This window comes from Primulina tabacum, chromosome 6 (assembly GCF_025594145.1).
Source record: "Primulina tabacum isolate GXHZ01 chromosome 6, ASM2559414v2, whole genome shotgun sequence".
In the NCBI taxonomy this organism is placed as follows: domain Eukaryota; kingdom Viridiplantae; phylum Streptophyta; class Magnoliopsida; order Lamiales; family Gesneriaceae; genus Primulina; species Primulina tabacum.
Window position 1 is genome coordinate 1,367,424 of NC_134555.1, and position 128,199 is coordinate 1,495,622.

Below are 128,199 nucleotides of genomic sequence, written 5' to 3' on the forward strand. Positions count from 1 at the left end.
AAGTTCTACAATATTCGGCTCGTTAGCTCGTGAACATGTTTGTTAGTAAATTCACAAGTAATATCTTAGATAAAAAATAATAATTTTGATATTTAATTTATTGTTTTAACGTATTAATTATAAAGTATATAGAAAAGTTTATTTAATTTATTTATTATAATAAATTGACAAATTTTAATAAGAATATTATATTTTTTTCTAAATGTATAATTTATCTTTTAATGAATTTAATGAATATTTAAATGTACAATTCATATTTATTGAGCTCGTTTAGGTTCGATAAAAACTTGAATAAACTCATGAGTCATGAATATGTTTGTTAAATAAAGCTCGATCTAGGCTCGATTATAAACAAGCCAAGCTCAAACATTCAAGAGATCGGCTCGGCTCGACTCGATTACATCCCTAGCGGACATTCGTTTTCGAGATTTTGGGCTTTGACTAACTATATGGAGCCCATTTAAAAGTTGAATGGCCCAGTATTTAAGCCCATTGATGGTTTTTTGACCTACTATCCATAATTTCGTCTTCCCGTTTCAAATTTTGACTTTTTCCGGACTAATTCATCTGTTTTCAAATAATCTTTTTTTTTTCAAAGTGCTTGCCTTATAGTTAACTACACTTGCTTGCCTCATGAATACTTTTAATTTTTTGGAAAAAAAATAGAAAATATTAGTTGTCAAAATATGCGAGTATTTATGATTTATCACATTGTATGCAATTGAAAATAAACTAAATAGTTAGAAATGAGAAAACATAATTCAAACTTGTCGACAACTATTTGCTTGATTTTTAATAAACTCAAATTTTAACTTGCTTCACAAATTTTGTATTTATTTTTTTTTATGTATTCATAATAATTAATTTTCATCAGTTACGTTATTCTTACACATTGAATTTTGAAAACAAATATGTTCTACATTCATATTGTACTGCATCCCTATCCTCACATCATGGCTATATATCGACTTATTATCTTGTAAGTGGTAAAGTAGTTGCTGTTACGCCAATGGCTTCACAAAATTCATTTGATCTGCTAGCAATATTTGGCTTCTTAGGATACTGTTTGCGGCTAAACATATATAAATACACACATACACACACACACACACACACACACACTAACGATATTCGAGGTCGAGTGGGTGATCTTGGATGCTCTCAAACTTGACATACATGCACACTTTTATAGCATAGTAGTTGTCGTAGCCTTTTTAAAACTGTTGTAACTGAGGGTGTTGTTGAAAATGCGTTCAACGACAACGGTTTTAAACCATTGTCATTGCTATCATTTGCGACGGATTTTACTGTCGCTAATTAGCGACAATTTTTCATAAATCATCGTTAAAATTAGCTACGGTTTATGAAAAATTTTAGCGACGGACATTATGACAAACCGTCGCTAATTAAACCATCGCTAAAATTAGCAACGGTTTCCCATAGAGTCCGTCGCTACTTTTAGCGACGGTTTATCATAATGTCCGTCGTCAATTTTTTCAGTAAAAAAAAATTACTTCTAATAAGTTAATAAATCTAAAAAACAACTTACAATCTGACTATGCTAACAATATTTATGATCTTAACTAATAATTAAAAATTTACCAAAAATTGAAGCGAAAAAATTTACCATAAATCGAAACTAAAATCGTCTAAGAGAGAAATTTTTTAAGTATTTTGAAGTGGTGTGGAGGAAAAATAGACCGAAAATGCGGATATTTATAAATAATTTGCGACGGGTTTTGGTAGCGACGGTAATTTCATAATTTGTCGCTATAAGCAACGGTTTTGTCAAAGACAACGGTTTTTTAAAATCGTTTTCACTAAAATTTGTTGTTAAAAACGCTAAAAAGACAACGATTTTTAGAAAACCGTTGTCTTTCGCTTAAAAAAACACACCTAAGACAACAGTTTTTCACTAAAATTGTTGTTAAAAATTATACGACAACGGTTTTAGTGAAAAACAATTATCGTAGGTTCGTTGTTGTATCCCAAAATTCTTGCAATGAATCCAAACTCAACTCCTGTCGGGTTATGGCTGAACCCATCACATGCACCCCTAGCTATCTTCTACTCATATGCTTTTTGATTAAATTCTTGCGTTTTGAATTTAGCTATTACAATAAGTCAGTGATTGATATATAATGAGTTTTGGTGATTTTTATGAGACATGGACAAGTGTATGCCTCTGGTGGTTGAGCGATTGAAGTACTTACAAATTACAATATCACTCCCGATTAACATTTAAGTAATGTCTGCGTTATTTATGAAACAGTTGGTGTGTGTATGCACATATTTATACGTTGCATAAATTAATCAATCCTAGCTAAGCTACATGGCCGACTTAGTCTCGATCATCAGCCTATACTTACGGTGGTGTTTGTGTGAGTAACTGGTTTCTCGCCGAGCCATAGGGTTTCGGATGGGAGTCGTACAAGAAATCGAAACGTGTCTGATTGATCAACCATAAATTTTGGCCAATTATATATATATGCAGTTGAAAATGATGATATTATGCCATTGTGTACTGTTTGGTGAAAAGGATATATACGAGTAGAAGATTACACGTTTGACTCAAGTTTTACAAAGAATTAGAGTCTCGAATCATTATGAATGATTTTAATTTGTATTCATTAAAATTTAAGCAAAATCTTTGAGCTGGGAGTAGTTTAAATACATGAGATTAGTTAATATAAATAGTATTTTAGAACAAAGGATGAATTTTCTTGGTCCAGTACTGGAGTCAACTTTGGTAATGTATTAAACTTGTTTGTTGGTCGTTGAGGTAGAGTAATTAATTGTGCTTAATAAACTTTATTTCACCACCAAACTAGTAAATATTTTTAAATTTTGCATCCCGTTACGTTCATATATGATGACTGACGTATATGCATATATCTCACTTTTTAAATTTTTCTATATCATTTTTTTTTTTGCTTTAATGAGGCGCGTAAAAATTGACCAAGAATATATATATATATATATATATATATATATATATATATATATGTGTGTGTGTGTGTGTGTGTGTGTGTAAATTTATTTGAATTTACAAATATATATAGCTATATATGAAAACAGAAGTTTAAAATTTTGTTTAAATAAATAGGAGAAACTGTATTTTGGTTATGTAAGTTTGAATGTTTGCGATTTGATTCCTCTGTGTTGATAAATTTCAGTCTTAGTCTGTTATATTTGTTTTTTAATGACAATTTTAGTCATTTTTTTTTAATATGGAGCCGATGTGACTTCAATGTGACATTGATGTGGTGTTGCGTGTGTAGTGTCGTATGTATTACACTTCCGGTGAAAAATGAGTAAAATTTAAAAATACATTATTAATACTAAAATTTGACAACATAATTGATCAATATATATATATATATATATATATATATATATATATATATAACAAACATGTGAGACTAAAAACACAGTTTCCCCAATAAATATTTATTGCATGTTTTGTGGACTTAAAAGATCTAGAGGAAGTTTAAAAAAAATCTATTTTGAAAGTCTTTATTAGCAGTTAACGCCATAGTTATTGACAAAAACTTGTGTGAGACGGTCTCACAGGTCGTATTTTGTGATACAGATATCTTATTTGGGTCATCCATGAAAAATATTACTTTTTTATGTTAAAAATATTATTTTTTATTGTGGATATCGGTAGGTTTGATCCGTTTCACAGATAAAGATTCGTGAGACTGTCTCAAAGAGACCTACTCATAGTTATTTAATTGATATTATCTATTTTTAGAACAATAGGGGATCTCCAAAGCAATTCTCTCTTTCATTATTGGAGAAGGATGGTTAGCATAATTACGAACATCATCATTGAAAAACAACTGATTGGAATTCAAAAAAAGACTACAAGTAGAAAGGTACAAATCAATTTAATTAATTTAATTTAATGTGAATCATAATAAAGGTAAGAGCATAAATTTATAAATATTATATATTTGTTGATCAACGGGGATACTCAAATAAGGATATTTTAAAATATAATTTATGAATCATAAAAATAAATAAATGATTATATATATTAAAATTCTTGAATTTAAGATATATAAATGTGGTCGATGGGTTTTCAATTAATTTTATGGATTAAATTGCTATGAAGAACCAATAATTCGTCCTTTTTATTTACCTGAATCAAAATATATTTTAAAATAATTGAGCATATATAATATAAGCGCCAAGTTCATGGACCATTTCATGTTATAACATGCTTTTATGTACCAGAAATAAATAAATAAATAAATAAATAAGAGAATTAATATTTAATTTAATTTCTTTTTGGTGATAATTAAATTTTTTTAAAAAAAAATCCACATGTTCGGTTCTATTTTACTTAATCAATTTAATTGGTACAACTTAGGTCGGCAGTTGCACCATCCGTTTAAGTTGTTGTACAATAAGACGACCCCCTCCCCCTACGGGAACGGCGTGCCCCCAATTTGAACGGACAGAAGACTTGGGGATCGGCGCCTTTGTGCCTCAATTCCTATTTTATTTATTTCTTTAATTTAAATATATATAGATTATTTCATTAATTAGAGAGATTATATTTATTAGAAATTGAAAATTAAAATGTATAGTGATCAAGATCTCTTGTGTCTTACATAGTTAATTCCCCAATTATGTTATACTTAAAATTTAGATATATATAATAAAAATTCAAAGAATGGAATTTAGATATCTTAATCTTTATTTAATAGACATGAATTAAATACGAGATATGTTCTTTGTCCCAACCCAGCCGCCCGACTTTAGCACATACGTTGCGATTAATTTAAATAATTGAATGCGACAGCAGTAAAAATAAAAGGATTCAGAATTCAGCAGAAAGAAGATTAAGAAGGGTGAATTGATCATCATCAGTACAAGAAATTTGAAACAAGTCATTAATCTTGGTGCAGGTGCGGAGAGACAGTGCTCTAAAGCCCGGGTGGTCCAAAATTTTTTTAAAAAATTTATATGTAAATTGTTGTATAATTTGGGATAAATTTGATATTAGCTCGGTTATATCAATTTAAAATATTAAGTGATTTTAGAGTTTAAAATTCTAGCTCGGGTAGAATCGGATTCCTGACTCTGCTACTGTCTTTATATATATATATATATATATATATACACACACACACACGCACGCGAGTATATTTGATGGCGAGTCTTGAAATCTGTCATTTGGGAGTAGGGTGTTGTTAAAAACGTGGCAGTCTGTGTATACTGATTCCTTGTTTGAATCTTAAGAAAACAACCCAAAGCTTCATCCTCGATTCACAGATTGTTAATATAATGGACCAAAGGGCGCAGCAGTCCGAATCTTTGGATGCATGCATGTCGTTAAAATTTTACTACTGTGAACCATTTTAATTAATTTCCTGCTATATTTGAGATAAGTATGTATAAAACGTAAAGTAAAAGTTTTTTTAAAAAAAGAATTTGTTTACAAACTGTAAGAAAAAGTAGCCAAGGAGGCGTGAGAAAGGGTAGACATATTGTCAGCTGCAAAGGGCAGGGATTTAAGGGGGACCAGATTACGACCTTTGATTTCTACTTGCATCCGACCGACAACATCTCCTCATTTTTCCTTTTCTTAATTTGAACTTCCAATCTCTTTTTCTCTCTTATGCACACACTATTTTTCATATAGATTATATATATATATATATATAGTCCCCGCCAGGGGGTCAAAGTTATATATAATTATATAAAATTACAATTTTAAAAAAAAAGAGAGATTTTATTTTTACATGCATACTAATAATATGTGTACAAGTGTGTGTGTATATATACCGATAAACAAAATATTAAAAGAGAGAGTGGACCATCCAATATGTCCGCCTTTTACATTGTCACTGATCTTTGATATATATCATTTGAGCCAAACTAATTTTTTTTTAAAGAAATGATAATTAACTTAGTTGCAATTATGTAATATTTTGGAAGTTAAAATATCCTAGAAATCTTGTGTGTAAAATTAAAAATATATGAAAAGGATTAGTAGTACTATATTACTGTTGTGGTGGTAGTAGTATTTATTAGTTGAGTCAAAAGTAAGTGGCATGCATGGATCTCGGCCTACAAAAAAGCCATCCCCCTTTTCTCTTTCTCTTGCGGACGATATTCTTGTAACTCTTGGTTCTAACCCTTCAAAAGAGAGCTTCAAAGCAACTTCCATCTCTCATTTTTCTATATATATATAAATATATATATAGAGATATATATACCCAATTTGGGGATTCTGTATATTGTCTGTTTGAAAGGGGTATACGAGAGGGTTCAGTCTAATTTTCTTGAATAATGGATTGGAATGGTAATCCGAGAGTTCCCTTTGTTTCTCATCAACCTGAGAATTCTTTTGGTTTTCTCCACAACTATAACTATGACCAATTTTCAGGTAATTTACTTTTGATTTTCTCATGTTGTTCTTGCATGTACCGATTACTATATAAGCAGCTGTCTCAGACCTAGCAGATATTCATGCCGAAAGTAGATTTATGATGAGGGGTTTGTGTTCGGTTGAACTTTCTTTTAAATCCGGGTTAAATACTTCGAAAGAAGTTTGTGAACATTTTTCTACACATGTATCTGGTAAGAGATTTATAGAGGTTGATGTTGTATGTTTAATCACTTTTTCTCTTTTTTATTTTGGTTTTAAAACAAAACTAGTTGAGTTTACATTTGGAGTATATGGGCCAGAATTTTCAAAATTTGAAAAAACGGTTTATAGGATGTGTGTCTGTTGAAAAGCTGTTTCAGAAAATAATAATTTTCTTAAGTAGATGCAAACAAATAGCCACTAAATATTTTGAGTCAAGAAATTATATGAATCAAACATGCGCAGCATCCTTGGTGTTTTATAAGGATCAAACTAACAAAATTTCCTCGGAAAACTACATAAAAATTCAAAATTGTAAGAAGATGGCTCTGAGCCTCTGACTGACCCTTTAGCTGTTACAAGAATTCATTACCATAATTAATGATAACTGAAAATGTTGCATATTTTCACATTCCAGCAGGTTTGGAAATGAAGCAGCAATCTATCCAGGGGACACACCATGCAGCTCTGCTACCAACATTACTAGAGAAAAACAATAGTTACGAGCTGCAGCAGGACTTGAAGAAGAAACGATTGAGCAACGAGCAACTGGAATCCCTGGAGAACAGTTTCCAGGACGATATCAAGCTGGACCCTGACAGGAAAATGAAGCTGGCGAGAGATCTGGGGATGCAGCCCCGACAGATTGCTGTATGGTTCCAGAATCGGCGGGCTCGATGGAAAGCCAAACAGCTCGAGCGCTTGTACGATGCGCTTAAGCAAGAGTTTGATAATGTTTCCAGGGAAAAGCAAAAACTTCAACAGGAGGTATGATTTAAATTTACGAGTAATTTTTTGTAAACTTGTTCTTGGTTGGATTCCTTTAGATTACATTAGCGTATCTAATCTTAAGATTCGGCTCAATCATATAGTCAATTTTTTTGGCCTATGAATTCTCTTTACTCATAATAACCTACAGGATTTAAGGAGTCGAAGTTCCAGTCTACTACTGAGATTATAACCTAAAATAGAACATAAATTTTTCCGAAATAATACAACATATTTATCTTTTTCAATTACCAAGAGATGGCAATTCATCTCTCACCGGATTCCTCACTGATCAACATATTTAAAAATAAATTAAATCATGGGAAAATTATTATATTGAAGTTTTCTGCGAATGCATGACGATTATCAGTATCTAACTTGTTATTTAATAGAGTACGTACTTGGTCGATGTGCTTCTCCATTGTTTTATGAGGGGACAGACATCATTTATACATGTTTTTATTTGACGTCCTCGGAAAACATAAAAAGGTTGTTAGAGATGTCCTCTGCCATCAACCATGAATTTATAAATTTATCTCATGTATTTATGACTTTTGGATTTTTTTTAAAAAAATCAGATTTCAGAGCTTTACAGTATTTGACCCCCACTTTTATTCTATTTGAAAAATGGGAGTAAAAAAAACTTCAAAATTTATGCAAACTTTTTAAAAATAATGAAAACATAAAAACTATATATTTCAGTTAGTCTCAGTTTCAACAAACAAATTAAAGATCCTGAAATAGTGCACAGTTTATAATTCTCATATACAACACAAAGTTTTGGGCTCACAAATATCTTTTTCTTTCCACAAATCAACTTTAGGTTTTGGCATTGAGGGCTATTGTACTGAAGCAGCAAGTGGCAAAGAAGCAAGTCTCAACAGGCTACACAGAAGTGTCCGGTGAAGAAACGGTCGAGAGCACGTCGATCCCGGCATCCATTAACCCTGGTGGAGTTCAACAGATTACAGAATGCAACTCTTTGTTGAACATGGAGGAATACAATCAAGCTGTGACGAACCCTCCATATTGGGCTAATATGCCTTAAAACGAAATTAACCCAATGGCTTGCTATTTCCTTTGTTTGTTTATATCTCCCCTTAAACTAAAGATGTAGTCATGATAATCCTAATCCTAGCTAGGCCCTAACCATACAAGGACGTACTTTTGAGAGGGATGATTAGTTTGCCGATTCAATCTCTTATAATTTTATTTTATTTTTTTGCGAGCATGCTCTCATAATTCTGCAAGAAAATATTTACGTCGCTGATTGGCATAATTCACTAGGTATTGAGTGAAAGTTAGAGGTTTACCTTTATAGAGAAAGACGATGTCAATGCATTTAATGGTGTGATAAGTGCATCAATATTCAACAAAAAAATTAAACTATTCATTGTGTTTGAAATGTTGTAGTGTTGATTTGGCCCATTAATTAGTTGGTCAACTTTGGTAAAACCTAGATGGTTAAGTAATATATACGTTCAAAAACTCTATATACACGAGGTCTGATAAATTTTGAAGTTTACAAGACTTGATATATAGGCTTATATATGTAAATTTGAGCCATAGAATCAAATAATTGCATCCGATTGGTAACTAAAACAAGACTAGAAGAACTACTCATCAACTACCTTCTTCATCGTCAAACCTAACATCATATGAAACACATCGTAACGTTTAGGAGGCGAATTAACCTCAAAATGCCTCCTCATCTGTATGCCTCTTCTCTGCATCTCCGCATACTTCCTCAACGGAATAGCCATCATTTATTTTTTCAAATTTGGAATATCCTTCACAAGAACAATGACCGCGAATGTCTCCCAGTTCAAAACATCGCTGAAAGGGATGACATAACTGTCTTTTATCAGTACTGGAACGCATCCCAGATAGAGCCCCTCCACCATTCTCGGGCTCACAACTTCGTAGCCGCTGGGGCAGATGCAGTATCGGCTTTTTTGCATCATGCCATAGTAGGAGATGTTTTTGGGCAGGTATTTGTAGGTTTCAACATCCGGGTCTGTCTTGTTTTCCTAGAGTTCGAAGAGGATAAGGCGGATTGGACCATGGACGCCGCCTGCGTAAAAGACGAGTATGGGTCTTTGGGAGGGCGGCAGGCTACCAATGAGGCCGCTGGTGATCCCTCCAGGGAGGAGGATTTAGATACGTCTTCAGATGGGTTGAAGTTTTCCGAAGTGTTGGCGTTGTACATTAATGCTCAGATGGCGTTCTTATACAGGTTTGGGATTGGAGAAGAACTCTCTGGTCCCTAAATCAAATGGACATCATATTCGTTTGTGTGTCACACTGCAAGACACGATCACTTTATAAGATTTATATATATAATATGCAATCCATGCAGTAAAGTTCAAGCATTTCATTACATAAAAAAATAATTTTTTCACACCCAATCATGGTAAGCAAGCATGAAATGATCAACAGCAAGGCTTCGATTCCAGTAAGGAAACTTGTGACAAAAGAAATTTGCATAATCCGATATTGCCGTGTTTTACATCAGACTCCATTCATGGGATTCGCGCAAGTAAATCAGCTGAGTTTTCATGGTTACGCTGAATGGAAGGAAGAACAGGTGAGCTTTGCGTCGAATGTCCGAAATGGCTAACTTCCATATTCTGTATAAAAATTCCCTCGATCGCGTATGTATGCTTGCAGGGGAAAAAGTGAAATACCGGGGGCTCCCCTTCTTCGTATATGAAAATCTTGAATCTCTTCTCCATTTCCAAACAATTCCTGCAAATTTTTTATTCAAATAAGCAGGATCTTCTTCGGTTTGATTCCGGCCTTTACCTTTCTTGATTGCAGCTCGAGCTTGAATCAAATCGGCCTCTAATTGCTTCGAATCACTATACTTTCTTTGTGAGTTTGGAGCCTTTGTAACATTTTGATGTCCATCTCCATTTTCGACCTGTCAAATTAACTATCAAAAGATGAGAGCCCGTCGCCAATTGATTTATGTTCTGTTTAATATGTTTACAAGTCCGGGGTCCGGGTTTTTCTTTCTAAGTCAATATTAAACTTTATACTTTTGGGAAAAAAATTAAGACAGAAATGAATATTTATTTTTTTATTTGCATTTATATATAAAATGATCTAAAATCATTGTCATATGATGTACGCAGAATGCATGTTCGAGGTTGTGGAAGGGGCAAAAAGATTTTTGACATGTATTTTTTTTTAAATGAATTTTATCTCCAAAAATAATAAAAATTTGTGCATTATATATTCATAAAGAATTTTTTGCTAAAATATGTAATGTCCATTCCAAAAAAAAAATCTTGAATTACATTATATTAAAATATAATATAATAATGATCAATACTCAATATATTTTAATTTTTTTAGATTTTCCTAATCTTTTTTTTCCTAAAATAATTATGTAGAAGTTGCAAACCTTAGTACAAAGAAAACATCGATTTTAATTTTTATTTTATTTCACAATTCAATCACTGGTTTGATTTTGTAAAATCTCCATCTAAATTTTAGTGAATTTCGATATATCCTCTAGATTTTTTAAGGGTTTTTCGGAATTCAGTGGAAATTATTCAGGAAAGAACCGCAAGTGTGATTTCGATTCACTATCTCCGGAACCAAAAATTGCGGGATATCGACCATATTTATTGTAAAGATCGTAAATTCTCTCAAATTTTATGCAAAAGAAAATCATCCTTCTATTTTATCGAATTAGAAATTCGCATTTAGTACTTTAATTGTTTAGAAGTTTGATTTTAATTTTCAAAATTAAAATATATATTTTTATTTAACATGACGACTTCTCAATTTCTCATACAATTCAAGATATATAACTTCATTGTATCAGACATTATTTGGTTCGTGGGAGGAAATAATAAAGAATTCATAATATGGTGATAATAAATTGAAATATATTAATAATACAGTTATTTTTAAATTCAACTATTTTAGCTACGAGCCAACCGTTAGATTAAATATTTAGCTTCGAGCCAACACTTAATAAGGATATAAAGTCTTATAGTCGTGTGCCTAAAAAATTACACATAATTTTAAAAGAAAGAATCGAGAGAGGACAAATATATACACAGAAATTTTTTAAAAAGAGACATAATAATCTTATTTTGTGGAAGCATTTGGACATGTACATCCTTGTGAAAACATTCCCGAAAGAACTGTGAAATGTACTCAATTACAGTGACAATTCTCAAGCAAAATTTGGAAGAAGGAAATTGCAATATATTGATTCAAGAGGACATGATGTTTATTGTGGCATAAATTCAAGCTCAAAATCAACTACAAAAAAAAATAATAAAATTAATAACAATCTTCTCTGTCTTCTTAACATCTTCCCTCATTGATATATTCCCTGCAAATCCGTTAGCCACTGCGCACAAACTCTTCCAGATGCTTCGGTGGTCCTCTCACCCGTTTGCTTACACGTGGGTTTGATATTTGGGCTTTGTATTGGGCTGGTCCTTCACGTTGGGCTTGGGATTTTGTTGGTCCTTCATGCTGGTCCATATCATGACTCCCATCTCCAACTAGAACCTTGTCCTCAAGGTTTTGAGGAAAAGAGGACATGGATTCTGAGTCTTCCCATGTAGCTTCTTCAGCGGGCAGCCCTTCCCAACGAATCAAGAGTTGAGGCATTGGTTTTCCTTTCTTTAAAATCTCTCTTGTTGCTAAAACTTGTTGCAGTTTTAGTATTGGAATGCGAATCATCAGAACAATTAAGTAAAGGTTGTGGAGGGGTATTTGAATCTCCCACAAACTTTTTAAGTTTCGAAACATGGAACACCGGATGAATCTTGACATGATTAGGAAGTTGCAACCTATAAGCAACAATGCCAATCTTCTCAATCACAGGAAAAGGGCCAAAGAAACGAGGACTCAGTTTAGAAGAAGAATGGCCACGAACCGAAAACTGTTTGTATGGCTGTAAACGCACCCAAACCAAATCTTCTATATCAAAATTTATGTCTGTTCTATGTTTATCCGCCAAGTTCTTCATTCTGTTCTGAGTTCTTTCCAAGTTTACACGTAGCTGCTGCAAGATGACATCTCTTTGACGAAGCTCTTGATCAACCGTTGCATTTGAACTTGAATCCAATAAATACCTGGAAATAGTTGGTGGGGGACGCCCGTATACAACCTCGAAGGGAGTCATACCCGCTGATGTGTGATAAAACGAATTTTACCAGAATTCTGCCCATGATAAAAAACGAGTCCAAGAAGAAGGTCGGTCCATAGTAAAACAACGTAAATACATTTCGAGAGTTCAATTTACGACCTCCGTTTGGCCATCAGATTCCGGATGGTAGGCTGTACTCATTGATAATGTTGTGCCTTGGAGACAGAATATTTCTCGCCAAAAGGAAGTGATGAAAGTTCTATCTCTATCACTAACTATCGAACGTGGCAGCCCATGGAGACGGATAATTTCATTGACAAATAGAGCAGCAACCATAGTACTGGAGAAGTGAGTCACCAAAGGAAGGAAATGAGCATACTTGGATAGCCTATCCACCACAACAAAGATGACGGTTTTGCCTCCCAAATTCGGAAGACCCGTGATAAAATCTAAGGATATATCTTCCCAAATTCTAGTTGGAATTGGCAAGGGCTGGAGAAGGCCTGCTGGCGCAAGGTTGCTAGTTTTAACTTGTTGACAAACCATACATTGAGCCACAAACGCGCGAATATCAGCCCTCATATTTTTCCAATAAAAGTTTGAAGCTAGACGATGGAAAGTTCGGTGGAATCCATCATGCCCCCCTTGAACAGATGCATGGAACTCAGCAAGTAATCTATGTTTCAAGGAGCCATTGGAAGGAATTACTAAGCGATCATTGAAGTATAAGAAATCACCCTTGATAGAGAACTTGCTAAAAGTAGTATTATGTCCCTGCACCTGAATGCGTACGTCCCTCAATTCCTTATCATGTTGATTGGCAAGACGAACTTCATCCATGAAATCAAATTGAGGGAGAGAAATGGCATAGCAGTGAACACGAGAAAGAGCATCAGCAACCTTATTATCTCGGCCCGGTCTGTACTTAATCTCAAAATGAAACCCAATGAGTTTAGAGAGCCAATATTGTTGTTTAGGTGTTTGGATAGTTTGAGATGTGAGATCACGAATACTTTTCTGATCGGTAATGATAGAAACTTGTGTCCCAGTAAATAGTGTCGCCATTTTTTTACAGCTTGTGTAATGGCGAACATTTCCCGGTAATATGTGGAAGCTCCTTTCATGCGTGAAGATAACTTTTGACTAAAAAAAGCAATGGGGTGCCCTTGTTGACAGAGAACCGCTCCCACGTCGGTGCCAGAAGCATCAGATTCAAGAACAAATGGAAGAGAAAAATCAAGGAGGGCCAACACTGGGGCAGATGTCATGGCTTCCTTGAGATTTTTAAAAGCTGTGTTTGTAGTATCATTCCACATGAATGCATCTTTTTTAGTAGATCCGTTAAAGGTCCTGCTATGATGCATATCCCTTTACAAAACGTCTATAAAATCCCGAAAGACCGAGAAAACCCCGAAGTGCTTTCAAAGACTGCGGAGGAGGCCAATCTACTATTGCTTGTATTTTAGACTTGTCCACCTCTATCCCTTGAAATGAAATGCAATGCCCGAGGTACTCAATGCTTTTGCGTCCAAATTGACATTTAGACCGCTTAGCAAAATATTTATGATCCAATAGATTCTAAAAACCAACCGCAAATGCTCTATATGTTCTAGCCAAGATCTGCTATAAACCAATATGTCGTCAAAAAAACAATCACAAAGCGCCGCAAAAAGGCCGGAAAATATGATTCATGGTTGCCTGAAATGTGGCCGAGGCATTAGTGAGGCCAAAAAGCATAACAAGATACTCATAATGTCCCTCGTGAGTTCGAAAAGCCGTCTTGGAAACATCTTCGGGTTTGAGCCGAATTTGGTGATACCCAGCTCTCAAATCAATCTTGGAATAAAAACTAGCGCCATTGAGTTCATCAAACAATTCATCCATGGTAGGAATAGGAAATCGATCCTTCGTTGTGATAGCATTTAGAGCTCTATAATCTGTGCAAAATCTCCATGTGCCATCCTTCTTTTGAATTAACACCACTGGAGAGGAAAATGGGCTCAAGCTAGGCTGGATGATGCCGTCTGCCAGCATTTCACCGACTAGTTTCTCAATAATGGCTTTCTGAAAATGCGGATAGCGGTATGGTCGCACGTTCACAGGGTGGGATCCTGGAAACAAAGGAATAGCATGATCATAAACCCGAGACGGAGGCAAATCATGTGTAGTCTCAAATACAGTAGAAAATTGGCTCAATAAAGCTTCCAATTTAGGTGGAACTGAGTTGTCGTCTGTGGTAGATACATGAATTAAATCCAGACGAAAACATAGAGCCATGGCATCAGTGTAGGCCATTCAAGAGAAACTATGAAGTTGGATCGGTGTAGGGAGAGCCGGAGAATTGCCAACCAATTGTATGATTTTACCATCATACTCAAATTCAAACAATAATTTATCATAATGTTGACGAACCCACCCGAGTGTAGCGAGCCACGATGCACCCAATATAACATCAGCACCATGCAAAGCGAGAACAAATAATTCGGGTTGAAATGTGTGTCCCTGGATTTTCAAAGGCGATTGTTGTATGGTGCCTTCCGTGATCAAACGATCCCCATTGCCCACTGCTACCACAAAAGGAGTTGCTGATACAATAAGTAGTTGCATATGTTTAGCGACTCTAGTTTGAACAAAAGAATGAGTACTTCCCCCATCAATCAATACTTGTACTGGAGACCCGGCCAATATCCCGGAAAATCGAAAGGTGGTAGATGTAGTCTGGCCAGCAAGAACATGGAATGAAATAGCCGAATGGATGGATGTATCTTGAGGTAATGGTTCAGTTGGGACAGTGGTGTCTTCAGGTGGTGGGGATGGGCAGTCATCCTCCACGTCAAAGAAAAAAAGATGGGGTTTAGCCTTGCATTTGTGAGAGGAGGACCACTTCTCGTCACAACTGAAACAAAGTTCTTGTTGGCGTTTAAGTTGGACTTCCGAAGGGGATAAACGTCGAACAGGATAAGGAGAATTTAATGTCGGTGACGAAGTCACAGAAGGAGTGTTAGAGATAGAACCTGTGGAAGGAGTTTTACAGGGTATGTTGGAACCAGGCGATTGATAAGATTGATTCACCCTGTTGTGAGTGCGGCGATCCAGAAGCTTTCGCCTCTTGAAGACGAGCAAGTCCTATAGCTTGAGTCAATGATGTGGGTCGAAATGCTTTGACCTCATGTCGAAGATCAGAACGAAGACCGAAAATGAAACAGCCAGTGAGGAACGAAGCAGATACACTTGAAATACGATTAGCCAAGGCGTCAAAACGTTGGCGATATTCTGCTACCGGTGAAGTTTGAGTCAGTTTGGCCAAAGTTTCTTGATGATCTTCATATTCTGATGGACCAAAAGTAGTCTCTAGAATCCAGATAAAACCTTCCCACGAGTCAAATTGGTGAGTTTTGTGTTGCCATTGAAACCAAGGCAGGGCTGGACCATCCATGTGAATTGATGCCAATAGAAGACGCTGGTATGGTGGCACCTGGTAGAACTCAAAATAGCGTTCAGCTTTGTAAATCCAATCCAAGGGCTCGGTACCATCAAATCGGGGAAAATCTATGCGGGTCGATCGAGAAGAAGCGTTTAAAGGGTAGAGATATGGAGAAGACGGTATCACCAAATGAGGATTGGGTGGTGCCGACATAAAACCTGGTGGAGGCGTCAAAGAAATCACAGGTGGCGATGTGTCTAGTGGAGGATTAGGAGGTGGTGGTTTGTGGGTCAAAGTATCAGCTAAGAGTAACAAGGTTTTCTCCATTTTAATATCTAGAGCCTCCAAATGTTTAAGTAGTCAGCTCATGCCTTTCGTCGGAGTTCTGTTGATAATCATCCAAACGCCCTTGCAGAGATTTCATGGAATCATCGAGAGTTTTGAGTCGGGTGCCGTCAGCCATGATCGACGGCAACAACGAGAGCACCAAATGATATGTACTCAATTACAGTGACAATTCTCAAGCAAAATTTGGAAGAAGGAAATTGCAATATATTGATTCAAGAGGACATAATGCCTATTGTGGCATAAATTCAAGCTCAGAATCAACTACAAAAGAAAATAATAAAATTAATAACAATCTTCTCAGCCTTCTTAACATCTTCCATCATTGATATATTTCCTGCAAATCCGTTAGCCACTGCGCACAAACTCTTCCAGATGCTTTGGTGGTCCTCTCACCCGTTTGCTTACACGTGGGTTTGATATTTGGGCTTTGTATTGGGCTGGTCCTTCACGTTGGGCTTGGGATTTTGTTGGATCCTTCATGCTGGTCCACATCAAACTGCCAACTTGGTCTACTGCTGTTGTCTTTACTCATGAGGAAAATCCAAATAATTGAGTTTTCAGATTGTACGTGAGTTCGTTAACACTCCGATAACTCCGATAAAAAATGATTAAAACTGACAGCATTTAAAATATACATGACTAAAATCTAAACGATAATATAAAATATCAAAATAACGATTAGGTAAACATGCTTGATAAAAAAAATAATACAAATTTTCGTATATAAATTATTTTCTTTCATATTCTATGTTTTGACGATTCTGTTCCACCACGAAAGAAGATGATTCCATTGATTGCTATATTTATTTTTATTATTCATCGATTATCCCAAGAGGTTCATAGACGTCATAATCACCTCATCAAATAAAAAAAAAAGACATTATTATTATTTTTTTGAAAAATCCTAAGTGCCCAAAATATTAAAGCGTCTCCATTGATAGCAATGCATTTAACTCAAAGAACTTATTGTTGATAATAATAAAGCATAAAAATAAGTGTGAAACGGTGAATATCCCAACAAAGACCAAGGAAATAAGACAAACTCGCAATTAGCTGTGGTCCTTATCGACTATGTTGGTCGTCATACCTACATTAATGTTACCTCCAACATATATATATATATATATAATTATATAACAAAACAACATTGTCCATAGAGGAACATTTATTGATTAGGTAGTTTTCAAAGGTGAATCATGATTTATTACAATCAAGTGATTTTTTTAGGTGATTTCTTATCAGTATCTACATTTGTATTTGAATGAGACGACATATTTTAAAACGAACTAAACTTTTCACATAGTCGATATGACTTGAATCCAGTATAATATAATGAACAAAAACATTACAAATATAATGCTTAGACATTACCCTTCGTGCGACGTTTTGTACAAAAGACAATAGGTAGAGAGAATAAAATGGTAAGAGAGAACTTATTTTAGGGAACAAATAGTTGTATTGAGGATCTTCCTTCCGACATGACATCGAAGAACCGCCCATTGCCCAACCTAAAAAATTTGGAGCAATTATTTATAAGTAAATAAATAAATAAATACGAGAGTAAAAGTCACTCTCGCCCATTTCATCTCATACGTCATCAACAGCTAAAAAACCCCATCATGTGGGACCCATCATTCATAGTCATTGATGTCAGAAGGAACCCAAAAAGTCCATCAAACCTAATTAAAGTGTAACGAAATAAATCAAATTTTGGTTTTAGAAAATGTAAATTCTTAAAATTGGAGATTTTTATTAATTTATTTCAAGAAATAAAGCGAAATAGATCCGTTTTGGCTTAATCAGGCCCGATCCAAATAACCATGGATAGAGAAGGTCAATAAAAACAGGAAGCGCCAACTCCTTCCTCCTCATCCAATGACTGGCGAGAATCTTGAGCCAACACTTTTAATCTCCACCGTTGGTTAGCCAAATATTTTATATGTAATATAATATGACATAAAAAAATTAGGTTTTAAATTTGTTCTGCCTAGCTTACGTCTTTGTTTCTTGTTGAATTTTAAGTTGCTGGCTGTTTAGGTTAGGCCTCTCTCTCTCCCTTTCTCTCTCCAAAATTTTCGTCAAATTTTCTTTCAATTTCAACCAGAATTCGACAATGGTATGCATAAGCTGGATCATTGGCATTATGTATATAAAACTGTATTGAATTTTCTTTGTTATTTATATACCGCCGATCGATCACATTATTTTGATTGATCCAGTTATAGTGTTTAATTCTTGGGTTGTGACAGGACGCAATGCCGGTTCCACCATGGCTAGAAAAACTCCTAGCCACCGCCTTCTTCACCGTCTGCCGGAGCCACGGCGCCGCCGCCAGAAGCGAGTGCAATATGTACTGCTTGGACTGCAGTGTGGATGACGCCTTTTGTCTCTACTGCCGCTCATCTAAACACAGAGATCATCGAGTGATTCAGGTTAGGCGCATTTAATTTCCTTGGTCGAGAATAGTAATTATGTCATATGTATGTATAACCGTAAGTGACACAATTGAATACATCTAATTTCACTTAGACGGACGAATTTTTTGTGGCGTTACTTACGGTATTCAAGATTATTATTATGATTAATGTTTCAGATAAGGAGATCATCATACCACGATGTTGTAAGAGTTTCGGAGATTCAGAAGGTTTTGGACATAACCGGGGTGCAGACTTATGTAATAAACAGCGCGAGGGTTTTGTTTCTGAACGAGAGACCTCTGCCCAAATTCGGGAAGACGGTTTCTCACGTATGTGAAATATGTGGGAGGAGTCTTTTGGACCCTTTTCGTTTTTGCTCATTGGGATGCAAGGTACGTAATTGGCACGTAAAATCGAATTCTATATCACATGTAAGTAGTTTATATTCAAGTTTTAGATTTATAATGAATGAGTACATTTGTGGTGAATTCTATATCCTATGTATGTATGAAATTGATCATTGATTCGGGTGAGTGAAATCTTTCTATTTATTTAATATCAAAATGGGCTAAGCCATATATATATATACATACCATTTGATTTTTCTTGATCACTATAATTTTTTAATGTATTTAAGCTTGAAGAAATTAGTTCAGCTTGTAGGAATGAGGAGGAATGAGGAAGTAAAAGAAAGAAGATTGATATTATCATCAAAAGAGGAGGAAGAATTGCGTGAAGCCTCGCAACAAGACATATACCCGCGCACACCTCCTTCAAGATCAAGAAGAAGAAAAGGAATCCCTCAAAGGGCACCTTTTTAGTTCTTAATCAATTGATTATCGATTCTTTGTATACAACTCATAATTCGGGGTCATTGTCCCCCAAAAAAGAACATATTTTAGGCTTCCATCTATTTTACTTGTGGGTTTTTTGGAGTATATATTATAGAATGCATTATGAAATTCGCTTCTTTTTTTTATTATTATCACTTTTTTGTTTTTGTTTTTATATCGTTAACTAGCTTGTATCTTATTCTAATTTCTTTTTGTATTTATTTCTGTCACTTAATACAATTCCATTAATTTATATGTTGTTAGGAAGTTGGTAACTCTATCATGACTTTTTGGGGATGGAAATTACATTTTCTAATTATGAGTGCACGGATAATTACCAATAGTCACGATCAAAGTCATATCTACTGTTTTTCATAATTGTGATAACTCTATAGTTAGATTTAGATAATGAAACACAAAAACTCTCGTGGAACTGTCTCAGATGTCAATTTATTGATAAGGATCTCCAAATCGATCCGACTCATGAAAACTAGTTTCATTGCAAATATATATGGATCAAGATCGAACCATGCCACAAATACAGATTTTTGGGACCATGTCAAAAGAGATTTCCTCTTAAAGCAATACGCAAAAAATAAATCAAAATTTGAAATAGAGATTCTAGAAGGGAGCCAAAGGAAAGATATATTGATCACATTTGTGTTAAGTGATTGCGAGGGGATGAGGTCCTAATATAATATATAATATACGTAACAAAATGTGGAAAAAGAAGTGAAGAGCAATAATGCATAATTGTAATTGAAAGTTGAAAGGTGTAAATGTAATTAATAAAGAGTAGGTTTCTTGTGAGACGGTCTCACGAATTTTTATCTGTGAGACGGGTCAACCCTATCGATATTCACAATAAAAAATAATACTCTTAGCATAAAAAGTAATATTTTTTCATGGATGACCCAAATAAAATATCTGTCTCATAAAATACGACTCGTGAGACCGTCTCACACAAGTTTTTGTCATTATGAAATTAAAGTGTGTCTTCGTGGACTCCTTTTTATAGTTTTCATGGGTCCACCCACTCACATGGGCCGTTTACATAAAGAAGAACAACTTTCATTTGTTTAATCAGTATGTATAATTACAATGCAATGGGGCAAATCAACTTTATTTGATGCTTACCTAGTTTGTATAGCTCCATGAATTGGGGTTAGGAACCTTTTTCGTTTGTAATAATTATGTATTTTCAAATTTTATGAACAAGTTAAATTCATATGCGATACAAAAAAAAAATAAGATTCTAAAAAAATTTAAAGTAAAAGGAAAAAAAAAGCATATTATTTAAATTTATATAGATGATTGACAGAAATACAAGAAACAAATCTAAGTATAAATTAGCACGCAATTTTTTAATTTATTAAAGATTCTATTTGTCACTAATGGTTAAATAAAAATGGATCTCTAATACATGTTTAAAAATCGAAATACAATTGCAAAACATGAAACAGATTGTCACTAGCTAAAGCTAACTAATTTTAGCCACCCTTTGGCATACTCAGTATCCTCGTCCAAAGAACATATAGTACGTAAGGGATTAGGTCTGTTGTGAGATTATCTCACATATCTATATTTGTGATAAGGGTTGACCGATCCATTTTTGTAATGAAAAATAATACGTTTGATATAAAAAATAATATTTTTTCATGATTCAGGACGGGTCGAAGATTTATCTCGCAAAATCAATTTGTAAAATTGTCTCATATGAATTTTTGTGATACGCAAAATAAAATTCTTTCGACTCTAAATTTGGTTTTTTTTAATGTCCTAGTAGCTCAAGGGTTGGGAAAGTGAATGGATGCATGCCTAATTTAGATTGGGCCAATAAAAGCTACGCTAATATTTTTTAATGATTGATCCAAATATAATATCTGTCTCACAATCTTACAAGAGTTGAGTTTTTGTGAAATTTCATTTATCAAATGGGCAAGTAAGACTAATAAATTGAAATTTATATGTTATACAACTCTATTAATTTAAATTTTGCTCAATTCGAGCAAAAGTCTTTAAAAAAAAAAACTCTAATAATTTAAATATAAAAAAAAATAAAATTGGGAGTTATTTTCAGCCACGTGCGTCCTTTTAGTTCTGACTTTTATTTGAAATAATAGATAGATAACTCAACAGTAGGGTTTTGACTTCACAAATCCGCCATTCGTTTCCTCAAAACTTTTGTCTTGTTTAGCTTACGTTACATTTTATTAACTTATATAATGTTTCATCATAAAAATTGCTTATTGGAATTTAGTTGTCTGTACAAATAATTTATAATTTCAACTTGGAATCGCAAAACTTCGAAATCTATGGTATTTGTCTCGATTACGTTGAATTTTAAAAATATATATCATTATCCAATAAATATGTTTTTCTCTCCGTCCCAATCATATGTTTGTATTTCTTTTCTCGATTGTCCCAAATATATAATTCAGTTTCTATATTTAGTAGCATTTTTTAAAATTCAAAATCATTATTAACTAAAACTTATAAACCATGTAATTATTTTTTGAATGAATAAAATATGAAGTTTTTATAGTGCTTTGGTAACTAATATACATACACGCATTAATTAAATATTATAAAACATATATTCATTATTTGAATGAATTAAATATAGATAAAATAGTAAGTTGGTTTGTGAAATGTTTTCAATATTTTATTTAACATATGTGAGTAAACAAATAATCTGAGGCGGGATAATAAAATCTAATAAGAAAACAATATAAAGATTCGGCCGACGAATCATTTCAGCCATATGTATATTACCCATGGCAGAATATAGGGATTAGTTGAAGCATGCAAGAGGAGAAAAATATTATTCTTACATATGCAAAAGGATTAAATTAAATATGGAAAATTGACATGGATCGTAAGTATGCAATGAGTTTAGAAGAATAGGTAAAAAATTGTATGAAACAGTTTCACGGGTCGTATTTTGTGAGACAGATTTCTTATTTGGGTCATCCATGAAAAAATATTATTTTGTATGCTAAGAATATTACTTTTTGTTGTGAATACCAGTAGGGTTGATCCGTCTCACAGACAAAAATTTGTGAGACCGTATCACAAGAGATCTACTTTTTATAATAAACAAACAAAAAATTTGCGATAAATTATGAATAAAAGTGCATGACACGAGAACAATATCCATATCTCATATTGGTAATTGCACGTAGGTCGTCACTCGTTTTAAATAATTTTGGATTTTGAATTATCCAGATCATTCGGACAATGAATAATAATTTTTATTTAATAATAATATCAACAACAACAATTAATTTATATTGTTATTGACTAATTTTTAGTTTAGTTTTTAATTTCTTAATTTTATACCTACTGAGGAGGCCAAATAATTTTTGTAATAATGCCCGTATCATAGGCCCCTGCATATTATATTATATGACATAGAGTAAATGAATATCAAATTCAATAAATACATAATTACACACACACACACACATATATATATATACGTATATAATATAAAGTCAATTAAAACATAATTGCACACACACACATAAATATGTATATAATCTTAATTAACCACAACAGAGCAGATTCATGGTACGAGTTGTGTAGTTGTATTATATTGGTTTAATTTGGTCAATTTCAAGTATATGGTCAATTATAGATATAATTAGTTGTATTTTATTTGCGTCAACATTTCAATTTTAACTTTTAAGATATAAATATAAATATAAATATATATATTTATATTTATATATATAATAAATACACAATTGAAAAGAAACAAATAAACCGATGGATGCCGAAAAAATAAAAATATAATATTTGGAAATCGATCCCATTGCCCAAAACTCCCGACTCTCACTTTTAAAATATAAGACACACAAAGAGACCATAAAATAGCGGACTTTTGGGGTTTGTTTCATCCTACCCGTGCAGGCAGCACGGGCAATGAACGGCCCGGATCACTCCACATGAGTGATCCGGGCCCACCTCCATATAAAAAAAAAAAAAATTGGCTCGAAAAAATCTGAGCCGTTGGATCGACCCCTGCAGGCAGTGCCCGCAGGGGTAGGGTCGACCGAACCGACTTTTGGATAATGCCATGGTTGACTTTGATATATATATTATATATAATTAAAAATCACGATGCTTAATTGACATTTTGAATACTGAATTCATATGATCTTTTTTGATCATAAATTTATGTTTGTTGTTTGTCAAAATCGTAGGTTGCATTTGTTTTTCTCTTGATATTAAACGAGTTGACTTATTATGTGAGAATTAATGCATGGTAGAGCCAAATACCATCTAAATCTATCAAGAGAATGTGTACATTAAAAATTCACAATGTTTTTCGTAAAAATAAGTTTCCTATAAAACGGTCTCACGAATTTATTTTTGTGAGACGAGTCGAACTTATTCATATCTAGAGAGAAAATTAATAATTTTGACATAAACAACAATAATTTTTCATATTCAGGTTGAGTAATAGATTTGTCTCACAAAATTGTGCGTTTTCGTTTTCTCTGATAATTCACGAGTTGACTTATTTTAAGAAATAATTATAAGCTATGAATATATGGCATGGCTTACATTGTACCTATTGCTCATTTGCAAAATTGTCAACGGTTCCCAATGCATATTAACAACTCACCTGGAATCGTCCTCCCCGCCGTGATTCTTCTATAAATAACATTCAGTTTTCATCATTCCCACCATTCCAGTTTCCAATAAAGTTTTTTCCAGGTTGGCACCTAATTCTATCCAAAACCCCTCGTCCAAATTTCGACACCACCATCTGTTCTATACTTCTATTTTTCTGTACATGGAGATAATATTGATTAATATAATATAATATAATATGTTTCGGGCAATATATGTTCCATTCAAACTTAAAAAACTGGAAATCTTTTGTTTCGATCTTCTTTTCGATTAGAGGAATTGTTGAGATGAATACAGCATAACATAATCAACATGTTCGATTCGTTTTCGTGTGTCACAGGAATCTTTTCGGCATCGTACGTGAACAATGTCTCCAATGCGACACGAGTTGTCACATGAAGCAGAGTACCAGAAAGGAGTGAAGCGCCTGTACGAGAACGGAATCAAGCATGTCCCGAGGAAGTACATATTGCCCGAAACTGATCGCCCCAATGAAAACTCAAGGAGCGCCAAGCTTAACGTCAAGCTCCCGGAGATTGATTGTGCTCAACTCAAAGGTCCTAACCGGGATGGAGTCTTGGCCTCGCTCGCATACGCTTGCGAAAACTACGGGTTTTTCCAGGTAGGATGTGAAACAAAAGCCAACTGGTTCAATTAATCTAGTAAACTTGCTGACTTCTATAGAAATGTTATATTCATTCTTGAAATTGTAAATGTGAAGTTCATATTCGGAGGCCGGTTTATAACTTATAAATATTCCTCACTGTTTGTGTTGATCGATGCAGCTGACAAATCACGGTATTCCTGAAGAGGTAATAAACCATATGTCGGACATGAGTAAGAGGTTTTTTGAGTTACCCTTCGCCGATAGGGAGAAGTACATGTTGTCGGACATGAGGTCTCCTGTCCGGTACGGGACGAGCTTCAATCAGATAAATGACGATGTGTTCTGCTGGAGGGACTTCCTCAAGTTAGTTTGTGATCCTCAGCCAGATGTCCTGTCTCACTGGCCACGTTCTCCGATTGACTTGAAGTAAGAGTAAACTCGAAATAACATAAAATATCTGCGCTCAAGAAAATCAATTTGCACACACGTGCTAGTATATATATTTTGATGACATCGATTGTCAATCTTATGTTAATAACGCGTGGTGCTGACTAAATTTCTTTTTGTTGGAATATCGTGGTATCAATTCAACAGGGAGTCGGGGGTTGCTTACGCTAAAGCAACCAAATTGTTGTTTCTATCACTCGTACAAGCCATCCTAGAAAGCCTTGGAATAAGAGGTGGTGATGATGGAATACTAAAAGAATTGGAAAATGGTAGCCAGATACTGGTTATGAACTGCTATCCGCCATGCCCCGAACCCGAATTGACGGTGGGTATGCTGCCACATTCCGACTATGGGTTCCTTACGCTTCTGCTCCAGGATGAGATCCGGGGATTGCAAATACACCACCAAGATCATTGGGTTACTGTTGAACCCGTACCCGGATCCTTTGTGGTTAACGTTGGAGATCACCTAGAGGCACCTTGCATCGACTACTTTAATTTTTATTGTGGCTAAACAGTCAATATAATATATTAAATTTCTATGAATAATCCAATAATGCATTTAATTTGTTGGTATTTTCCAGATATTTAGCAATGGAAGATACAAGAGTGTTCTTCATAGAGTTCTGGTGAACTCTAGCAATTATCGGATATCGGTAGCCTCTTTGCATAGTCTTTCTTTCACGAGTACAATTCAGCCATCTTCTACCCTTATTGATGAATCAAATCCAAGACGTTACAAAGACACTGATTTCTCGAGTTTTCTCGAGTTCGTGAAATCTCGCGACTCCACAAAGAAGAATTTTATCGAGTCGAGAAAATTATATCGAAAATAAATATATTAATTAATAAAAAAAGGTTATAGAATCATTGGTAGTCTTCAAAGTTCATCTGTGGACAACATGCATACTGTGTTGTATCATAATTAGAATTAGAAAAAAAAGTTTTAAGTATTAATGTCGGTAATAAAGGTAGTGATGCCCTTTAGTTGCACCGAATAGCCGGAAATAATCGAGACCGAGGGCTTGGCCCAATGATCTCACCAGGATTTCCCCATGTATTGATTCAAGTTCGAGTCTTCCCCACCCTTAGATTAGATCGTAAAAAAAAGCCGGAAATAATCCGTAATAATTCTTTGTTGAGAGAGGAATTGAAACTTTTGGCAATTGGAGTAAAATCATTTTATATGTTTTTGGTCTTTCTACTAACAAAAGAAATTGTGGAGCTTTTTGTGGGCCTCTAGCTATTTTTAACGAGCAAACACATTTGATCTATTTACGGGCAAACATCAGGCCCAGAAGCCCATTAGGTAATTACCAAAGTCCGAATCAAGCCCAATTGTGATTTGGACCAATGGAAGTATTCGAATCGATAGAAGAGCTCGATGAGATCTCATATATTTTGAAATTTCAGTTGTGGATCCGGAACAGAATATACTTTCAAGTATGATTCCAATACCATGTTTAGTGCTTACGTACACCTCCTATGGATCAACTCTTTTCTCTAAAAAGTGTTGGGAGAGAATCCGAAAAGAATAATTTGTGAATAATATATGTTATTTTGTCTGTACTTAGACACTCTAAATTATCATTAATTTTCGCAATCCCGACAAAATATTTCTTTTTCTTTTTTATGTGAAAGGTATAACTTTTTATGCTCAAGAAATCTTAGTCAGATACCTTAGTCAGATACGAAATAGAGGACAAACAACGTAAGAAATTTTCGATCTGCAATGCATCCATCCCATGTTGTATTTTTCATATAATTATATTATTATGTCTTTGGAGAAATAATGAGCTGCAGCAAATGGCATATCCTATGGAAGATGCCAACATCCCACACTTTGATCTCCCTCTCTTTCCCCACTTTTTCCCTATCTTTACCCAAAAGTGACCACAAAGTCACCTCATGACTCACACTTCTTTTATTGTTTTGATGACTTCCAACTTCTTTATAACTTCCGAACAATCCCTCTTCATCAAACCCTCTTGATGTTGCCAACACTTCCACGCACACGCATATATGTGTGCAAAGAATTGGTTGTGCTAGGCTAGCTAGCTAGCTATCCCCACGACGTATTCTGATCGATGGCTGAGATCGGAAGAATCGAGGAGGGGGCCGGCAGTGGTGGAGTGGGGGTGGCTCTCCATCAGTTATATAGGGCAACTTCTATCCTTTGGCATTCTCGACTGTCTTTATATAGTACTGTTGTATGGCCGGCGGGGGAAGCTCCAAGCTTGGTCTGAAATGTTATTGTATTTGATTGCTTTTATTTGGGTAGAGCTAATTAATTAGAGGTCAATTATTTGGGGAATAAACATATTGTTTTCTTCAAAGTCTGTTTGTACGTATGTGATTCATATATACGATATCATCTACTAGAGGTTGGGTGAAAGTCACCAGCCTCAATGGCATTGTCGGACTCAAAGATCTACCGAAAGATCAGCGGCTTTATACTTTTAATTCTGATGAGGAATTGAAATGTTGATATATACGTATATGTTAATGCAAGTCACGGTATCACTCCTAAACAGGAGTCCTCTCACTCAGTCACTTGTTACACTCTCGTCTGTAAAAATCAAAGTTTAAATTGATTCAATAACGGTTTGTAATATATTTATATAGCAACTTTAGATAATCGTTTTCGCATAGTGAAGACAAATACAAAATAGTTGTGCTATAAGAATCTATTGTGCAGTAACAATAACGTATGTGTTAGACCGAAGCTATATTTGTGACTATAACAAAATATCAAGATTGGTGATTTTGCATGCTGATTTTGGCGAAACATTTTGAACTAAAAGAAAATCAAGATTTTATAAGTAGGTAATTAGGCCTCGAGTAATTTAATTTTTGGTCTCGAATTTGTTGATCGACCAATTTATACAAATTTAAATTACTAATAAAATTTTCTTATGGACTCGATTGAAATCATTAATTCATTAAATTAAGAAACATTAAAAAAATTATATATATGTTTAAATAGCAAGACCAAGGTCGAAATATATCCAATTAGCATGACCAAAGGTAATATTATACTATATCATACGGTGATTAAATTTTATGTTGGTCAATTACAGGACAACATCGTATAAATGCATATTGATTATTGAAGAAATATTGAAGCCACGATTTTCTTGTACGATTCGCACAATCTGATGAATAAGGCGTGTTGCCTTTGGTTGTGAATAGCGACTTTAGTTGTAATTGTACTGTACCACACCGTGATCACAGCAGCGAGTCCGTGACTCGGGGTAGACAGGGTGGGGGCGTTTTTGTATCTCAAAAAATTTAAATTTGTTTATACCAAAAAATTTGCGTAAGTTGCTTCGCCTCATCGCCAATTTTTTCTCAATTTCGAGGGTTTCAATCTCTAATTTATCCTCTCGGCAACCGAGAAATTCGAATCAACCTTCTTTTTTCTTCAATGCATGCAATTCAGTCCCGTTTTTGACGCAGATCCGTTCGCTGAATCCCTTTCTTTCCGTTCGCTGATGCTGTGTTGCCGAGCACGGCATCAGTGAATTAAAAAAGTAGATAAAGAGGACAAAGAAACAGCATTGAAGCCTGAATTTGGGGTTGAAATTGTTTGTCTGGGACAGTTAAAAACGACTGAATTCCGTGTCAGGGGATTCGGGTTCTCGGACCCGAGGCCGACCGGTCGGTTTTCATGGATCACCGCTATGGAACAGGGGTTAGGACGAGTGAGGCGAATGGTTACGCTGTTTGTTCGAGGAGTGGGCGGTTGAAGAGTGGAAACGGGGGCAGAATTGGATATTTTGATAATGTCCTAGAATGTCCGGGAATCTCCAGTAACGCCGCGGAGGTAGTACGTTCGGACTGTGAGATTATAGCCCGTTGTGGTGACTTTGTAAATGTTGGTGGAGTTGAGGATAAATTAGGCGACATGAGTGGGTCTGAAGTGAAACGGAAGCCCATGGGGGTGGTGATGAGAGATGGTCACCGGAGATTTACGCGATCGGTACTGAGATCAAAGGTTGAGGATTCTAAAATGGAAAATGGGGTGGATTTTGAGGTCGACGGATCGGAGGGTGCGACAGTGGCTGCACAGGGTAGTCCGGCGAAGAAGATGAAGATGTCAAAAAATATCCTGATAAAAGGACGCCCGACAACTGTTCGAGAGCTCTTAGATACTGGGTCGTTAGAAGGGTATCCAGTTTTCTACAATGGTGGCAAGAAGGTAGTATGACCAGCCACCAGTTTTGTCTTACTATTATTATTGTTATTATTGTTGTTATTGTGGTGGTTAATTATATTTAAATTGTCATTGTTATCTAGCTTTCACTTCATTTTAATTTTGAAATTTCAAATGTGGAGGAAAAGATGTTAAGATTATCGTTCTTTGATAGTTTTTCCACAGAGAATAGATCAAGCTTTTGTTTCCTAGAGATTTTTTGTATTTGAAAAACTTTTTACTTTAAAATAAAAATAGCCAAAAAAATAAATTATCCTGTTGATGTCATTAATGATTCTGTCTCAATGTTATTTTTGTCCATACACAAGAGGCATGGTGAAGGATCACAAAAGCTTTATAACATAACTAATCAGCGCTATTGCTTAGTACTTTGGATTTGTTCTGCGGATGCTTATGGTGTTATGTGATTAAATTGGGAAGTTGTTATGCATAAATGTTTGTAGGAATGTCTTCAAGAGTTAAAAAATGGAATTGATTTGTCTCCTCAATGGATTAACATGTGACTCTTGTTATGGTATTACAGATTGTATAAATTACATTTAGCTTTTTGTTTCTCAACCACTATTTATGCATGGGGCAGTTTTGTTTCGGAGTTTTAACTATTTCTGCTCTCATCTAGGGGTTTCCTCTGCGGGGAACTATAAAAGATGGCGGAATCATTTGTTCTTGCAGTTTGTGCAAAGGAGTTACGGTGAGGGCTTAATTATTGAGTAGTTTGGTGTGATCACCACCATGAAGTCTGGGTGCTAATTGTTTTTGCTTTCATGCTTCTAAGAATCTAAATATAATTCTAAGATCCTGATGTGTTAACTTTATAGGTAGTACCTCCTTGTAAATTTGAAATCCATGCCTGTAATTCATATAGACGTGCATCTCAGTATATATGCTTAGAGAATGGTAAAAGCCTCCTGGACATCGTCAAAGAATGCCGCAAAGCTTCTGTGAATGTGTTAGAAGAAACCATACAAAACTTCATAAGTCCCATGCCCAAGAAGGAATCTTTTATCTGTCACAATTGCAAGAGTGAGTGTTGTTTATCATCTCAATCTTCTTGCATTACATGTATTCTTCTGCAAAAGATAACTTGGTGCATTTTTATGCTAGAGACTTTTCTTGCGACATCATCTGCAAAGGCAGAACAACTTTGTGATGCTTGCATGATTATTGTGAGTTCAGATGCTGTGGCAGAATGTGTACATTCTGGGTATTCTTTCTATCTGAGAGATCTTGTGACTATTTGCATTTCTTTCAAACTTTGTAGGTGGATATGACCTGCTTGGAAGCTCTAACCTTTTTTTATTAACTGTTGGACATGTAACATGACTAAAGTACACATGAAGCATGATGGAAGGTGTTTGATTATTTTTGAAAAAGAAATAGTTATTTCCTATTTGCAAATTTGATGGTTGCAAGTCATGGAGTTATTGGTAACCAGTTGTTAGATGTATACTCTGGATAGCCCTGAAGTGAGAGCCAGGACCAACAAGAACTATATGATATTTGTGGAAAAATCAGAAGGCTTGTAAATTCAGATTTTTTAACTGTTCTTGAATCTCATTTTTACTCTGCAAGTGATCTTTTTACTTGCCTCTTATAACCGTCATTTTTGGAATGTTACTATAACCAAATCTTAAACCTTGAATTTCTAGGATTAGTGATGAGCTGTTTCAGTTTTTCAGTTTCCCTATTGTGCCTTCCTGATGCAACTATAGAACAATTATCAAATCATTAACTTATAAATCATAATAATTGAAGTTCATCCACTTTTTAACTTAATTTTTTGTTTGTCTCATTCAGCCTTTCTGGGCCAGTTCTTAGTTCTACAATTTCTGAAAATACAGAAGGGCACAACACTCCACAAAGCGGAAGTCATCGAGGAAGGAAGAAAAGAAAGTGTGTATATTATATGCTTTTCTTATTAGTCCAATAGTGCTTTTCCCTACACTGATCGGAAGGAAATTGTAGATTAAGAATCATGCCACCATGTTTGTGTCTTTAGGAATTATGAGCTGGCTTCTGATTCAAAATCTTCCGGAAGATCATCACCCCCAGTTTCAACAAAGAAGGGAAAAGGGGAGATTACAAATAGGTGAGTTTTAAATTTTTATGGATCACTTTTGAAGTGAAATGTAATTTTCATTACTTGCTGTGAAGTTTTGTATTAGTAGCTGTAATGTCTTCACTTTTGATATGCTTTTGTTTGTTGTGTGAAGGAGGTCACGATCATCTTCTGCATCTAAATGCCGTGTAAGCGCTTCAGTGAGGTATACAAGGTCTGTGTCTTATGTAAATACAGATGGTTGTGCTTCCTCGCACGGTTTACTGAAGAACAAAAATAGTGGAAGGCTCTCCAAATCCTCAGAAACTGGATCTCCGTCTATCTCACTGCAATCAAAGAGTTCATGGAAGATAACTAAAAAGTTGATTCCACTTGGATATTTATATATCATTTTAGCATTGCATTTCATGTATATATTTTCCACTTCGGCATACAAGAAGTGTTGTACTTTTATCCAGGGATCAGAGGATGCACTGGCTGGTTTTCGAGGATGGTGGATTACCAGATGGAACTGAAGTCGCATATTATTCCCATGGCAAGGTGAGTTAGATAACAGCTAGATGCTTAATCTTATTTTGATTTTTCGGTTTGTTATCTTCTTTTGTTTGTACGCAGAAATTGCAGGATGGCTATAAAATGGGATCAGGGATAGTTTGCCGTTGTTGCAACACTGAGGTATCATTCAATTTTTTTTGAGTTTGAAAGTTCTGCTTGTTTTAGCCAATGTGTTGATTCTTGTACCTATTTTGAGCAGGTCAGTCCATCTCAGTTTGAAGCTCATGCTGGTTGGGCATCCCGCAGAAAACCGTCAGCCTCTCTATCTGTTTGTCTGTGAAATATCATCATCAAACACTTTCTTTTAATGTATATATTTTTAGCCCTGACGTCTTCCAGTTTTTTTCTGCAGCTATATGTATATCTACACATCTAATGGAGTCTCCCTCCATGAATTCGCCATCTCTTTGCTGAAAGGTCGTAATGGTTCTGCAAAGAATAATGATGACTTGTGCATCATTTGTGCGGACGGTGGGAAACTTGTGCTTTGTGATGGATGTCCTAGGGCATTTCACAAAGGTAATTTTAGATTTATATGTAGATTGACATTGATTTATGGCTTGCCACGTTTCACACGAAGAATCCTAATAACAACCGACATTTTATACCCTTTTATTTTCTCTCACCCCAGTCTTGTATTTTGGTGGGCAAGGGGCAGCATTGGATGGTGGAAGCACTTGAAATTTCAATAAGATTTTATACTATCAAGAGGGAATATGCTGCCTGCTTTATTTTGTTCTGTGTGGCTCAAGATCCTTTTTTTCTTACCATGTATTGTCAGCGCGTTCATCCCGATTCATTGTTCCCTGTTCTCTTGTCTGGTTTGAGTATGTCTCAAACCGTGTGAGATCAATAGCTTTCAGGAATCGACTATATTGATAACTGGTTTTGATTGTTGTGCCGCATGGACTTCATTAGGTTGTGTTTGAGCTATAAATCTTTTACCGGATTCTGCAGATTTGAACTGCCAAGGTTTTCCTTGATTGTTGGTTTGTTTGTGAGGGAAATTATTTTCTAATACTTCTGTACCTGTTTCATTCATACAATTTAAAAGATAACATAATTGATCTCAATTATAAAATTATTTGCAAAAGGGACTTCCTCGCGGATGTTGTTTTAGATTATCTGGCAGTTCTTCTCATCAAGTCCCTACTGCTAACACCCTGCCCCTTAGTGTACTTTATGAAGCCAATGGCATTTAAAGCCATATATCAACTCATAACTCTTATCTCAGTTGCTACTTTAAATGATGTAAGAAATTTTTCTGCCGAGGAAGATAATTTTCTGCATTTCAGGCAGAGCTTTTACCAAAAATTAAATGATATGTGGTTCAAAACGTTTTTGATTTTGGCGCACCTGTTAAGATATAGCAGCATCTTTGTGGAATATTTGTGGGTAGCAATGCATGTGCATGCATCTGCCTGCATATCTTCCACTTGATAAGCGTTTGTGTTGAAGTAATGAAGGTTTTAGCCTGCAATATCTGCTAGATTTATTTTATATGCAAAATATATAAGGTTTTGCTGTATGTGGCTGGGACCAAAGAGTTGTAGTTGATTTCAAAATTGTGCCAGTACCAAATATCAGTGCTGGTCAATGACAGGATAACTGTAATTTATGTTATGTGTTCTCTCAACTTGCTCATTTTCAACCTGCTCTCAACCTGGATTCTCTCAACCTGCTCATTTTCAGCATCATTAATATATAAACGTATGCACATGTGTTCTGTTTCTTATTTAGTTATGTTTAATTGCGTCCACTTGTCACTTTTCAGAATGTGCATCATTGTCATGTATCCCTCGTGGTAAATGGTATTGCACATACTGCCAAAACATGTTTCAGAGAGAGAGATTTGTTGAATCCAATGCCAATGCTGTTGCAGCTGGAAGAGTTTTAGGTATTGATGCAATAGAGCAGATAAAAAGCCGTTGCATTCGCATTGTCAACAGCCCTGAAGCAACTGAGTTACTAGCATGTGTGATCTGCAGGTAACATATTTTCCCCTAGATAATTGGCTTGGAATTTTGTTTTTAAAACGTGAAGATTAATTTTGTTTGTTTACGTCTGAACTTATTTTGCATGCAGGGGCTATGATTTTAGCAAATCTGGTTTTGGTCCACGCACTGTTATACTGTGTGATCAGGTGTTCTTCCTGCTTCTCATCTTAGTTTGTCCTGTTCAACTGAGTATTGTGAATATGGAGACCATTTTCTGATTATAATGTCATGTTTCGCAGTGCGAAAAGGAGTATCATGTTGGCTGTTTGGAAAAATGCAAGATGTCTGATCTAAAGGTGTACATTAAATAAAAAAGATAACCTTTATGCTTTTCTTTTGTAATATTCCTTTTTGTTCGCCTGTTTCTAGTTCTGAATTTTATCCAATTGTTCAACAGGAACTTCCCAAAGGAAAGTGGTTCTGTTCTGTGAATTGCAAGAGGATATACTCTGCACTGCAAAATTTGCTGAATAATGGGGCGGAAAAGCTTCCAGGCGCTACTTTAGATGTTGTAATGAAAAAATGGGAGGGGAAGAATTTAGTTGCTGATACTGATCTTGATGTGAGATGGAGGCTTTTAAATGGGAAAAATACTTCTCGTGAAACCCGAGTGTTGCTATCACAGGCTGTGGCAATATTTCATGTAAGTTTTGTGGAATCTTAACTTGTATGTTTGTGATTTCACTTTTGCATCTGTACAGTGATTAGTTTCTTGTTTTTGAGTTGGTGCGCAAATTGCGTGAGCAAGGTTTAGTTCGCTGTTGGTTTGAAAACATACTGTAGTAGTCTTCCTTTGTGTTCATTTTGTGTTATTAAATGGAATTGACATCCAGTTTTCTTAATTGCAATTACTTCTGGAATTCAATTTTCATGACCTTATCTAGCTGAGACTTGAAGCTTCATCATTATACCGAATGTTGGATTTGTGTAGGTTCTGATTATCTATTCTATCCTGTGTGGCTGTTGGCAAGGCACATTATCCAACACGTGATGTTTGAGTTATTGTGTTATTAAAGAATTTGAATTGCTTCATTACGATGATCTATTTCCCTTGTTAAAATGGTTAATACTTTGTAAGAAAGTAGGTATCTTTGTTGGGCCATGTATTTGTATCTCAAGAGCAGTTGGATCACTGATGATGAAATGGTTTTGCGTCAGCTACAGTTGCCCTCATGTCTTATGTTGCTGTATATGTGAGAATAACAATCAAAGTGTGGTACTATATAGTATTTGAGCTGATAAATACTATTTATTATAATTTTATTTAGGGACAGATGCTTGGTCCAAAATGATACGCTCTGGTTAACATTTTTCCAATCAACCTTAGTTTATATGATTCATGATTGGTAGTAGTATTTGTAGTTTAATGTTTTTTCGGGACTTTTCTGTATTAATCTATTCTGTTTCCAGGAATGTTTTGACCCAATTGTGGATTCAGAGACTGGAAGGGACTTCATTCCGTCAATGGTTTACGGGTATGGTTAACATCTTGTGCCTTTTACCATCATGGCTAAACTTGTTGCGATAAATTTCTGTGATGCATCGAGTCATATAACTGTGTGTTTTTCTGTGGGTGTTGCTCCCCTGTCTTCGCATTGACAGGAGGAATATAAGGGGCCAAAACTTCAGTGGAATGCATTGTGCTATATTAACAGTAAAGTTAGACCCATTTCTCACATTCAAGCTTTCTTTTCGTCTAGCTACTGCTGATGTTACATTGTATTTTTAACATTTTTGCCTATGTTGCAGTTCAGCAGTTGTATCAGTAGGGATCCTGCGGATATTTGGGCAGGAGATGGCTGAACTTCCATTGGCTGCAACATGTGTCGGTTATCAAGATAGGGTATGTTTTTTCTTTTTATATGACTCATCAAGAATAGTAAGAAAGGTCTTTGGAGGAAAAAAATGACTATTAAATGTTGGTGCCTTGTGTCAAAATTGAACTGGTGCCTATGTAAATTGACCGAGGTCTTGTATTTGACATGGAATAAGTGTGTGATTTCCCTATTGGGAATAATGTGAGGAATAACATAAGCAAATTAGCTTTCCAACGTTTGTTTTGTTCGACTTAAATAATTTGAGGAAAAATATTAAGTTGCTTTTGGTTCAGAATAATACGAGGTAGATAGAGGGATTTGATTTGGAAAAAAGATTCGAAACTTGAATTTCAGATGACATTTGAAATCCATTAAATGTAATTATCCAAGAGTGGAAGTTTAGAAAGGATGAATTTTGATTATTCCATATCGAAAGAATCCAAAAAATTTATAATAGACTTGAACTTGAGGATTTGAAATTTTTATTTCCAATATCTCTGTCCAAATGTCACCTTATGTTAAGTTTGGATAGATGGATTTGATAAGATTTGAGTGAAGGGATTTGATTTGAGATTGGATTTGAAATGACATATAACTTGGCTGTTTTTCAAACCTATGTAAATTAGTATTGTATTTGCTTAAATTAATAAAAAGTGGATTTGCAGTTCATCTGGTATAAATTCATCCGAACAAATCAAATCAAATAGATATAAAATTTGTCATTTGATCCGATTGTGCCCCTGTGTATTTGAAAATATTTTAGAAATGGTGTTATTTGTTGATCACGTTTTAGTTCAATAAATATCAAATCTTGTTCGATAACATCAACTGAAAGAGCGTCTTTGTCCTTTTTTTTCAACAAGATTTCCCTCGTCAATTTTGCTTGTAAAGATAGTTGATGGCCTGTCTCATGGTTGCATGCCTTTGCAGGGATACTTCCAAATTCTGTACACATGCATTGAAAAATTGCTGGCTTTCTTGAGTGTGAAACTCTTGGTTCTCCCAGCAGCTGATGAGGCAAAATCAATATGGACAAAAAAGTTTGGATTCACAGCGATTACTGAAGAGCAGGTACACTAGCTAGAAGTTAACCAACCCTCGCCAAATTCCCTCTCCCTCAAACAAGTAATGATATTTGATATTCTGTTTGTTGCAGCTCTTGAATTACAAAAAAACATGTTGGCAAATGATAACTTTCAAAGGGACGTCTATGTTAGAAAAACAAGTTCCGAAATGTCGTATTATTAACCAAGATAAATCAGATTCGATGCCTCCCAGCAGTGACGAACAAAGCAAAGCCATTTCTCCTCAATGACTTTCATGATTTGTCCCGCTATCTAGATAGTGTGTGAGTGAGTTAAGTACTTGCAGGTTGGTTGATGGTTAGTCGAGATGGAAAAGGACGCGAACCTGCAAAGGTATTTTGCCTAGTCGGTAAAAGGTTGAATCGTAAAGTTATCGCGAGTGGGTTTGTTATATTGGACGACACAATTCATGGCCCTACAAGCTAGCTGTTCGTGAGGTAGATTTAATCTATTTGTGTTTATTTATGTGGGGTACTATTCTCTCCCTCTCCCGGCTACTCTGCCTCGTATATTCGGTATGATCCCAAATGAAGCACCATCATGATGTAAGAACCAAACAAAGCCATGCTATTATTAACAATAAACAAGATTGAACTTTTTTGTTTTGAGAGGTCATATAGGTGCAATCGAGTCGAGCTCGAGTATACAATCCAGTTCGACTCGACATAAGTTTAATATGCTCGAATATATATATATATATATATATAGAGAATTTGTTACCCTGCACACCAGGTGTGCAGGGTATCATGAGCACCGCCTACGTGGCGGTGCATGATTGGTTAGCTTTTTTTAAAAAAAACAGAACAAAAAATTTTATGTGTATATATATATGAATTTCCTTATATGTCCTTGTTCATTTAAGTTGGTCAATTAAATTATTAGGTTATCTTAAGGGTTTTTTTTTGTAAATCATTGTCCATTTTAAATGAATATCTACATTGATATACATTCCTCTTTATTTCTTAAATTTTATGCCAAAAAAATTATTTTTTTACATTTTGTTGTTCATTTAAGTTAGCAAATTAAATTAATATGTCTTTTTAAGGGTTTTTTTGTGATTCATTGTCCATTTTAGATAGATTTGGACATTAATTCATATTCTTCTTTATTTTCTAAATCTAACATACATATAAATATACCACTTTCCATTGTGAATTTTCTTATATGTCCTTGTTCATTTAAGTTGGCCAATTAAATTATTAGGTTATCTTAAGGGTTTTTTTTTGTAATGCATTGTCCATCTTAAATGAATATGTACATTGATACACATTCCTCTTTATTTCTTAAATTTTATGCCAAAAAAATTATTTTTTTACATTTCCTTGTTCATTTAAGTTAGCAAATTAAATTAATGTCTTTTTAAGGGTTTTTTTGTGATTCATTGTCCATCTTAGATATATTTGAACATTAATTCACATTCTTCTTTATTTTCTAAACTTTATGTAAAAAAATTATTTATTTACATTTCTTAGTTAATTTTTGTGATTCATTGTCCATTGTCTATGTGTACTCTATTTAAGTAAATTTTAGTTTTGATTTTGGTAAAATTCACTATTCTGTTAATTTTATTTTTATTGTTTTCTCTATTTTGAATGATATTTGAATGAAAAATATTTTTGTTGATTTATCATTTAAGAGAGTTGTATTATGTCGTGGATTGAAAAATGTCATATAAATAAGTAAATATATATGATTTATTGTCATTATGTATTTTTATGTATTGTGTTTTGATATATTTAGATTGATAAATACTTATAAACATGATGTTATTCAAACGACTTTAAACATTATCTAATTCTCGTGATTATATTTTTCATTATTAGTCATTTACGTGCATCGCACGTGTACATTCCTAGTATATATATATACTCGAGTAGCTTAATCTCGCGAGCTTCTCGAATAGAAACATGTATGATTTGAGTTCGACTCAATTAAAGATTGATCAAGTTTGAGTTGATTTTTGATCGAACCACTCACGAGGTACTAATAGCTTAACTCCAGCACTAGGGGAATCAAATATAAATGGCCGTGGAGGCTGTGGCTACCTAACGATAGGATGATCGAGATTTTCGAAAGTGATGTCAAAATTATAATAATTAACCATTGTTTTTACGAAATTATTAGCTCATTCCTCAACCATTACGTTTAATTTGTCGTGATTTATGGACTAACTTTATTATATTTAGTCTTTGCCGGTGATGATTGTTTATTGATTTGATCGTCAATAATTATGAGATTAGTTGCTCTTAGCTAAAATGGGTCGGTAACATGATATATATAACTATGACAATCATAGCTAACCACATTGTTTTACCAATATAAGAATTTTACAAAATAATCCCATATTTATTCTTTCGTCATTTTTATTCCAAAATAATAAATATTTTTTAAAAAAAAAAAAATTAGTAATAGCATGTAAATTACAACTCATTGTGTAGTATGCTGGGTGTAGCACTTAGTATGCTCGACTCGACTCGACTCGATTACATCCCTAGATAGATCTCTGAATTTTATGAGAGAGGGAGTTTGATTTTATTTTATTTTATTATTTAAAAAAAAAAGTAGGTGGTGATGTCATATCCGTACAGTATGATGAAAACACCATTATTAATTCTTTTTAAGGCATATTATTATATTTTATTATACGCCCACCAGCTTTGGCCTGTTTAATAAGTAGTACAAAATTGACATTGTGAATTGGTATTTAATATATATACTAGCAATCTTGATTCCTCGAGCCACTGAATTCCAGATAGTTACCCCTACTATAACATTTGATTTTTCAAAGAAATTGTCATTGTAATATTTGTATTGCTTCTCCAATGTGACGATCAACTCCAATATTTAGCTTTTTAATATTTAATTATGATTTTATTATTTCAAATTATCGTATATCCAAGAAAATACGAGCCCTCGTTCGAATATGAATGTAGTTTTAACGTAGGGATGAAGAAATAAAAATCGTTGCCAATTTTAAAAGTAATTTGTTTAAATATAAGAATGTCATACTAATATTCTTGGTTCTACATAAATTATTTCACCAATGTCAGAATAAGTGATCAAAGACTAGTTCTTTACAGGTTAAACATAATTCTGTAATGACATTTGAAGCGGGCAATTATTCGTATATATTAATTAATTCAAGATTTAATAAATCAAATACATTTAGTTCAGACGACGAACCCTAAGTTAAATAATTAATTTAATATTTCCACTAGGGTTTGGTCTGAAAGGGATATATTGTCAGAGTTGAAACCAAGACCCAACTTGCATCGCACCAATAATAACCACTATTTGATTTATATTAAAATAAAGAACGGGTCTCTTGTGAGACGGGTGAACCCTATCGATATTCACAGTAAAAGTAATAATCTTATTATAAAAAGTAATATTTTATCATGGATGACTCAAATAAGAGATCTGTTTCATAAAATATGATCTATAAGATCCTTTCACACAAATTTTTGTCTAAAATAAAAATAATATAAAAATATAGGAGAGATGAAACTATTATTTAAAATAATAAAATTAAAAACCATTTTTATAGAGGATTCGAGTGGTAGAACACTTGATTGGCCCAAAATGACTTAAAAAGTGGGATCCATATCTTGAGGTGGATTCATCATTTGCCTCTGACAACAATCCACCTCGAATCCAATTGCGGATTTACTAATTTTTTTTTAAAAAAATATAATATATTATATTTTATTTTCCAATATTTTTTTAAATATTTCATACTAATACTATTCCTAATCCCTATATTAATTTTTCTAGGGCAAGTTTTAAAGTCAGACTTGAAAAATTAATTTATATTTTAATAATTTTGTTTCTTTATAAGTCAAGTTAGGGTGTGATCGATATATGGATCGTCTAAATGATGAAATGAATATAGGAAGATATTTGATAATCACAATTATAAAAATATAATTTAATTTCGATCGCGATATCGTTTTCTTTGAATAGATAAACCCAACCCAGGAAATAAAAGTCCAAAAATAAAATTTATTATTGGAATAAAACATGGATATGTTTTAAAAAATCCATAATCCGCATATTGTCCATTCAAATTGCATAATTATTATTTAATTATAATGCGAAAGTAAGAATATAATAATATCTTAAAATAGTGAAAATCGAGCAACTTGTATCAGTTGCCTGCCTTCGTCCTCGTGGGATTGGATCGTTTCTGGGTTCCGTTGCTGTTTTTAGCAGATAAATATGATTGTCGAAGCTTAAGAGTCTTAACTTGAATTTTTCTGAAGGAAGTCAAAAATCCCAGATCTTCCTTTTTCTACTTCCATCATCTTATTCAATTTTTTTTATCTGGACAGAAGGCAAGTCGTTTTACAACTGTGGACTGATATGTTACATGTATGTATTTTGTGTGTTTGTGGATGTGTCGGTGCGTGTGTTATTCTTTGAGACATGATGTTTGGGAGCAAACTTGAGAAATTCGTGTTGGTTTTTTTTTTTTTTTTTTGCTATGCAATTCAATCTTAAAATATTAAGATTTCGTTTTGTTGCGTGATCAAAGTTCAAGGGATTTTCTTCTCCATTCTTTTTGGATTTAATATCACATTGTACTGACTTCTGATTTCTTGCAGGGAGAAGGTGAAGGAGTTGGAACCTATTGCTAAACGTTGTTAGATTGTTTGTGTTTTGTGTTGATGCTATTCTCCCTTGATGTTCTTTTTTTGTTATGATTAGTCATTTTATGTTAAGAGGTGCTAATTTATAAACCCAAGTTTTGAATGAAGCTTATTTATCAAGGATTTAAGCTTGATGGATTAAAACAACCCATGCGTTTCAACAAAATGGCAGATTGTTAATCTTTAGGATGTGCTCAGTATTTTGTTATTTTCAGTTGGATATGAAACTTTAAATATATTGTCATTTACAAATGAAAAATTCGGGATTTGAAATCTACAAAAAATCATTCAATCCAAACACAATTCTAGAGAATATTGGATGTGCAAACTTGTTTGTTTGAATGTAGGTTGAGCTGAACTAGATTATTGAACATCCAGTAATTCTGGAAACACTTGGAATCAGTTACTTTTGCTGTGATTTCTCACCTTCTTTTGTTTTTTTTCCCTGGTGGTGGACATCAACTTTTTTTTCTTTTTTTCTTTTTTTCTGAATGATTCAGTGAAGGTGGGATATGAACTGCACTTGTCAAATTTGGAGAAATTTGTGATGGATTTTTAGTATTGTCGCAGTCAGGAAATGTGTCAAACTCTTATTTGGATTCCTGTGACCTGTAGCTTTTGTTTTCTGGATTATATATCCGTACTTAACACCCAAGAAATTATTCAAGTCTAAATATCATTTTGTTTCATCTCCAAGGTATGCAGATGAGAAACTTCAGAGATCTTTTCATTCAGGAGGTGTTTCTCCTAGTCTTGCAAAAGTTATATGGATGCTTGCCATCTGTTTAGTTTGCAAACAGAGACTTAAGAATTATGCATGTCTGGCTTTGAAGCCATTGTCGATAAGGTTGAAAGAGCGATTTCCTTTGCTGATAGGACAAAATCACTTGATTCTATTTTATCTAATGAAAAAAGTGTCTTAAGTGAATTCAGTGGGGAGGATTCTCGTGCTGGATTGGTAACCAATGGCTTTAAAGCTGGTGAGTTCTTTCTTCCCAATGGGGAGTCTTATTCTGGATCCCTACATGGCAGTAAACCTGAAGGTTTTGGGAAATATGCTTGGTCAGATGGTAGCAAATATGAGGGTGAATGGAGACATGGGATGAGGCAAGGATATGGCATACTTCACTGGCCTTCAGGTGCGCATTATGAAGGTGAGTTTTCAGGTGATTATATCCATGGAACTGGGACGTATACCAGAACTGATGGAATGACCTACAAGGGTCGGTGGAGATTAAACCTCAAACATGGTTTGGGGTATCAAAATTATCCAAATAGAGATGCTGTTTGAAGGATCTTGGATTAGGGGAACCCCGGAGGGACCTGGGAAGTATACCTGGGCGAATGGAAACGTGTATCTGGGAAATATGAAGGGGGGTAAAATGTCGGGGAAGGGAACTCTTAATTGGATTAACGGTGATTCATTTGAAGGTAACTGGTTAAATGGCATGATTCATGGATTTGGAGTATACACATGGGTTGATGGTGGTGGCTACGTTGGAACTTGGACTCAAGGCCTGAAGGATGGGAAAGGAACATTTTATCCGAAAGGCAGTAGCCTTCCAGCTGGTCAGCAATTGTATCTTCATGCCTTGCGAAAGAAAGGGTTGTTACCTGATTTAAGAAAACAAAATCAGGTTTCCCATATTCACCAGGCAACATCAGTAGACATGGGAGATGTTGAGATTGGTGGAATCCGAAATTCTGTTTGGAATTCATCTGATAAACTCTCAGGGGGATTGTTAAATCTTGAGCAATCTCACATGAAAAATGTTTCCCTGAAAAGGAGCTGGAGTCTTGAAGTATCTATTGAGAAAGTTATTGGGCACTACAGATCATCGAGTACATCTGAGACAGTTCTAGATGGAGGAGATAATGGGATCAACATAAACCCTCCAATCTTGGAAAGAGAGTATATCCAGGGGATCCTAATCAGTGAGCTTGTATTAAGTAATCGTTTTTCACCATCATCTAGAAGAGCAAACAGGCGACAAAAAAGGCTTGCAAGGGAAATAAAGAGACCAGGTGAACAAATTATTAAAGGCCACAGGAGTTATGATTTAATGCTAAGTCTGCAACTTGGGATCAGGTATGATGACTATTGTCAAGTGCAGATTACTTTCACGCCTTTTAGAAGTCCATCATTGGACATTTGTGATTATGCTGTTAGATTTCAAAGTTGGAAAATGTGTTTTGGATTTCTATCTGATTAAGGGGTAATCCTTGTTTTCTTTGTATTGCATGTCCTGACCTCCAGAACTGAACGCAGGTGTTCTTTTGCTAATTGACTGGTTTACTTAGTAAAAATCCTGGATTAAATCAATCAGGAATATAAATGAAGAGCCTTCTGGCATATTCGACTCGCTTGTCGAGTTCCCTTTTGAATCTTTTCGATTAATCTTTATTAGATCATAGAAATTATCGAGAATGAAAAACATTTAAGTTTTTAAGGTTCTAGTGGAACTTCTTATTTGGAAACAAGCTCTAACACTCCATAACTTGTTATTGTTTCGATAATTTCTGGTCAGTATAGACAAGCTCTTAAACTCTTGTCAAATTTAATTTCGTAGAAGAAATGATTTCTGAAAAACGAAGCTCAAACGCCCCATTTATTTGTGATTTTCATCTTGTGTGTAAAGACTAAAGAGGTGAAAGAAAACAGAGTTGGGAGTTAATGGCTGGTTTCATCGAAGTTATGATAGCGTGAATCATCACATCTCTTGGCTATGAATCATGTATTGCTTAAACAATTATATATCACGAGGAAATGTACACATGTGAACATATAATGGCAGATGTTTGGAAACGGAAGTTTCGAGTACATGTAAAATGACAACTGATTAGCTATGAAGAAGGAACAGATTGATGAAGTGTTTATCCTTGACTTTTTAGTTTCGCATGACTCATGGATGAAATGCATATACATGAATCACATGCCTGATTTTGTCTCTCTACCTTGGCAAACCCAGTTAAATTTAACCTGTTGGTTCCTTGACTCCCGAAACTTTTTCCTGTGGATTTATTCTTGTATTTCCTGTGCTTGGTTTGAAGGCTTGTACCATGAATACAATCATTATTCTCATGCCATTAGTTGAGTTTATTTATTTTGAAACATGCATATTTTATCAACACAATAAGAAAATCCACTCTTATCATATTAATTTTTTTTTAAATTGACCCTTTTCTTAAGTAACTTCTGAATAACTTTTGGAAAATGATCAGATATACTGTGGGGAAAATCACTCCCATACAAAGTCGAGAAGTTAGGGCAACAGATTTTGGTCCCCATGCAAGCTTTTGGATGAGTTTTCCTAGAGAAGGCTCACAACTAACACCTCCACATCAGTCTGAGGATTTCAAGTGGAAAGACTATTGTCCAATGGTTTTCAGGTGTGTTTCTCTGACAGCAGCTCCTTTGCCTGTGTAGACGTCCCTCTCTTGGTTCTGCGTTTTAATCTAAAAGTGTTTCAACTTATTCATAGATATTTTTGTTTCTGAAATTTTATTCACATTTTATGTTAAGCAATCATTTATTAGTTTCGTTTTTCGGGCTATTTTTCTTCGTTTCTGCAAACGCACTTGCATATTTTCGTTTTGAGAGTCAACTTGATACGCGTCTTACTTGAAATCTCTAGCCCTTTTTCAGCTCCAGATCTTGTTCTTTTGGACTTTTAGTTGCACCCATTTTGTTTTTCACTTACTATATCTGAAACATGTAGGCGTTCATATTGCCAGTTGACCCTATTAAAGATGAAATGATTTTGTCAAGATATATTTCCTTTAGTTTGCAATTCAACCAGTGATTTCAGTGTTATAAGAAGACGAAATCCATTAAAAAATTTATATAAAAATGATGTCTTATGTTATTCCTTGTAGGAATCTTAGAGAGATGTTTGAGATTGATGCCGCTGACTACATGATGTCAATATGTGGAAATGATGCCCTCAGGGAACTTTCTTCTCCTGGTAAAAGTGGTAGTGTCTTTTTCCTGTCTCAGGATGATCGGTTCATGATCAAGACATTGCGAAAATCAGAAGTTAAGGTCTAATATTTCAATCTTAATGTTTATTTGTTACCTTGTGTTCTTGCTGCTGTGAGATGTCTAATGTGATGTGACATCATCTTATAAAAACTATGATTCCGTGGTTATTAAAATAAGTATATTATCGTTGCTAAAATTATGATCCCGTGTTTGCACTTGTAGGTTCTGCTGCGGATGCTCCTAAACTATTATCGTCATGTGTGCACATATGAAAACACCCTGATTACTAAATTTTTTGGTCTTCACAGGATTAAACCTTCTAGCGGTCAAAAGGTAAAGAAAATTAGTTTTAGTACGATTATGTTGGCTTATGACCTCAATGCAATTTATTTGTTATTATCGGAGCTTTTTCAAAATCATCCCCCCGCCCCGCTGTCTCTCTCTTCCAGAAAACTTGTCTTCGAATGTAATTCTCTGCATGTGCTAGTTCAATTACTCATTCCCAGTAGACTAACCTTTATGCTCGATTTCTGCTTTGCAGTTCCGTTTTGTCGTCATGGGAAACGTGTTCTGCACAGAGTTAAGAATACATAGGAGATTTGATCTGAAAGGTTCTACATTAGGACGTTCTGCAGACAAGGTTGAAATTGACGAGAATACAATACTCAAGGATCTCGATTTGAATTACTGCTTTTATTTGGAACCTTCTTGGCAAAATGTCCTCCTAAAGTAAGTGGCTACTAAATTCAGATTTAGCTTCAGTCCCTTTACTTTTCATCATTGTCTCTGGGAATTTAGTTAATAGTTTCCCTAGACTAACATCCCACAGGACTCGTTATTGCTCTAAGTTTCTTCTAGGAGAATTCCATGTTGTCTTAGTGGAGATTGTTCATCAACCTTACGTTTTTAATGGACGTGTTATTTCTATTTGCTTCATTCTTTTTTATTTCTCTCTTTACTTTTTGAGATGGAGTGTTTACCTTGAGTGGATGCCAGTGTCAATCTCGAATTAATCTTCGAATTGAAGTATCATGTGGTCTCTTTGATGGCACTGTAATGTTGCTGTTCTGTTCTACTATCCAGGCAGATCGAAATAGATAGCAAATTCTTGGAATCAGAGAATATAATGGATTACAGCCTCTTGGTAGGTGTACATCACCGAGCACCACATCATCTACGCTCACATTTGTCTTATAGTCAGCGTATATCGGTAGATGGACTGGGAATTGTGGCAGAAAATGGTAAGTTTTGTTCCCCAGGGCATAGCAAATCATGACAAAATCAGACATACCTTTTTCGTGTTTTCTAAGTATCCATGGCACATCAACTTTTTACCGAGATTCTTTAATTTACTTGTATCTTGTCATTTGTAAATGTTGATTTATAACCTCCAGAGTCTATGGAGGATGAAATATCTCCGCAAGGCCTTGTTTTGGTCCCTCGCGGTGCTGATGACAAAGATGTCATTATCGGCTCTCATGTCAGAGGCAACCGTTTACGAGCATCATCTGCAAGCGGCAACGAGGAAGTAGATCTTCTCCTTCCTGGTACTGCAAGGTATCAGAAAAGCTGATTTTTCTCTGGTACATTATGTGTTTTCCTTGATCCAAAGTCCCTTAAATTGCAATCGCCAGGTTTCTGAGAACTTTTCAACGGTTTAAAACGGCAGAAGATTGTAGATTGATACATTGATTATAATCAACTACAGTAGAGTGAATTTGATGTTTGTTTACAGACTTCAAATCCAGCTTGGTGTGAATATGCCAGCCAGAGCAGAAAACATCTCTGGAGGAGACGATGCTCGGATCTTTCATGAGGCATATGACGTTGTCCTGTATTTGGGTATCATCGACATTCTGCAAGAATACAACGTGAGTAAGAAAATCGAACACGCATACAAATCGATTAACTTCAATCCCCTGTTGATTTCCGCGGTCGACCCTAAGTTCTATTCTCCGGCGATTTCTAGAGTTCATCCAGAAGGTTTTTCCTCCAAATGCTGTGAGGAGTTGAGAGTGAGAGCCAAATAATTGTCTTCTTTTGTTTTCTGTGGCGCTCATTTTTGTATCTCGTCTACTGGCAAATTAAATTTGTTCTGTTTCTTCAACTATGCCTCCTATTTACCTGAGATTTTGTTTTTTGGCCCTCAACATTTTTATTTTTTGCAATATACACCCTATTCAGTTTTGTAACAATAAGCCAAAATTGAGTTATTACTTGAAGAAAATAATATTTTCCAAAATTTCAAAGTCAATAATGTATGGTTGTGATTGATGCAGATGCTCACATTTGATTTGAAAAATGATTAGTCTCTTGTGAATCAGTGAGACGACGAGTCAATTCTACCGATATTCATAATAAAAAGTAATACTTGTAGCATAAAAAATAATAATTTTTCATGGATGACCCAAATAAGAGATACGTCTCACAAAAATACGACCCGTGAGATCGTCTCACACAAGTTTTTATCATGATTGAAATGATTAATTTCAAATTATATTTATTTTAAATGTATTTGAATTTTATCATAATCATTATTAAAATCATATAATTTTATATGAAGTTAATTTGAAATTCATAGTCTCGAATTCATCTAACATGCCATGAGATTGCTCAAGTTTTTGTAAGCTTGATTATTTAATTACTTTTCTATAGTTTTGTCTTATATTTCGAGTAGTATTTTTTTACAATTACGTATATAATCATTTCAAATTGCAGTATGACAACTCATTAATTTTACAACTATTATATTAAATCAAATTATTTTTAAAAAAAATTATACAAACACGTGACGCGTGAAGTGATGGATTGTTGATATAATATTTAAGCAATTATGTAGATAGTGTCCAACCATTTATGCAATAAAAAATATACACTCATTTTTAAAAATAAAATAAAAAAATTGAGCTAGTATTTGCGTATCTGGATTGAGAGAGTAATTTCTCAAAATTTGACTTGTCGCGTTTAAAATGATGTCGTTTTATTACCAAGTTAACCGGTAAAATTCGATTAAGAGTTAAAACCCCAAAACGCTAGGCAAATAGGAGGAGAAAATGGTGGTGCGTTTACGGCTCTCTCGGCTGGGATGCCGTAACAAGCCATTTTACAGAGTAATGGCCGCTGATAGCCGATCCCCTAGAGATGGAAAGCATTTGGAAGTCTTGGGCTACTACAACCCTCTTCCTGGTGACTCATTATCCCATCCAATTTTTGTCTCGAATTGTGATTTAGCCCCATCATCAGATTTTAATTTTGTATCATTTTATCTGGAAGCTAACTGCAATTGATACTTTAGTTTTTTTTTTTTTAATTTAAGATTATCGATTCTTTCTGAATTTTATTGAATTAGTCCCACCAGCAGATTTTAAAGCTAACTGCAATTGTTACTTTAATTTTTTTTAATATTTCTGATTCTTTCTGAATTTTATGGAATCATGCAGGTCAAGATGGTGGTAAAAGGATGGGTCTGAATTTTGATAGAGTGAAGTAAGTGGTTTCAGATTTAGTTTGAGTTTGCGGGAGGGAGATTAATTTTTGAGAAATGCTGAATGTGAGGAAATGCGTTTTTGACTTTGGGTTTATCCATGATTTGCGATTGAGAGTTTATTTTGGTCAGATATATTATTGTTTATTCCTCGAATCTGTCTATTGAGGTATGTCTTCATGAAATTTTAGAGGATCATCTGTTCATCGATGCTTGTGGGGAGCAATTTATTTCATGAAGGATAAGCTGTAGATTTCCTGAATATTGAACTGCATCAATGTTTTTATATAGTTTACAGAGCAACCTTTTAGTCCATTTCTTTTTATCACTCGTTGTGGATAAATGATGTATATATGCATTTATTTACTGACATTCACTGGCATACTGACATCTTAAATTTTTGCTAGTTTGTACGATTTCATTGAAGATTTGATGATGAGTCGTTATTGATGAAACATAAACAGGAAAAGGTTTCATTGTCCATTTTTCTTTGTATGAGAACGACGTGGAGCAGTGTACATGTCTTCACGGAATGATGTTCTGATAAATCTGAGGATATTAATGTTAGTTCAGAACTTAGTTTTGCTTTTTCTACTTCGTAATCCTACTACTCTGTACTTGGCCCTGATTGAGGTTAGGTCTCCAAGCAAAACGAGTTAGCAAAAGCTAATGCATGTTTTAAATCATCCATCAGGTTCATTGTCTAACGTTATATTGTCTTCAAGTCGGGATTTATATGTCACAGTGGCCTTTCCAAGCTGAATAGGAAGTCCGTACTATATTGATGTATCAATGCAGTATTTTTTACCTCCTGGATATTATGGCCATTCGACCAAGTGCCAATGTTCTGTAGAACACCATTCTGTCCTTGGCCATCTAATTCTATCTTGGGTCATTTATTTATCTTCCTTTATGAACGTGCTGATAACTATGAGAAGACCTTCCTTGCTATTCAGTAGTATGTGTCATGTTAAATACGTTTTTACCTGTTTTTATTAGCTCTTTGTTTAACTATACTGCCGATATAACTTGTGAAAGACCGAAAATTGGAAGGTCCTGATATGCATAATTGACCGAAAATTGGAAGGTCCTGATTGGCATAATTTATCCTTTTCTCGGTCTTTTTGAAAGCTGTGTGATTTACCAAATAAATTCCTGAATTTTTATCAATTTCCTCTCACGAGTTATTCATTTTAGGGTAAATGAATTATTGAAATTTAACATCTGCCCTGTTATATAATTCTCATTCTCTTAGTTTGAAAAATACAAGAACTTACTTGATATGCTTGTGACCATGAACTGTTGTCCCAAAATCGGCTTAATCAATGAAGTGTATGATTTCATCTTTCATGTGCAGGTACTGGCTTTCTGTTGGCGCACAACCTTCAGAACCTGTTCAACGCCTCCTCTTTCGATCTGGCTTGTTACCCCCACCTCCAATGCTTGCAATGGGACGAAAAGGTGGTCCACGAGATACTCGTCCGGTTGATCCTATGACGGGGCGCATAATGACGCCTGAAATAACAGAAGGTGCGGAGTCCGGCCTGGTCCCTGAAGATAGTGAAGTTGACCAGGAAAAAATTACCACTTCTTCATGATACTTAAATCATTCGTATTGTTCAAGTACTGAATTGAACCTTTAACATAATATAGAGAAGCGGGTATTTTTTTTTTAATTATTAATATCTGGATTTTAGAACAAATTAATTTTGTGTGATAAGATTTTCATGATTTCTTTTTCTGTATTGACTTAATATATAAAGTAAAATAAATATTTATACACGTGCAGCAGGGGAAAAAAAACATATCAAAGAATGTGATAATTGGTCTTTTGCAGGGTGAAAATTTTGATCAGGGACCCGATTGTATATATTTCCTTTTGTTTATGAAATAGTATATTTGAAGATTTGAAGTTATTGATATATCAAGAATCCAAAGAAGTCGCCAGAAAAGAGGGATGCTTTGCCTTACGGAAGAGCTTGGATGTCTAATTCTTGATTGTTGTGCTTCTCGTCGAAGTTGGCAGTTTATGTCTTGGTCACATCATGTAGCTGAATGAAACTCATGTTCCCCAGATTGTTTGAATTGTGATAGAAGCAAGAACTCTAGGCAACACCTTCGTCTTTCAATGCTCGTGATGAGTTGTTTCAGCGTTGTTGCTACTGATTTTAGTAAAATATGATAAACTATATTATATTTATGTAACCCCTAGCGTCGATTTAAGCACCGGTATCCGTTTCAGGCGGAATATGCACCCTGTATTTATGTCACACGAACATATTTAGTGTTGAACCTCCATTTTAGTCGGTTGTTTCTGTTCAGTGCCCAAGAAAGACTAAATGTGGGATGGAGGCTTTATTTTCTATCTATATTATATTAGAATATGCTGCATAAGGCAGTTAAAGAACATGACAATTTTAGAATAAAATCTAATAAAAGTTGAGGGCATAGACAACATGAATCATGTGCAGTAATTACTGCCAGGCTGCTAGATGTCCCAGGGCATACACACGTTTACACACAAATGTCTATCAAATATAGCAACTTAATACCTTCCTTTATTTAACAAACTTTTTTGTAACATGTATATGACGGACCTCTATCTATACACGGGATGGATCTAAAAACTTTGACGGAGCTGACTTAAACCGTCAAACCCTCAAATCGAATCATTGGTAAGAATTCAAGAAATTTAAAACTTATGAACCTCAGCATAAAGCATGAATTCCCCTCATCAAAAGCTCGAATATATGAGAGTAAAACTAATACCATAGGCAAAGAATGCATAACATATACAAGGGAGTTGACAAGCCAATCTTAATTTTCAGCAAATTTTAAAACATAATAATACATCTAAAATCACATTGTCGGCTGCTTTGCACGCATCTTTTAATTTGGAAAATTCAAGATTGATACAAAATACTTTTAGATGATTACCATTGAAGCCAAGAAAATAGACCTCCAAGGTTTACTCATCCATCTTTCACATGATCCCACTCAACGTAGGTGATGACCAACAAGCAATAAAAATGTCAGTTTCTGCCTCCTTGAGCAGCAGCAGCTGTCAATCGCTGCCACATTAATTCCCGTTGTTCTTCCATTTCCCTGGCTTTGGACTCCCTCTCTTCATACTGTCTCTGGCACTCTTCAAATAACTCGGTATCCATCTCCACAAACATTTTTCGTATGTTAACAGTTAAACCGTGTACTGCAGGGTTCCAGTGGGACTGGATATTTTTTTCCAATGCCGTGAAGATGATTGGCAAAATAACACTGCGATTTTGAGCAATCAATCCCACAATGTGTTCGTTATTCCATAGAAAGTGCGCTCGTTCTGCAACCTGCAACATCAACAACATAATGAAATAGAACGCCAGTGAGTGAATAATGGCATTTGCTTCAGCAAGTATATTTTTTAGCATGCGCAGGTATCGAACAAAAGGTCATTAAATATATCTGGAGCAGGAAGCATATTTGCATTCCCAGAGCTATTTTGTCAAATTTCTCTCCGCTTACATACCTAGTCATCAAGAATCTAACCCAAATATGACTTTACTTTTGGGCTAAAAAGAACTGGAAGGTTATAATATACTGAACCATTGAACTATTAAAGGTCAACAAGAAGAAGGAAATTAATTTAACTTCATATCTATCATTCCAGACCAACCTTACATGCTCTTAGACGAACTTTCTACTTTCACAAAGTTGAATTTTCATTGAGACTAGGACCGGTAAGCCTCATCCAAATTTATCAATCGCTAAAAAAATTGGATCTTGTGCCACAAAATCATCCTCTTGAGATGGAGGAAAAAAAGAAGAAAGTAATTTCAATTGCCAAAAAAAAAAAAAGTAAATCCAATCATAAAATAAAGAAGAACAGCATAAATTCAGGTTCCAATCAGTGAAAAAAATTTAATAAAATAATTAACTAGGTTATTACTCCCTCACGAAGATGGCCAGACTAATCTTAACAACTTGATAGACCAAATTGATAAAACTACATTGTTTAAATTATGAAAAGAGGATGGAGATGGACTCTCTGATTTGAAATCTCATCACTTGTGTTTTGTGTGTTGTAAGAGAGAGTACAAATACGAAAAGAGAACAACAAGTATGGACATCCCTCTCAAAAAATCAAATTCAGTTTTTAGAATATTGAAAAGGTTCAGAACAAAATAAACATATTATAGATGCTAATATACTCTAACTAACATTATAAACTCAGTAGTTAAGGTTATTTACTGTAATAAAATTTTCATTGAAACCATTAATCAACTTTCAGAGCATTAAACAAGCTACTAACAAAAACAAATACAGCACACAAACAAAAGAACATAAATAATATAAAACTTAAACTGAGAGCGCCATGCAATTTATCACCAGATAATTATCTCAGTAAATTTCTAGCACCTGAAAATGAGAGCTGTTGAGGCAACGAGCAATCTGTCGGAAAAGAGGGACCATACAGCGGTGAAATTCTGCAGCCTGTGTTGCCTCCAGCACTTCCTCGAGTTCCCCTAGAAAGAGAACCTCCTTTTGGCAGTTGGTCACAGGCCAATATTTCAGTAATCCCCTTATCACGGTATCTGCCAACTTATAGTCCTTTTCCACAAACTGAGTGATGCAATATGACAACTGCTGATGATACATTGCTACCGGCTTAGGTTTGTGGAGTGGTATCAAAGCCCGGACTAGAAACAGCTTGTGCTCTTCCTTCATTGGCAAGGCAAACCCATTTATTATACTCCCAAGTATCTCCAAGAGTTCGGCGATCCCGCTGTGCCTCTCTGTCTCATATATAAGTCTATAAAAGATATTATTTATCGCCTTTCTGATAAAGGGCCTATGTACCATGAATTTCCCATATATTCTATGCAGAATCGTTTTCAAATACTCCCTCTCCCTCGGATCTTCAGAATCGAACAACTCGAGCAACTTCAAAACAAAGGAATGATCAATGTAACGCTTGGCCACTTTTGTATCTGTATCCGAAGAAACAACATAGCGCAGGAGCAGCTCATAAACTAGTTGCAAATGCGGCCAAGAAGGATCAAGATACGGCTCCTCCTCAGGGTCCGTAGTCTCAGATCCCGAATTTTCGTGGAAGGCCGGGGGCAAGCAACGAAATATATTCACAGAGATCATTTTAACCATTTCCTCCTGATTAGATTCAGTTATTTTACCTGATCCAGATTGAATAAAATCCACGAACTCCACAAGAGTCTGCCTTTTAATCTCCTTTTCCCTCAGCATCTTTAAGGTCTCTGAGAAATCAAAACAGAAGCAGCAGATTTGCAGTTTCCGCAGAAACAAATTCTGACGCTCGGCAACCATAACATCTCTAAACATAGGTAGATTCTCAATGGTACCCGTGTAAGGAAGAGGAGGAGGCACAACTGCAGCAGAAGCTACATGCTGAGGCTGATGCGAATTTGAAACTGCCCCGCTTCGAGAGGCGTGGTTGATGACAACATCAGACGTAGAAACGGATCCAAAGCTCCGATTCGGTAGCATATAACCATAATCAACATCCGATTTGGCCACCTTGCGGTGTCCCCTCTTCATTATCTTATTAAACATTCTCGCCCCCCACGATTCACATTCAAAACCCTAACCCTATACAAAACATTTGCTCATTCGTATTTTAAAAAAATTCAAAAATACAGTTAACAACATGCACAATATTCCACAATGATTAATAATAACAGGAAAAAAAAAGGAGATCAAAAGAAGTAAAATGTTAATTATATATGGAATAAATGAACGAGTCAACGGATCAACGGTCGAAGCCGGAGGAAACAAATGTAAAGCGGAGCCGATAACGGAGAGTCGCCGGCGGTAGGAACATTTCCGGCGATGAAGCGGACAAAAGATACGCGAAGGGCAGAAGAAAGAAGATATACACAGATACAATATATGATTATTATATACAGAGATTTTGTGAAGGAGAGAAGAGGACCAAAGTAGAGATAATAAAATAAATGTATTGATTGACCTTTTGCAAATTATTGAATTGTTGCGGATAATGTTTTTTTAAGGTCCGAAAATGAAATAAATTAATAAAGTAAAATTGCAATTGGTCATTTTTATAGTTATTATTATATTTCTAAAAATATTTTTATCATAAAATTATAAATCTAAATAATTATTGATTAATGATCAATTTAAGTAATATAATATTGTAAATTTTATGATAACTTTTTATTAAATAAGTGAATTGAGCAGACATGAATATTACTTCGTAGAGTGGTCAAGAAATGGAGCAGACATGAATATTACTTTAAATTCAAACGTGAAGTGTACGTAGAGAAAAATGCAGGAGTTGATCCCAAGAATCTTAGATTGCAAGAGAGCCAGATCAAATTTCTTGTTTTAACGTATGTTTGTTTATCGTTTTCGAGAGTATTCTGATTACGGCAAAAATTTGTGTGTGTAGACAGTCTCACGGATCGTATTTTGTAAGACAGATTAATTATTTGGATCATCCGTGAAAAAATATTACTTCTTATGCTAAGAATATTACTTTTTATTGTGAATATCGATAGAATTGACCCGTCTCACAGATAAAAATTTGTGAAACCGTCTCACAAGAGACTTACTCTTCATGTTACATTGGGGATCCAGATAACAATTATCCTTACAAAAAAAAAAGCATTTCAAAGAAAAAATTAGGTGAAACTATATCACCAAAATCAATATATATGAAATGTTTATGCTATTTTTAAGATATTGTATCACGCATTATTGTCAATATCTGTCGAAAGAGTAAACTATAAATGATTTGTGTAAAAAGAAAAAAAAAAAAAAACAAAGAGGCCTTTGATCGCAAGGGATTGGTAACTGGAGGCCAAGTTGAAGCCCGAGGGCGAGGGCTGCATGAACTAGGAACATTGCGCAATCCTGGATTCCCCTACACAAAACAAACAAATCCCAGAATCATACATACTATGTATGACCAAGAAAACATGAATCTTGAAATTTCCAAATAAAGTAAATATAACCCCATCTTGGTTTTACATCAAACAATGCTGGTAGTATTGTCTGAACCATGGTTCGCCGGAACGGGAACGGAACGGCCGGAGGCGTTCCGGAACCGGAACGAATGCAACCTTGACGAGGTTCCGGGGTGTGTAGGTTGATGGCTTGTATCGGCGTTTCATATACCGAAAACGAGGATTTAACGGCGGAAAAGAACGGGACACGCGGAACGGCACAGAACGGAATGGAAGGAATTTGTAGGTTGATGGCTTGAATATAAATGTTTGTTTTCATCAACTTATATTTCATTTTTCATTGTTATTTTATTATCATATGATATGAGTAATTTAATAAGCTTAATATTAATTTCACTAGAAACATTGAAAAGCAAAGCACACCGGTGGATGTGAGATGGTGAATCTTGAGTCTTCTTCCCGCTGCATCCATCAATGAAAGACTAATAAAGAAAAGATCGCAAGTCAACTATTTCTATTGAGAAATTTTCATTACAAAGTGTGAAAAAAACTAAGTTAATTATAAAATATTTCTATTTTAATTGATATTAAATAATTTGTAACATCACTTTATATAAAATTTGATGCTTATTATTAGTCCATCACTCTAAATTGATTCAAATTTGTGCGAACTTATATATATCCAATCGAAAATATTTTAAAGTTTTAATTAATTAAATACAAATAATTTTTAATAATGTATTTAATTTTTGATATAGTTAAAAATATTTTAAATATAATGACGATATAAATTGTGTTTAATAAATTTTTAATAAAATTTTAAAAATATTTTAATTTCTTATTTACATCAAATAATCTATTTAAATGATATTTATTTTAATTTTCATATTTCTAAATATTTTTCAAAATTTTTAATTTTTATATATTTATAATATTTTTTTAAAATAACCGTTCCGCGAAATTTCATTGTAACTGGAACGGTAGCATCCGTTCCGATCTCCGCGACCACGACAGCGAACCATAGTCTGAACTGTCAAAAGAGTGAGTCCTATGAAACCTCATGATGTAACAGGTTTCATAGGACTCACTCTTTTGCCAGTTCAGACAATACTTTCAGGTATTTGGAGTGTTTTAGTCTTCAGTTGTGGTATTATTCGAGATCATATAGCAAATGTTATGCTGCCATTTTGGGATTGTACTGGTGTTGGCTTTAATATTCGAGCTGAACTTTTGACCATCTTATGAGGATTGGAACTTTGTGACAATCCCTCCTCCCTTTGGATTGAGACGGATTCCTTGATGTCAATATTGATCATTAGAACTGAGAGAACCCACTGGAGCATTTGTTATATTTTACCGCAGAATCAGGTGATTCTTGTAGATCACCATGTCTGTCACAGTTAATTTTCCGTCAAGTCAATGCATTTGCAAGTTCAATTTTTCAGAGTAAAAGGTACTACTTTCTGAACAAGCGAGATGCTCCACGATCAAATAAGGCTCCGGCAAATTGATAAATGTATTGGGAATTAATGAATACCTTTCAAAAATGGATTTATCTGAAGTGAGGAGAGACGTGATTCAACCAGTAGCTCCAAGAGCAAGGAAGAAGAACATTCCTCCAATAAGTATAGGATGCAAAGCTTTGGCCATAGCCTTTTCTTCGTGAATAAGTATGAAGAAACTTCATTGCAAACTAAAGATAATTAGATAAATGAAGAAAATTGTTAATATTTGGTTTTATATATTGGCATATTACCGCAGTCAGAGAAACAAATATGAAAACCCAAGTATGTCCCGTATCGTCCCATGGCAAACAGCACAACAGCCTACAATAGTATGTGAAGTGCACCATAAAGAGCTGCGTAAAGAGCCATTCAATATTATGATTCCAACTTCCATTGCCTACTAAATTCTATTCATTTACTAGTTTGAGTTTCTTATCAAATTTTTTGATCGTGGAAACAATATTTTGTGCTTTTGATGGAATTCTACATTTACCAACTACTCAATATATTGCACAGTGGAGTTTCGAAAAATCAAAGGGAAAGGAAATTACCATGTTACAAGGGTGACCCCAATGGATTAGCCAGTCCGGAAGATTCCATGACTTCACAAGTTCGACTGAAATGTTCGAAGACAGATATCACAGTTGCAGCTTAAAAATAATGACCAAAATCAAGATTAATGCAAGTTCAAACATATAGAAAGATTTCAAAATCTTGGGAAACGATACAGCTTCACCTTCAAGATATAAGAAGGCTCAGAATTAGTCAATAGCTTTCAGTAAGATAATGTTGAAACAAAATAAGAAGTCATGGCTGCGTTACAAGGCTAAACCTAGTATTAATCTGTCCAAAAAATTTACTCGACCCTTAACACATAAAAGTTATTTTGCAAACGTGAATGTAGCAGCATTACCTCCTGTAAGAGAAGCTAAAACCAGCGAAGGCAGAGGGGAGAAAGAATACAGCTGACTTCCAGTGGACTCCACAGTTCCACAAACATTGCTCTTGTTGTTGATAGCAGAAAGAGAATCCAAAAAACCTTCTTTTCAGAGTGGCAGAGGAAGAAAAGTTTGATGGGAAGGTGGTGAAATTTTAACTGAGAAGCATAGGAGAAGCAGGTGACTGGTGTAAAAGAGACACAGGAGGCATTCACCACAGCCATCGTAGGTACAAAGTAACCCTCTTGACTTCGTTGGAATATTTCTAATTTTCATCTTTTGGGATTTTTGATAAGTTTCGGGGGAGGTTGGATTGGAAAGATGGGATAGGCATTAGGCAAGAAAGAAAACACGATTCTATTTCTTCACCGGAAATTTTACAGACAAGATGGAATCAAACGTTTAGCATATGTTTGGATAAAATAAATCTAAATGCTAATTTTAAAAAAATAACATAACTGCAATGAATTTAAACAACTAGTGAAAGAGGTCCAGTTGCATGATTCAAATATTAGACACGCAAACAGTATTAATAAACAAAATTTGATTCACATGTCACGCAGAGAAGTGAGGTAACTATATAAATGCATTATTGGTCTACCAAATAAAGGTGGATAGAAGTTGTTTTAACAAATATATATGGGTTATGGGTACATACAACTGATTAAATTTCAAAAATCTTGTACATAGATTTTCAAAAAAAATTACAATAATAAAGTATTTACATAAGCAGCAATTATGGTTAGAATTGAAGAGTTCTAACTTTAGTTATTTATAGGAAATCCCATTGCCAAAAGACCTTGTCCACAATCCCACCTCCACTCCTGACTGCAAGACTAAGAGTCTCGGATGCTGGAGGTACTCCCCATAGCAATGGCACCGCAACAATCATGGTTAGCTTTTCGTGCAGCCCTTCTCTGCTAGCTTTTCTCGCTGTCACAACCTGAGTTTCAACAGGAACACAATTAGTCGCACCCTTTATAAACTGAAGAAATTTGTGTGTTGTTTTTTTACAAAAAATTTTAAGTTTTGCCGAACGATGAATCACACCTCATCACAAGATTATTGGATTTGCCAATAAGTTAATCGATATACACAGTTACATGATTTGAACCAAAGACGGATGAAACAACCCGGAGGGAAGATCAAAGGAACCAAATTTTGCAAACATTTCATTATTAGCCAAGACAATCAGCTCAGTAACCGACTCAAAGTCTCTTCATCAGAGGGTATGATATGTTTGCCCCAAGTGTTGAAGTAAGTTGCCCATTTCATCAAATTTTATGGGACTGGAAGATTAGAGAGAAAATATATATTCCATCAGATGTTTACAGATATGAGTCAAAGCATAGAACAAGTACCTCCCCACCATGCTCCAGAACAGTATCTTCCACAACATCACAAAGCATCTCAATTGAACGGCAAAACCCAATAATACAAAGCCGTCTACCCACATCAAGTCCCTAACATTGATCACTTCACATAAGTTAACAGAAAGTTGCCGCAACAACAGCAATTTGCCAAGTAAAAGGGAAAAGAAATACATTTGTTGCCGCTATATCAAATAAAGCACCAAGGCATAGCCTTTGGTTTGGATCCATGTAGTTACTATCTTTAAACCGCTGGGACCTTTGGGATAATTTGGCCTTCCCTAGCTTCTTCTGCGTGCCAAGAGCATACAGCTATTTATTTGTCTTCATTAAGAAATAGAGGATTCGAAGTTTGTTTAAAAATAAAATAAATATTCGAAAAAAGATAAGTTGTTGCTGAGATATTTACGTATATCCCCCAAGAAGATATTATTACATTGTACATCATTAACTACAACTAATGGATCATGTAAAAAAAAGAAGCAACGCTTCTTATTCTTGCCGTTATTCTGCAAACTAAACAAGCATAAAAATTACTTCAAAACAAGGGAAAAGAGAAGAACTAAACCGACTAAAAATTCAGAACAAAAGGATCTCTAACTTGTTAGAAGCAGAATCCTAACTAGAGTATACCCATGGTTAAAGAAGACTTTTGGCCCACACATGAAGTACGACCATAGTCCACAGAGCAATGAACTGCTATAGAATTCATTAACCGCACAAGATAGACAGCCAAATCAGTGTTGAATTTAGTTTTAAACAAATTCTCAAAGCTAAGAACTTTGTAATGGTGGTCATCCGAGAAAAAATGCTGCAAAATAGGATTTCATTACAGTTGGAAGTTTAATTAGCCTAATTCTTCTGCATATATTACTTGAATTCAGTTAGACGGCAAGAGTAGAATATCTTCTTAATCATTCGAAAGGTTAGATCCATATGTCAGTTGTAGATTTCACTGTAAACACATTAAAGAAACAATTGCATTTTTAGTAATTAGGTGATAAGAACATATTAATAAAATACAAACAGCACTCTTCCCCGAAATTCTCAATTTTTTTACAAAACCTGATCAAAATATGACGCGATTCATTCAACAACTTAAGCACAATGAATCGAGTAATTCAAGCACACAAAAACATACATCAGAAGAAGAAACTCGGCGCGGGACAAGTTTTCCGCCAATTTGGATCAGCCCATCGGCAGTAAATAAAGTAACTCTCTCCTCCCGAATCCACTGAATCGCTGCCAAGAAAACAGCACAAACCCAAGAAACCCCATAAGTAATAAACAGTCCCGTCAAATTTTCAATCAGATACACATGAAATCAAATGTCCATGTCAATCAAATCCGCATGCCACATGCATAACTACAAGGCACAAAATGCACATACTGAATCAGAATTTTTTTTTAAAAAAAAATGAATAAATTCATGAATCAAGAGGCAAAAATCGGGAATACTTGGATCAGCGGTGTCAGAATTCTGCCAGGGGTACAATCCAAAGGAATCATCGTCATCCGGAAAATACCCCGACCCAGAAGCCCTGACGAAGAAGCGGCGCGGTGACGATTGGTAGCGACGGATTTGAAAAGGAAATTTTCGAAGTGGGAGAGGCGTGGATTGAAAGGAAAAGGTCAAGGACATGGGTTCGCTACAAATAGGAACAGATGAAGAAAAGGATGAAATACAAAGGGTGGACGATTCCACCATTGTTGATTATTCCTCTATTTGTTATAGGATTTGGGAGGATTACAAAACGAGAAACGAACGTCAAGAAAATGGAATGAGAGGAATCTTGTCGATGATCGGAGTAGAGAAAGGACAGGAAAGGGAAATGAAAGCGAGTCAGAGAGGCCACATTTTCTCCGGGGACGCTTTATTACGCTGGTGGTGGACAACAAGGCCGCACTTGACACGTTTACCCTTTGAGACGAATATTCAAAAATAAAATATAATTCATCAAATTTTAATCAAATAAATATTATATTTTCCATTTTCACACAATTTTTCGAGAGCCTCAAATGAAGTTGGGATAATCATTTATCAATTATGGTTTCCATGGGCTCAAATTTTTATCCATTTTAAAAAAAACATTCTCAATTTTAATATTTCTTCCCCACCACAAATCTATTATAAAAATCTACATATATTTAAGTTGATAAAAACTTTTTTTAAAATTTTTTCAAGAACATCATTAGAAATGAGTATAACTGTGTTGAAATTATATATTAAAACCCCTCGCGCGCAGCTTTGGAGGAGTCCCATGGAGCAGGGACTCCTCGCGCGATCTGGTGAGAGTGACAGCAGCCAAGGGGGCGCACCAGAGTAGAATTTTCAAGAGCAGATCGTAAGAAATTACATACATTTAATTGGGATGCATGGCATTGAATTAATCTTGCTTTAATTTAATGGTAGAAAAGAGAGTAGAATTGTCTGAAAGCCTCCAAAAAGTTATATTTTCATGTAGAAGAAGATGGTTAGACACTTGTTTTTGTGTGTGATGGGAACAAAATTTTCAAGTTTATTGATCTGATGATCAATAATTGAAAGGAAAGAAAAAATATATTTAAAGCGACTGAAATGTCGGACAGATCGATCTCAAACAACCTTCAATATATGCATATATGTATGCATGCTTATATTAATTATATGTTCGAGCTAGACAATTAAGACGCCATCTTCATCTGCACTGGCATCTGCACCTCCCCTCCCCTCCCCTGGATCATTGTATACAATTAAATAGGAGGTGCAGGTGCAAATGCAGAAGAACAAAGCTATCTAAGTGCAATAGCTCTTGGCTAATATATGCATATAATACATGCCCCCCATTTATATATATATATATATATATATATATAGACACGCATACATATGGGGGTGAGTGTGTTACTAAATACTTATACTGGTAATTACAATGGATCCAAAATATGCAAGAAGCGCTCTGTGTGCAATTATCGGTACAGTACGTACGAATATATGTATACATCATGTTGCTAGCTCACATATTGGATCTACTTGCCGCTTAGGAGATGAACATGCTGTACGTACATATTCATCTGTCCAAGTGCAAAGCAAGTGAAATTGTACTCGTGGACATGCCAACTGGGGAAAGTGTAATAGAAGCAAATGGAGAAATATGCTTCCAAAAGTCCCTTTTTATCGTTTATCTGACTGCATTTTATAGTTTTTCTGTGTATATATATATATAGATACATAATTAGAATTTTTCCCACGCCTAATACTAACAAATTTTTTTAAAAAAAAATGTTGTGAACGGCTCTCAAACAGAACAGTGCATCAGGTCCATACCCCATCTCCCGCAACCCGACATATTTCCAAATTCCCACTTGTCGGCGGCTGGCACATTTTCCAATTTACTAGTCTTCTTTTGGTGGCCCTGGGAATTTTTTTAAGGCTCATAAAATTGTAACAATAAATAATCATCAATCAAACAAAACTAGCGTTTGATTACATTCAATTAATGTTCCTTTCAGAGAAAAAACAGAAACTTATCAGAAATTTTTTGCTCCATGCATTTCTTAAACGTGATATCCCAGATGCATGAATCTGAATTATGGCACACAAAGACATGCACCGGTCGAACTTTAAGTGAATTTGAAATCAGGGACAGCTTCTGTTTAATTTAATTTGCAGTGGCGAGTTGAAAGCTTGAAACTTGTGTTCAACATCTGGATGGAAGAACATGCCACAGTGACAGAATACGTTAAGCAACCCACTTGCAAATGTTTCAGAAGAAGCTCTGAGAAAATCAATCTCCATTGTGGATGCTCTGATGGCAGATTCATGTTCCAATCACCCGCCTTCTCTCACTCAATCCGAGTGGTTCATCTACTATACTAGGTGATGATTAATTACATTGTTTAGACATTGCATATACACAGCGTAGGACCAATGGGGGAGGTAGGAGGCCGACATAAAATCAATCACATTTACGTATTAATGAAAATTGGAGTACAAAACAATTAAATCCATCACAAATGCAGTGTTCAATGGAGTCCAGCACGAGGTAACAAGCTTCCACACACACCCACATGATCCTGGCCTTGTAGATCTTTCAAGTTATACATACGGAAACGAACATATTATTACACCGAATGATCATTAAAATCATCAGAAAAAGGAAGGTGCGGGTTGCATAAATCTGTCACTGATGCACACATGCATACATTGCACAAGCACCAACATCAACTTCCTTTTCGCTAATCCAATCCATACTTTACATGATTGTATATAATTACCTATAAAAATTTGTTACAAAAATTCAACCGCCTAGGCTATAAGCGGTCACCGTCCCTCCACTGTCTCCCGCCATTTACAACATTGATCGCAAGTAGCACAATCTACATACAATGATACAAATTATTAAGTAAAAGCCATCATATCGAAAAAATCAAGTTAAGGTATAACCCATGAAGGTGACTAAGCATATGAAAACCCTCTATAGATTCAAACCAAAACCGACAAAAACAATCCTCTTCAATTTTTTTAAAGATGGAAGAAACAGAACCTTCAACAAATAAACATCCATATGTCTTCGACAAACAAATTTACATTGTTACAATTTAAAAGCAGGATCCACATCTCAGAGCTTTATACTCGGGAATGTATCTATTGTATTTCTGCCATATGCAACATGCTATTTGGTGATGAGGTTTTATCAGTCTAACCAGAAAAAAAAAGTAGATATGTTAATCCTTATCTGACATTTTAAGATGGCGTGGATGAAGTATTTAGGAGTGGCAAGTGCAAGCAAACTTGAATTAACCTGCAGTGGCGTGGATGAAGTAACTTTAGAGTGGCATGTGTAGAATTCGTTGGTAATCAGCAAACACGTTGCGAAGGGGAAGAGCTTAAAAGCCCAAATAGAGTCGTACTAATTGGGCCATGAGAATAAAAATAGTCTCAAACTGTGTTTCGAAGCCCAATCTGTACTTGCTCTTATTGGGCCTTCAAAAATACCAACAATACGTATATTATTTTTCTATTTGGCAATATTTAAATTTAAAAAAAATTCGAAGAGAACTAACATTTATTTAGAGAGAGAAAAAACCAAATCATAAAAAATAATAGATATTTAAACACGATTATATTTTAAAAAATATTTACGTCTCCGAAAACGTTTATTACCAAATCAGACCAAAAGATTTTCCTAAAATATAATCATTTACTTCTCCGAAAACATTTATTACCAAATCAGTTCGACCAAAAAGATTTCCCTAAAATATAATCATAACAAATACGGACACACTGGGTGGTCTAATTTTTTTCCTAAACACAACTTATGTGAAATTATTTCATAAATAAATTTTATAATAAATTTTCAATTTATATTATTTTTATGCTAAAATATTAATTGATCCATTTTATAAATATGAAATTGTGAAACCAGGTGCTATTTCTCAAATATTATATTTGTGGCCCCACATGGTTTCATAAATAACTCAGCCACCTTATTTATTTTTTCCAATCTTTTATATATTCCTTCGCTTGCCTCCATATTCCTCTATTCAAACCATTCTTGTTTCAATCCCGTTTGTTAATTCTACGTAAAATTCCCATATAGCTGTAAAATTGTAAGAAAAAAATAACAACACGTAAAATGGGTGAGGTAATTCATATTCCTCTGAATTTGAATTCTGAGGCATGAATCATCATGCGTAGGTTTTTCAATTATTTTACCCGCAGCTTCTAATTTGCATTGTTTTAATTTCCGGGTTGAACTTTTTCTAGAAAGATGCGAAGAAGAACGAAGACGAGAAGAAGGCAGATGGGGGCGGAAAGAAAGAAAACGGACCAGCCACCGTCGTGCTGAAGCTGGACTTGCATTGCGAAGGATGCGCCAAGAAAGTCAAACGCTCCGTCAGCCATTTTGAAGGTACTTCCTACACTTTACGTACGTTCAAATTCTATTTATTGGATTCTTGAAATCGCTGTACAAAAATTTATTGCGTCCGATTTGATCGTGAAGGTGTGGAGAAAGTGAAGGCAGACAGCGCAGCTAACAAATTAACGGTGGTTGGTAAGGTGGACCCGGCGGGTCTCCGGGAGAGGGTCGAATACAAGACGAAGAAGAAGGTGGAGATCCTCTCTCCTCAACCCAAGAAGGAAGGTGGAGATGGTGGCGTCGCCGCTGGAGGTGACAAGAAGACCGATGGGAAGCCGGAGAGGAAAGCCGAGGAGAAAAAGGGTGATGACAAGAAACCCAAAGAGGTAACGATCATAAAGGAAAATATTGAATAATTGTGTAAATGTTAACAAAATATTATTTAATGTTAAAATTATTTGAAATTTGTTTAATATAGCGCTACTTATTCTAATTTTTTTAAATAATTAAAATTAATTATTTTTTAAAGGTTAATTTCTAACCTGTGGTCGCTGACTTACTATTTTAGTGCAACTTGGCTTAAAAAAGGATAGCATATATTTTCAGATAATTTTGATTAATCAAATATTAATCTGCAGTTATTATCGTTGTCGTCCAGGTTGCAGTATGTACCGTGGTGATGAAAATTAAACTGCATTGTGATGGATGCGCGCACAAGATTAAGCGAATTATTAAGAAGAACATCGATGGTTAGTGTGTGATTAGGCTTAATCTCCATTGGTTAATAAAGTAATTATTTCTTATTTACTCAACTAACGCTATTTTTTTCTGTGTATATGCATAGCATTATGTCATTAAATCGAATTATTTCTCGAGGGCTGAAATGTGTCTTTATTTTAGGAAAATAATTTAACAAAAGATTCTAACTTTGCAATTTTTCTTTTAGGGGTTGATTCGGTTACAACGGATTTAGGAAAGGATCTGGTCACTGTGATCGGGACAACGAACATGAAAGAGCTGGTGTCCCTTCTGAAAGAAAAGCTCAATAGAGCCGTCGAGATTGTTCCGGCCAAGAAAGACGAAGCCGGCGGCGGAGACAAAAAATTGAAGGAAGCCGTTACCGCCAGCAGTGGTTCTGGTGACAAAAAGGAAGGCGGTGGAGCTGAGAAAAAGGACGGCGGGGGCGGGGACGAGAAGGCTAAGTCGGAAAGCGGCGGCGGAGGGACCAAGGTTGAGGTCAACAAAATGGAATTCCAGGGGTTCAACCCGCATACGTTATATGCCATGCCAATGTACAATAGAAGTTTCACAAATCAAGATTACGGGTTGCCGATGTACCAGAACATTCAAGGTTATCCTAGTACCGGCTACGTGGTACAGTACATGAGTGGGCCGCCGCCGCCGCCGCCGCCGACCTATTTAAACATGAACGACCAAATTTTTAGTGATGAAAACCCCAATGGATGCTTCATAATGTGAACGAGAACAGCGCGAAGAGGATCTATATTTTTTTTCACTGTAAAGTATTATTGCGACTGAGTGACATACGTCCTTAGTACAAAAAAGTGTATATCAGAATACTAATTTTGGGGATTTAATTATCTCTCTGTATATTTTTTTTTATTTTGATAATGCTAATATTATAAAATGCAAAATTATAAAATTATTTTAACTCTATTTTAAAATAGTTTTCCAATTAAAACATATTTTAAAATGCTAATATTATAAAATGCAAGTTGCCTAGCTAATTTTTGGTTTAAGGCTACGTTAAATGACAAAAACTTGTGTGAGACGATCTTACAGATTGTATTATATGAGACGGATCTCTTATTTGGGTTATCCGTGAAAAATTATTACTTTTTATGCTCAGAATAGTACTTTTTATCGCAAGAAATTTGTTGCGAAACGATAAATATCCCGTCTAGAAAAATGATGAAACTTGGTATATGGACTTATATAAATAAGTTACGGTTTAAAAAATATGAATCGGGTAAGTTTAACCATCTATGATAGATTTGATAAAGTGATATGTGTCCATTCGACAAATTCAAAAAATGCAAACATAATAAGAGTATGTCTCTTGTGAGACGGTTTCACGAATTTTTATCTGTGAGACGGGTCAATCATACCGATATTCACAATAAAAAGTAATACTCTTAGCATAAAAAGTAATAATTTTTCAAAGATGATCCAAACAAGAAATATGTCTCACAAAATACGACTCGTGAGACCGTTTCACATAAGTTTTTGCCATATTATAATCATAAGATATAGTTTTCAGGCCGCGATCCAGTCAACTAACCTAAACTAAACAATTTTATAAAATTGTCGGTTGACTTCTTTACGAGATAAAAATGCAAATACTGCACTTGGGAATATATTGTAATTGAATGTGTATTAATGAATATTATGCTTTATAATTAAACAAGATCCGTCAAATTGATCGATAGTTCACGAGTCGCAATAATGAAAGTATAAAAAAACAAAATTTATCGTTAACTTTATCCTTTTAAATACAGATATTTAATGTGTACACTCGTGACATGAAGTCCCATATTTCAAGCTACAATGACATGCACCATGTCACTTCGATATTTACACATATGACATAAAAAAAATTATAATAATTAACATGTATCGTATAAAATAAATTGGAGCTAGTAATTAGAAGGTCGAGAATTTTGAAGAGGTGACTTTATTGAAATTGCAGTTTACAAATTTACATGAAATAAAAAAAAAAATACTCTTGATTTATTTTAAAAATATTATAAATCAAATTTAACCATATTTGAAGTTATATATATTACGTATTCGTTTTGGCCTGCTTTCATGTCAATAATTGATATGAGAAAACAACAATATTGGAATTTATCCGAATTTGAAATGGACCAAGTTGTGTTCAAGATAATAATGTTCTAATATCTCCTATTTTCCATCGTTTCAGCGTCACTCTATAATTACAAAATTACAAACTACATTTTCAACGTTTAATTAATTATTAAGTTTCTACTGAGATGATCTCACATATTTTTATTCATGACACATGTCAACTCTGCTCATATTAATAATAAAAAATAATATTTTTGACATAAAAAAGTAATATTCTTTTAATGACTGATCCAAATAAAATTTTGTCTCACAAATTGACATATAAGATCGTTGCACATAAATTTTTGTATTAATTCCGTGTTCTACTCTTTCCATTCTCTTATCAACATTTCATTAGTGGCCTACTATTGACAAATTTAATCGTTATTCTTCCATTCTCAATTTCATTTTTCCTTTTTTCAATTTAAACCACATATAAATAAACATGTACAATTTTTGTCATAAAAACAATACGAAATAAAAATTTTATTCTAAATGCACCCAAACACCTCTCTGTATTTTTTTTAATATTAAATGTTTTCAAGTTTACAAATTTTACTACTAGATAATATTTTTTTAAAAAAAAATTGAACTACAATGATAAAAATTAATTCTAAATTAATATAATTAAGAGTATTGTAATATTATATTCTTCGCAGAGGCATTCTAGTTTATTTTCTCTAAAAATAAGTGTATGCAACTCTATATACACAAGGTAAAACTGGGATTCGTCGCTGTCAACATTCTATAATATTATCTCTATTTAATATTTAATATAATAAAGTATACGTAACTAGTGCATGTATCGAGATAAATAAAAGTGGAGGTGCATGCACATCCAAATTTTAGAAATCCGTACGCAAATTGTTTCAATTTTTTTATAACAAATTCTCAAATAAATATGTCGCATGATTTGTATTGTGTGATTGATATGATTAGCAATTATAGCATGATTGTCGTATCAGTTCGAAAATTTATTCATGAAAAATAACGAGGGTGAATTCAATCATTATGAAAAAAGATAAAAACTGGTGTGAGACGGTCTCAGTGAGACGGATCTCTCATTTGGGTCATCCATGAAAAAGTATTACTTTTTATGCTAAGATTATATTATTACTTTTTATTGTGAATATCGATAGAGTTGACCCGTCTCACAGATAAAGATTCGTGAGACTGTCTCACAAGATACCTGGTAACGAGAAAATTAGAGAAACTGAAGTGATAATCTAAATTTAATTGTCCGAAGTTTAATCTGCCATTTGTTTAAATAATGAAAAATTATATAATTCGATAATTTATTATTGTTTTTCGTGGTGTATTACGTCACACGAGACAGTGGATAAGTTCAAGATGAAATAACAATAATTCAGATGCGTCTGCCCTAGAAACTCTTGTTTGAAAAGCAGCCAAAAACAAAAGGCCACTAATGATTGAAATTGGGTAGGCAATGCATACATCATTTTGCATGTTTAATATCAACTTGTTTGACTTTTTAATATAGTAAAAGTACAACCCAAATTCAAATATTTGGATAAATGGATTTTGGAAAATGCGGTAGAATTCAAGAGTATGTTTTTTGTGAGACGATCTCGCGAATTTTTATCTGTGAGACGGGTCAACTCCACCAATATTCACAATAAAAGGTAATACTCTTAACATAAAAAGTAATATTTTTTCATAGATGACCCAAATAAGAGATATGTCTCACAAAATACGATTGGTGAGACCATCTCACACAAGTTTTTGTCAAATATAAAATATGAATTTAAATTTAAATAAAAAAAGGATAATGTGTATTTAAGAAATTATACTTAATATTTATTGTTTTAAGAAAAAATACTAAACGTCTTGGTATTGTGTGTTTTGGACATATCCCCAAAACTTGTTCTATTTGTTAAGAAATATGGACTTCTGTTTTGTAAATTATTCCCTAATAAAAATACATGCTATGGCATAATTAAATTAACACATATTTTTTTGATACTGATATCCTATTTTAATTACGTATGAAAAAATATTATTATTTTATCTCAAAACAATTTCTTATTGTTATAAATATGATTATGATTTACTCATCTCACGGATCACCGTCTCACAAAAACCTATTAATTATATAATAGATATTGTTTTAATAAAATCTTCTTCCTGATCTCTTATTAAAAAAAATTGTCATTCGAAGCAAAGAATACTATGTATGATTGATCGGTCCTATGTCACCTTGAAAATTTATTATTGAATATCAAGGATAGACATCAACTCTATAAATATATTTAACGAAATAAGAAATCTAATATAATTAATTTTAATACAAATTATTGTAAAATCAAATCAAAACAAAATAAAAAATAATACTCTTAAACCCAAATCAAAATGTAATCAAATCACGAATGAGACAGGTCAACCATACCGATATTCACAACAAAAAGTAACACTCTTAACATAAAAGTAATACTTTTTCATGCATGATCCAAATAAGATATCTGTCTCACAAAATACGACATGTGAGATCGTTTCACACAAATTTTTGACATGATGTTATATCTTTATCTTCGAACTAAACGATTTATTGACAAACATTTTAAATATTTACTTTGAAGAAAACAAAATCATAATGCAATACGAATCATAATTCGTAAATCTCATATATAGGAATAAGTTCGATGTACCAAAGTAAGTCGTCAACTCGATTAAATTTATAATTTGGTCTACTAAATTATAAATTTAAATGAAAAAACTATGACCTACTATACTTTCATACTTAGGATAGGAGGTAAAAATAATTAATGTTTTAATTTCATGCCATGAGATTGGTCCCGCGGAATTCGATGGTCAAATAGTGGGGTCCAGTCCACGTCATGCAGACTTGGCGTTACGGCGACGTTTTGATGGACGCCTAATATACCGCGTTCTATGTCTCCGAACCAGCGTACATGTGCGAGACATGATCGATCAAACCCACGACTTTATTTATCTTTTAGATGTAAACTAATTTTGTACTAAATATTTTTATAAAAAACATCTTTTATTGTAGAAAAATATTTATAATAATTATTTAGGACTTTTTAAAATGTTATTTGTTTTCTAATTTAAAAAAGTATTCCATATAATGTCTATTTCCGTATCTTAATTATTTTTTATTTCTCATTTTCTTTCACAAATATGTTTCGTGTTAAATGTTATATATAAGGTTGATTAAATATTTGCTCGTTCTTTGGGTCGAGTTATTTTCAAGTATCAATTTTAGCATGATATAAAAACAAAAATACGCTGTTATGTGTTGGAATGTCCTATAAATTTCACGGCAAAAACATGTGTGAGACGGTCTCATGGGTTGTATTTTGTGAAACAGATTTTTATTTGGGTTATTCATGAAAAAATATTACTTTTTATTGTGAATATCGGTAAAATTGACCCGTTTAACAGATAAAGATTCGTGAGACCGTGTCACGAGAGATATACTCAAAATTCACACTTGAATCATTTAATATTAAAACGTGACTTTTAGTGGAGTTATTTATTATATTATATAATATTGTGAAGTTTGAAATGGGAATTGGTCCCTTTGTTGACTTAGCCACAACTTTTCTTGATCAAAAAAAGGAGAAAATGTCAAGAGTGCCATAATTTCAAAAGGTTTGAAAATCTATGGGGCTCTCCTTGATCGGCCCATCTTATTCTTTCGGTAGGAGATAGACCTTCCTATTTCTTTTCATATAGTTTAGATTATTTTGTACCCGTGCATCTTAATATTTTTTAATAGTAACTATTTTGCAAAAAATAAACATTGGAAAATAACTGAATGACTGCTCAAATCCTATTTATTTTCATGTATTATAGTTTGGGTGGAAGAAAAATAAAAGGGAAAATGTAGCAACACATTTTCTATATTATTTTCATGCTACTTATTTTTTTTTCTTTTTTTTTAAATAAAAAAAATCTATATATTGCATCAAACTGCTTCTAAAAATCGGGGTGATGAGCGGCCACCCAGCTTAAAAAAATTCTGACATATTTTTCAATCAATCTGTAACGTATAAAGAGAGAAAAAATATCATTGATTTTATGTTGGAATCTGATACAGGAAAATTCTTGGAAAAATATAGAAATAAAAAAATAGATAATTAGGTTAGGCACATCACATCAAATCATAATTATGTATCCCATGTCTTTACTAAGTTGATTAATTAATTAATATCCAAGTTACCGTCATAAACTGCACGTTACAAAAGGAGCTAAGGGTCAATTACAAGTTTAAATTAAATTTGTCATTAATGTGATGAAATATTTTTTTTAAAATCGTCTATTTTTTATTTACATTAAATTATTTATTATAATTCATGATTTGACACTACAAAAACAAAGGAAGTTAGCAATGGTCGAAACCGTCGCTACAAGGGTATGACGACGGTTTTAACGACGGTTTACATGTCCGTCACGAAAAATCGCGTCGCCTTCTATAGCGACGGTTTCCCAATAACCGTCGTTAATATGGCGACGGTTTCTTTAAGAATACCGTTGCTTAGATCAGTATACGTATATAACATATTATATTGTTGCGTTTATCTACAAAGTGTAACTCTCGTGTTTCTATAATTAATGTGACTTTCCAATAATCATATAATATATTAGTTGATATATCTATACTATCTATACTATATATACTATTTATGTTTGAAAAACTTAGAGTGACTAATTTTTGATGTCATGATTTGTTTTGACAATTATATATATTAATAAAATGTTAAAATTTTAATACAAGTCATATGTAGTTTAGTAGTTAGAGTCTTTGTTTTCTAATTTCTAATTATCAAGTTGTAGGTCTCAATTTTTGCTTGAAGTTTTTTTCCTTTTCTTTTTCTATTTATTTTTTAGTTCGTATATCAAAATTGCAGTGTAATTTCTCATTATTTCTTATAATTACATTTTGATCCTCATTTAAATATAAATCAAATAAATTATAACAAAATTTTGTACATACACACAATGAGTGTGTCGGTATATCAGTATATTAGAATGCGCTTGCATGTGTAATACGAAAAGACGTTTAAGTAATGACTCAGAGCTCTGTAATACGAAAAGACGTTAAATCAAACTCGAGTCCGCTTCGTCTAAGAATATGCGATATCAGATGTAACAAATGCTTTTTTTTTTGAAATTCCTAAACAAAGGGCGGAGACTCGAACTTGAGTAGTTTGCAAGAGATATATGGATGAGACCCAACGGAGTCAAGGCCCAGTCTCCAGAGGTAACAAATGTTCTGTAACGCGGATTATACTACTTTTGAACATGGGACTGTGGATATGATTTATACCAAATATTCATAAACACCAACAATTGTCCAATAATATTGTTATGAACATGAACGACATTTTTACAAGAAAGTTGAAGGAATTATGCCAAAATCTAAAGAAATTAGGGTGCTAAAAATTGGGAAATATGCAGATAAAATATTGAGAGAATTTTGTTGGATGTTTTGTTGTGTCTTTTCTAATGTTTCTGTCTTCTTTTTGTTTAATTATCCAGAGCAGTTTTGCCATCTTCCATGATAAATGGACATGGGTCGTGGCTCATCTTCCTCAACTTCTTCGATCAATAGTGGACCGCTCAATTATTTTGACTTGATGGACTTTAATCTCACGGGGCTTCAAATTATTTGGGTTGACACAATTTGGGTCTAACATAAACATTATAGAAAAAATATCAAAATATTAGACACAGTTTATTCTAACAATATTATCTAGCAAAAATAAAATCAACTCTATACTTATAATTTTCTTCATTATATCCAACTAATATCATTTAACAACATATTAGAACTAACACGATAGCCAAAAAATCATATATATATATAAATATATTAATATTAATTTAATCGGATATTCAGCTCGGGTATGAGTAAAATTCTTTAAGATCCGCCTACATCCCCATACCGTTACCTTTTTATTTAATCAGGTAAAATTCTCATCAATAAACTCCTCCATTAAGGTTAGGTATCTGATTTTTCATCGAGTTTAGATGAAATTGACATCCATATCCAACACAACCTTATAAATATTTTTTTTGGGCAAAAAATGAATATATTTCCGTCGCAGACTAATCTCGAATTACTTACACGATCGGAAAAACAAAAAAAAAAGAAAAAAAAGAATTAAAAAGCAAGTTGCGTTGCATGCGAAAGCTACAACTAAAGGGAAAATTCTATTTTGCATCCTAAGCACAAAAGGGCAAATTGTATTTTGCATCCAGCCGGCAGCAAGCGAGAGAAAGCTGTGTTTGCATGCGAGTCCAAAAAGATATTTCCAGTGATTTTTTGACTTTGTGGAATAATTTCATTCTTTAATCAATATAAAAGCAATCACAATCGCCATAGAATTTAATCAACAAAAATCACCCGTTAATGCCATAGAAAAAATATGGCTGAAACACTTGAATTAATCAGGCCTCATGCAATCTTGATTCCAATTCCTTACCAGGGCCATATCAATCCACTCGTTGATCTAGCTGTTAATCTTGCTTCAAGGGGCTTCACAATCACATTTGTTAACACACAATACGTTCACCACTTGTTATCAAAATCCCATAATAATACAGGCACAGACAACAGCGATCTCTTCTCCGAGGCTCGTAAATCGGGCCTAGACATTCGATACACGACGATCAGCGATGGTTTTCCTCTGGACTTTGATAGAGACACAAACGTTTCCGAGTTTTGGGAATACATGCTCGAAGATTTCGTAGTTCTAGTCGATGAGTTGGTGGGAAATATAGTAAAATCGTCTGCATACAGACCATTCTTGATTACGGACACTTTTAATTCATGGCATGCCCGGATTGCGAAGAAGCATAACATGGTTAACGTTTCTTTCTGGACAGAGCCGGCTTTAGTGTTTGCTCTGGAATATCACTTGGATCATCTAAGAAAAAATGGACACTATCCGCCGCCAAAAGGTACTGTTTCTTTCCCCTGTCTATGCTTTTTCCTTTTGGCTTTTATTATGAGCATTTATTTCCCAAGGATGTGTTTAATTGGGAGAATGAATTAAACATGTTATTTGGTTTCAGTTTCTTGATTTTGGTTTTTTGGGACCTAGTAACTTCCAGCGTTGTTCAAAAATGTTTATTTAGAAGCTGTAAAGTATATATATTTTTAATAAAAATCTTTCTGTAAAATCTTTTATAATTAGCTCTAAAGAAAATCTTATTGGATTCTTCCAGAGAAGAGTGAAGACACCACCATAACCTACGTCCCGGGAGTGGACCCGATCAGCACAAAGGACTTGATGTCATTTCTCCAAGAAACGGACATAACAGTGGTGCACAAGATCGTGTTCCGAGCATTTGAGCAGATTGAAAATGCAGATTTCATCCTGTTAAACACAGTTCAAGAACTAGAACCCAAAACGGTGCCAGCCCTCAACCAAATCCTGCCCACTTATGCAATCGGCCCCGCGATAAATTTCTCCACGAGAAACATCAAGATTTCCACAACCCTAACACAACAAACAGAATGCACTGAATGGCTCCAATCCAAGCCTCCCGCCTCCGTTCTGTACATCTCATTCGGCAGCTTAGTTCAAACAACTAAACAAGTAATCGAAGAAATAGCAGACGGGCTTCTGCTTGCAGACGTAAACTTCATTTGGGTTGTTCGAAAAAATGTCGTCATAAATTCTGATGCTACGGACGTGTTTCCTAGTGGGTTCGAGCAAAAAGTTAAGGAGAAGGGATTGATCGTGACATGGTGTGATCAAGATTCCGTGCTATCCAACCCCGGGATTGGAGGGTTTTTGACTCATTGCGGGTGGAATTCTGTGCTGGAAAGTATGTGGCATGGTGTCCCGATGTTATGTTACCCGTTGCTCTACGATCAGCCGACGAATCGGAAACTGGTGGTTGATGATTGGAAGATTGGGATTAATCTTTGGGATGGTGAATCTGTCACAAAAGATGAAGTTGCGGAGAAGATAAAGAGGTTGATGTGTGGGGAATTCAGGGAGGAAAGCAAGAAAGTGAGGACTGTACTGCGGAATTCTTTGGATGATGGCGGGTCTTCGGAGAAGAACCTTGAGCGGTTCAGGGAGGATTTGAGGGATAAAATTCATGCATATTACTAGCTTTACGTGTAAGTTTAAATCAGCTTGTTCCTCTTTGAAAATAATTGTCATTGAATAAATTGAAGATTCTTATAAACCATCTGATTATTTATACAAATTTAATATTTACTTACAATGTATATTCAAGCAGACGTACAAGTTTAAAATATATAATCTTTATTTAATATATGAGTAAATATCTTGTGAGACGGTTTCACGAATCTTTAACTGTGAGACGGATGAACCCTACCAATGTTCACAATAAAAAGTAATACTCTTAACATAAAAGATAATATTTTTTTCATGGATGACCCAAATAAGATATTCGTCTCATAAAATACAACATGTGAGACTGTCTCACACAAGTTTTTATCTTAATATATATCATACAAAAACTCATACATGCGACGCCGGATAAATTATATTTTATATAATTTAATATAAGATGTACATATTATCAATCTCCAAACCACGTGGTACGTGTCAAAAATGAAAGGTCAAACCTTGACATTAGATATATGTGAACTTTTGTACTATATATATTTTTATAAATTAAAAATTATGAAATCTATAAGAAAAGATGTTTATTTACTAGGATAAGAGGTCGAATCCCTTGTTAATTATAATTAATGGAGCCAATTCAAACTAATAAATATTTAATTAGTAAATTAATATCATTAAGAGAAAGATTTGACAAATATGTCTAATTCTGCTCACCAGAATTTGACTTCCAAATTTTTTCAATTAATAATTACTTAAAACTATTATTTGTATCATCATTATTTTCTTTTGTAGCGTAGGATACATTTTCGTCAAACAAACGAACAACGAAAAGTATTGGCAGATAATTAGTTAGCAAATTCATATTTTATATTTGACAAAAACTTGTGTGAGATGGTCTCACCAATCGTATTTTGTGAGACAGATCTCTTATTTGGGTCATCCATGAAAAAGTATTATTTTTTATCCTAAGAATATTATTTTTTATTGTGAATATCGGTAGGGTTGATCCGTCTCACAGATAAAAATTTGTAAGACCGTCTCACAAGAACCCTATATATTTATGGGTAAAACAAAATCAAATTTATTAAAAAGAGTTTTTTTTTTTAATGAAAGAGAAACTAAACCATTAATTGATAAACCGTTATCAAGAGTCCAAGATCAATATTTATCACCTGAAAGGATAAAACAAAAATATATATTTCCTTAAATTTTTTTATAATGAAGATTTAAATTATTTACTGAATGGTTTTTCATGGAGTAGTTATTTCGTGTGATTTTTATTTTCCATATTATAAAAAAAATGTTTTTATTTAAGAAATGAAACTTAATCCCCGGTTTTTTTTTTTTTTTTTTGGCTCATATAGCATGAGCATACTAATTTTTGTTTAAACTATGAATTTTTTTTAAAAAAAAACTGTCAATGAGTCTGATGGATATAATGATGAATCTCGAGTTAATTATATTAAATTATTTTTCCTTATAATATTTCATGAACAAAAAAAGAAAAATAAAGACAAAACATTTTTTAAAAGGGTAAAAATAGTTATGAAATTATTTAAAAAATTAATTTTGTAAAAAAAAATCTTTTATTCAATCAGACCCATGAAAATAATGTTATATTTTATAGTAAAAATATTATTTTTGACTATGGTTATGAATCATTAATACAAAATCGTCCAACAGATCAATTTTGTGTGATAATATTATAATAAAATCAAATCGACTCATGTGATATGTACAAATTCATTAAACGTATCACACATCTCCACCAGTTTAGATTATTCTAAGCCGTGGCCACTCGTAAACCACCCCATAGTCCACCCTCGGCCAAAAGATGACAGTGAAACTTTTTGTGGAATCATTTCATTCTTTAATCAAATATAGAGCAACCACAATTCATCAAAAAATCAACAAATATAAAATAAGTTTGGGTTACTGTTTTCGGAAGGGATAAATCTTTTTAAAAAAAACTGTATTTCGTATATATATCGATTTGGGTTAATGTTTTCTTGTTGTTCTTTCTAAACGATATCCATACTTTCAATAATATGTTTTTTTTCGTTTAATGATTTGTTTTTACGTGATTGTTTTCAATAATAATGTTTTTTTATATCCATATATTTTTTTCTTTATAAACGATTTTCATACTTTCAATAATACTTCCAATCCAAGTGGTACGTGCCAAAAATGAACGGTCAGACATTGATATATGTGAACTTTTCTACTATCTAGATTTTTATAAATTAAAAATGATGAAATCTGGAAGACAATAGTTTTATTTACTGGGATATAATAGAGGTCGAATCCCATGCTAATTATAATTAATGGAGCCAATTCAAAATAATAAATATTTAATTAGTAAATTAATATCATTAAGAGAAAGATATCAACGATAATTGTGAATGACTATTGTATATTAGGTAAGACTATTGTATATTAGGTAAAAATTTGTGTAAGACAGTCTCACAGGTCGTATTTTATGAGACACCTCTCTTATTTGAGTCATTAATGAAAAATTATTACTTTTTATGCTAAAAATATAACTTTTTATTATGAATATCGGTAGGAATGACTCGTCTCACATATAAAGATTCGTGAGACCGTCTCACAAGAGACCTACTCAGTATCTTAATTATCCTTTTTTTCTAATTTTCTTCATTTCACAAATATGTCTAATTCTACTTACCAGAATTTGACTTCCAATTTTTTGTAATGAATAATTACTTCGACTATTATTTTTATCATCGTTATTTTCTTTTGTAGGGTATGTATATTTTCGTCAAACAAACCAACTACGAAAAGTATTGCAGATAATTAGTTAGCAAGTCCATATTTTATATTTATGGGCTAAATAAAATCAAATTTATGAAAAATAGTTTTTTTTTAATAAAGATAAATTAAACTATTCATTGATAAATCGTTATCAAATGAAAATTAAAAAAATCCGTCGACGAGGCAGATGGATATACTGACTAATATCGAGCTAATATTATTTGTAAGTATGTTTCCCCATAATATTTCCTTAACAAAAACGAAAAATAAAAAATAAAGACAAAACCTTTTTTAAAAGGTTAAAAACTTTAATGAAACTATAAAATAAGTCAATTTTGTGAAAAATATCTCTTACTCTGTTCGATCCATGAAAATAATATTATTTTTTTAGTTGAAAATATTATTTTTGACTGTCGATATGAATTACGCTATGAAATCGCTTAACAAATCAATTTTATAATATAGATATCTTATTTTATATAATTTTAAAAAATAATAATTTTTATATCAAAAATATTTTTTTTAAACTATTAACATGTTCTGATATACTCATCTCACGTGTGTAATTTATAAAACCATTTTAAAATCTTTTAAGTCGTCGCCAGTCGTAAACCACTCAGTAGTCCACCCTCAGCCAAAAGATGACAGCTAAACTTTCTTGTGGAATCATTTCGTTCTTTAATCAATACATAGCAACCACAGTTCATCATAAAATCTAATCAACAAATATAATTCATCCCTTGATCCAACAAAAAAGAAATGGCCGAAACAGTTGAAATCAGGCCTCACGCAATCATGATTCCAGCTCCTTATCAGGGCCATATCAATCCACTGGTTGATCTAGCTCTTAATCTTGCTTCAAGAGGTTTCACAATCACTTTCGTCAACACAGAATTCGTTCACCACTTGTTATCAAAATCCCACAAAAATACAGGCACAGATGAAATCGATCTCTTCTCCGAGGCTCGTAAATCGGGCCTAGACATTCGATACACGACGTTCAGCGATGGTTTTCCTCTTGATTTTGATAGAGACGCCAACGTTGTCGAGTTTTGGGAACACTTGATCCAAGATTTCGTAGTTCATGTCGATGAGTTGATGGGAAATATATTAAAATCGTGTGATTACAAACCGTTTCTTATTACGGACACTTTTAGTTCATGGCATGCCGAGATTGCGAACAAGTATAATATGGTTAATGTTTCGTTCTGGACACAGCCGGCTTTAGTGTTTGCTCTGGATTATCACTTGGACCTTCTGAGAAAAAATGGACACTTTCCTCTCCCAAAGGGTACTGTTTCTTTCTCCCGTTTTGGGCTGATTATGAAATAATTTTTTTGCTAAGTATGTGTTTATTAATTGGGATAATTAATTAAGTAGGTTCATTTGGTTTAAGTTCCTTGGTTTTGGTTTTTTGGGACCAAGTGACTTCCAGCGTTCTTGAAAAATGTTTACCACCAAGTTATTCAAGTTTGGGAAATTTGCTTTTTTTTTTACGCGTTTTGTATTTAGCTCGATGCGATCCTGAAATTGTTTACTTGATTGGACACTTTAGAGTTATATCAACAACAAATCAATTTAAATAAAACAAAATTAAGATGCTGGAACTGAAATTTGAAAAAATAAAAGATCAAAATTACAAATAAATAAACATAGATATCTAATTTGTAAATTGTCCTTGATTTTTTAATAAAAATGATGAGATTTTTTCAGAGAAGAGCGGGGACACCGTAACCTACGTCCCGGGAGTGGAACTGATCAGCACAAAGGACTTGATGACATTTCTCCACGAAACGGACATAACAGTGGAGCACAAGCTCTTGTTCCGAGCATTTGAGCAGATTGAAAATGCAGATTTCATCCTGTTAAACATCAAGAACTAGAACCCGAAACGGTGCCAGCCCTCAACCAAATACTGCCCACTTATGCAATCGGCCCCGCGATAAATTTCTCCACGAGAAAAGTCAAGATTTTCACTACCCTAACACAACAAACAGAATGCACTGAATGGCTCCAATCCAAGCCTCCCGCCTCCGTTCTGTACATCTCATTCGGCAGCTTTGTTCATTCGACTAAACAAGTAATCCAAGAAAAAGCACACGGGCTTCTGCTTGCTGACATAAACTTCATTTGGGTTGTTAGAACAAATGTCGTCATGAATTCTGATGCTACGAATGTGCTCCCTAGTGGGTTCGAGCAAAAAGTTAAGGAGAAGGGATTGATCGTGCCATGGTGTGATCAAGATTCTGTGCTATCCAACCCCGGGATTGGAGGTTTTTTGACGCATTGCGGGTGGAACTCTGTGCTGGAGGGTGTGTGGCATGGTGTGCCGATGCTATGTTATCCGTTGCTCCATGATCAGCCTACGAATCGGAAACTGGTGGTTGATGATTGGAAGATTGGTATTAATCTTTGCGATGGCGAATCTGTCACGAGAGATGAAGTAGCGGGGAAGATAAAGAGGCTGATGTGTGGGGAATTCAGGGAGGAGATCAAGAAAGTGAGTAGTGTAATGCGGAATTCTTTGGGTGATGGCGGGTCTTCGGAGAAGAATCTTGAGCGTTTTGTGGTTGATTTGAGGGCTAAAATTCATGTATGTAGCTAGATTTGCTCGTGGGATTTGAGCAAAAAAATAATTGAAATAGATGCGTATACATTATTATAATTGTTATTTTTATTCGAAAATTGCAACTTAAATTTGTGAATAAAATTGCGTTCCAATGTAAGTTTCTACATTCACACACTTATTCCCTCTTGACGTTTCTTTGAACATAACATGTTATTTAATAGAAATGGTCTATACAATAAAAAATGTTAATAATTATTCAAATAAATTGTTTAATATCTATATTAATGTTATTATATTGATAGATAAGAGGTCTTTACAATGCCTAGTTTTTTGTTTCTAAGTCATATTCAATTTTTTTTTTTTTTGAGAAAGTCATTTTCAATTTTGCATTGGTGTTCCTGATGAAGTTGGTCGTCTGGAAGTTCTTCGAATTCACACTAAGAATATGAAGCTTGATGACGATGTAAGTTCAAATTTCTTGAAATTTTGATTGAGTTATACAATTATTACTTTACACAATGACCTAGTGATATCAGTTTATCTGCTTTTGCATGTTGATTTGGAAAGAATTGGCAAGGACACACGGCTATGTTGGTGCTGATTTAGCTACTATGTGCACTGAAGCCGCCCTCCAATGCATCAGGGAGAAGATGGCTTGAAAGACGATTCCATAGATGCAGAGATTCTGAATTCCATGGCTGTCACCAATGAACATTTCCAGACTGCTCTTGGAACAAGCAATCCTTCTGCACTACGTGAAACTGTGAGTTTTGTATCATAACTTTCCATTGTAGTTTGATCTTCTTTGAGTTTGAATGCTAAATCTGATAACATGCATCATGGGTGTTGTTGGTTGTTGAAGTTCCCAATGTCTCCTGGGAAGATGTCGGAGGCCTTGAAAATGTCAAGCGTGAGCTCCAAGAGGTACCTATTCTTCACATTATGATGGGCTATAACTTTTTGTGTGCTTACCACTTTTTGTATATTGAAAGTTTGAATGGTATCTTCAACATATCTTTTGACATCATGTGTCACTGTCACATAAACTGTTCAGTATCCAGTGGAGCATCCCGAGAAGTTTGAAAAGATCGGAATGTCCGTTCTTTTCTATGGCCCTCCCGGTTGTGGGAAGACCATTCTGGCTAAGGCCATTGCCAATGAATGTCAAGCAAACTTTATAAGTGTCAAGGGTCCTGAATTGCTCACCGTGTGGTTTGGAGAGAGTGAAGCCAATGTTAGAGAAATTTTTGACAAGGCTCATCAATCTGCTCCTTGTGTTCTCTTTTTTGAGGAGTTGGACTCAATTGCGACCCAGGTGCATATCATGGCTCGTATATGCATATGTAGTTGCTACACTTGGTTTTCGTTTTTCCTAAGTTGCATGTCTCCCGTTTTCCCCTTTTTTTTAGAGAGGAAGTAGTGTCGGAGACGGAGGCGGTGCTGCTGATCGAGTATTGAACCAACTTTTGACGAAATGGAAAACGGTTTTCATTATTGGTGCGGACTCTAATCAAGTTCATAATCGTCATTGGGACCATTTAATCAATTATAATAAACATGGTCTAAATATTTTTTTTTTAAATGCGGAACGTAATGGAAATCATACTAGTATACATATCAGTATAACATGAGGTACAAGTCTTGTACATCATACATTCAATACAGACGAAAGTTCAACAACTAGCTATCAAGTGTTCAAACCCTATCTATAGCAACGTCAAAGTCCGTGGTCTCCACTCTATTCATGATCTCTCGTCATCTCCTCGACCCTGATCATGTCCCACCTATTGTCATGCACACATACAAACACGACAACAGCCGAATAATTCCGATGAGAATATAATCCCAGTATAAATCAACGAACATGCAATCATATGATAAAAATAAAAGCATGGACATATAACAGCAATATGTATCAAAATCTGAAACATAATCAATATAAAACTGTCGACAATGCTCGTGACTCCACGACTCAGACTAGACTCAATCCTAGTCCAGGGATCCCGGTTTCCAGACGTTGGTATTCCTATATCGACCAACAGTAATAGAAGAAACTCCGATTCTATCCACGTCGATATAACCAAACATCCAGTGTCTTGACCTATCCGTCACAGACTGTGGCACTATCGCCAATACACTATCTTGTGACATCGTGCAATGTGCCCGTGGCGATCCCATCACTATCAGGCACTTCTGTCACAAGATCACTCGACTAATACCTGCTTTCTATACATCCATAGAACAAGCATATCAAGTCAAAGCAATGAACATAATAATAAGAAGTATGTGATTTAGGGAAACTCAAGTATATCCTACTTGAGTCGATCTCCCAATACCACATTGACTTATACCTTTCGTTCGTAGTCTCGGTCTGAAGCAATATCAGTTTTGAACTCAAGACTGTCTCTTTAAATCTGAAACGACATATCGAGAATCATAATATCAACCTTCCATTCTCAATTCAATACTGAATCTGATTAATCTGAATTTAATTCAAATCATCGGCATAACGGCACAATCTCAATATCCCCGTAAATACCATATCAACAAATATCAATTACAAATCATAACCCATATCCGATACAATCTGTAATCAATCAATAATCTAAATCTGTCCGGTTTTCAGTCCATATAATCAGAAATTCATAACAATTCCATAATCAATTTGTTCTTCGATCTGACTTCAATTCTACGATGTGTAGTATTCCCAGAACACATAATAATGATCAAATAATAATTTCTCCAATATCATAATTTCAAATGATAACAGAACTCAATAAAACTTACGTCCTGCTGTAGCTCGCGTCGAAAGGATTACAGAGTTTGTCTATTCCTGAATGGAAATGGGATCACATTTCCATGGATTTTGTGACGCAGTTACCGCGTTCCTCCAGAGGTTCTGATGCGATTTGTGTGGTGATTGATAGACTGATCAAATCCGCATGTTTTATTCCGTACAAGATGACGTACAGATATGACCAGATGGCTGAGATATATGTCAGAGAAGTGGTCAGATTGCACGGAGTGCCGAAGTCGATTGTTTCAGACCGTGATCCTCGGTTTACTTCGCACTTTTGACAGAGTTTGCAGTAGGCTCAAGGTACGAAGTTACATCTGAGTACCGCATATCATCCACAGACCGACGGACAGTCAGAGCGGACTATCCAGACACTGGAAGATATGCTGAGAGCAGTAGTGCTTGATTTTAGCACTGGATGGCAGGAGGCATTGCCACTTTGCGAGTTTTCGTACAACAATAGCTATCAGACGAGTATTGAGATGGCTCCATTTGAAGCATTGTACGGAAAGAAGTGCAGATCCCCTCTGTATTGGGATGATATCTCTGAGGTTCCTGAGATTGGACCTGATATGATCAAAGATATGACAGAGAAAGTGAAACTGATTCAGAAAAGAATGAAGGCAGCACAGGACAGACAAGCCAAATATGCCAACATTCGACGCAGACCGTTGGTATTTGATGCAGGAGACATAGTATTTTTGAAGATTTCACCTTTCAGAGGAGTTGTCAGATTTGGCAAGAAAGGGAAGTTGTCTCCACGATACGTTGGTCCGTATGAGATTCTTGAGAAGATAGGAGATCGTGCCTATCGACTCGCATTACCGCCTTCATTATCTGGGATACATGATGTCTTCCATGTATCTATGCTGCGGAAGTATCTCCCTGATGATTCTCACATTATTCATCCAGACGAGGCCGAGCTTGATGAAAGTCTAAGTTATGTCGAAAAACCGATCCAAATTATCGATCGTAAGGAAAAGCGACTTAGAACGAAGACTATTCCTCTTGTGAAAGTGCAATGGACTCGTCATGGCACTGAAGAAGCTACTTGGGAGACTGAATCAGATATGAGACAGGAATTCTCAGAGTTATTTCACTGATGTGAGTCTTGTATTTTAGCTTCTGTTATATCTTCTTATCTGATATGATTTGACTGCCTACGATTTCGGGGACGAAATCATGTCTCAGAGGGGGAGAATTGTAAGGTCCGAGATATTACCATTTTAATCCGATATTATTTAATTTATGAATTTTGGAATGTTGAATTAGATTCCATGGTTTTTGTAATTAATTAGGATTGAAATGGAATTAAAAAGAGTTATTGAGGACCAAATTGCAAATAGTTAAGACTTCAGGGGCTAAAGTGCAATTATGGGAATTGAATATGACACTTGTCTTTGCCATGTTTGCTGGAGATATATAAGATTCATTTCCTTCATTGTATATCAGCAAGAACCGAGGAAAAGCTACAGAGATTTGTCAAAATCCTTCGTACAATAGATTGGTGATTTTACGAGATTCGGTTATCCGATTTTCAATCCGAATGCATTTCTGTACTCCTCTTGTTAACAGCTACAACTGGACATAAGTTTTATTGAGTTCTGTTATCATTTAAAATTATGATATTAGAGGAATTATTATTTGATCATTATATGGTGTTCTGGATATGTTAGACATCGTAGAATCGAAGTCAAATTGAAAAACAGACTGATTATGGAATTGTTATGATTTTCTGATTATATTGACTTGAAATCGGACAGATTTGGATTATGAATGAATTACAGATTGTATCGGGTATAAGTTATGATTTGTAATTGATGTCTGTTGATCTGGTATTGACAGGGATACTGAGATTGTGCCATTATGCTGCGATTTGAATTAAATCCAGATTAATCAGATTCAGTATTGAATTGAGAATGGAAGGTTGATATTATGATTCTCGATATGTCGTTTCAGATTTACAGAGACAGTCTTGAGTTCAGAACTGATATTGCTTTAGACCGAGACTACGAACGAAAGATATAAGTCAATGTGGTATTAGGAGATCGACTCAAGTAGGATATACTCGAGTTTCCCTAAATCACATACTTATTGTTGTTATATGCATTGATTTGATTTTATATGTTGTTCTATTGATTTATAGGAAGCATGTATTAGATGAGTATTAGACTAGTGATCTTGTGACAGAGGTCCCTGATAGTGGTGGGATCGCCACGGGCACATTGCACGATGTCACAAGATAGTGTATTGGCGATAGTGCCACAGTCTGTGATGGATAGGTCAAGGCACCGGATGTTTGGTTATATCGACGTGGTAGAATCGAAGTTTCTTCTATTACTGTTGGTCGATATAGGAATACCAACGTCTGGAAACCGGGATCCCTAGACTAGGATTGAGTCTAGTCTGAGTCGTGGAGTCACGAGTATGATTGATGGTTTGACATTAATTATGTTTCAGATTTTGATATATATCTGATATCTGCTTCATGTTTTATATTGATTATATGATTGCATGTCCGTTGATTTATACTGAGATTATATTCTCACCAGAATTATCCGGCTGTTGTCGTGTTTGTATGTGTGCATGCAACAGGTGGGGACATGTTCAGGGTCGAGGAGATGAAGAGAGATCGTGATTAGAGTGAAGACTACGGACTTTGATTAGAGATAGGGTTTAAACACTTGATATGTAGTCGTTAAACCTTAGTTTTGAATGATTGTATATAATACAAGACTTGTACTTTAATACTGATAAGTATGTTAGAATGTATTCCATTACGTTCCGCATTTAATACTGTATTTTTAAAAAAAATTTAGACTCTGTTTATGATATAATTGACGCTGCGCTCCTCAGCCCTGGTGGCCTTGATCAATTGATTTACATCCCTCTTCTTGACGGTGAATCCCGCTATCAGATTTTCAAATCTTGCCTACGGAAATTCCCATTATAAAAGATATCGACCTGAGAGCCCTAGCTCAGTACACTCAAGGCTTTAGCGGTGCCGACATTACTGAAATATGCCAACGTGCCTGCAAGTAAGCCATCAGAGAGATCATTGAGAAGGTAAGTGTTTTTTACTATCCATTTTTGCATTCAACGTGTGATTAATAGGCTGAAATTTCAAATGTATTTTCTTGGTATGAAGGACATTGAAAAGGAGAGGAGATGAAGCGAGAATCCGGAGGCCATGGAGGAGTATGGTGAAGACGAGGTATCGGAGATCAAGGTAGCTCATTTTGAGGGTAGGAGCGTCAGTGATTCAGATATTCAGAAATATCAGGCATTTGCTCCGACGTTGCCAGCAATCTAGAGGATTTGGAATAGAGTTCCGGTTCCCTGAAAACAGTGCTGGTGTTGCTGCGACAGACCCTTTTGCAGTTCCCAACAGTGCCGCCGCCGATGCCGATGACCTGTATATTTAGGTCTGGCAGTCTCTTATAAATTTAGCGAAACCCTGCAAATGTTGGCTTTTGCTGTAATGATTGAATTGGTGCGCATTAGGCTTGTCAAATTGGGTCAGGTCCGTCGGGTCGGCCCGCCCCGCCATTAAACCGGCCCGCCATAAAATTGAGCGGGTTGGGTTGATAAAATAGCAGCCCGTTTGGAGGTGGGCCAAACGGGTTGAGCCCGTTTGGGTTGCGGGCCAAATGGGTTGAGCCCGTTTGGGTTGCGGGCTGGCCCGCCAAATTAGGGTAGAACTTTATTTTTTTAAGTTTTATATAGAAATTCCTATTTCTTCCTTATTTTTTCTGATGTGCCTAACTTCAATCACTCTGGTAAAATCTATATGCTTCTATTTTTTTTTGAAGATGTTATACTCTTCAGTCCCCTCCCTTTTTTTAATGTTTAACTCGAACTAATTCAGAATTATCAAAATAATATAGTAAATAAAGTAATTATCTGTATTATTGAAAACATAATATTACATGAATTAATTTTTAGTACATGTGTACGATGAAATCTTGTGTGAATTAGAATAAACACTTTATTTTTTTTTATGTATTATGTTGATTGTTGTATGCTTTCAATGTCTTATTTCAATGTTTTTAAGTTTTTTATGAAAATATTTAACTGAAATATATTTTTCTTCTATGTTTATTTTAATACTGTTTAGTATTTTTTTTTAAAAAAAATAATAAGCGGGTTAGCCCGCCTAGCTCGCGGCCCAAGGTGGGTTGGGCTGGGTTGGCCATTTAGAGGCCCGCCCCGCCCCGCCTAATGGCGGGTTGCGGGCTGGCCCGCCCCGTCAACCCGTTTTGACATGTATGGTGCGCATCTTATGATATTATGGGTGCACTCCACACGCTCTTCTCCATATTTGTTGGATGAAATACGATCTTTCATTTTCAGTCATCATTTCCTTTTTGTCATCATAGGTAAAATACTTCGGTTATTCCTGTGCTTGTAGTCAGGGTTGGTGTAGTTAGGGGCAGATGTGCTTAGCTAAATCATATTTTATCAATTTACCAAATTAAACATTCATTAATGATATAATATAAAGTAAAAATCCAATAAATTATTTCTATTTTTAAGAAAAATCTTTCATGATTTTTATATTAAAATATAACCGGTTTTGATTGGTTTGAGTTCAATTTAATTTAGTTTATGAAAATCATACCTTAATAGTTCGATTATGTTCCGGCTATTAACCGAACCGTGAACACGTCTAAATTAAAAAAAATAGGTTTTTGTGAGACGGTCTAACGAAACTTTATCTGTGAGCCAGGTCAACCCTACCGATATTCACAATGAAAAGTAATACTCTTAGCATAACAAGTAATATTTTTTCATTAATGACCTAAATAAGAGATCTGTCTCACAAAATATGATCCGTAAAACCGTCTCACACAAATTTTTTTCATTAAAAAAACATTGATAAAATAAATCAGGCTGAAACCATCATTCTTTAAATTGCCTGCGAAGGACTTTTTGAGGTTAGGAGTTTATTTGCTAAAGTAATGATTATTTAATAAATTTAAATAATTCATTCTGCAACGCAGTTGGTTACCCGCCGGCCTCTGTTTCGGCCCAAGTGCGGAGTTGGTTCTCCATGTTTCGCCTGAAATTTAGCCTCGCCGCGAAGCAAGTTTTCAGCCCCAACTTTTGTTCAAAATCGAATGAAGTAGCCGCCAATTTAATTGCCAAAACCCGGATTAATTCAAGCACTAAATCCATCCATCTTTCAACATCTTTGATATCAAATGTCAATTCCCGCACAACCAACCTCGTATCTTCGAATCCTCGGGTACCTGCTTCTTCTTGCCTGCGTTTTTTCAAATTTGTGCGAAAAAACCTGTCTGAAAATAATCAAAAACAGAGTCTTGAAGCTCGCATAACCCTAATTTTACGGTTATTTGGAGTTAGGAAATTTGCCGAGGCCAAGAATCTATTGACTTCCGCTGTTGCTGATAATCTCAGATGCCCATTTTCGGATATTGCTTTATTGGTGAGTGCGAATTGCGAAAAAATGGAAGTTAAAGCTAAGTTTTTCGATATGTTATTCAGGGTTTACGCTGATAACAGAATGATTCACGAGGGTTTAGAGGTTTTTGAGTACATGGTAAATAAAGGGTTCCAGATCGAAGAACGTTCTTGCATGGTTTATTTGGTTGCTTTTAAGAGAAGCAATCAATTCGAGCTACTGTATGATTTTTTTCAGAGGATGCAGAAGTATAATGTGAAGATTACAGTTTATTCCATGACAATTATGATTGATGGATTGTGTAAAACAAATGAAGTTGATAAAGCAAGAAATTTGATGGATGATTTGATTAACAGAGGTGTTAAACCAAATGCATATACCTTTAACACTTTGATTGATGCTCATGTCAAGAAATCGGATTCTAGGGGTGTTGAAGAAACCTTAGATGCAATGAAGAAATCTGGGGTGGATTTCAATGTTTCTACTTATACGATTTTGATCCAATGGTGTTTGAAATCTAGCAAGGTGGAAGACGCGCAGAAACTGTTTGATGATATGAATAAGCAGGATGTGCCTGCCGATGTCCATGTGTATAGTTTGATGATGAATTTGTATGGTAAGTTGGGTGACCTGAAAAGGGCATTTGCATTGTTTGATGAGATGGTGGACAAGGGCATTGTCCCGAATTCCCACACGTATGGATCTTTGATACATGGCTTGTGTAAGACGGGGAAAATGGAGGCGGCAGAAATGTTGCTCAAAGATATGCAAAGGAAAGGAGTAGACATGAATCGGGTAATTTTCAATACATTGATAGATGGTTATTGTAGGCAAGGGATGATGGATGAGGCTTGGAGACTGCAATGTGTTATGGAGAGGAAAGGCCTTGAAGCTGATGTATATGTATATAACATGTTTGCTAATGCCTTATGCAGATCATACCAGCTTGAAGAAGCTAAGATATTGCTATTGTCTATGGTGGATAAAGGTGTCACACTAAATACTGTTGCTTACACTACTTTGGTTGATATATATAGCAAGCAAGGCAAATTTCAAGAAGCTAAGAGAGTGTTTATTGAGATGGAAAAAATGGGGGAGAAACCGAATGAAGTGACTTATAATGCTTTGATTGACGGATATTGCAAAAAAGGTAGGCTCAGAGACGCATATACGCTTAAAAAGGAGATGGAAGATAAGGGGCTGACGCCAGATGTTTTTACATATACATCTTTCGTACACGGGGAATGTATAATCGGTAATGTCGACGAGGCTATGAAATTGTTCAAAGCGTTGCCAGTGAAGAACTTGATTCCGAGTGTGGTAACTTACACAACATTGATATCAGGGTTGTCAAAAGAGGGGAGATCGGATGAAGCTTTTGTGTTTTTTGATGAGATGAAAGCGAGCGGTTTAACACCGGATGATACTGTGTATGCTTCCCTTGTTGGCAGCCTCCATGGCACTTGACTGAAACTAAGATGTGATAGTTGGTTCCTCTGGAATCGGATAAATGACTAACCTATAAGAATGGTGGCAAACACTCTTGCTGTCATCAATCAAATCTCTTGCTCCAACAAGTTGGTGTAAATTATGGCCAGCCAACTGGCAGAGCATATGATTTCTTGAAACCGCATCTGAGTGCATGTATGCCTAAGAGAAAAATATTTATGAACCAGCCATTCTCTAATGAGATGATTTTCTATCGTCCTTTAACATGGGACTGATCATCCTGAACGGTGGCACAACAGTATAGGGTTGGATCCAAAAATTCGGGAGCATTGGGACAAACGAGCGATTTCAATGGTTTTAGAAGGTGAAACTTGGCCTATATTTGCGATTTGTTTCTGCTTAGCATCTCCTTGCTATCCGCTCACTTGGTTCGAGGCTTGCATTGCCTATCACTCAATTCATGAACTGTGTTGGTTTGCTGTCTTAAAATTCGAGTTGTGTAATGATTTGATTTTGGAAGGAATTTGAGGTATGAGATTCAAATAACACTTATAATATGAATTTAAAATACATCACAGGTATTATTGAAATGATAAGATTTGAGATAATTTGAAATCCATTTCAATTTTATCTATCCAAACAATTAAAGAATTTAAAATTCATTAATCTAATGACAATCTCATATCTTATTTCTATGTTCCAAGTCACACACTGAATATTACAAGTTTACAACTCGGGAAACCACCATTTATATTACTCGCACTTCCGAAAGCAAAAATTAAATTCATAAATGAAATTCTAGTCGATGTCTAGTTGAGTCAATTATAGTAAGATTTTGTATTGACTTGTAGTCTGAGTAAATTTGTAAATTTATTTTCCTTCTTAATTCTATAGTGTTGAAAGAAGTAATGAAACAAAACTAGAAGAACTGCTGATGACGGCCATAAGATATCTTTGCATCATTCGAATATATATGTACCCTTTATTACGTTGACACTTTTGACTGTCGTACTGATTCTTATATTCATGTTTTAGCTTCTTACCTAGTTTGATTTTCATACTGAACTGAATTAAATTCGAGGAAGTAGGAACAAAACACGCAAACAAGAACTACCAAAATCGAAAACTCGACGGTTTGAGGAGTAGGGAGTAACTTTTAACAAACCAAGCATGAAAACAAAAACCATGTTTCAGAAAGTCATTTCCAATTGAGTGAATGGTAGCATCGCCAAAAATATGAAGTAACAAATAAATATGACCTTCGCTGTGATTAATATACAGCCTAAGCGAGGGTGCGGCACTATAAAGAATCGGGGTATACAACTCACAAGATCAATAATTTCTAGTGCTGATTTCGGAAGTTCCACCACTTTTTCTTCCTCTTAAAATCACCTGGTGGCAAATCTGATCAATGAAGATTATTTTTCTGAAATTAGCATATTTATATACATAGATATAGAAACATGAAAAGCTAGTCATTTGAGCTACTATCGACGGTATTGACTTGATAACTTGAGGCGGGGTGGACCTAATATATGGGACAAACAGATACAGTATCCCCTGAAACTCATCAAGTTTCTCCTAGCGCTCCTGATTACTAGTATCAGTCAATATATTTCGGGCAAACAACTTGTTGGATTTACCGAGTAAAGATTGCCATTTATTCGGGCTAATTGCATCAACCCATGGTGAAATGTTCAAAATACATAAAACCCCCTAAAAATATTAATAGATTAATAAATCCTTTCATTTAAAAAAAAAATTCAAACACATTTCACTCTTATGTTATAAAAATTCATACACGTTTACCTTCTGTTAGGGTTTTTATGCCAGATTTTCAAAAACACGGGGTCTAAAATGCTATTAAATTTACATTTGGTTTTTTTTTTACAAAGAGTGTTGATGCAATTAACCCTCATTTATTCCCCATTCTAGTTTGAAGCATTCTATCGAATCAGGAGATAAAAAGAGAGAAATTACCTCCTTGCGGATAGATTGAATTGTAATGCACCTCAGCCCAGAAGCTCAAATACACGACTGCACGAGACATGACCAAAATGTTTAATGACTGACATGGGACGTTAAAGCAGATTAACATAGTTGAAAAATCAAACAAAATAAAGAACTCCTCGCAGACTATTTTTGGAAGGCAAGATGTTCAATGTTACCATTTTTAGGATATAGAAATCAACATCACACAAAGTATTTTGCTGAATAAGAGAGTTGTGAGATCCGACCTTTTTATTAATCGGGATGAGGCAATCATGATTAAGTAATTCACAAGATTTACAATGTATAGAATCATTTAAAAGTAACCTCGTTTTGACTTTTGGTGTTGGGGAAGAATCTCGATGTAGCAGGTGTCCTTGAATGAAGTAACTACAAGAATTCTGACACCATACTGTCAATAGGAAAATTGCTTCAGATCAGTTCTAGGAAACATATCTTTGAAATATAAATTCCAAATATGTTTATACCGAATCCGCAGCTGCCTGCAGCGTAACATGGTCACCCCATTCTCCACTTCTGATTTAATGATTAAGCAGTGTAAGCATCAATAATGTTCATAAGAGAAGCATTAAGAAGTTAACATTTGAAGGCAAAGTTTTTCAATCATACTCAGATATTCTCTTCAAGTACTCAGCATAATCCATTGGAACATACCCCTCGTACATTTCTGGATGAGCTTTAAGCTGACAATACCAAATCAACACATAGCAAGCCATCAGTTTTAGATAAATAACGTAAAAAAATTATTTGAAGAATACCAGAGAAAGGAAGAAAGAGCAAAGCTACAATAACCTGGCAGGTAACTTGCTGTCTCACGAATTTGTGGTGCTCAGGGGTTCGATAGAATTGATCTGATAAAGCAAGAAACTGTAGCAAACAGAAGAAAACTGAAGCAGAGTTAGTTTATAATACAAATAATATACAACAGTGTCATTGAAATTTGTAGATATGTAAAAGTTAGAAGGTGAGTATATTAAAGCAAACATAATTATGTCCCTGTAATTTTATGATCACATAAAAGGAAGATTACACCATACCTAAAAATGTCATATGACTACAATACTATAAGAAAACACAATCATTGTTAAAAACAAATAGACTAACCTGACAGTTGCCATCTCCTTGAACTTTGTGCTCAATCAAGTCGTATAACTTTAACCTGAAATATTCAGAACCTTCAAGTTACATCTCGATCGTACTTACTGATTAACCAACAAAATATATCCGGTGTAGACAAGATGTTCAATCGAACCACCATAAATAAAACACAGTTGGACTAGTGCACAAGCGATCTAATCACAACATTGTTTCAGTGTTAGAAGAAAGGAGAATTTAAGATAAAAGGAACAACGGCATCATGCTTAATAAAGCTTGATGAGAAGCAATATTCTTAATTCTTATGACTGAGCCTAGCACAACTCTCTATATGGCTGAAAACTTAGCTTAGCTAGGTTAGAAAGATACAAATAGTGGGTTTTAGCAGTTCCAAAGGGAAATTATACATGAATAAAAAAAATCAATTCAAATCAGCTAAAATGAACTGGGGCACATAGGTAAGGAAGGATAAGTCAAGATATTCACAGACACACATATGTACGCATAGACATAGAGGAAGATTATTGACAATGGACTTGTATAAAAAATCACGATTAGCAGCTAAATATGTGCAGGAAACAACAATAGGGAACTGACGTACCTGTCTAGTAGCCTTTGATGATCAGAAGTCGCTTCGTCAACTGAAGGTATTTCTCCATTAATTCTAGGAACATGCTGCATGAAATCGATCATACACTTATTTCCTTCGGTTATAACATTTTCTAAGGATTAGAATCTTGTGTCAAGCACACAAAACTAAAAGAGTTTGATGAACTAAAAGAGTTTGATGGCTAGTATTTCAAAGTTCAAGTTTTCTAGACAGAATCAAAGACCTAAAAATGATAGATATTTTAGGAAATTCACAGTTCGGGGCATTGATCTGTCGACCAATGTGATACGCCACAGTGATGACTCCCACGTGAGAGAGGACTTATGGGAATTATACGTACAGGAACAGGAAACATCTGGTACAACCTCTTTTCGACTTCCCCATCAATTTCAAACTCATCTGCTATTTCCAAATTATAAGAAGAATCATCACCACCACAAGATCTATCACCGGGGCTGGAACATATACTGCCCACATCACCATTCTCGTATGGGCCACCCTCATGGCCTACAAATTTTGCAGGTTTTATCAGGCACTTACAATGATACCATCAGGTCCTTTGTATAGGGAGAAAAACAGGAATCAAAAAGAGCGATAGCGTACCAAGAAAATAATTATTTGAAGAGTCATGCCAGTTTGGGACAACGCTAGAGTTTTGTGAATATTCTTCACCAGAATGTGACAATTCGGGAGATTCTGAAATTGATAACCGTGAAAATTCTTCTTGGAAAAGAGCATGCGCAATAATCTCGTCGTTGTCAATGCTGACATACTCTGGATCACAATGACTATCTCTAACATACTGTTCGTGACAAATTCTTAAATCATGTCGAGTACTATCACCATAGTAATTATTACTGAATATTTGGTCCACATTGAAAAAACTCCAAGGAGCAGCATCTGATTCCGGCTCATACATAATTATTCCCTATTTTGTCAGAGCTTGCCAACAGCAGTGGCCCTATTTATTAACAATGTCAATATCTACAGCCAGTAAGTTTGCCTTGAAACACCTGCCAGCCAAACAAAAAACGATTTATTGGGTTAAGAAACAACATGTCAACCTCAACAAGTAAATGCTCAACAAATCACCATCTTTGAAGAAAATGAGATAGGTATCTGTCGACTATCAACAAATTTTTTTAAAGGTGAAGATAATCAGTTTCTTGTGTTCAATTCTGGCATATTCATTGGTAGAAAAATGAGGTCATAGAATAAAAATAATTATGCCATAGAGTACAAATCTTAAGACATTACTAGAGAATTCAATTACATACCAATCCAATTTAATTTCCAGCTACTATATTTTCCAAAAACATATAAATGTATAGTGCATATATGAACCTAAAAATTCCCTTATCCTATTTTATTCACAACCACAAAAATGTTCAGATGAGTTACATCCGTCAAGTAGGTCAAACATTCAAACACCAAGTTTATATATGCTTCTGAACTTGGAAAGTTCATATTTTGCAGGTGCTACGCTTAATAGTAATGGTGACTAGTATTGACAATATACTTTCAACACGTATATCATTTTTGTTGAGCATTGATCGATATATTCCAACGTCAAGACAATGAAAAAGAATAAGCCCAATATGTGAGTCAAGGAGGAGGAGTTATGGGGCCTATTTAGATACATGCTAATGGGCTTGGCTAAAGGGATTAGTGGGCTGGTTATTAGATTATGTAGTCTTGTATATAATCACCCAATAGTTCTGTTAGCTGGTGATCATGTTCTTCGTGTTTACTTCAAACCTATAAACTTGTTCTGCTCTCTTTGGTCGTCAATAAAAGCTTTGCTCCGAGTTCAAAGTGGATGTAGGCATTAAAGCCGAACCACTATAAACCCTTGAGTTCTTTGTCTTTAGCAATTGATATATGCTTGGCTGCTAATCGCTATAATTCTTGTTTCTATGATTCTTGATTGTTTCTGAGAAATCTTGAGGTTGTGGAAGTTTATTTTTCATAACAAACTGGTATCAGAGCCAGGTTCTTGGTGCTTCTCGGTGGTAATATTATCAAGAACGGGAAACACTCACGCCGAGATTGAGATATTTGACGGAAAAACGGATTTCTCGATATGGCGGAAGAGGTTGAAGGCAATTTTGGTACAAATGAAAGTTGCCAAAGCTCTTGAAGGGGAAAAACATATGTCAACAACTCTCACACCCGATCAAAAGGCAGAAATCTTGGAGCAAGCGTACAACACTCTCATTCTGCATCTAAGTGACCGTGTCCTACGTGAAGTAGATAAAGAAACCAGCGCAGCAGGTGTATGGGTAAAATTAGAACAACTGTACATGACGAACACTCTTTACAATCGAATACATCTCAAAGGACAATTATTCGGTTCAAGATGATGGAAGAAAAATCCATTGAAGACAACCTTGATGAATTTAATAAGATCATTATCGCCCTGGAGAATCTTGAAATCAACATCGAAGATGAGGACAAAGCGGTATTGATCATGAATTCTTTACCCTAATCTTATACGATCTGTTGACACAATGAAATTCTCAAGAGACAAGATGAGGTGGTGACTGCCATTAAAGCCAAAGAAAGTCAAGAAAAGAAGGAAAGAATGATGAAGATGGCGAAGGGTTGATAATGCGAAGAATGCCAGAAAAGAATGTAAAACCTACAGAAAAATGAGTAGAACTAGATCAAAATCTCGAACAAGATTGAAGTGCTTTCATTGCCACAAAGAAGGGCCCTTCAAGCGAGACTGTTCCGAGAGGAAATTCAAAGGAAAAGCAAAGGAAAACGAGCCAAATGATCAAGCAATGATCTCTGATTGGTATGAAAGTTCTGAGCGTTAACAGTCTCGACATCCCACGATGAAAGGGATTGGATATTATAGGTTGCACATATTACATAATTCCAAGCAAGGACTGGTTTGAGCAACTAGATAATTATGAAGGAGGTAAAGTGGTAATGAGAAATGATGCAGAGTGTACCATTGCTGGAATTGGATCAATAAAGATCAGAAAGATAGATGGTATATGTAAAACACTTACTGATGTGCGATATGTTCCTGGACTGAGAGAAATCCGATATCACTTGGAAGTCTAGATGCCAAAGGTTATTCTTACAAGGCAGAAGTTGGAGTAATGAAAGTAAGCTCTGGGGCGTTGGTTATCATGCAAGGAATCAAACAAAATGGCCTATATGTGTTACAGGGAAACACAATTTTTACATCCTCAAGCTTAGCCACAGAGACTCAACCTGATATGACCAGGTTATGACACTTAAGGCTAGGCCATGTGAGCCAAAGAAGTATAGATGAATTGAAGAAACAAGGTGCCTTTCGAAGTGATGAAATTGATAGCCCGAGATTCTGTGAGCACTGTGTGCTTGGGAAACAAACTAGAGTGAAATTCGATGTTGCCAAACACACAACTAAAGAGACAGTAGACTACATACATTCAGATATTTGGGGGTCTGCAACTGTCAATACACTAGGTGGAGCCAAATACTTAATCACATTCATTGATGATTACTCAAGGAAAATGTGGCTATATGTCCTGAAACAGAAAAGTGAAGCCTTCAAAACCTTTAGACAGTGGAAAGCTCTAATAGAAAACAAAACAGGAAAGAGAATCAAAAGACTTCAGACTGACAATGGACTTGAATACCTCAGTGAGGAATTCACAGAATATTGCAAGGATCAAGGCATTGCAAGACACTGGACAGTCGAATACACTCCTCAACAAAATGGCATTGCGGAAAGGATGAATATAACCATCTTGGAAAGAGTCCGGTGTATGCTAAAGTTTGCAAACTTAGGAAATAATTTTTGGGGAGAGACTCTCTACAGCAGTCTATTTGATCAACAGGTCACCATCAACTGCTCTAAGTTTCGAAACACCCGAGGAGGTGTGGTCTAAAAGGAAAACTGATTAATCTAATATGAGGATCTTTGGTTGTCCAGTTTATGTGCATGTGAATGAGGGAAAGCTTGAACCAAGATCCAAGAAGTGTATATTCTTGGGATATCTTGATGGAACCAAAGGATATAGATGTTGGGCCAAGGATGGAGTCAAATCTAAACTCACACAAGCAGGGATGTAATCTTTAGTGAACAAGAGATATTGAATGAAAAGCCTGCTCAAATTGTTACGAAAAATGACAGAGGTACAATTGAAAATAAGTACAATCATGAAAGATCTGGAAATAAGGTGGAAATTACATCTACTATAAAGAAAGAGGCAACACAAGCTCAAATTGAAGAAGAAGAGAGTAACGACCAAGAAGATCTAAGCCATTATCAGCTAGCAAGGGATAGACAAAGAATAAATACAAGGCCTCCTAACAAGTTTGGATATGATGAAGTTACTATCTATGCTCTTATGATGGCAGAAAACTTTATGAGTAATTAACCAAGAACCTACAATGAAGCCATGAGTAATGACACAAATTACCTTTGGAAACTTGCTACGGATGATGAGATGAGATCACTGCAGAAAAATAACATGCTGATGGGCTGAGCTAAAGGGATTAGTGGGCTGGTTATATGTAGTCTTGTATATAATCACCCAATAGTTCTGTTAGCTGGTGATCGTCTTCTTCGTGTTTACTTCATGCCCATAAACTTGTTCTGCTCTCTTTGGTCGTCAATAAAAGCTTTGCTCCGAGTGCAAAGTGAAAGACGAACCACTATAAATCCTTGAGTTCTTTGTCTTTAGCAATTGATATATGCTTGGCTGCTAATCGCTATAATTCTTGTTTCTACGATTCTTGATTGTTTCTGAGAAATCTTGAGGTTGTGGAAGTTTATTTTTCATTACAATTTTCAAAAACAACATATATTCAAATGATCACCCACAATGTTTGGTTATCCGTGACTAATAAATGTCCTTACAAGATAGACATGATGTTCAAGGAGTGAAATCACGTATAACCTATGAAAATGTGCACAACATCAACTTTCTGTCAATTTAAGGCCCTGGTGAATGTTTCTTCAAAACTTTTAATGCCATAATTTTTCCTTCAATTTCTAAGTCCCCAAAGCGCTCGCATATCATTCTTTAGAAAAGAAGCCCAAAGCTCATTTTCTTATCCAATCAACGTAGACTAGCTTAGAGGTAACCAACAAGTATAAAAAATTTCTGCTGACAATTCCAGAACGAAAAGGGTGCCTGGGTATAGACATAAAGGTTGACTTTTAAAGTATGAAATAGTATTTATCTTAACATCGTGGAACCAACCATGTTCCGAAAAAAACGAAGAAGAAAAACTTGCATACATTAATTTTCCATCTCCCAATTACCCAAACACAGATCCAACCAATTTTTTATACATCAATTTCATTTTCCTACCAATAAGAAACTTCAAAAACAAACCTCCCATGTAAAAAGTTGAAATCAATCAGCATAACTGCCCGTGTCCACAACATGCAAAATCAGCCTCATTCCCGCATATAAATTAGATGTCCCCAAAACCAATTCTTTTGATCTCAGAAACGACAAATCAAAAGATAAAAAATTTGTCTTAGAAAATCTAAACAAGAATTTAGAGAATTTTAAATTCATTTAAGCTGCCGTCGTCACATCCAAGCACATTAAATAGAAATAAAACAAAAGCATAACCGAGAAAATTCCAAAACTTCAGAACAAAGCAATTCCAAATCTAAATTGAAAAATCAAACACAACAAAAACAGGAGATCACTCAATGCACAACAATCAATCAAAAAAAAGAAAAGAGAAGAAAAAATCACCTCTGAGCTTCAATCAATCAACGTGCAGCAACAAGGAATCACAACCGAACAATAGCAATGACGTACGAGAAGCTACAATTGAGATAGAGTTAGCAGAACCAATTGGAAAGAGGAGAAAATAGAGGGTCGGAATTTAAGGGGGTTTATATACAATTGTCAAAGATCAGACAAGTTGATGCGAAATGGGAGTGTAACTTGTTTGCGGAATGCCCATTTGTATGCTCTTACATTGTTTACACACATTGCCTGCCTCTCTCCCTTTACTTTAGGCAGTTTTTTTTTTCTTGAATGGTTTGCGTATTATTTTTACGCTTTGGAGAATTTCCTCAATTTAGGACATCTACCAATCTTTGAGCAAATTTGTCCTTTTTCAAGAGTCTTCTATTCATTTGTTTTGTCCGAAAATAACAATAACTACATGAAATTGGTCAATCTTACCGATATTCACAATAAAAAGTAATATTCATAACATAAAAAATAATATTTTTCATGGATGACTCAAATAAAATATTCGTCTCACAAAGCAACAAGTACATGTTTTAATTGATAAAAATTATCGAATATATAATAATTTTTTGAGGGAAATTTTTATGATATATTTTTACGTTGAAACATGCGACATGAAACAATCTATAAATTTCATTGAAAATAACAAATTAATACATTATCGGCGCTAAATATGGATTCTGCAGGTCGACGTCGGTGGCTCCAAACGTGTGGACAAAGTATATTGAATTTTCTGAACTTATTAAATTTCTCCAAAATAAACAAATAATATTTCGTTTCACGAGTCAAAAATACAATCATATGAACTTGGCATGGAATTCAGCAAATTTTTTATCCCTATTCGGCGGCGAATCTGCACGACAAATAAACAATTGCAGGAAATAAATATTATATTGATTTATTTATTTATTTAAATTCTTTCGATTCAAAATATTTCCTGCAACTTGCAAACCAAATGTTCAAATACCAGCAACTCCAAATACTGTCAATAATCATGATTTATGTTTAATAATATAAATAATAATTCGTGTCATTTGTGGTTAATTAAAATACAAATTTTTAACATGATATTTAATTATATTCAAATTTATATCATATGATTACAATCGAAATTTTAAAAATATAAATATCTATTTTTGTCTCGTATATATCGTTTGCGGATAACCCAAACACCACGCCTCCCCTCCTAACTGTCTTTCATTGTCTTATTAGTTGTTTTAGTTATAAATTATTTAGCTGTATTATTAAAAATTGATCCATATATGAAATTTAATAAATCTATACAAAAAGTTTTTTTTTATTAAAAAAAACAGCAATCAAATTCGAGAAAAAATATAGTATTATTTATTATTGTTTGATTTTGTTAATGTTTTTGTGGGTGTGATGCACTAGATGTCTCTTGAATGGTTTACACTGTGTACGCACTGAACCTTTTTTTTTTTTTTTCGCTTTCTTTCTTCTTTTTTGAAATTCCACGTAAAATTAAATATGTTGCAACTTCGTGATTCATCCTTCCAATGCCTCAATATTTATATTCATGAAAGAATTTTAAATTTTAATATTAAAGTGAACTATTGTCGATTGAGATATTATTATATATTTATTTATACAACCAATAAATAATTTTATAATTTTTTTAAAAAAAAAATTGGTCAAACTTTGTTTCACGTCCTTGACGCTTACCGAAAAGCTTTTTTTTATTATTAATTTAAAAATAAAAAATTATTTCAAAATATTTCAAAATAAAATTAATTTGCAAAATTACTTTAATATATGCTTACGAAAAGCACATATTAGAATGGGTGGAGTATTATTAGTGCTTTGACTAGCATCCGTGCATACAAAGCACGGATTCTCCAACGTGATGAGCATCCGTGCTTTGTCTCCACCTCCTTCACTCAACTATAATATATTAATATTATTAATATTGTATTTTTATATTAATATTCTATTTTTATGTTGTGATTGAAATTCAATTAATATTAGCAATGACCTCAAAACCCATTTTTTCCAACAAATTTCCCTCCGGCGAGGTTTATGAGCGTGCGATATGTGGTCCTTGCATTTGATCCAGGAACTTCGATTTCAGACAAAATATTGAGAGTTAAAGTGGTCGATCATCGAGAGGGTTTGAGATCCGCTCAGAATTATCAAGAACAAATGAAACCGAATTGTTGTTATGGGTTGAAATCATTTGTTCTTGAGATCCAAACTAGTAAGTCTCGAATACAAAGGCTATCCCAGTTCAGTTACAAACTTGTACACCATTGATTACCGATCCAGGCATCTGTAATCTACATACAACAATCAGAAGAAAAAAAAATCTGGTTTCAGTGAATATCAAACAAGCTATTAATCTTGTTTCAAAGGCTAGAAACTCCTCTGCAGCTATTTGTTCTCTCTTATTTCCTTGTACATTGGAGACAGGAGCGGACCGGAATCTCTAGTAGTCGCAATTTTGCAGAAATTTAGATGGGATTCATCTTCATCCCGTGATCAAAGCATGCGTGCAACCTTTGTTTCTTGCAGAATATTCACACGAGAATTGCTTCTAAAATATCGAATCTATAATCCCAGGTCACAATTTATCAACAACTTTTAACGGCCTTTTGCGACCACACACGGACTAGCCATCCACCATCACCGATTTTCATATCCAAGATCCTCCTTTTACTTTTATCTTCCCGTTCTTCTTCATAACTTTTCGACAACTCTTTACTCTTCAAAGAGGGTTCCGCATTGCCTGTACCTATCGATGCCTCCAGAACTTGATTCACCATTTCCACAACTTCACTCATTTTGGGCCTTGTTTTTGCAAGTCTGGACAAGCAACGGTTGGCCACAAGTGAGAGTTTGTGGGCTGATTTAATAATATCTTTCTCTTCAATTCTTGGATCTATTATCTTCTGAAACTTCCTAGGATCAGATAGATATGGTTTTACCCATTCTAAAAGCTTCTGCTCACTTCTGGGACGGTTTCTATCCAATGGGCGTCTGCCTGTTATTAGTTCGTAAAGGAAGACACCATAGCTCCATACATCACTCTTTGATGTGAGACGACCAGTTTGAATGTATTCGGGAGCGGCATATCCCACGGTCCCCACAACCTGATATTGAGAAAGTATTTATCAAGCGTGACTGTAACGACTCTACACATCTATAGTGAAATTCTCCCTTTCAAACCGGGATTATTTTCTCTAGATTTTTGGATTTTCACAAAATTATACCAACTATTGTTATACTTCTCCCAAAAGGCAAAGATGTAGGAGTCAACAGCACTGTATCATCGAGCTTACCGCAGTTGATATGTGAGTTAGTCCTTCCGAAGGGCCCAACCTAGCCAATCCGAAGTCTGACAGCTTAGCATTCCACTGCTCATCCAGGAGAATATTTGAAGATTTGAAATCTCGGAAGATGATCTGAACATAAAAAAGAAAAAAGAAAAGAAAAAAACCCAGTCTTTGCATCCATGTTACAAATAGAATGATATATTCAAGCTCTAACCATCTGAATATACAAAAAAAGGCCCTATGGTCGAATGACAGAATGGAAGATAGGGAGTTGCCATAAAAGTTGACCTGAAAATCCATTTCTTCATGCAGGTAAGCTAAACCACGGGCAGCATCTAGAGCTATCTTAAGCCTCATATCCCAGGAAAGTGGCGTGACCGACCTAGCTGACAGATGGTCTTCCACGCTCCCGTTTGTCATGTACTCATAAATGAGAAGCCTTTGAATACCTCTTTCATCATCCTCCGCGCAGTAGCCTACGAGTTTCACGAGCTTTGGATGCTCAACAATACCAAGAACATTAACTTCTGTCACCCATTCTTTGTGACCCTGAAATTACACAGAAGGTTCCGCTCACCATTAAGAAACTGTTTCACAAATTTTTTTTAGCTCAACTTTCTAAATTAGAGGCACCTGTGCAAGACACTCATATCTAATTTCTCTATTCTGTTTTTTATAAAACTTATTTCTATATTTAAGACAAACAAGAATTAATGTCTTGGAACCACTTTAGCTCAATTCATGGGAATCGGCACAACAACAGTTTTCTGTTTTAACAAACCCCTCACGTGTGCCTGACCCTGGAATATATGCACGAAATTAAGACACAATTTATACATGCGAGCAATGTCGGACAATAAAGGCCCAAAAATAAGCAGTCAAGACAAACATAAACGGATTGCATTGCACCGGTCTTGAACTTGTCACCACCTATTTCTAAATTCTAATACCATGTCAAACAAAACTTTATACCAAAAGCTTGAGCTCATGACACATGACATAACAATGATACGGAAAGAAATGGAGAAATCTTGAAAACAAGGAAAGCATGAAAGAGAATCTACCTGCAGTCCTCGTTTACCAAGTTGTTTCACAGCCACCTGAATTTTTTCAGATGGATTCTCTGAATTCTTGATCACACCTTTAAAAACGCATCCAAATCCACCCTCACCAAGTTTGGTAGTTCGACTGAAGCTTTTTGTCGCTTGTTTTATCTCTGAAAAGGTAAAAACTCGGAGATTACTAGGTCTATCATACAAATTTAGGATTTGGCTTCGTCCTCTTGACTCGGTACTTGTATCTGATAAATTCTGAGAATTAACTTCAGATCCTGATTGCCTCATTTCTTGATCAGTAAATGAGGACAATGCTGAATTTGGTGCTGTGATCTTTTCCTCTCCCTTCTTCTCTTCATTGTGAAATTGGAAACATTTCAACGGATTAAACAAATCCATCTGCGAAAAAAGAAGAAGAGAACCTTCTTGAAGAAATCATCACGACATCACCAAAACATCGGTAACTTACCCCGAAAAATATGACAGAGCGACTCAAAATTTTAATAAAGTAGTATTCATGATTCTTTAAACTGAAGTGTGAAGTGTTGACAAACACAATCACATCAAACAAACGAATCTCCACACACATCATAGTTGACTTGAACAAATATGAAACCATGGGCTTGCCACTGGTTCAAGCTACAAAGGGCAAAAATGATAAAAACGCAACAAATGAGTTAAGAAGGTATCGGAAAGGAAAAATCTTGAGGCAATATCATTGACAATACAACAGTTCACATAACAATAATTTCAGTAACTTTTATACAGATTCTCTATCTCACCTGTTAAAAAGGAAACAGCGACAAAGAATTTTACTTGTAATCGAATACAAACAGCAGCAAATCCCCAAACACCCAATTTCATACGGTGAAATAAATTTACATTACCATTTACCATGACTAACGATCATACACGGTCGGCTCGGTTTCTTTACGTTTGTTAGTACACGGGGTAGCTCGATCCTAGTGAAAATCGGATATCCAACACGAGGTGGTGGAGACATAAGACCCAATACTATGTGGGATCAATCATACACAATCGTAAGTCTTGATAAAGGAACCACTGGATTGTCCAATAGCATCAACAAACAGTGAATTTAGTTTTATACAAATCAGCAATACTACATAAAAAAACGAGTCTTACGTTTAGGCTGATTACAAAAACAAACTATTTCCATGATTTCTAATCTAGGCACTCTTACATTTTCTATCCAAATCACACGATAAATTCAAGAATCCAAATTAAATTCAAAGAAATGATATATATATCAAGTACTTTACCTCCGTAATATGAAACCAGGGACTCATATTTATCCTCAGTCTTTTAAACAACCCAGTAAAAATCCAATCTTGAACGACTGCTGAAGAGAATACTTCTAGCCGCAAGAACTCACCAAAGTCTTATTATTGAGTAAACAAATAAATAATTGAAGGCAACATAATATTACAGGGACTAGACTTAAATCCACTCAAAAATGGGAGGGGAGAAATATCGTTTGCATTCACATATATAAACGGCAAGTGAGGACCATAGACAGCACAAAATTGAAGGCCAAGTGTGAAGGCGGCAATTTAATACTGGAACTTTGTTTGAGAGAAGATTATGACAAGGTCAGAAAGTCGTGGTCTTTGTTTGAATTAGTCACATAACATCCACACTCAGGTCAAACGAGAGAGTGGTTTGGATTTGGATCGTTATCCGTTCTTGATATATAATATTGATATATAATAATACCCATGTTTTAGGTTCAGTTTAATAGGCAAATTTCAAAAAAATAACTCTGTATATTTTTGGTTTAAAATTCAGTACATAGATGATTTTTTTTACAAATCAATATCCACAACTCTACAAACTTAGTTTTAGCTCCTTACGGAGATAAATTTACATTTTTGCCCTTTTATTATTTAAATAAATATATAATTTTATCCACCAAATTAATTGTGTGTTTTCCATCTACCAAAATATTAGTACCTATTATGGGGTTTCAGATACTTGATTTTGTTATTTGAATACTCAAAATGTGTAAAAAAATATTATATTTTCGAGCAATAACAATAAATTCAGCCATTGTTGGTTTTTCATTAAAAATGCATTATGATGACTTATTCATGTCATTTTATTTTTAAAAAAATATAGTTGTTCACTCATCATTAAATAAGATTAAGTACTTATTTTGACATATAAAGTATCTATTTTGAAGTTCCAGATACTTGATCTGGCTCTTTAAATACTTCAAATGTGTAAGAAAATACGAAGATCACCATAAATTCAGTCATTGTTTGCATTTTCATGAAAGGTGTATTTGGATGATATATTTATCTCATTTAATATTTTTTTGTAAGAAAAATAAATTCTCAACTAAGCAGTGTAAATTTTAAAATACTTAGTTTTACTTGAGAAATACCTATTTTGAGTTTGCAAATACTTGATTTCGTAAATGAGATACTTACAATATGTATTAAAATACTGGATATTCGAATAGACAACTGTAAATTCACCAAGTATTGGTATTTCAATAGAAAATGCATTTGGATGACATATTCATCTCATTTAATATATTTTTTTGTAAAAAAAAAAACAAATTCTCAAATAAGCATGAAAATTTTAAAGTACTTAGTATTACTTGAGAAGTACCTAATTTGAGTTGGCAAATACTTGATTTCGTAAATGAGATACTCACAATATGTATTAAAATATTATATATTGAATATGCAACGTAAGTTCTCCAAGTGTTGGTATTTCAATGGAATATGCATTTGGATGAGAAATACCTAATTTGTGTTTGTAAATACTTGATTTGATATATGAGATACTCATAATATGTCATAAAATATTGGATATTCAAAGATGCAACGTAAGTTCACCAAATGTTGACCTTTCATGGAAGATGCATTTGGATGATATATTCATCTCATTTAATATATTTTTTGTAAAAAAAAAATCTAATCTAAAATAAACATGAACATTTTAAAGTACTTAGTTTTACTTGATAATTACCTAATTTGAGTTGGCAAATACTTGATTTCGTAAATGAGATACTCACAATATGTATTCGAATAGGCAGAGTAAATTCTCCAAGTGTTGGTATTTTCATGGGGAATATGCATTTGGATGAAAAGTACCTAATTTGAGTTTGCAAATACTCGATTTGGTACATGAGATATTCATAATATCTAATAGAATACTGGATATTCAAATATCCAACGTAAATTAACCAAGTGTTTGCTTTCCACGGAAGATTCGTTTGGATGACATATTTACCTCATTTAATATATTTTTTGTAAAAAAAAAAAACAAATTCCCAAATAAGCATGAAAATTTTAAAGTACTTAGTTTTACTTGAGAAGTACATAATTTCATATTGCAAATACTTGATTTGGTACATGAGATACTCATTATATGTAATAGAATACTAGATATTCGAATATGAAACGTAAGTTCACAAAGTGTTGGTCTTTCTATAGAATATAGCATTTGGATGACATATTCATCTCATTAAATTTTTTTGTAAAAAAAACAAATTCTCAAATAAGCATGGATATTTAAAAGTACTTATTTTTACTTGAGAAGTACCTAATATCATATTGCAAATACTTGATTTGGTACACGAGATACTCATAATATGTAAATAGACTACTTGATATTCGAATATGCAACGTAAGTTCATCAAGTATTGGTCTTTCCATGAAAGATGCATTTGGATTGCATATTCACCTTATTTAATATTTTTTTGGTAAAAAAAATACTCTCAAATAAGCATGAAAATTTTAAAGTACTTAGTTTACTTGAGAAATATCTAATTTGAGTTTGCAAATACTTGATTTCGTAAATGAGATACTCACAATATGCATTAAAGTACTGGATATTCGAATATACAATCTTTCCATTGAAAATTCATTAGGATACTTATTCATGTCATTTAAATAAATAAACATAGTTTATTATTCATTATCGACTAATTGGGAGATGCATTATGAACATAGTTCGTAAATGAGCTTGAAATTTGCATTTTAAGCATGTTTATATCGATTTTTGGATTAATGATTTATAAAATACTCATCAATATTAATTTACAATACTTTTGATATTCATTGAATGACTTATTGACAATTATTCTTATTTGACATAATACTTATTAGGTAATTATTCATTATACTTATTAGTATTGTTTTCTTTATATTTATGATGATTAATTTATAATATCATTAATATTCATTTACAATACTTTTTGATATTCATTAAATGACAAGGTAATAATACTTCATTTGATATCATCCTCATTAGTATTCATTCATAATATTTATTGGTAATCATTCATTATATGTATCAATATTCTTTTATTATACTTATTATCAAATTTGAGTTTTTAAATGATAAAATCAATTATCAGTTGAATCTAATTATGTAATACTTTTAACAATTTAGGTATCACATTTTTATTTCACGGATCTCATCATCAAAGGTCACTCAATATTGACTTCAAATTATATATTTTGACATCATCAAATAATCGAATTTGAGTATTTAAATGGTAAAATCAAGTATTTGTGGACTCGTATTAGGTATTATCTGTATTAATTTAGATATCATATTTTTACTTCACGAATGTCATTATCAAGGACCAAGCAATATTAACTTCAAATTATATATTTTGACATCCCAAAATAGTTGGATATAAGTATTTAGAGAGTAAAATCAAGTATTTGCGAACTCGCATTAGATATTCTTTGTACTAATTTAGCTATCATATTTTAACTTCACCAATTTAGATACTATTCGTATCAATGCATCTTCCATGGAAAAAACAACACTTGGTTAACTTACGTTGCCTATTGGAATATCTAGTATTTTAATACATATTTTGAGTATCTCATTCAAGATATCAGTTATTTACAAACTCAAATTAGATACTTCTCAAGTAAAACTTAGTATTTTAAAATTTAAATATTTAGTTGAGAATTTGTTTTTTTGTTTTTACAAAAAAAATATAAATGAGATGAATATGTCATCTAAATGCATCTTCCAAGGAAAAATAAACACTTGGTGAGCTTACGTTTCATATTCAAATATCCAGTATTCTATTACATATTATGAGTATTTCATGTACCAAATCAAATATTTGCAATTTCAAATTAGGTACTTCTCAAATAAAATAAGTACTTTAAAATTTACTATGCTTAGTTGGGAATTTGTTTTTTCTTTTACAAAAAAAATATTAAATGAGATAAATTTGTCATCCAAATGCTTATTCCATAGAAATATCAATACTTGGTGAACTTATGTTGTCTATTCGAATATACAATATTTTAATATATATTGTGAGTATCTCATTTACGAAATCAAGTATTTGCAAACTCAAATTAAGTACTTTTCAAGTAAAAATAAGTACTTTAAAATTTTCATGCTTAGTTGAGAATTTGTTTTTTTAAATATATAAATATATATATATATATATATATATATATTAAATGAGATGAATATGTCATCCAAATGTATCTTCCGTAAAAATACCAACACTTGGTGAACTTACGTTTCTTATTCGAATATTCAGTATTTTAATATATATTGTGAGTATCTCATTTACGAAATCAAGTATTTGCAAAATCAAATTAAGTACTTCTCATTTAGGGAGTAAAATTAAATATTGATATACTCGAATTAGATACTTTTTGTACTAATTTAGGTATCATATTTTAACTTCACAAATGACACATCAAAAGTAACTCAATATTACTTGAAACTATATTTTTTTATATTCAAAAATATCAAAATTGAGTCTTAAAAGAGTAAATCAAGTATATGTGAAATCAAATTAGGTACTATTTGTATCAATTTAGGTAGCACGTTTTTTATTCACAAATCTCATCATCAAAGAACATTCAATGTTATCTTCGAACTATATATTTTGACATACTCAATCGAATTTGAGTATTTAGAAGGTAAAATCAAGTATTTGTGGACTCGAATTATGTATTATTTGTATTAATTAAGTATCACATTTTTACTTCACGAATTTCATCATCGATGTCACTTAATATTAACTTCAAATTATATTTTGGCATCCTCAAATAATTGGATATGAGTATTTAAGGGGTAAAATCATTTATTTATAGACTCTAATTACATACTCTTTGTACCAATTTAAGTATCACATTTTAACTTCACAAATGACACCATCAAAAGTCACTTAATATTACTTGAAACTTAATTATTTTCTTACACATTTGAAGTATTCAAATAACCAAATCAAATATTTGAACCCCAAAATAGGTATTTGATCGATCAAAATAAGTACTTTTTTCTAATTCAACAATGAGTTAAAAACTGTATTTTTTCAAAAATTAGATGACATGAATAAGTCATATTAATGCATTTCCAATGAAAAGACCAACAATTATTGAATGTATTGTGATAGCTAGAAGATCAAATATTTTCTTACACATTTGGAGTATTTATAGAGTCAAATCAAGCATTTGGAACTCCAAAATATGTATTTTGTAGGTCAAAATAAATATTTAATCTTATTCATGATGAGTGATGACATATGTTTTTTTTTTTTGAAAAATAAAATGACATTAATAAGTCATCCTAATGTATTTTTCATGAAAAGAACAACAAAGACTGAATTTATGGTCAATACTCGAAAATATAATATTTTCTTATATATTTGAAGTATTCAAAGAGCACAATCAAGTATCTGAAACCACATAATATATACTTTGTATGTCGAAATAAGTATTTACTTTTATTTCATGATAATTGAGAAACAATATTTTTTTAAAATTATATTTTAAATGGAGAAGACACATGTAATGTTTGTGAATAAAATAATATATTTATTTAATAATAAAGGGTAAAAATGTAAATTTTGCCTTATAAGGGTTAAAACTAAAAGTATATATTTTTCAGGTACTGATTCCTAAAAAAATATGTTTAGGTACTGAATCTTAAATGAAATGTTGACAGAGGCATTTTTCTTAAATTTACCGTTAGTTTAATTATTATTATATTTTTTTGTTTGATTAATTACAGGGTTTATCAGGTACAAGAGGCCATTGGATCTAAGTGTGGTATTTAGATCCAAAAGTTGTGTTGGTAAATGATACTCACGGGAAATTTATGGTCCGCTCCCAGCAAGTGTCACTAGTACAGACGCATGGTTTTGAAATTGTCCTGAGCCTGAAATCACGAAAAAGAACGTTAATGTAATGCCCTAGATTTCATATCATGTTAAGCGAAGATTATTGAATTTGAACTAATGTGATTATAGTCGGACCATTACGAGACCAAATTGGGCCAAGCATATGAATTACACAACTTGTGGACAGAGAGTCTGGCGCCCGAGCGGTAGTTTTTGATCGTCCGAGCGCCAGTGTTCATCCCATATATGTTCGGGCAGAAGATGTGGTGCCCGGGCGATAGGTTGTGACCGCCCGAGCGCCAAGGTGCAATTTGGAAATACTTGGACAGAGAATGCCGCGCCCGAGCGGTAGTTTAGTACCGCTCGAGCGCCGACCCAAGTTCAAGAAAAATAAGCCACGTTGCTTTACATGCAAACTGGATATATATATATACATGCAACTCTTTCCTCAGAAGAAAGGAAAAACGAAAGTTGAGGGGGAATTGCTCGTTGATTTCAGAATTTGATTTATGATCAATCCGGCCGCCCAAATTTGAATACGAGTAGGGCACCGTGTTCCTAGCAACGACAGCTACAACAGGACATTGAACATTAACTGACTTTGAGTCGAGACTTCGATTGTATCAGAGCGACATAACGAAAGGTATAAATAAATGTTGATTCGGTATTGCACAACTCGAGTCAGGTTTGACTTGAGTTTCCCAAAATCACATACTTTATTTTATTGCATTGATATTTGCAGATAATCAGATTGATATGTTTAGTCTATTGAATGATAGCAGAGCCAGAGTTGGAGTCTAGGGCAGATCAGCCTAGCTAGGGCAGAACCGCCATGTCTTTGACAGAACCGCTAAGACCCTAGACTTACGATGTATCGATGAGCTTAGGTGTAGATCGACGTCTATTGTAGACATTCGATACATCATACCAAAGTCTAAATTAGATCGGGATCCCTAGATTAGAAATGAGTCCTTGATTTAGGTACAGATTTGTATTGATTCATGTGGTCAGAGTAGATACATGTCTTGATGTTTATTATGCTTTTATATATGCTTTATATGATTGCATTGATACATTGTTTATACTGGGATTTTATTCTCACCGGAGTTATCCGGTTGTTATCGTGTTTGTATGTGTGCATGACAACAGGTGGGACAGGTTCAGGGTCACAGAGGTGAAGAAAGATCGAGATTAGAGTGGTGATTCCGGACTTGGATATAGATAGGTTTCATTACTTGATTGTAGTAGTTGAACCTTAGTTTTGAACTAGATGCATGTTATACAGGATTTGTATTATTATACTGGTTTGTATAATAGAATGATTCCATTACCTTCCGCATTTTAAAAAAAAATTTAGACCCTGTTTATTCTAATTGATTAAATTAGTCCCAATGACGATTAAGAAGATGATTAGCGTCCGGGTCCCCACAACAGGTGGTATCAGAGCAATAGATCCTTTAGATTGAGATAGAAGAGGCTAGTGAGCGGGGTAGATTGAGGTTTTCTTTCCTGCTTTTGGATTGCTAGCATGTCTTACTGCTTTAATACATGTTACTTGCTTATCTGATTTGATATAGTAATATGTTTGATTGAGAATGAATCAGCATCGATTCTAGATCAGCAGTAAGATGATCAGAAGAGGACTGAACTTGGTTGTTGTATTTGAGTTACTAATTCTGTTGATAACCAGATATGCCTCCTAGACGAATTCCAGAACAGGGTAGTACATCAAATCCTCCAATGGATGTAACACCGACTCCAATGGAAACGTTACTGAAAAGATTTCAGTCATTTCACCCGCCAACTTTGAAAGGAACAGAGAACGCTGTGGAGTGCGAGAGTTGGCTTGATGATATTGAAATGCTGTTTGATTCATTGGAGTATACAGATGAGCGGCGAATTCGATTGATTGGACACCAGTTATACGATGTTGCAAAGAACTGGTGGATTACGATAAAGAGGGCTTTGGAGCATTAGAGGTACGACTATCACCTGGAATGTATTTAGAACTGAATTTTATCAACGATTCTTTCCAGTGTCGTACAGAAAAGACAAGGGGGCGGAGTTTGCTAATCTCACGCAGGGACCGATGAACATAGAAGAGTACGTGTCCAAGTTCTCCACCTTGTTGAAATTTGCTCCACATGTTGCTGACAGCGAGGAAGCTACTGCTGATCAGTTCATCAATGGCTTGAACCCAGAGATTTTTACATTGGTGAACACTAGGGCGACCGAATAACTTTACTGACGCCCTGAACAGAGCCAAAGGAGTAGAAGCCGGTCTGATGAGACAGAAAGGGGCTTCATTTGTGCCTCCAGCACCGAAACAACAGCAACCACCTCCCAGATTTGAGGGTGGCAGCAGCAGTGGAGGGAAGAAGGAATTTTTGAAAGCCAGAGGAAAGCAATTTAAGAAAGCTGACAGTAGTTCTTCTAGCTCCGGTGGTTCTCGACAGAGCCAGAGTTATACTGGAGTTTATTGTAAGACTTGCGGAGGAAGACATGCAACTGAGCAATGCCAGGGAGTAACTGGTAGTTGCAACATCTGTAAACAGCCGGGACACTTTGCTAAAGTGTGTCCACAGAGAGGGTCCCAAAGATCTCAGGGAGCCGAGTCATCGGGATCAGCAGCACAGACTGAGAGACGATCAGCTGCTGTTCATACATTCCAGCCAGCGCCAGCTCAGTCACAGCCGAGGCCAGGAGGTAGCCAGACTGTTAGCCAGCCTCCTAGACAGCATGCCAGAGTATTCGCTTTGACCGAGGAGCAGGCCCAGGAAGCACCAGATGACGTTGTGGCAGGTAACTGTTCTTTATGTGGTTACCCTGCTTATGTATTGATTGATACCGGTGCTTCACATACTTTTATTTCTGAACGATTTGCATTAAGTCATGCATTGCCTGTAGAGTCTTTAGCTACTGTAGTGTCTGTCTCTTCTCCTTTAGGGACATGTTTGATATCCGTAAATTCTGTAAAACATTGTGTACTACAGTATGACGGGCATGAGATTGAATTAGATTGCATCGTACTTGGGTTGTCAGATTTTGATTGTATTATCGGTATTGATATGTTAACCAAGTACAGAGCTACAGTTGATTGTTTCCACAAGATAGTGAGATTCAGACCAGATATGACTAAAGAGTGGAAATTTTACGGTAAGGGTTCTAGATCGAGAATTCCTTTAGTATCCGTATTATCTATGACTCGATTGTTACAGAAAGGAGCAGAGGGATTCCTCGTATATTCAGTAGATTTACTGAAGTCGAGTCCATCATTGACTTATTTGCCAGTGGTATGTGAGTTTGCTGACGTCTTTCCAGATGAGATCCCCGGGATTACCTCCAGTTAGAGAGATTAGACTTCAGCATTGAATTGATGCCAGGTACAGTGCCAATTTCTAGAGCCCCGTACAGAATGGCACCAATTGAATTGAAAGAATTAAAAGATCAGCTGGAAGATTTACTGGCCAAGGGGTACATCAGACCGAGTGTTTCTCCTTGGGGTGCTCCAGTATTGTTTGTAAGAAAGAAAGACGGTTCGATGAGACTCTGCATCGACTATCGGCAACTGAACAAGGCAACGATAAAGAATAAATATCCTTTGCCTCGTATTGATGATTTGTTTGACCAGTTGCAGGGTTCTTCAATATATTCCAAAATTGATTTAAGATCGGGATATCATCAGCTGAGAGTCAGAGATTCTGATATCTCGAAAACAGCATTCAGAACCAGGTATGGACATTATGAGTTTATTGTCATGCCATTTGGTTTGACGAATGCTCCAGCTGTGTTTATGGGATTGATGAACCGTGTATTCCAGAAATATCTCGATGAATTTGTGATTATATTCATTGATGGTATTTTGATTTATTCAAAGAATATGAATAGGCATGCTGAGCATTTAAGAACTGTGTTGCGAATTTTAAGGACTGAGAAATTATATGCTAAGCTGTCGAAATGTGAGTTTTGGTTAAGACAGGTAGTATTTTTGGGGCATATTATATCCGGAGATGGGATATCAGTGGATCCCAGCAAAGTTGAGGCCGTGATTTCTTGTCCAAGACCGACGTCAGTGCCCGAAATTCGCAGTTTCATGGGTTTAGCGGGATATTACCGTCGTTTCATTAAAGATTTCTCGAGTATAGCTAAACCAATTACTCAGCTGACTCAGAAGAATGCTCCATTTGTTTGGTCCGAAGAATGCGAGACCAGTTTTCTGGAGTTGAAAAAGAGATTGACCAGTGCTCCGGTGTTGACTATCCCATCCGGTACTGGTGATTTTGTGATTTATTGCGACGCCTCTCACAGAGGGTTGGAATGTGTTCTGATGCAGCGAGGGCATGTTATTGCTTATGCCTCAAGACATCTTAAACCACATGAGACCCGTTATCCAATTCATGATCTGGAATTGGCAGCCATTGTCTTTGCATTAAAGATATGGCGACACTATCTTTATGGTGAGAAGGTTGAGATATATTCTGATCATAAGAGTTTGAAATATCTGTTTTCACAATCTGAATTGAATATGAGGCAGCGGAGATGGATTGATTTGCTTAAAGATTTTGATTGTGAAATCAAATACTATCCAGGAAAGTCAAATGCAGCAGCTGATGCACTAAGTCGAAAGGTATGTTCTTTATCCTTGTCGACAATCGGTGTATCAAATTTGATAGAAGACTGCTGTTTGTCTGGATTAGCATTTGAAACAGATTATAGACCTATGAGACTTTATACGGTGCAAGTGGAACCCGAGCTGATCTTAAAGATCAAGGCAGCTCAGAAAGTTGATCAGAATGTACAGAAATCAGTATCAATGGTCAGAACAAGGCATCGATCGGAGTATCAGGTACGTGATAACGTCTTGTATATGAATAATCGTCTGGTTGTGCCGAATGTTTCAGATTTGAAACGACGAATATTGTCAGAAGCGCACAACAGTCGATTCAGTATTCATCCTGGTGGCAGAAAGATGTATAATGATTTGAAAAGACAGTTCTGGTGGAAACAAATGAAGACTGACATTGCCGAATTTGTTTCCAAATGTCTGAGTTGCCAGCAGGTGAAAGCAGAAAGAAAGAAACCAGGTGGTTTATTACAGAGTTTGTCCATTCCTGAATGGAAATGTAGATCACATTTCCATGGATTTTGTGACACAATTGCCACGTTCCTCCCGAGGTTGTGATGCGATTTGGGTCGTGATTGACAGATTAACCAAATCTGCATGTTTTATTCCGTACAAGATGACGTACAGATTTGACCAGATGGCAGAGATTTATGTCAGAGAAGTGGTCAGATTGCACGGAGTGCCGAAGTCAATTGTATCAGACCGTGATCCTCGATTTACTTCGCACATCTGGCAGATCTTGTAGCAGGCTCTCGGTACGAAGTTACATCTGAGTACCGCATATCATCCACAGACCGACGGACAGTCAGAGCGGACTATCCAGACACTGGAGGATATGCTGAGAGCAGTAGTGCTTGATTTTAGCACTAATTGGCAAGATGCATTGCCACTTTGTGAGTTTTCGTACAACAACAGCTATCAGACAAGTATTGAGATGACACCATTTGAAGCGTTGTACGGAAAGAAGTGTCGATCCCCTCTCTATTGGGATGATATCTCTGAAGTGCCTGAGACTGGACCTGACATGATCAGAGATATGACAGAAAAAGTGAAGCTAATCCGAAAGAAAATGAAGGCAGCGCAAGACAGACAGGCCAAATATGCCAATGTTCGACGTAGACCGTTGGTATTTGAAGCAGGAGACCGAGTATTTTTAAAGATTTCACCTTTCCAAGGAGTTGTCAGATTTGGCAAGAAAGGGAAACTGTCTCCACGATATATTGGGCCTTATGAAATTCTCGAGAAGATAGGAGATCGTGCCTATCGACTCGCTTTACCGCCTTCATTATCCGGGATACATGATGTCTTTCATGTATCGTTATTAAGGAAATACCTTCCTGATGCTTCACATGCTATTCAGCCAGACGAGGCCGAAATGGATAAGACGTTGAGCTATATTGAAAAACCGATTCAGATTATTGATCGTAAAGAAAAACAGCTCAGAACGAAGATCATTCCACTTGTAAAAGTTCAATGGACTCGTCATGGCACTGAAGAAGCAACCTGGGAGACTGAATCAGATATGAGACAAGAATTCCCAGAGTTGTTTCGATAATGTAAATTTTTATACAGTTTCTGTATATACTCCCTATTGATATAATTGAATGCCTGTGATTTCGGGGACGAAATCGTATATTAGAGGGGAGAGAAATGTAATGCCCTAGATTTCATATCATGGTAAGCGAAGATTATTGAATTTGAACTAATGTGATTATAGTCGGGCCATTACGAGACCAAATTGGGCCAAGCATATGAATTACACAACTTGTGGACAGAGAGTCTGGCGCCCGAGCGGTAGTTTTTGACCGCCCGAGCGCCAGTGTTCATCCCATATATGTTCGGGCAGAAGATGTGGCGCCCGGGCGGTAGGTTGTGACCGGCCCGAGCGCCAAGGTGCAATTTGGAAATGCTTGGACAGAGAATGCCGCGCCCGAGCGGTAGTTTAGTACCGCTCGAGCGCCGACCCAAGTTCAAGAAAAATAAGCCACGTTGCTTTACATGCAAACTGGATATATATATACATGCAACTCTTTCCTCAGAAGAAAGGAAAAACGAAAGTTGAGGGGGAATTGCTCGTTGATTTCAGAATTTGATTTATGATCAATCCGGCCGCCCAAATTTGAATACGAGTAGGGCACCGTGTTCCTAGCAACGACAGCTACAACAGGACATTGAACATTAACTGACTTTGAGTCGAGACTTCGATTGTATCAGAGCGACAGAACGAAAGGTATAAATAAATGTTGATTCGGGATTGCACAACTCGAGTCAGGTTTGACTTGAGTTTTCCCAAAATCACATACTTTATTTTATTGCATTGATATTTGCAGATTATCAGATTGATATGTTTAGTCTATTGAATGATAGCAGAACCAGAGTTGGAGTCTAGGGCAGATTAGCCTAGCTAGGACAGAACCGCCAGGTCTTTGACAAAACCGCTAAGACCCTAGACTTATGGTGTATCGATGAGCTTAGATGTAGATCGACGTCTATTGTAGACATTCGATACATCATACCAAAGTCTAAATTAGATCGGGATCCCTAGATTAGAAATGAGTCCTTGATTTAGGTACAGATTTGTATTGATTCATGTGGTCAGAGTAGATACATGTCTTGATGTTTATTATGCTTTTATATATGCTTTATATGATTGCATTGATACATTGTTTATACTGGGATTTTATTCTCACCGGAGTTATCCAGCTGTTGTCGTGTTTTGTATGTGTGCATGACAACAGGTGGGACAGGTTCAAGGTCACAGAGGTGAAGAAAGATCGAGATTAGAGTGGTGATTCCGGACTTGGATATAGATAGGTTTCATTACTTGATTGTAGTAGTTGAACCTTAGTTTTGAACTAGATGCATGTTATACAGGATTTGTATTATTATACTGGTTTGTATAATAGAATGATTCCATTACCTTCCGCATTTTAAAAAAAAAATTAGACCATGTTTATTCTAATTGATTAAATTAGTCCCAATGACGATTAAGAAGATGATTAGCGTCCGGGTCCCCACAGTTAAAGGGGGCCAGGAGGGTGTCCTGGCGTAGCCCCTCCGACGCTCAAGTCAGTGACTGAGGATATATGGGAGGAGCAGCTAAGGGTGCTGCTGAAAACAATATATTGAATGAATAATCATATGCTCAAACCTGGTATTTATAGGAGAATACATGGGCCCTTGATGAGCTTGTTTTCCACTTGGGCTATGGATGTGCCATGGATAATAGGGCCCTTGATGGGCTTGTCTTCCATGGGGTATCATCAGTCTCCCCCTCCCAAGTCGAACTGAATCGTAGGTTCAAAGTTCGATTAGTTGTGTTTGTCCTTGGTTTATCGACGATGAGGATGTACCGTACTAGAAAAATCTATTTCGTTTGCCAGTTAACGAACGATGTTCACCGCTGCGAAAATTACGGGGATGACACTAGCGCCACCTCCCAACCACCCCGCCGTGATCTTCGCCTATAGCTCCGGGAGCCGCCTCGCCCCCAACAAGCCTAGCTCTCGCCCTGCCCCTCCTTCTCCCCGCCGCGCGCGCCATAGCCCTCCGCGCGCCGCCTCGCCCACAGCTGTCGCTTGCCTCTCTGCCCCGCATGGCGCGCTGCCCATCGCGTCTCGCCCCTCTACCAAACTCGCCCCTCGCCCCTCGCCTCACAGCCCAGCTTGCCCCTCTGCCCAGCTCGCCACTCGCCCCACAGCCCCGCACGGCGCGCTACCCGTCGCGCCTCGCCCCTCGCCCCTCTGCCCAGCTCGCCTCGCTGCCCCTGCCCCGCTCGCCGCACGCCCATACCTGCCGCTCACCTTGCCCCCCGCCGAGCGCGCCCCTCGCCCCTCTGCCTAGCTCGCCCCTCTGCCCAGCTCGCCCCTCGCCTCACAGCCCCGCACGGCGCGCTGCCTCTCGCGCCTCGCCTCTCGCCCCTCTGCCCTACTCGCCCCTCTGCCAGCTCGCCTCGCTGCCGCTTCCCCGCTCGCCGTGCGCCCATACCTGCCGCTTGCCTCACCCCAGCCGAGCGCAGTCCACAGCACGCTCGCCCGAGCCCCTCCGCACGCTCGCCATAGCTCCTCCGCACGCTCGCCCAGCCCCAGCCGAGCGCTCGCACTCCCGCCTCGGGTTCCCCACTTGTTCGTTCTTGCGGTTCTGTCCTTTGAGTATTTTGCATTTGAATTTACTGCTTCTCACGAGTTTATCTTTGATGTCATTAAACCACCAGGGCTAATAAAATATCCAACTCTCCTTCTCTTCTACTAGGCGATATTCTAACAGGAAAATAAAGATTCAACACCTCCACCCTCTAACTCCTCTGCTAGGTGATAACTTAGCAGGAAAATAAAGATTCAACACATCCACCCTCTAACTCCTCTGCTAGGTGATACCTTACCAGGAAAATAAAGATTCAACACCTCCACCCTCTAACTCCTCTGCTAGGTGATACCTTACCATGAAAATAAAGATTTCTTTTCTCCTTCCTAATTCTGCTCCTCTACTAGGCGATGTCTTAGCAGGAAAATTTAATTTTGTCTCTACTCCACTCTGCTCCTCTATTAGGCGATGCCTTAGTAGGAGAAATAAAATTTAATTCTCCTCCTCCACTCTGCTCCTCTGCTAGGCGATGTCATAGCAGGAAAACTTAATTTTGTCTCTACTCCACTCTGCTCCTCTACTAGGCGATGCCTTAGTAGGAAAAATAAAATTTAATTCTCCTCCTCCACTCTGCTCCTCTGCTAGGCGATGAAATAGCAGGAAAATTTAATTTTGTCTCTACTCCACTTTGCTCCTCTACTAAGCTTTTGAAGGAAAATAATTCTCACTTCCCCGTGTTCTTGATTCCTCTGCTAAAATAGTCCTTAGCAGGAAAAATAAAACTTCACCCTCCCCACCCTCTAACTCCACTGCTAGGCGATGCCTTAACAGGAAAATAAAACTCTCACCTCATCATCTCGTAACTCCTCTGCTAAGCCGGGCCTTAGCAGGAAAATAAAAATTCAACACCTCCACCCTCTGACTTCTCTGCTAGGTGATACCTTAGCAGAAAAATAAAAATTCCCCACCTCCACCCTCTAACTCATCTGCTAGGTCGGGCCTTAGCAGGAAAATAGAAATTTACCACCTTCACCCTCTAACTCCTCTGCTAGGTCGGGCCTTAGCAGGAAAATAAAAATTCAGCACCTCCGCCCTCTAACTCCTCTGCTAGGCGATGCCTTAGCAGGAAAATAAAAATTCACCACCTCCACCCTCTAACTCCTCTGCTAAGCCAAGCCTTAGCAGAAAAATAAAAATTCAACACCTCCACCCTCTAACTCCTCTGCTAGGTCGGGCCTTAGCAGGAAAATAAAAATTCAACACCTCCGCCCTCTAACTCCTCTGCTAGGCGATGCCTTAGCAGGAAAATAAAAATTCACCACCTCCGGCCTCTAACTCCTCTGCTAAGCCGGGCCTTAGCAGGAAAATAAAAATTCAACACCTCCGCCTTCTAACTCCTCTGCTAGGCGAAGCCTTAGCAGGAAAATAAAAATGCACCACCTCCACCCTCTAACTCCTTTGCTAAGCCGGGCCTTAGCAGGAAAATAAAAATTCAACTCCTCCCCAACTCTGCTCCTCCGCTAGGTGGTGCCTTAGTAGGAAAAATAAAATTTTTCTCATTCCTCACTCTGCTCCTCTGCTAGGCGATGTCATAGCAGGAAAATAAAATTTTTCTCTTTCCCAACTCTGATCCACTGCTAGGCGATGCCTTAGCAGGAAAATTTAATTCATTTCATCCTCACAATACAACAACATCCACGAACTTAATATAAGAACTTGACTTTATTAAATTTCAACTGATAATACAAGACAAATTCAGAAACGAAATACAGCAAAATTCAAGTCAAGATAAATATTCTCTAAGGTGGTAAGCGTTCCCGAGCCTCTTAAGAGCCTTGTCCGGTGCATTCTCCAACTTTCATCTATGCTCCTCTTGTACCTCAATAGGACAAAGTTACCCACTTCTTCCTTTCCCAATCATGTTAAGCTCCACACGTGATCTTTTTCCCTCCCCCCTCACTACCCCTTCATAACACCGACGCGCCACTTTTTGGTCCCCCCGCACAAGACTTCAACTCCTTTTCCCACAGAAAACTTAAGCTTCTGATGATAAGTGGAAGCTACGGCTCTGAAATCCTTCAGGGCTGGCCGTCCTAGAATTCCATTATACGCTGAAAAAGTATACACAACGGTGAACGCTATCATCTTTGTTACCCGCCGAGGATCAGTTCCCAAGGATAGGGGAAGCACAATCTGACCCAAAGGCGGGATGGCGTGTCCTGCAAACCCATACAGCGGGGTGGAGACCGGCTCAGACTCGAATCCTTCCAGCTTCATTTGATCCAACGTGCTCTTGAACAAGACGTTTACGGAGCTTCCATTATCAATAAATATCATCGCCACATCATAGTTGGCAATGGTGGCCGTCACCACCAATGCATCGTTTATGTGGAGTCACAACGCCTCGGAGGTCTTCCGGTCCAAAGTCGATGATGGGATCTTGTAGTAAGTCTTCACCCCTAGATATCTCAAAGTTCTCCAACCTTCTCCCATGTGCCTTCCGAGCTCGCCCAGAGTCTCCATCAGTAGCACCCCCCGAGATCATGTGAATCACTCCTCTCGTGGGGTGGTTATCTTCATCTGCTCTCCTATCTTCATCTGCTCTCCTCCTCGGTTCGACAGGTTCCCGAGGAGCATCCTGACCCCGCTCTTCTCTTCTCGGCTCTCCGACCCTCTGGTTGATCCAAGGAGGACCTCGACCCCTGCCTAAGAGACGGGCGAGGTTTTGATCGATCCCCGGATGAGGATCCCTCTCGTCTGTCCATCGGAGGCATCCTAACTCCGCCCTCCGCTCTCTGCGACTTCTCCCACCTTCCCTCTGGCTCCCTTACCTCCATCACTTTATCACGATTCCTATTGAGAGGAACATGTGACGAGAATTGTCCTCTACTTCTAGTTCTTTCCTCCTCTCTTTCCCCCGCACCCCTCTTCCTTCCCCCTTTCTCCACTCCATCAACTCTACTTCCTCCGGGCCGGTTCTCCATCCCTCTGTACCGTTGGGCATCCTCCAAGTTTATATACTTCTCAGCTCGAGCCAACAGATCATCATAGCTCGACGGAGGCTTCTTGACCAGCGACTTAAAAAACTCCCCTCCTCTTAGGCCTTGGGTAAAGGCACTTATCATGATGTCCGGGGTAGCCGCTGGTATCTCCAGCGCTGCATTGTTAAAACGCTGGACAAATTCTCGCAAAGTCTCAGACTCTTGTTGTTTCATCACGAACAGGCTCAAATAATTTTTCTGATGTCTCTTGCTACTGGCGAACCGGTGCAAGAAAGCGACTGAAAAGTCCTCAAAAAAAACATATGGAGTTAGACTGCAAGGTGTTAAACCACTGCTGGGGTGACCTCACCAACGTGCCCAAGAACACCCGGCATTTCACTCCATCTGTATACTGATGCAACAAAGCCGCATTCTCAAATCTCCATAAATGCTCTTCGGGGTCGGAATGTCCATCATATTCTCCAACATTCGGTTGTTGGAAATTCGGGGGAAGTCCTTCTTCCAGAATGGCAAGCGAAAAAGGACTTTCTTTCTTGGGGGCCGGCGCTCTGCTTCCTACATGCTCCCTCAACCTCCGTATCTCCTTCCACATCTCCCCCATCTCACTAATCTCCTCACTTTGGAGGGGATGCGTCTCTTAAACCCGGCTCTGGTGGCCCTTCACATTCTCCTCTTGCTCCTGGCGAGCAGCCTGCTCTTCTGCAAACATAAACTCTTGATTCTTCTTCATTGCCTCATCCACTGTCCGGGTGATAAATTGGCCCAACTGTTCCAGGGTCAAGTTCCCCACATTCTCATTGGGACGGGTTTGCTCGACCCTTATCTCATGAAGGGGCTGCTTAGCTCTTGTCTCTTGACGAGGCTGTTCTTGTCCCGTCTCAAGATGCGGTTGTTCCTGTCTTATCTCAACATGAGATTGTTCGGGTCCCCTCTGAGGACGCGATGATGCTGAGGTAGCTCTTCTACTCCCTCTCTTGCCTACCATCTCTACGTCTTAACTCAAATTTTCCCACAGACGGCGCCAAGTGATACTCACGGAAAATTTAGGGTCCGCTCCCAGCAAGTGTCATTAGTACAGACGCAGGGTTTTGAAATTGTCCTGAGCCTGAAATCACGAAAAAGACCGTTAAAGGGGGCCAGGAGGGTGTCCTGGCGTAGCCCCTCCGACGCTCAAGTCAGTGACTGAGGATATATGGGAGGAGCAGCTAAGGGTGCTGCTGAAAACAATATATTGAATGAATAATCATATGCTCAAACCTGGTATTTATAGGAGAATACCTGGGTCCTTGATGGGCTTGTTTTTCACTTGGGCTATGGATGTGCCATGGATAATAGGGCCATTGATGGGCTTGTCTTCCATGGGGTATCAGCAAAAATATTTTTTAAAGAAAATATAGTATTTTATTAAATTATAATATCTGAAAGGAAAAAAAGTTCAAAGTCTAGCATGATCGATATTCTTAAACATGATGTCATCTGTATCTTTAAAGGACAATTTTTTTTAGGGAAAACTCTATTTGCTTGTTCTGTAGGTTTGTATTTTTGTGATTTTGAGTCTTTATGATGTCAAATTTCATGTTTAATATGTATCTTTATTTGTTTAACAAATTTAATCATTTGTCAGACATGACACTGATGTGATATTAATACGACATTGATGTGAGGATGACGTATTGAGTGGACACATCAATATTTTATAAAAAAAAACTAAAATTATCAGAAATTGCAAGATACAAGATCACGAATGGAATTCGAAAACAATACAGACCAAAATTATAGCATTCATGTTATTTTTTGGTCGTATTGGTCATAAGCGGAATATATCAGATGAGATAAACGAATATTAGTTCGATTAGTTGAAAGTTATTCATGTCATATGGATGCTCGAGACAAAGCGTAATATCACAATATCAATGATCCTTATAATGATGATAATATTCGTCGATTACTTGTTATCCGTTCATTTGATCCCAAGTCTGACAATAGGATTCTGTGGATGCAAAATGAACACGACTCGGTTCTGCATTTTTATGTACACACGTACCCTGTTCCCATTTTTCACAGAAAATTTCCCGAGAATCAAAACTGTTATTTATGCGCTTAATTTGGAATCCTGTCCCGCAATATGTTTGCGAGTAGTTTATCTTAGAAAAGGGTGTGTCAAAGAGTGTGAATTAATGTCCCGTAGATGTTCCTCGTCCATTTTCTAATTCGAATTCGAAATTTCGAATCTTGTTTGTTACAATCCACTGAATATTGTTGACATGTGGCTTGGGCCTTGGGGAGATGAGTATTTATTTTGTCACGCCCCGAAACTCGGGAATGACACCGGCGTTGTTTAACAATCACACAATCGCAACAACAAGCCTCTTGTAGCACAGTATAAACCGAACCAGTTTATATATCATAATCTTAAATTAAATAACCATTGTCTTTACAATTCCCAAAATAAATAAGACGACATAGTTTTAATGCGGAAACGTAAATCTACTTAGTAATAACTTAAACTGTATTCCTTGAACGTTCACCATCCCCAGAACTGTTCGGACTCCTCATCCTCGAGTTCTTCTTCGGGCTTATCTGAGAAGGGTTGTAAGGGGGTGAGTATTTGGGAATACTCAGTAAATGGGGGAAAATCGAGCACAATAAAGACAACATGCATAAATTTCGAGAATAAAACATGACTTGCATACATACTTCATAAACATGCATAACATTGACACAGCACTGCGACTCATCTACTTTCTACGGTTTACTGACGTCAGTCCCTAATTTTTACTCCTCTAAGGGGACGAGGCCGTATAGCGGTTATGTCCCCCACCGCGTAAGGGTACGTCGTGGTTGGGATTCCCTCCCGTATACAGTCGACTCCTCACAGTGCTTTTGAAATCGTATGACAATTACACGAAAAGAGTAGAAAGAATATTGTACTCGAGTGTATTTTCAAAAACCGAAAAATTCACATATGCATAAAATTCGAAACTTTGAGTTTTAAAAACAGCCCACTTACAGTATGTATTTATGCTAGGAACGTAGGTGTTTGGCTTCGAGAATTGGATTGCTTCTCCTTCTTGCTCAGACGGCGCTTCGGCTTCGATTTTTAGGCTAATGTTGGGACGATATTCGGGCAGAGTTTCGGCTAGGGGATTGCTGAAAATTTCGAGATTTCAACAAAGGGGATTTCGAAATTGTGGTGTCTTGTGGAGTGAGGGGATGGCCTATTTATAGTTGAGGGGAGTGGAATTGAATATGGCATCAAAATCCCATATATTTGCACTCAAGATTCACACGATTTTTTTCCTAAGAAAATCATTCCATGGTGAGTTTATTTTGTTACCAATTTATGAGATTCATTCCTTAATCCCTTGCCCCTCAATATTTTCGAAAATTAGGTTGCTAGGTGGGAAGGATTTTGAGCCATCTTGGATGATATATTTCCCAATCACACTAGTATCTATCCATCACCATAACTAGGAAATTAATCTAGGAGGGATTTTCGAAATCTCTAGCAATTATCATGCCTCAACCCTTTTACTTTGTATGATACTCCAATCATGCAAATATTCTTTCCAATTTTCGAAGATTAGCATACCTTAGTGTAGGTATTATTGACTTGGTAAAAAGATTTACAACAATTAATTTCCCAAGGTGCATATCTTATTATCCTACAAATTTCCTTACAATTGTTAATTGTATCTTAAAAAAATTTTCGGTCCTCACATGTTTATTTTATCTTTTTGTGGTAAATGATATGTGCATGCATGTACTATGTGACGAGAGAAATCAAGTAAAAAAGGAGTTACATTTTTTGAGTCCATACATTGCGCCATCAATCTCTCCCCGCCAATTCTTCATCCAAAAACAATGGAGCTTCTCCCCAACACTGGATACCATTCTCACATCTCACCTCTAAACACCTCACCAGA

At 35.4% G+C, this 128,199-nt stretch overlaps 13 protein-coding genes and 4 pseudogenes across 26 annotated transcripts in view; 12 read left to right on the forward strand and 5 right to left on the reverse strand.

The window, feature by feature from the left end:
* The first annotated feature begins 6,094 nt into the window (after nt 1-6,094).
* LOC142547971 (putative homeobox-leucine zipper protein ATHB-51) lies at nt 6,095-8,624 on the forward strand. Of its 2 annotated transcripts, none has more exons than XM_075656343.1 (3): nt 6,095-6,403; nt 7,026-7,372; nt 8,196-8,624. In XM_075656343.1, exons 1-3 carry the CDS (start codon nt 6,307-6,309, stop codon nt 8,418-8,420), a joined length of 669 nt encoding a protein of 222 aa, XP_075512458.1. In that variant the 5' UTR covers nt 6,095-6,306; the 3' UTR covers nt 8,421-8,624. The 2 variants fall into 2 exon arrangements, with proteins under 2 accessions (XP_075512458.1, XP_075512457.1); XM_075656342.1 differs by having other exon boundaries at nt 7,023-7,372; nt 8,196-8,582.
* Nucleotides 8,625-8,988: 364 nt separating this feature from the next.
* On the reverse strand, nt 8,989-11,941 carry LOC142548349 (putative glycosyltransferase At5g03795; annotated as a pseudogene).
* Nucleotides 11,942-18,243: 6,302 nt separating this feature from the next.
* On the forward strand, nt 18,244-19,669 carry LOC142547972 (protein RGF1 INDUCIBLE TRANSCRIPTION FACTOR 1-like). 4 transcript variants are annotated; one of them, XM_075656344.1, is made up of 4 exons: nt 18,244-18,379; nt 18,513-18,695; nt 18,857-19,072; nt 19,337-19,668. In XM_075656344.1, exons 1-4 carry the CDS (start codon nt 18,377-18,379, stop codon nt 19,499-19,501), a joined length of 567 nt encoding a protein of 188 aa, XP_075512459.1. In that variant the 5' UTR covers nt 18,244-18,376; the 3' UTR covers nt 19,502-19,668. The 4 variants fall into 4 exon arrangements, with proteins under 4 accessions (XP_075512459.1, XP_075512461.1, XP_075512462.1 ...); XM_075656346.1 differs by having other exon boundaries at nt 19,332-19,464; XM_075656347.1 differs by having other exon boundaries at nt 19,344-19,458.
* A 4,682-nt stretch (nt 19,670-24,351) lies between these two features.
* Nucleotides 24,352-26,318, forward strand: LOC142547973 (putative 2-oxoglutarate-dependent dioxygenase SLC1). The gene is made up of 4 exons (XM_075656348.1): nt 24,352-24,776; nt 24,940-25,187; nt 25,356-25,683; nt 25,793-26,318. The coding sequence occupies exons 1-4, from the start codon at nt 24,522-24,524 to the stop codon at nt 26,042-26,044; spliced, it is 1,083 nt and encodes a 360-aa protein (XP_075512463.1). The 5' UTR covers nt 24,352-24,521; the 3' UTR covers nt 26,045-26,318.
* A 2,180-nt stretch (nt 26,319-28,498) lies between these two features.
* LOC142548514 (uncharacterized) lies at nt 28,499-37,536 on the forward strand. 2 transcript variants are annotated; one of them, XM_075656871.1, is made up of 20 exons: nt 28,500-29,409; nt 30,044-30,115; nt 30,243-30,447; nt 30,529-30,628; nt 31,222-31,317; nt 31,424-31,513; nt 31,638-31,844; nt 31,942-32,023; nt 32,099-32,158; nt 32,238-32,290; nt 32,391-32,557; nt 33,813-34,026; nt 34,124-34,181; nt 34,275-34,331; nt 34,433-34,678; nt 35,446-35,510; nt 35,638-35,694; nt 35,785-35,878; nt 36,783-36,923; nt 37,009-37,536. In XM_075656871.1, the coding sequence occupies exons 1-20, from the start codon at nt 28,879-28,881 to the stop codon at nt 37,165-37,167; spliced, it is 2,754 nt and encodes a 917-aa protein (XP_075512986.1). In that variant the 5' UTR covers nt 28,500-28,878; the 3' UTR covers nt 37,168-37,536. The 2 variants fall into 2 exon arrangements, with proteins under 2 accessions (XP_075512987.1, XP_075512986.1); XM_075656872.1 differs by lacking the exon at nt 37,009-37,536 and having other exon boundaries at nt 28,499-29,409; nt 35,638-35,689.
* Nucleotides 37,537-41,053: 3,517 nt separating this feature from the next.
* On the forward strand, nt 41,054-47,675 carry LOC142548515 (phosphatidylinositol 4-phosphate 5-kinase 9-like; annotated as a pseudogene).
* An 875-nt stretch (nt 47,676-48,550) lies between these two features.
* LOC142548517 (small ribosomal subunit protein bS16m/bS16c) lies at nt 48,551-51,367 on the forward strand. 3 transcript variants are annotated; one of them, XM_075656875.1, is made up of 4 exons: nt 48,551-48,754; nt 49,009-49,054; nt 50,410-50,582; nt 50,890-51,367. In XM_075656875.1, the coding sequence occupies exons 1-4, from the start codon at nt 48,622-48,624 to the stop codon at nt 50,892-50,894; spliced, it is 357 nt and encodes a 118-aa protein (XP_075512990.1). In that variant the 5' UTR covers nt 48,551-48,621; the 3' UTR covers nt 50,895-51,367. The 3 variants fall into 3 exon arrangements, with proteins under 3 accessions (XP_075512990.1, XP_075512989.1, XP_075512988.1); XM_075656874.1 differs by having other exon boundaries at nt 50,947-51,367; XM_075656873.1 differs by lacking the exon at nt 50,890-51,367 and having other exon boundaries at nt 50,410-50,830.
* A 488-nt stretch (nt 51,368-51,855) lies between these two features.
* LOC142548518 (serine/threonine protein phosphatase 2A 57 kDa regulatory subunit B' beta isoform-like) lies at nt 51,856-55,023 on the reverse strand. The gene is made up of 2 exons (XM_075656877.1): nt 53,463-55,023; nt 51,856-52,393 (listed from the first exon to the last, which is right to left on the reverse strand). The coding sequence occupies exons 1-2, from the start codon at nt 54,630-54,632 to the stop codon at nt 52,085-52,087; spliced, it is 1,479 nt and encodes a 492-aa protein (XP_075512992.1). The 5' UTR covers nt 54,633-55,023; the 3' UTR covers nt 51,856-52,084.
* A 3,612-nt stretch (nt 55,024-58,635) lies between these two features.
* Nucleotides 58,636-61,718, reverse strand: LOC142548519 (uncharacterized). Its single transcript, XM_075656878.1, has 5 exons — nt 61,277-61,718; nt 60,960-61,060; nt 59,993-60,109; nt 59,810-59,911; nt 58,636-59,391 (listed from the first exon to the last, which is right to left on the reverse strand). Exons 1-5 carry the CDS (start codon nt 61,524-61,526, stop codon nt 59,221-59,223), a joined length of 741 nt encoding a protein of 246 aa, XP_075512993.1. The 5' UTR covers nt 61,527-61,718; the 3' UTR covers nt 58,636-59,220.
* Nucleotides 61,719-65,314: 3,596 nt separating this feature from the next.
* LOC142548520 (heavy metal-associated isoprenylated plant protein 3-like) lies at nt 65,315-67,245 on the forward strand. Its single transcript, XM_075656879.1, has 5 exons — nt 65,315-65,445; nt 65,568-65,712; nt 65,806-66,047; nt 66,320-66,410; nt 66,608-67,245. Exons 1-5 carry the CDS (start codon nt 65,437-65,439, stop codon nt 67,138-67,140), a joined length of 1,020 nt encoding a protein of 339 aa, XP_075512994.1. The 5' UTR covers nt 65,315-65,436; the 3' UTR covers nt 67,141-67,245.
* Nucleotides 67,246-74,896: 7,651 nt separating this feature from the next.
* On the forward strand, nt 74,897-76,722 carry LOC142548521 (UDP-glycosyltransferase 86A1-like). The gene is made up of 2 exons (XM_075656880.1): nt 74,897-75,477; nt 75,745-76,722. The coding sequence occupies exons 1-2, from the start codon at nt 74,943-74,945 to the stop codon at nt 76,641-76,643; spliced, it is 1,434 nt and encodes a 477-aa protein (XP_075512995.1). The 5' UTR covers nt 74,897-74,942; the 3' UTR covers nt 76,644-76,722.
* A 3,299-nt stretch (nt 76,723-80,021) lies between these two features.
* On the forward strand, nt 80,022-82,711 carry LOC142548522 (UDP-glycosyltransferase 86A1-like; annotated as a pseudogene).
* On the forward strand, nt 82,586-88,188 carry LOC142548523 (cell division control protein 48 homolog A-like; annotated as a pseudogene).
* Nucleotides 88,189-89,676: 1,488 nt separating this feature from the next.
* LOC142548524 (uncharacterized) lies at nt 89,677-92,219 on the forward strand. Of its 2 annotated transcripts, XM_075656884.1 has the most exons (2): nt 89,720-90,011; nt 90,131-92,219. In XM_075656884.1, the coding sequence occupies exons 1-2, from the start codon at nt 89,968-89,970 to the stop codon at nt 91,653-91,655; spliced, it is 1,569 nt and encodes a 522-aa protein (XP_075512999.1). In that variant the 5' UTR covers nt 89,720-89,967; the 3' UTR covers nt 91,656-92,219. The 2 variants fall into 2 exon arrangements, with proteins under 2 accessions (XP_075512997.1, XP_075512999.1); XM_075656882.1 differs by having other exon boundaries at nt 89,677-92,219.
* A 561-nt stretch (nt 92,220-92,780) lies between these two features.
* Nucleotides 92,781-101,317, reverse strand: LOC142548525 (OVARIAN TUMOR DOMAIN-containing deubiquitinating enzyme 12-like). 4 transcript variants are annotated; one of them, XM_075656887.1, is made up of 11 exons: nt 101,139-101,317; nt 95,956-96,365; nt 95,693-95,859; nt 95,344-95,417; nt 94,752-94,806; nt 94,440-94,514; nt 94,257-94,330; nt 94,115-94,163; nt 93,954-94,038; nt 93,618-93,674; nt 92,781-93,041 (listed from the first exon to the last, which is right to left on the reverse strand). In XM_075656887.1, the coding sequence occupies exons 2-11, from the start codon at nt 96,269-96,271 to the stop codon at nt 92,980-92,982; spliced, it is 1,014 nt and encodes a 337-aa protein (XP_075513002.1). In that variant the 5' UTR covers nt 96,272-96,365; nt 101,139-101,317; the 3' UTR covers nt 92,781-92,979. The 4 variants fall into 4 exon arrangements, with proteins under 4 accessions (XP_075513002.1, XP_075513003.1, XP_075513001.1 ...); XM_075656888.1 differs by lacking the exon at nt 101,139-101,317 and adding an exon at nt 100,698-101,010; XM_075656886.1 differs by lacking the exon at nt 101,139-101,317 and adding an exon at nt 99,777-100,621.
* Nucleotides 101,318-103,294: 1,977 nt separating this feature from the next.
* LOC142548526 (serine/threonine-protein kinase PCRK1-like) lies at nt 103,295-107,096 on the reverse strand. 2 transcript variants are annotated; one of them, XM_075656889.1, is made up of 5 exons: nt 106,704-107,096; nt 105,433-105,822; nt 104,657-104,917; nt 104,375-104,497; nt 103,295-104,185 (listed from the first exon to the last, which is right to left on the reverse strand). In XM_075656889.1, the coding sequence occupies exons 1-5, from the start codon at nt 106,728-106,730 to the stop codon at nt 103,667-103,669; spliced, it is 1,320 nt and encodes a 439-aa protein (XP_075513004.1). In that variant the 5' UTR covers nt 106,731-107,096; the 3' UTR covers nt 103,295-103,666. The 2 variants fall into 2 exon arrangements, with proteins under 2 accessions (XP_075513004.1, XP_075513005.1); XM_075656890.1 differs by lacking the exon at nt 106,704-107,096 and adding an exon at nt 106,311-106,686.
* Nucleotides 107,097-128,024: 20,928 nt separating this feature from the next.
* The window catches only part of LOC142548527 (putative white-brown complex homolog protein 30), a 7,210-nt gene continuing 7,035 nt past the window's right edge, over nt 128,025-128,199 (forward strand). Inside the window, exon 1 of one of the 2 annotated variants that reach the window (XM_075656892.1) lies at nt 128,025-128,199. This exon is cut by the window's right edge and continues 501 nt beyond it. The gene's annotated coding sequence lies outside the window, so the exon portion shown is untranslated. The other variant, XM_075656891.1, reaches the window with a different exon arrangement.

Coding starts and splice junctions, on each gene's coding strand:
- LOC142548525 (XM_075656887.1), bottom strand. CDS start 96,271: ATGTATGAGCCGGAATCAGATGCTGCTCCTTGGAGTTTTTTCAATGTG. Junction 94,331..94,439: donor GACAGCAAGTTACCTGCCAG/GTTATTGTAGCT, acceptor TGGTATTGTCAG/CTTAAAGCTCATCCAGAAAT. Junction 94,039..94,114: donor TGCAGGCAGCTGCGGATTCG/GTATAAACATAT, acceptor TCCTATTGACAG/TATGGTGTCAGAATTCTTGT.
- LOC142548526 (XM_075656889.1), bottom strand. CDS start 106,730: ATGAGTCCCTGGTTTCATATTACGGAG. Junction 104,918..105,432: donor TTGGTAAACGAGGACTGCAG/GTAGATTCTCTT, acceptor GTGTAATTTCAG/GGTCACAAAGAATGGGTGAC. Junction 104,186..104,374: donor TAACTCACATATCAACTGCG/GTAAGCTCGATG, acceptor TCTCAATATCAG/GTTGTGGGGACCGTGGGATA.
- LOC142548514 (XM_075656871.1), top strand. CDS start 28,879: ATGGATCACCGCTATGGAACAGGGGTTAGGACGAGTGAGGCGAATGGT. Junction 30,448..30,528: donor TATCTGTCACAATTGCAAGA/GTGAGTGTTGTT, acceptor TTTTTATGCTAG/AGACTTTTCTTGCGACATCA. Junction 32,558..33,812: donor TCCTAGGGCATTTCACAAAG/GTAATTTTAGAT, acceptor GTCACTTTTCAG/AATGTGCATCATTGTCATGT.
- LOC142548519 (XM_075656878.1), bottom strand. CDS start 61,526: ATGGTGGAATCGTCCACCCTTTGTATTTCATCCTTTTCTTCATCTGTT. Junction 61,061..61,276: donor TTCTGACACCGCTGATCCAA/GTATTCCCGATT, acceptor TTTTCTTGGCAG/CGATTCAGTGGATTCGGGAG. Junction 60,110..60,959: donor GCCGAGTTTCTTCTTCTGAT/GTATGTTTTTGT, acceptor CTTGGCACGCAG/AAGAAGCTAGGGAAGGCCAA.
- LOC142547971 (XM_075656342.1), top strand. CDS start 6,307: ATGGATTGGAATGGTAATCCGAGAGTTCCCTTTGTTTCTCATCAACCT. Junction 6,404..7,022: donor TAACTATGACCAATTTTCAG/GTAATTTACTTT, acceptor TTCACATTCCAG/CAGGTTTGGAAATGAAGCAG. Junction 7,373..8,195: donor AGCAAAAACTTCAACAGGAG/GTATGATTTAAA, acceptor AATCAACTTTAG/GTTTTGGCATTGAGGGCTAT.
- LOC142547973 (XM_075656348.1), top strand. CDS start 24,522: ATGTCTCCAATGCGACACGAGTTGTCACATGAAGCAGAGTACCAGAAA. Junction 24,777..24,939: donor AAAACTACGGGTTTTTCCAG/GTAGGATGTGAA, acceptor TGATCGATGCAG/CTGACAAATCACGGTATTCC. Junction 25,188..25,355: donor CGTTCTCCGATTGACTTGAA/GTAAGAGTAAAC, acceptor TCAATTCAACAG/GGAGTCGGGGGTTGCTTACG.
- LOC142547972 (XM_075656344.1), top strand. Junction 18,696..18,856: donor GAGATCATCGAGTGATTCAG/GTTAGGCGCATT, acceptor TTAATGTTTCAG/ATAAGGAGATCATCATACCA. Junction 19,073..19,336: donor TTTGCTCATTGGGATGCAAG/GTACGTAATTGG, acceptor AAATTAGTTCAG/CTTGTAGGAATGAGGAGGAA.
- LOC142548524 (XM_075656882.1), top strand. CDS start 89,817: ATGTTTCGCCTGAAATTTAGCCTCGCCGCGAAGCAAGTTTTCAGCCCC.
- LOC142548517 (XM_075656873.1), top strand. CDS start 48,622: ATGGTGGTGCGTTTACGGCTCTCTCGGCTGGGATGCCGTAACAAGCCA. Junction 48,755..49,008: donor CTACTACAACCCTCTTCCTG/GTGACTCATTAT, acceptor GGAATCATGCAG/GTCAAGATGGTGGTAAAAGG. Junction 49,055..50,409: donor CTGAATTTTGATAGAGTGAA/GTAAGTGGTTTC, acceptor TTTCATGTGCAG/GTACTGGCTTTCTGTTGGCG.
- LOC142548521 (XM_075656880.1), top strand. CDS start 74,943: ATGGCTGAAACACTTGAATTAATCAGGCCTCATGCAATCTTGATTCCA. Junction 75,478..75,744: donor ACACTATCCGCCGCCAAAAG/GTACTGTTTCTT, acceptor GGATTCTTCCAG/AGAAGAGTGAAGACACCACC.
- LOC142548518 (XM_075656877.1), bottom strand. CDS start 54,632: ATGTTTAATAAGATAATGAAGAGGGGACACCGCAAGGTGGCCAAATCG. Junction 52,394..53,462: donor TCAACAGCTCTCATTTTCAG/GTGCTAGAAATT, acceptor TTGATGTTGCAG/GTTGCAGAACGAGCGCACTT.
- LOC142548520 (XM_075656879.1), top strand. Junction 65,713..65,805: donor CTCCGTCAGCCATTTTGAAG/GTACTTCCTACA, acceptor TTGATCGTGAAG/GTGTGGAGAAAGTGAAGGCA. Junction 66,048..66,319: donor ATGACAAGAAACCCAAAGAG/GTAACGATCATA, acceptor GTTGTCGTCCAG/GTTGCAGTATGTACCGTGGT.